Raw genomic sequence first — 115,027 nt, 5'->3', positions numbered from 1 at the left:
CCGTCGTATATATATATATATATATATACATACATATATATATATATATATATATATGCATGTGTACATACAGCCATGCTACATGGTAGTGAAACATGGGCTGTGACTGCTGAGGATATGCGTAAGCTCGCAAGAAATGAAGCCAGTATGCTCCGATGGATGTGTAATGTCAGTGTTCATAATCGACAGAGTGTAAGTACCTTGAGAGAAAAGTTGAACCTAAGAAGCATCAGTTGTGGTGTGCAAGAGAGACATTTGCGCTGGTATGGTCATGTGACGAGAATGGCTGAAGATAGTTGTGTGCAAAAGTGCCACACCCTAGCAGTTGAGGGAACCTGTGGAAGAGGTAGACCCAGGAAAACCTGGGACAAGGTGGTGAAGCACGACCATCGAACTTTAGGTCTCACCAAGGAAATGACTAGAGACCAAGACCTATGGAAGTATGCTTTGCGTGAGAAGACCCAGCAAGACTAGTGAGACCATAACCCGTGGCCTCTACCTGTCGACTTATACATACCTTTCCTTCTTGGGACACAAAACTCCACTTGTGAAGACCCGTTGAGGCAAGTGAAAATCAAATCAAACCAAATCAAATCAGATATCAGAAAGCAGAACCAAAATCGAAGTCGATCAACATCAATGGAAATTGCGGCTGTGATACCAGTGCCGGTGACAAGTAAGCAAACCATCCGATCGTGGCCATTGCCAGCGCCGCCCCGACTGGCCTCCGTGTCGGTGACACGTAATAAGCACCATCCATTCGTGGCTGTTGCCAGCCTCGCCTGGCACATAAAAAGCACCATCCATTCATGGCCGTCCAACCCATGCTAGCATGGAAAGCGGACGCTAAACGATGATGATGATGATGATGATATATATTATATATATATATATATGTATGTATGTATGTATGTATGTGTGTGTATATGTTTGTGTGTCTGTGTGTTTATCCCCCCAATATCACTTGACAACCGATGCTGGTGTGTATACATCCCCGTAACTTAGCAGTTCGGCAAAAGAGACCGATAGAATAAGTGCTAGGCTTACAAAAAATAAGTCCTGGGGTCGATTTGCTCGACTATAGGTGGTGCTCCAGCATGACCACAGTCACATGTCTGAAACAAGTAAAAGAGTAAAGAGTACAGAATAGCTTCACTGTAGACACAGTTGCTTTTTGATGCACTATTGCACCAGTATTAAATCATTGATTGATATTGATACACTTACTCCAGTGGATTGTTTTCTATTGTATGTTAAGATGATAGCCATATGTTCAAGTGAGCTCTGTATGTTAAATTAATTAGCGATAAGGTTACTTGGAAATTAATGCTCTATGCAGAATTCTATGTATTTAAGCTATTACATGGCACAACTCATTACAATGAAAGCTATATTACTATCCCAAGTTAGAAATACAAGAGAAATATCTGACTAGTGTTAGTAAGAGACATGTCTGCCTCATAAAAGCAGGCTTCAAGTGTTATCAGTACAGATTTCTTATATAAGAATATGTTTCTTATAAATTACATGGGACTCCTGTTATATAGAGCTTTATAATTTGTTTAGTTGAATGAAATTGTATATGTATTTACTCATACTTTCAGCTGTAGTTGCTCTTTAGCTTCAATCAAATAGGAAAGAAGACAAATGTGTAAATGAGACCTTCCTAATGGTTCACAAGCTCCTCCTTTAAACTAAGTTTCTATTGTCTCTACATGGAGCAACATGATAGCAGTTGTCCAATGATTATCATATAAAATAGGATTTTCCTCAGAAACAGAGCTGCAGTGTGTATACTTATTAATATGTTGATACAATTGAATATACACACTTCATACTCATCAGTTTAGTTCAATATGGGCAAAGGGAGTTCTCTAAACCTGTCCTCCAGTGTCAGAGAATATTTACTGTTATGAAGGCTTTGACATATCTTTTTACCTTTTATTTGTTTCAATCATTAGACTGCGACCATGCTGGAGCATTTTGTTCTTGTAAGTCACACTGTTTTATACTTGATTTTAACTGTGAAAAAAACTGCAGTATGACTTATACATGAGGCAAAATTTAAAAAATTGTACCAAGATTCACCACTGAATTAGAGGTGTGACTTATACGCAAGTAGATACAGTATTTTAAGTGGCAAATACCAGTCAACACTACTTCTCTCCCTGAAATACTGCAGTTCAATCGAAGTAGTGATTGAGGATCTAAATTAAAGCGTTGGATCTATACATACAGATAAGCCTTTGTTCCTTGCTCAGCTGTTTGTGTCAATACTTTTTTTTTGTTCTTTTGTCTCATTGAATTATTTCATTCTTTCAAGCATACATTTTCTCCATTAAGAACATTTTCCCAATGTCAATATTGACTTTGATTCGTCTATTCATAAAATTTACTCTTTCTTCTCTCTTAAACTTTTGTTTAATTTCTATTATTTTATTTTTGTTTTGTTTTGTTTATTTACTTTCCTGAAATTCCTCAAATCCCTAATCATGATTTCTAAGTTAGGCAACAAGGCCTGCAGTTTTGTGGAAATGAGATTATTTAATAAGATCAAACCCACCACTGGACTGATACAACTATGCTTTTCATACCCAGGGGATAAAAAGCATGGCTGACTTTGGTAGGATTTGAATCCTGGATGTGAACAACCACAAATACAGCAAAACATTTTTTCCAACATTTTTATGATTCTTTCAACTTGCTACCTTTGAAACTCCTAACAATTTAAGTCGCTTATCTTCCAATCTTTATTTCCTTTGAATAACTCTGAAAAACAATTCACAAAAGTACTTAAAAATCATTAGCATTTCATTTCACTTTTAAACACTAGATTTATTAGATTTATTATCTGCTTAAGCACAACTAGCATCTCAAGTCCATTTTATCAGACTTTTATCTGAATTGAACTCACTTTCATATACTAATATTTTACCAACTCTGCTAAATTAACATAAACTTAATATATCTAAAACACTCATAGTGTAGTGGAGGTGCATAGCTTACTGGTTAGGGTGTTGGACTCATGATCAGAAGATAATGGTTTCGATTCCTGGAATGGACGATGCTTTGTGTTCTTGAGTAAAACACTTCATTTCATGCTGCTCCAGTCCACTCAGCTGGTGGAAGTGAGTAATTCTGCAATGGACTAGCGTCCCATCCAGGGAGGGATATATTTACCAGAGAAACCAAGAAACTGGTCCTATGCTCTTTACAGAGTAATGTGGATTAACCATAACCTCACATAGGTGTAGATGTAGCTGTGTGGTTAAGAAGCTCATTTGGCAACCCACATGGTTTCAGGTTCAGGCCCACTGCACAGCACTTTAGGCAAGTCTCTTCTTCTATAACCAATGGAAACTGTGGAAGTCTTGTATATGTATGTGTATCTATTTGTGTGAGTCTTAGTGCCTACCTGTGTCTCACACACACACACACACACACACTGCTTGACAACTGATGTTAGTTCATATTCATAATTTAGTGGTTTGGCAACAGTAACTGATAGAATTAGCACTTGACCAAAAAGAAAAGAAAAACAGATTTTGGGTTGATTTGTTCAAGCAAAACCCTTCAAGGCAGTGCCCCAGCATAGCCACAGTCCAATGACTGAAACAAATAAACGATAAAACATACATTATGTTTACAAATTTTTATGATTATGTTCTTCAAAGAAATCCCCACTTCCAATACAGCACCATATACAAGCACATACCTCTTATAAATATTCATTACTATCATTACATTAACTCATTAACCCACAAATTAATACAGTTTTTCGTCCTTGCTATTTCTTCTACTTTCTAATCTTTATTCTGCCCACATTACGTTTCGGGGTCAATTAAATAAGTACCAATTACACACTGGGGTCAATGTAATCGACTTAATCCCTTTGTCTGTCTTTGTTTGTCCCCTCTATGTTTAGCCCCTTGTGGGCAATGAAGAAATAATAATAATTATTAACAACAATTAACAGTTACTTCCCTTCAGTTAGAAAATGTGATTTTTCCCAAATGTGTTTGAATATTTTTCCTTAGCTTAGACTCAAATATTAATGTTTTTCTTTTAGGACCTTTTTTTTAAGTCTTCCTCATACTCGTTTATACTGAAATTAAATTTATTCAAACCTGGCTAGTTTCCCTCCACAAATAAGGACCAAAAGCTGCCATATACCAAACTTTAACATTGCTTTACTTCCATGTATATTTAAAAAAACATTCATCACTTTTTTCCTCATTTGCTTGACAATATCTGGGCTATATAATATATAATTACCAATGTGTATATGAGAGAAAGAGAGAGTGAGAAAGAGAGAGAGAGAAAGAGAGAGAGAGAGAGAGGGTGGGGAGATAGTGTGTGTGTGAAAATGTAAGATAAACAGGGATTACAGTTCCTGCTCCTAGTTTCATTTAACTGACCACTTGATTGATTGTAAACACTAGCCAATTATTTTCTTCTCAGTTCATTCATGTATACGGTAGACCAAAAGGGTAACTGAAGGAAATTGTGGTTCAGATATGCAATCTTTTGTTTATAAACACATTGAATAAACACTTGAATAAACTCTACACATATCTTGTACAAAACTGTATACAGCACACCATATATGTGGGTGGGGGTATACAAGGCTGCACCAGGCCCAGTCTGATCTGGCAATGTTTCTACGGCTGAATGCCCTTCTTAACGCCAACCACTCCATGAGTGTAGTGGGTGCTTTTTACGTGCCACCGGCACAGGTGCCAGACGAGGCTGGCAAACAGCCACGATCGGATATACTCATTTCTACAGCTGGGTATACATACATATATATACATATATATATATATATATATAATATATATATATATATATATATATATATACAAGTGCAAACAAGAGAGACAGAGAAAGGCAGAAACAAGAAAAATGCCACTTATATTTGAACACTATACAAATATTCCTTTAAAAAATCTTTTCTTTTAATTTTTCTAAATTTAATTATTTAATCGTTACAGTTGAAAAGGTCTCAAAATGACCGAAACCGGTACTGAAATGTTCTTTATAAAATTATTTTAGCATTTTCTATCTTGACTTGTTTTTTCATATATATATATATATATATATACACACACATAAACACTCACATTTATTTTGTTCATTTGTTTGTTTTATGTTTCTTTTTCCATGAAAGTATGAGTTGAACAAAGATTTATTCTTGAGGTGCTATTTTAATGTCATGCCCTTTCAGTTTCTAACCCTTATATGTCTTCCAAGTAAGTGACTTTTTTTTTATTCCACTTGTCCTCAAAGGCTCAGAACCACATCACAATTTGTTAATAGGGTATGTCGGCATAATATTACTGTTGTGCTTAAACAGTTTCATGCAAAGATATGGAGTACAAACATTAACGCATACACACACACAGGTAGGTGTATGTATCTTTATGTATGTATGAACGTATATATAGTTGTTATGGTCAATTTGTGAAGTACTAGTGATTTATTCTGTGTGGGCATAAGGTTATATATAGATAAAAATAACACAAGTAAGATTATGAGATAAAGAGATGACAAATAAATAATAGATGGAATAAGACAGGTGAAAGCATGTGCCTGGAAAGCAAAAAAATATATAAAGTAAAAGAAAATGATCAAAGAAGTATACAATGAAGATAAATAGGCCAAAGAAAGAAACAGAGAATCTGACATTTTGGGTGATACCCTTTTATTAAAGAAGGGGTGGGGAACGATTTAAGAGAGGTAAAAGAAATAGAAGAATGTACAATACTGAATTTAGTCTCTAGGTGGTGGGGTCTGCCAATTAAACAGACATCTTAAATTCAGTATCATTAATTTTTTTTTCCTTTTTCTTTTACCTGTAATCCTTTTTCTTCTCTTTGGTATAGGTTATCATCCAAAATTTATCAACCTGTTTTTACCTTTAGCGTATTTAATTTACCTTTCCATAACTGAAAGCTCTACAGCATGAAACCATTCAGTAACATGAATTGGCTGTTATGAGACTAGATTTATATGACAAATGTATGTATGAATTCTTTTTTTCTTTAAAATAATTTTTATCCCATTTAATGTCTTGCTAAAATTAGGGTGGTGTTGGTTGTCTGTACCATACAGGTATGGGCTCCGTGATTTTTGGAAAAGCATATAATGGTCCCAGAAAAAATGTTTGGGAAGCTCTGGAAGCACTAAGCTACACCACCAGCATCACTGCTTCATTACAGCCATTTGCGCTGTCATTATGATGTTGATGATAATTCTTTTATTAGCCACAAGGGCTTACATAAAACAACATTAAAGGACATGGAGCAACATAAAAGACAACACAAGACAGGACAAAGGGTTTTCAGTAAACAATAAATAACAATTAAAATTAAACAATGTAAAACTCCCAAAAGCTACGAGCCTGATCAACAAGGCAAGAGCCCTTCTTTAATTTTTCACAGAAAAGTATGAAAGGACCAGAACTGGTCCTTTCATACTGAGGTAACACTTCCCTCTCTACACTCACATCTCAACATTAGCTATGTAGAACTGTGACCTGATTGTGTGAACCAGAAAAGTTGTTATGGAAAATAATGTATGGAAGATGATTATAAATATTATTTTAGAGCACTTAGACACACTGGACATTGAGAGATAAAATAAAAGAAAATTTATTTTACTGAATAATAGCGATTAATATGATTGACATTGTAGGTCATGGAGTAAAAGTCACTGAACAACCAGTTGTTAATTCAAATTAGATAGTTATGGATCAACTAGAAAGACATTTTAATATCCTGAAATTTGAGTGAAAGCTTTGTCACAGAATCAGTTGTTAAAAAAATGATAATGTATGACTATTTAATGAGTATTTTTGTTTTTATATATATATATATGAAATGTCTTTAAAATAGTCATGGGAGTAATGCCAGAAAGGCAATCACAGACTGTTAGACTCAAAATATTTTTCTCTGATCTGTTTAGAATCAGTGATACCATTACAGCTTTGTTTATTGAAAATAAGATGTCTGACAATGGTGTGGATATTTTGTAATTTATTTATTCACATCTGATCTACTGATGTTTTCAAAATATTATATATGCCTCTGTGTGTGTGTGTGTACACATGCACACACACACACCACACACACACACACAAATATATATATATATGAGAGAAAGAGAGAGGGAGGTGTTCAGGCTAAATTTACAATTCTCTCCTTCTTTTAGGAACATTTTGATGTGTCAGTGAAAGTGAAAGACATTGGAGAGTATAGAAAGGATTTTAGAATATTAGAAAAGAGTTATCTGTATCATGATGAGTTGTGCCAGGTATCAAAATTCCAGCATCATGTCTGCTGCTCAATGCCCTACAAATGCTGTAAGATGTCACATGGACAACTGCAATGGAGACTATGAAGCCATGGTCAGCAGCAAGGGAGACAGCAGGCATTCTAACTGCATCCACATGCTAGAATTCATCCCCACATCTTTGGACAGGTCCTTAGGCTCAATTCAGATAGCTATGTGAAGCTGCTGGAAACCGGTCAGTCCTTGGCTGGAGAGGGTCGCTGATGGAAGGTCATGTGTAGCAGCAGGATTTGACTCCTCACCATACCTCCAGAAAGATTCAGAAGAAATTGTTGGAAAATTTCTGGCCTCTTAATTCCCCCCATTGTAAATCCATGTTTTTCTGTGTGGGGGGCTCAGTTGAGAAAGACAGCAACTGTTCTGCCTGCAACACTAAGACCAAGCTGGTAGCCAAGATCATGGGAAGATTTTCCCATGGACACAGTGAGGAACACATACATCAGGATCCAGAGCTGTCATGAGGCTGTGGCAAACACTAAGGGCATCTACTTTGAGCAAGCTATTATCTCTCAGCTCAGCTATAATCTAGTTGATATTTTTTGATTTTTTGGATACTTTTATTTTTGGAAGGGATATTCTGTTTTCGTTTCTTCTTGTACAAACTGTCTAATTTAGACCAAACATCTTGCATATAATCTAATGCTAATAAAAAAACAAGGATTTTGTAATATGTTTGAACAAAATAGTATTAAAAAATTTTTTTCTATAACAGAGATACCAATTGTTATCAGTATAGCTATGAGATTCCAAGTTCGATCTCACACTGTGGCATCCCAGACAATAAGCGTATCCTAGCTGAGCCTCAGATTACCCAATACCTTCTCAGTGGAATTTAGTAACTGGAGAAACTCATAATTGATTGCGTGTGTATATGTCTTATCATCGTTCTTTTAACTCTTACTTTCTAAGCAATGTAATATTTCTCTATGATCAGACATGTCTCCACATTCATTTACAACAATCATGTAATATCAGGGCAAGGAGACAAATGCATACATACACTTACACTCACACACACATATACATACATACATGCATGCATATATATGTGTGTGTGTATATATATATATATATATATATATATAAATGATAAATAAAATATATGCATACATACATATATGTACGTACCTACATCTACATGTATATATACATGCATATATAAATATATATACGTGAGTACAGGACACCACAAATAGACGTAGAACTCAACGAGAAACGAAAACGGAAAAACAAGCATGAAACAAACCATTTTTTACAACAGAAAAACAGAGTACAAGACAAACTACACAAGGAAAATTCCCCTTCATCAGCTGTCCCTAGTTCGACTCCATGCGTGTTTCGAAGGTGAGGACAGAACACGACTGGTCGAACTAGCCCTTCCTGCAAAAGAATTAAATAAAATTCCTTTGCAGAGGGATAAAAACAAGAAAAGAAAATAATGTGACAAAAACAGGACGTAAAAATAATACAAATAAAAATACAAATAAAAAACAAATACAAAATTAAAATACAAATACAAAAAAATCCAGTACAAGAAGGAATAAAAACAGGACAGGGAAACAAACAATGAGGGCTTTTAAGCCTAGATGAGGAAAAATTCACGAGCGCAGGAAAAAACATGTTCACTAGTAGGAGGCCGCGAGCGATAGGAAGTTCGTCAACCCGGCTGTGAGAGAGATGAGGAGGAGTGAGAGAGAGAGAGAGAGATAGAGAGGAAAGGAAACCAGATAGGGTGAAAAATAAGAAGGAGAGAAACAGAAGAGAGGAAGACAGACAAGAAGGAAGGGAAAGTCAAGCAAAGGGTTACAGAGTATCACGTCATAATTATATATAAAAAACTTACAGGGAGAACAGAAAGGAAACGAATTCCTTTCTGTTCTCCCAGTAAGTTTTTTATATATATATATATACATATATGATGGACTGTTTTCAGTTTCAATCTACCAAGTTCACTCACTGGGTTTGGTCACCCCATTTACATGTAGTTAAGTCTATGTCTGGTCATAGAGTGACCAGACACAAAGGACTTAGCCCCACGGATGGCTTGTCAGACTCTAAAGCTGAAGACAAATATAACTCTTCATCAGTGGGAGGCAGGAATCCATTACAGTCATTTGGTTAGTAACTACCAAAGATTAAACACTCCAGGTTTACAAGGACAGATTAACTCCCCTAGACCAGTACATCTGGGCCAAAAGAGGGGGAACAGGGAAATTTGCCCTTGGGTTGTATTTAGTTTATAAGGACCTTTCTAGGTCAAATCAGAGAATGAGGAATCCCATACTTGCAGTGCGTAGTATTTGAAATGGCTGCATGGGCCGTAGCACCAGCACTATGGCTGTAGATAATGACCATGACATCACCAGCAGCACAAGCGAGGCTACTGGCTCCACTCCCAGTATTATCAATGACAGCACCTACATCGCTATTGGCGACAGTAGTACCAATGTCATGGCCAGGGATGACCACCACAATGACAACAGCCATAGCGATATTGCCAGACCCATGCCTCGTAATGATAATAGCACTGATGGTAGCTCCAGCAACAACATCTCCTGGCCCAGAGCTGACTGAAGATGCCCCACAAATGTGAGCACAACCAACAACCAAGCCTGGAAATATGTTGGGTCAGTCTGGACGGCCTTCAAGTGGTGCCTGTACGACCACAGGTCCTCTTTCAGGATTCTGGAAAGACAATTTGTCACATCCCTGGCCAGCCATGTGTGGTGCTCAAAGATGAAGGGACCCCATGCGATATCAACTGAAGGATCTTAGAATCTCTGGGACCCTACATTAACAGGAATGGACGCTGCCAGCTTTGTATAGCTGAACAAACAAGGATCCTCAAAGATTCCTTGAAACCTGGATCACTGAATGCTCGCCAGGAAATTTACAGTCACTGCATCCAACTCAAATGCTACATGCTGCAAACATGGAATTTTCTATTCTCCAATTGGACCCGGAAAGGTCCTTACGTACTAAGCTCAAGGGCAAAATTCCCTGTTCCCCCTCTTTTGGCCTTGATCTAAGGGAGATAACCTGTCCTTACTGACCTGGAGTGTTCATTCTTTGGTGACTTTCTAACCAACTAACTGTAATGGATTCCTGCCTCCCACAGATGTAGAGTTACATTTGTCTTCAGCTTTAAAGTGTGACGAGCCATTCATGGGGCTATACCCTTTGTGGATGCAAAACCATTGGTCACTCTGTGACCAGACATACAAATACATTACTGCTCTATACTTTAGAGCAAGAGTAGGCAAGCTTTGTAGAGTGGCGAGCAAAAATTTTCTAAGAAAAGGTCCACGGACGGATCACAGGTTCTAACTCTTATATCTGTGTAAATCTTGTATATATATATATATTATATATATATATATATGTATGTATGTATAATTTGATATACATTAATAAAGATAAGTTTAACACATTAAATTAATCCGTAACATCTTCATTAACACCACCACTGAATTTACTTATGAGGTATTCTATTTTTTTCAGCTAAAGTGTAGTTGGGTCTCAAGGGGATGGTATAAACCTAGCAATATGTGTTTTATAGTGAAAACTTAATTTCCACTCAAATGGCAATTACCAGACGATTTCTGACCATAGTGGAAATGCGACCTATGTTGCAAACGGGTATACAAATATTGTATAAATTTTGATTGAGAAATTTACTATATTTTGTACATATGATTATATCAGCCTGTGGGCACAATAAAACAGGCTCACGGGTGGGGGTTTCCCTGCTTTAGAGTGTGCTTCTTTTGGGGATATATAATACATTGATGATATATACAGGGTTCTGTGAAATTCTGCTTGCTATGAAACATATGTAGCCTGGATTTTATCTACTTCTTTTCCTAATTTTGGACTTTTACCCACATATACAGCAACTCCTGCTGCTAACCATAAGCTATAAAACAATTTTTTCAGCTTATTGAATGTTGATACGGGAAAAATTTACAACCTTCTACATCAATAAACCACTATTGTTTCTGAAAGTGTTTTTTTTATGCCATCTACAGACTGCTCAAAGCCAACTATCTTCCTACACCTTGATCCTTGGATCTTTTACACACACAAAAGTAGTTAAGAAGTTGGCTTGACACCCATTTTGTTCCAGAATCAGTTGCATTGCACAGTACTTTGACTGAGTGTCTTCTAATACAGCCTCAGCTTGACCAATACCTTGTGAATGGAATTTAGATAACTTTCCTGGATCCCATGTGTTTGTGTGTGTGTATCCTTTTCTTGGCACCACACACATACACACACACATACACACACACTCACATATACATATGTGCAGGCATGGTTGTGTGATTAAAAAGCTTGCTTTTCAATCATGTGACAACTTAGGCGAGAGTCTTCTGCTAATAGCCCCAGGCTAGCCAAAGCCTTTTGAGTAGATTTGGTTGAGGAAAACTGAAAGAAATCCACTGTATGTATGCATGTGGGGGTCGGAAGTTCACTTCACAACCCCTGTTTTAAATTCAGTCCCTCTGCAAGGTAGTTTGGGAAAGTGTTTTCAACTATAGTCTCAGGCTGATCAAAGACTTGTAAGTAGATTTGATGAACAGAAACTGAAAAAAAAACTGATAGGTGGCGAGCTGGCAGAAACGGTAATTCTTAACGGTATTTCGCCTGCCGCTACATTCTGAGTTCAACTTCTGCCGAGGTCAACTTAGACTTTCATCCTTTTGGGGTCGATTAAATAAGTACCAGTTACGCACTGGGGTTGATGTAATCGACTTAATCCCTTTGTCTGTCCTTGTTTGTTCCCTCTGTGTTTAACCCCTTGTGGGCAATAAAGAAATAAGAAACTGAAAAAAGCCTGCTGTGTGCATGTATGTGCACATGCATGTCTGTGCACATACATGCATGTGTGTGCATGTATATACACATGCATGAATGTGTGTGCATGTATTGACACATGCATGCCTGCATGTGCATGTGTGTTTACATTTGTGCTTATACTGAAAATTGTTTTCATTGTTGCCGTTTTCCTTGCCAACCAATCTTTCACTGTCTTTGTGCATTTGAAAACATGTAGAACAAGAGATCCCTTACTTGTTAAAACAGTATTAGCAACGAGTAGGCCATCTGGTTTTTCAAACAATGCCTCAATGATATATTCACCTAATCCATGTTAGCATGGAAAACAGCTGTAGAAAAAATTAACAAAACAAAAGAAATATGCTTACACACTCTCACACAGATATATGTAAAGAGAATGATGATATCATATACATGTCAGCTTAGAAAACCAGATGTTGATATAATGATAATGATGACATGGTGCTCCTCAAATGATTATTTAAGCAGAGATATGATCGAATAAAGTAAAGCAAAAAAAGAGAACTTGCATGAGAAAGATATAGGAAATAAAGAATATTTTATGTAACAGCTTGATTAGAGATGCTTGGAAAAAGAAGAGGGCAGAAACATTGAATTTGGCAGAAAGTATTTAAACGAATTGTCATTCAGTGTTGATTTATAAGACAAAGCTGTTCTGTAACAGGAAGAAACTCTTTTTTTGTTGAACAACATTTCAAGTAAAATGTTGAAATAAATAAAGATGTAAGCAATGTAAAGAAAAGGGAGCAGAAAAAATGTTGTAGAGGGTGTTGACCTGACTGTAATAAAATTTGTTGTAAACTCAGTACCGTGTATTGATGAAATTTCATAATGTACAAAACAACTGATTATGAATGTTTTTTTTCATTTTTGCCGTTTAGAGTTTTTTTTTTTCTGTTTGAAGAAGACAACTAAAATAGATTGATTACAAAGAAGAGAATGTAATATAAAATTATAGCAAATGTATAAGATATGAGGTTAATTTTAAGACTCGAAGAAAGCATTTAAAATAATAAAGTAAACTTCTGAATAAGTTTATAATGGACACTACCTTTAGAAGAGCGTCTTGTCGCATTTTGCTGTATTATTTAGTAAGTTGAAGATACTATATCTGTATAAAAGAAAAAGGTGTTGATGTTGATATTAGTTTAAATAGAAGCAGTAGATAAAGAAGAATTAGTTGGTGCAAGGAGTGAGTATATAGATATATATTATAAAAATATTTCATTACATATGGTTGGACAATAGAGGAAAAGTTAATTAGTTAGTGTACTGGTAAAGTAGCTTGCTAGCTAGCTAGTTACTCATTTTGGTTAGTTGATGACACAACAGTTCAGAATGATAACAAAACAATTCAGAAAAAAAGAAACAACATTTGTTTTCAGAAGGATTTATCTTCTCAAGCCTAATGGGATATTATTGTTGCCATAGTAGAGATAGGTCGTTTGTTGAATAATTTCTAATTGTGGACCTAAATTATTTCACTTGAGTAATTTCAAGTTGATATCATTACTATGTAGTTAAGAAGTTGGCTTGACACCCATTTTGTTCCAGAATCAGTTGCATTGCATGTTGCTTTGACCGAGTGTCTTCTACTACAGCCTCAACTTGATCAGTACCTTGTGAATGGAATTTAGATAACTTCCCTGGATCCCATGTGTATGTGTGTGTGTGTGTGTTTGTGTCCTTTTCTTGGACACCACACTGTGGTTGTAAAGTAAGGATCACTGTCATACAAGCACTGTCCTTCATTTCAAATCATCTATGAAAACATGTCTCACCATGGAGAAATATTACCTTGCTTGGAAACAGGTGACAGGAAAAGTATTCAAGATTATAAAATCTGCATTAAAAAGATGTTGATGTTTATGACAATGTTGGTATATGTACACACACACACACACACACACACGTGTGTTCATTCATTCATTTAATGTTTCTTTTTCATGCTAGCATGGGTCAAATGAATAGTTGTTTGAGATTAGATATATTCATACATATCTCTGTATGTGTTGTTGCTTATGCTGTGTCCCTTATACTAAATAACTTATTGGTTTACCACATAGAAATTTTTTTAAATAAGTATCGTATTGAAACAAGCAATGGGGTTGAAGGTACTGACTCAACATTGCCACGGTCCAGTGACTGACACCAGTAAAATAATATCAGGCTTTTTAAAAACAGTGTTAGATAGGAAAAGAAAATCAAAACAATTTTCTTTTCATTATTTTGAAAGGCTGCGAGCTGGTTGAATCGTTAGCTTGCTGGGCAAAAGGCATTTTATCTATCTTTATGTTCAAATTCCAGTGAGGTTGACTTTGCCTTTTTTCCATTTGATTTGTTAAAACAAGTAACATTTGAGCACTGGGCTTAAAGTAATTGACTAGCCCTCTACCACCAAAATTTTAGGCCTTGTGCCTATAGTAGAAAGAATTTTTTTTTTCCTTCTAAATTTTAATTTTTGTTGATATGGATTAATGATCTGTTTAAATAGCTTCTGCTTTCTTTTGGCTCTTTTTTCCATTCTGCCAGTGCCACTGGACTGGCTCCTGTGCAGGTGGCACGTAAAAAACACCATTTGAGCGTGGCCATTGCCTATCCCACCTGACTGGCTCTCGTGCCAGTGGCATGTAAAAGCACCCACTACACTCTCAGAGTGGTTGGCATTAGGAAGGGCATCCAGCTGTAGGAACTCTGCCAGATCAAGATTGGAGCCTTGTGCAGCCATCTGGTTTGCCGGTCCTCAGTTAAATCGTCCAACCCATGCTAGCATGGAAAGCAGACATTAAATGATGATGATGATGATGATGAATTTGAATGCCACACTTAATTTTAAACTGTAAATGTTAATTTGTGTTTGTGTGTTTACATCATTTATTGTTCATTTGTTTGTTTTGAATTTGAAAACACAAAGAATGATGTTGAAATAATAAATTATTGCATAGATTCAAGTGTAAATTACTCATTCATTCACAAATTGCATTTTTCTTTTATTAAGTGGTGACATTGTATTTATTTAGCTCCTGTTACACAACTCATTCATTCACAAATTTGCATTTTTTTTTTAAAGTGGTGACATTGTATTTGTTTAGCTCCTGTTGCATGTCATAGAACAAAATAGGCAAATAGGAAAATTGTCAAATATCAGAATCATTTGACACGCTCTAATTATTTCAGTTTTAATGTCACTATGAAAAATGTTTCCTCTCTTGCATTTCTCATCCCCCACCCCCCACCCCGTAATTTTGTTTTCATTTTCTGCTACCTCATGGTTTCATTTGTTTCATTCTAGGTCTGTGACACTTAACCCTTTGAACCCTGACCTCCTGAACCTTATTTGACCATATATCTGGTTTCCAGATGCACTCCACCAGTAGAGCAGTGCTATGGTATAGAGAAAAAATAAGCCATCCACTGATAAACTGGTGCTAAAGGCTCAAAGGGTTAAATATAAAAAAGAGTAATGAAACAAGTAAGTTTTTAAAGAAAAAGGACCACATGAGTGACTTAATTGGATGTCTCTTAAATCATCCTCTTCATCATTAGCATCAACATCAGTTTATCAGTTTACATCCAACTTCCCATGATGGCATAGTTTGAATGAATCTTACTGCATCTTGCTTATTCATCATTGGTCCTTGTCATCTTGTACATATAGCAACAGAAAAAAACTGGCCAACTTCCTTATCGTTAATCTTTTACTCGTTTTTGCCATTAAGCCTGTTGGGACACCACCATGAAGAATTTTTAGTTGAATGAACTGACACCAGAGCTATTTTTTTTTAAAGCCAGATACATAGTCTGTTGGTCTCTTTTGCTGAACCACTGTTATGGGGATGTAAACACACCGACACTGGTTATCAAGCAGTGGCAGGAAACAAACATAGACACAAAGACATACACACATAAATGTATGTATATATGTATATATATTTATATATATATATATATATATATATATATATATTATATATATATATATATATATATACAACTGGCTTCTTTCAGTTTCCGTGGACCAAATCCACTCACAAGGCTTTGGTCAGCCTGAGGCTATAGTAGAAGACACTTGCCCAAGGTGCCATGTGGTTGGGAAGCAAACTTATTACTACACAGCCATGCCTGGCATATGTTGTTAGGGTTAGGGTATCTTTTTCAGGATTTTTGTTTTTCTGCTAGATACTTTCCCTATCACCAAACTAATTTACTGCATGGACTGAATAAATTTTATTATGCCACCAGCATGAGAGAGGTTGTCTGCAGGAAGACTGGAGAGACCTGGATCCAACCGAAAGGAAAACAAGGTGCTATGCAGTAGGAATGAACCTGGAATCACATGGTCAGGAAACAAACTTCTTAAGCACTCAGCCATGCCTGTTCCTATTATACGCATATAAATACTGTTTCATCCTTAGACACACTGATGAAAGTGAAACAGAAGCATCTTGAAGATGCACTACATCCAATTCCTTATTTATCGAACTATTCCCTCACCTCATTTGTGCTCTGCCATTCATGCTCACTTCTGAGTTCAAATTCTGCCGAGGTCAACTTTGCTTTTCATCTTTTCGGGGTTGATAAATTAAGTACCAGTTGCATACTGGAGTCGATCTAATCAACTGCCCCCACCCCTCCCCAAAAATTTCAGGTTTTGTGCCTAGAGTAGAAAAGAATACACACACAAACAGACCATAAGATACTCTTTTTACTCTTTTCTCTTTTACTTGTTTCAGTCATTTGACTGCGGCCATGCTGGGGCACCGCCTTTAGTCGAGCAAATCGACCCCGGGACTTGTTCTTTGTAAGCCCAGTACTTATTCTATCGGTCTCTTTTGCCGAACCGCTAAGTGACGGGGACGTAAACACACCACCATATATAGACAAACACAGACACACACATATATATACATATATATACATATATACGACAGGCTTCTTTCAGTTTCCGTCTACCAAATCCACTCACAAGGCATTGGTCAGCCCGGGGCTATAGCAGAAGACACTTGCCCAAGATGCCACGCAGTGGGACTGAACCCGGAACCATGTGGCTGGTTAGCAAGCTACTTACCACACAGCCACTCCTGCGCCTATAAGATGCTCACTTTTTTTTTTTCCAATCATCACAAATTTTTATCAGTCTAAGCTCATATCTTGCAACCATACAGCATCGCACCTCATACATAAACCTCATACAATCTTTCCTCCACTCTGAAGTAAAAGATAGATTATATGATGCTTGTATCTTTTGTTGCTAGTAGATATAATAACTCTTTGAACTTTTCCCACCATGTTCTTACTTAGGTTACTATGCTATCTGTACACCCATTCCTACTGCTAATTGGGTCACCTAAATAGCAGTGGATTAGTTATAACAAAAGCTTTCAATTACTTCTAGAGAGCCTTTCTAAATATTTGAAGGAATTTATTTTGCATGCACTTTTACTGCTAATTACTCTGGTGTACCTACCACATAGAAAGTCAAACCTTTTCTGGCAGCCTGTGAATCTGCTAAATACACCATACAGAACCTCTATCCTTTCTCTAGGCACAGGCATCACTGTGTGGTTAAGAAGCGCACTCTGTGACCATATGACTTGGGGTTTATTCCATATTCCATGACAACTCGAGCAAGTATCTTCTACTATAGCCCTGGGTCAGCCAATGCCTTCTGTGTGAATTTGTGTCTGTGTTTGCCCCACTTTATAGCTGTTGTTGGATTTTATCTTTTATTTGTTTCAGTTATTTGACTGTAGCCATGTTGGGGCACTGCCTTGAAATTTTCGTCAAATATATCGATACCAGTACTTTTTTTAATACTTACTCTATTGGTCTCTTTTGCTGAACCACTAAGGTACTGGGACATAAACACACCAACACCGGTTGTCAAGCAGTGATGGGGGAACAAGCAAAAATACAGAGACCCAGGAAGACCTGGGATGAGGTGGTGAAGCATGATCTTTGAATGTTGGGCGGAGACGATGACAAGTGATCGAGACCTTTGGTGATTTGCTATGCTTGAAAAGACTTGTTAAACCAAGTGAAATCATAGTCATAGCTGGTGCTGGTGACACATAAAAGGCACGCGTTACACTCTTAAGATGATTGGTGTTAGGAAGGGCATTCAGCCATACAAACTATGTCAAATCAGACAAACCTGGTACAGCTCTCCAGCTTACCAATTCCAGTCAGACTGTCTAACCCATGCCAGCATGGAAAGCAGATGCTAAATGATGATAATGATGATAATACATATATACAATGAACTTCTTTCAGTTTCCATCTACCAAATCCATCTGCAAGGCTTTGGTGGGCCTGAGGCTATAGTAGAAGACACTTGCCCAAGGTGTCACACAGTGGGACTGAACCCTGAACCATGTAGTTGGGAAGCATGCTTCTTACCACACAGCCAGACATTTCTGTAACTTAACAGTTCAGCAAAAGAGACTGGTAGAATAAGTACCAGACATAAAAATATGTACAGGGGTCCATTTCTTTCAAGACAGTGCTCCAGGATGGCAGCAGTCTAGTGACTGAAACCAGTATAAAAAGATAAAAAAGAAAAATATATTGAGCATGCCCAGTTCCCTCATAACAGCAAGGTCCTGCTTTCTTTCCAACTTACTAAAACTTAAATCTTTGCTAAATTTACTTTGATGCCTTGCTATTCCAGGTTTTGCTTGCATGTCTGCATGCTAAACTCCTTGCTGAACTCATTGGAATAAGAGGGGAGAGGATGATGAGGTGAACAATAGTAAAAGTAAGTGGTGGATGGCAATAAGAAGTGACCCAGGAGAGAGTGAGTGATGACTGGCAATACAGAAAGGCTGAAGGTTGAGTGTATTGTGTACAAACAGATCTGATACATTTTCATTTATATAGAGGCCTTGTGGATCGTTGGAAGAAGATGATGATTGTAAACTTCTACTATCTATCATTATATGAGCTGCATGAATGATGGAGAGAAGAGACTGCATCCACAATTCAGGGGAGGTAGCAGGTGCAGATTTGACAGTATGTATGTATCTATATATCATCATCATCATTATCATCATAGTTTAATGTCTGCCTTCCATGCTGGCATGGGTGGGACGGTTTGACAGGAGCTGGCCAGGCAGATGCCTGCACCAGACTTCAATGACTGTTTTGGTAAGATTTTTACAGCTAGATGCCCTTCCTAACACCAACCACTTAGCAGAGTGGACTTAGTGTTTTTTACGTGGCACAAGCTCAGGCAAGGTTTTCCAAATGCTAACCACTTTACAGTGTAGACTGGATGCATTTTAAGTGGCACCTGGACTGACAAGGTCACCAAGTAACTTGCAAGACAAATATATATATATATATATATATATATAAAAGCTTTGTGAAAATTGCTTAATACAGTTTTAATAAGTATAAAAAAAGCTGGGGTTTTTTTAAGCTATAAATTCTTTATCAGAATGTCACTAACCTTTGTGGAAGAAGTTTCTTTCAAGTGTGAGTAGGTGCTTTCGATTATCTTTTCAAACATATGTTCTTGGATAATGTATGAAAGAGAAAGTTGTTATTTTTGGAGTAGTGGTAGTATTAACTACTTCCAGTTTATTTTCAGACTTAGGGTTTTCATAAAGTATTCTTCCTTTGTCTTTCATTGTTAATAATTTTTATCTAATATTTTGTAAAAAGGGAATATGTAAGATTTAGAATTCTTATAAAGTATTCTTCTCTTGCCATTCATATTTGATCATTTTTATCATTTATTTTGTAAAATGGGAATATTTTAAATTTTCCATTTGCACAAATATCTAGATGTTTGTGGCTTGGGACATTCCTAAGAGATGAATCCCTAATTTGTTGTTTATGCACATTTACATGACTATATATATATATAGATGCAGGTGTGGGTGTATGATAAGAAGTTTACTTCCCAACAACTTGGCTCCAGATTCAGTGCCACTGCATGGCACTTTGGGCTAGTGCCTTCTATACCCATCAGGCTGACCAAAGCCTTGCGAATGGATTTGGTTGGCAAACTGAAGAAAACCTCTTGTGTATATATATATGTGCATGTGTCTGTTAGTCTGTGTTTGTCTCCCACCATCACTTGACAACTGGTGTTGGTGTGTTAACATCCCTGTAATTTAGCTCCAAAGGGAGTGATAGTATAAGTACTGAGGTTGATTCCTTTAACTAAAATTCTTCGAGGTGGTGCCCCAGCATGGCCACAGTCTAATGACTGTAATGAGTAAAAGATATATATATAAAATGCCTTTTAGGCTTTATCACTACAATCATTTTTGTTATTCAATTTTCCGTGCTTGCACATGTAGTTGGGTCTTCTCCAGCGTTGAATATCCACAATCAACATGGTACTTTTTCATCTCATTTGTGAGATGTAACATCTTGAGCTCAATCTCCATCACTTCATCCAAAGTTTTCCTCAGTTTCCATTTTCCGCAGATTCCATTCATTTTGAACATGTGGTACTTCTCTATACAGCTGTTATCTTTCAGATGCATCATATACCTGTATATATGATTCCTCTTATGTTCAGTTTTTTCAAAACTTATTTGTATTCCATCATTCATGTGCCTTATCATTACACATCCAGTGAAGTATGCTTGTTTCATTTCTTTCTTGTCTTTTCAGATCCTCTGCATTCAAGACCCATGTTTCAGTGCCATGCAGCATCTCACCTCATGCACATGTATCACATAATTCCCCCACCGCTTCACTTTGAGGGAGAGATCATTTGTTGCTAGTACAGGCAGTAGCTACTTTGACCTTTTCCAACCTCTTCTTTCTCTGGATACCATGCTTTCAGTCATCCACCTCCACTATCAATTGTGTGTGTGTGTGTGTGTGTGTGTGTGTGTGGTGTGTGTGTGTGTGTGTGTGTGTATGTGTGTGTGTGTATGTGTGTGTGTGTGTTCATTACTTTATTTCCATATAGAAATATCTCAGAGTACTCAAGTGTATGTGTGTATAAGGTAGGAAAGAAATTTGACATAGAAATTTATACATAGAAACATATGTATGTGTGTGTATATATATATATATATATATATATATATATAGAAAGAAAGGGAGCGAGAAAGCAAGTAAAATGTTACAAATAATGATAGAAATAGTAAAGATCAATCAGATATTGGAGGAATAAGGAAAGGGAAAATGACACTTACATAAAAGTTTTATTGGATTATAAAGTTATGCTGAATTTCTTAAGTAGCATATTATTACTGACATCTAACATCTAACAGAACCGTATACTTAATTACACATAACAAAGTCATTTTCTAGACAGATGTCTGTTACGCTTAATAGAATAGCTTGTTATATATTACAGTGTTACATTTCGTTCATAGCAGGTTTTTGAAGAAGCCAAAAAAAAAAAATTATTACCTTCAATATTCCATTCTCCAGCATGCTTGTTACTACTGTTCTTGTTGTTGATAGTATTGTAGCTGTTGCTATTGCAGCAGGCCTGTCTGCTTCTGTCACTTCTGTTAATGTCAATGTATAATAATTTTCAACAGCTTAGCAGAGAAACGGGTCAATGCCAGCCAACAAAAAAATATTTGATATCACATGTGGAGTAATTATTGTAGAGCTATCTGCTCCATAATTATTTATACACAGATGAGTGAATGTACAACTGGACACATTTGTATGGGAATAACTTGCTGGAGTTCCTAGAGAGACTCTATTGTCTTGTCATTCAATTGTTATTATATGGTAATTAATTAGTTGCTTTTATATATTAATTAGATTTTAATTTAATTAACTTTGATTTTTAATATTTGCACAAAACTTTACATTTCGAGGAAACTAATCACATTACTTTATTTTATTGACCCTGAAATCATGAAAAATAAAGTTGACCTTGGCAATATGTGCACTCAAAATGTAAAGGTTCTTAGTTAAATATCAAGTGGCATTGTGTTTGTGTCATTCCATGTAATGTAGCGAAGCTGACAAAATCGTTTGCATATTAGTCAAAAATGCTTTGCAGTGTTTCTTCCAATGTTTTTCATACTGAGTTCAAACCTCTCTGAGGCCAACTTTGCTTTTCATCCCTGAAGTAGCAGTCAAGTATTGGGGGGTCAATGTAATTGGCTTATCCCTTTCCCTCACAATTACTGGCCATGAACCCTGCAACAGACTGGCATCCTCTTCAGGAAAATGCTGTGATCTTTGTTACTTATAGCCATGGAAACCAGGCAATCAGTCTTATGTGTCCTAAGGCTGATGATAAAAATTATATCATCATCATCATTTAATGTTTGTTTTCCATGCTGGCATGGGTTGGACAGTTTCTCAAGAACTGGTAAGACCAGAGGCCACACCAAGCTCCATTGTCTGTTCTGGCATGATTTCTACACCTGGATGCCCTTCCTAATGTCAACCACTCCACAGAGTGTACTAGGTACTTTTTATGTGGCACCAGCATCAATATCAATTCTGCTGTGGTGGATGGGTCTTCTTGAATACAGCAAGGTACCAGATATCATGGACCTTTGTCATCTCTTTCATAAGGATCAGTGTCTTGAGATCAACCTCCAATATTTCATCCCATATCTTTCTAGGTCTTCCTCTTCCACAAGTTCCATCCACTTTAAGTGACCAGCACTTTTGTATGCAACTGTCTATATATTATTCGTAAATTAATGAGTCAAAATCACTGTTATACATTATATCTTAAATAAGTTAATGTTGATTTCTTATTTCTTTACTGCCCACAAAGGGCTACACACTGAGGGGACAAACAAGGACAGACAAACGGATTAAGTCAATTTTATCAACCCCAGTGCATAACTGGTACTTATTTAATCAACCCTGAAAGGATGAAAGGCAAAGTTGACCTTGGTGGAATTTTTAACTCAGAATGTAGCGGCAGATGAAGTAATGCTAAGCATTTCACCCAGCGTGCTAACGTTTCTGCCAGCTCGCCACCTTATCATGTTGATTTCTAATATAGGAACAAAGCATCAATTTCAAGGAATGTGTATGATCAATTAGATTGAATCAGTCCTCAACTTGTACTGATCTTATTGAACCTACAAAGGTAAAAAATAGTCAATCTTTGTGGCGCTTGAACTCAGAGCATAAAAATATGCAATTAAGCAACACCGGGCATTTTTGTCTGTCACGGTACCAATTCTGCCAATACATTTATATATTTAATATGATATTTTAATAAAACCAATGATTTAGAAAACTATGGCATTGTAGTTGGAAGGATATTAAACCTTTTGGTACCAACGTCCCTGGGTTTATGATGCAAATTGCTTGCTTTAAAGTGATCTCAATTGAAATTTTCCATCAAAATTTCAGGTTGATTTATGTTTCAAACACCAGCTTGATAATAAACTTGCACATTTTCAAAAATTAACTGAAATGACACCAGTGTATTTCAACAAAAGTATGGTAACAAAGAGAATTAAATCATCATCATCATCGTCATCATCATCATCATCATCATCATTTAATGTCCGCTTTCCATGCTAGCATGTGTTGGACGATTTGACTGAGGACTGGCAAAACAGATGGCTGCACCAGACTCCAATCTGATCTGGCAGAGTTTCTACAGCTGTATGCCCTTCCTAATGCCAACCACTCCGAGAGTGTAGTGGGTGCTTTTATGTAACCACCAGCATGAGGGCCAGTCAGGTGGTACTGGCAATGGCCACGCTCAAATGGTGCTTTTTATGTGCCACCTGCACAGGAGCCAATCCAGCGACACTGGCAACGACCTCACTCGAATGTCTTTTCACGTGCCACCAGCACAAGTGCCAGTAAGGCGACGCAGGTAACAATCATGCTCGAATGGTGCTTTTTATGTGCCACCAGCACGGAGGCCAGTTTGTTGCTCTTGCAACAATCACACTCATATGGTACTCTTAGAAATTAAAATAAAGATTACACTTATACCTTAAAAACATTTGATAATTTACTATTTCAAGTGAAAACGTCTATATTCAGAGAGTGACAGATTTGGTGGAGGTGTGTGTGGTTGACTAATTTATTAGTACTTTATTTTATTAATATAGTAACTGTGTGGTAAGAAGTGCATTTAATATATTTGATTTAAAAAGGTGGCCAGCTGGCAGAAACGTAAGCACACCGGGCGAAATGCTAAGTAGTATTTTGTCTGTTTTTATGTTCTGAATTCAAATTCTGCTGAGGTCAACTTTGCTTTTCATCCTTTCAGGGTCGATAAATTAAGCACCAGTTGCGTACTGGGGTTGATCTAACCGACTGGCTCCCTCTCCACAAAATTTTGGGCCTTGTACCTTGAGTAGAAAAGAATATATTTAATTTAATCAATTTCTATTATCATTACATATTTTACTAATTAGTTACTATTTACAAATATATTTGTCCCTATATTCTTTTACTTGTTTCAGTCACTGGTCTATGGTCTATGGTCATGCTGGGGCATCCCCTTAAAGGATTTAGTCAAGTAAATCAACTCCAGTACTTATATTCTAAGTCTGTTACTTATTCTACCAGTCTCTTTTGCTGAACTGGGGATGTAAACAAACCATCACCAGTTGTCAAGCAGTGGGACACACACATACATGACATGCTTCCACTGTCTACCAAGGCCATATGGTTGCAAAGCAAGCTTTTTAACCACACAGCTATGCCTATTTAATTTAATTTAGTTAATTGAATTTAATTCATATTTCCATTATGTATTTTATTTAATTTGTTCATGTTGCTGTTATAAATTTGAATTAGTTTTGTTTATATTGCCATTCTTAATATTTTTACTATTATTTGGCAAAGAAGAGCATTGTAGTAGTTGAGATGATAAGCGCTGGACAAAATGTGCTTCTGTATTCCGGTCTGCTGGAATCAATTTCAATTAATATTGCTCTCTGGTCGATAAAATAAGTATGAAGCGTGAATAGCTTATCTTCTATAAAGCCATGGCTTTGTGCCAATCAAGAGCTGTGGTGAAACAGAAATCAAAGAAATCTAGGCTAAATGTCTGTTAGTTTTTTAGGTCCATTTCTCTATGTTGTGGGTTCAAATCTCAGTAAGGCAAAATAGTCACACATCTGTAATTTTATATCATTCATTCTGGAGATGATATATTATTAAAGATTTATGATCATATATGAATATTAGAAATGCTTATCAGCAATTTTCTTTAAGATGAAATTATACTACAGTTAAGAAGTTTGCTTCCCAACCACATTGTTTGAGGTTCAGTTCCACTGTGTGACAGTACTACTATAGCCCCAGGCTGACTTAAAGCTTTGTGAGTGGGTTTGGTAGATGGAAACTGAAAGGACCTCATCATATGTATGTATGTCTGTGTGCTTGGGTCTCTTTGTCATGACATTACATGATGATTGTAAATGAGTGTCACATTTTATACAAGCATTCTTATTCATTTCCACTATTCTACAAAATCATGTCTTGCCATGAGGGAATTATTACCTTGCTTGGAAACCAAAAGAGGTGCAAGTATGATAGAGAAACAGGAACAGGTGTCTTGCTGAAGAGCTGAATACATGGCTTCACTAGATGAAAGGAAATAGTGAGATGATGAAGGCATTTAAATCCTTCAAGGGTCAATTTTTGCCTTCATTTCCTTGTGAGTTGATAAAATCAGTAGGATTGCTGAGTGTATGTGTAATCTATCAGATCTACTTCTGTTCAAAAACTGGCCTACTGCTTAGTGAATGGAAACTTGCCATGATGACATGGAAAGTGAGCATAGAGAAAAACATTCTGGTGTATGAAAGGTGGACGATGTGGAGGAATGATCCAAATCTCTTTCATCATTCTTGGATTAATAAAACAAATACTAGCCAAGTACTAACATCAATATAATTGATTATACACCCATCACTGAAACTCTGTGGCTTTATGCCAGTGTAAGAAATAAATGTAACTAGTATTATGAGTTAGTAAATTAGCATTGGATTCAATTAATTTAAACAATACCAGTATTGATTTTTGCGTTACATAACTCTGGGGCTATTAAAATAATTACCAGTAATACACTGACTCAATTCAGTCAACTATACTCCAATCTGTGCAAAATGTCCCTAGACATATGCATAACTAGCCAAAATCCATTTTATGATATTCAGCATGTGGCCATGCTGATATAAAAACTGCTAGTGTCTTTGAAATAAAGTGAAATTAAATTAGGAAATACAATTACTGCTCATTTTTCAAACTGGAAAAGGGAAATAAATTGTTTGCTCATAAATATATGACAAATTACAGCATTTGTTGGACTTCCATTAGCGTAAGAAATAAAATAATTTATTTTGCACAACCAGATTGGTGAATTGGCAGAAATCTATATTCCAACTTAAGATTTCTGCCAACGTTAACTTTGCCTTTCATCCTTTTGATGTTGATTCAATTGATTTTATTTTCTCTCTCTCACACACATACTCATACACACAGACACACACACACAAACTACCTCATGAAAAGAAGTTTATATTTTGCTCCAACAATCATTAATTTATTACCCAAAACGAAAAAATATTATAAAGTAATGAATTTTAATATAAACAATGTATTGCTAAACAATAGGGAAACAATGGGTGAACATAAATAATAGACTTTAGAAACAAAGTCAATTTTATATTAAGTCTTCATTGTTGATGGCTTTGGTGTGTCTCAGAAGGCGCTGGAAATTTCTTTTTGTCTTCTCTCTTTTTCTTACACCCTCATTACGCTGGCATAATGTGGGTGTAAGAAGGGAGGAATCATCATTTAACGTCTTCCCTCCATGCTAGAATGGGTTGGACAGTTTGACAGGAGTTGGCAAGGCCAGGAGCCACACCAGATTCCATTGTCTGTTTTGGAAAGGTTTCTACAGCTGGATGCCCTTCCTAACACCAGTCATTTTTGAATTGGTCTAGTTACTGTATAACATTTGCAAATGATTGTGTAGGCCTATTTGAAAGTGACAGTCCTTATTGTGGCAGCCTTAAATGAAAACTGAATCACTGTGTGGAGCTGATGCTTTCTATCTTCATCTCCTTAGTGCTCAAAGTTGAAATTAATGTCCTTTGCTGTTTTCTCCACTGTCTTCACAACATGCTTCTAGAATAAATGATTTGAGGTTATGTTCTTTCATTACTAAATTTCAATGTGCTCTACATGAAGGCCCTTTTGTGTGCATCCTCATATCTCAGGTAGGGATAGCCTATTTGGTGTGAATCTGCACTTAAGCTGGACATATAATAGATCCTTAAAGATATAGCTTTCATCCATATAGCACTCATGACCAAGCCATTACAGGTAATGCCACTGAGGTTTGGAGATGTGACCGTAAACCCTGTTCTGCCAAAAATGTCAGAGTTGGTGACATAGTCTTCTTATGTGATACTCAAGATTTTTCCAAGACAGATTATGTGAGAGACATTTAAGTATCTATCTTAGATGATATATATTAACCATGTTTTGTTATTAGATAGAAGAGTACTGAGGATGCAAGCTTGATAAACAACCAAATTGGTGTTTAATGTCAAGTAACAATCATATTTGATTGTATAGCCACTTTAAATGTTATACTGTGTATTTATTTTCATCAAGTGTATTTGTATTATGACACATATTAACCACACAAACAGTTGTGGCATAAATATAAGAGATATTGAAGCATCTTTCCACAGCAACTATGCATACCTATAACTTTGCCAAAATCACATCCCAAAAGGTAAACTTCGTTTTTGTTAGTCAAAGCTATATAAAATATATCTAGCTAGAAGCTGAAAACATAGTAGCCATTCTTGTCAGGTGATTGAAAAATTTAAGCCCAAGGTAAAAAATTAGAAGAGAAATTTTTATCAATTCCAATTAAGTGAATACTAATTATGTGCAGTTAGTGAAGCTATTTGAACCAGGGATTGACACAGTTCTCAGCAGAATTTATCATCCTGCTTTTCCATGCTTCCAAGGATCAGACAGAATTTTTAGTGGCAGATTTCCTATAGCTCAAATCCCTTCCTGTTGCATACTCTCGCTTGTTTTCAGAGAATATTGGAAATGAACAACACTGCTTGTATGACAGTGATGCTTATTTACAACTATCGTGTCAAAATTCAGGAACAAGCACACACACACATGCATTTATGATGCACTTCTTTCAGTTTTTGTTCAGCAAATCCACTCACAAAGCTTTTGTTGGCCTGAAGTTATAGCAAAAAGCACCTGCCCAAGGTACCATGTAGTGGGATTCAACCTGAAACCATGTGGTCGGGAGGCAAATGTTTTTAATCACATAGACATGCCTGCACATACAACAACAATGTATAATATACATAAATGGTTAAACTTCCTATGTTCTTCCTGGAAAGCTTCAAGTATCTGATTTATTGCCATTTTACCATAAATTGTCTGATTTATGATCAAAGCTGTCCAAGGATTTAGAACATGTAAATTATTACTTCAGTTTAATTGCTTTGACATGCAATCAGTCTTACTTGAATATTCCTCTCTAACTTGATCAAACAAAGCAATTTTAATAAACAGTAAATTATAATACCCTGTTTAACACCATCATCTGATATGCTTAGTGGGGTTTTGCAAACACCCAGATCAATCTTTTAGCAGCTTTTGTCATAACTCCATGCTATCTTTTAGTTATTTATTATTTTTTTTACTTGTTTCATTCATTAGACTACAGTCATGCTGGGACATCACCTTGAAGAATATTGAGTCGAATGAATTGAGTCCAGTAATGTTTTAAGCTTAGTACTTATTCTATCAATCTCTTTTACCAAACTACTAAGTATGGGGATGTAAACACACAAAACCAGTTGTCAAGCAGTGGAGAAGGGACAAACACAGATACACACACACATCGTCATTATCATCATCTTTTAATGTCCGTTGTCCATGCTGGCACAGGTTGGACAGTTTGACCAGGGATGGTAAGCTGAGGGGGCTGCACCAGACTCCAGTCTGATTTGGCATGGTTTTCTATGGTTGGAGGCCCTTCCTAACATCAACCACTCCAAGGGTGTAGTGGATGCTTTTATGTGTCACTGGCACAGGTGCCATTTGCATGACACCAGTATCCACAATGACTATGATTTCTCTTGGCTTGATGGGTCTTCTCAAGCACAGCATATTACCAAAGGTCTTGGTCATTGCATATATATATATATATATATAGGGTCATCCCATAAATAATGTCGTTTTTTTATACTTCTTTTATTTTTCAAAATTTAAGACAAAGTTTTTTTTTAAATCTAAAATATGCTCTCTTTCATTTTCTAATGTTCTTCTATTCTTCCAAAATTCACTTGTCTGTGATGAAAAATACTCCTCCAGTACTGTTCCAACCTTCACTACAGAATTCATGTATTTTCTGTCCAAATGATTTTGAAGACTGTGGAATAAATGATAATCAGATGGGGCAATTTCCGGTGAATATGGTTGGTGGGGCGTTGTTTCCCATTCAAACTGCTCCAGCCTTTGGAATGTCATCTTCACTGTATGTGAACAAGCATTATCCTGATGGAAGAAGACCTTTTGTCTTAAAACCAAAGATGGTTGTTTATCTTCTAGCGCTGACTTAAGTCACCCAAATTGCTCGCAGTAGATCTCCTTTGTTATTGTTTGGCTTGAGTTTAAAAGTTCAAAGTAGACTAAACCTTTCATATCCCACCAAACAGATAACAACACCTTATGTGGGTGAAGACCTTTAACCTGGAGTGCTAGTATTTCTCCTTTCCCTACCCACTGTGTTCAGCAACTAACATTTTTATAGAGAAGCCATTTTTCATCACCAGTCACTATTCAGTCTAGAAAAGGTTCATTCATGAGACACAACAGCAAAGAAGAGCACACGTTCACCCTCTGCATGGTGAAGAACACATTGACCCAATTTGCTGACTTTTCCCATGGCACACAGGTGCCAATGAATGGTTGAATGACCAAATCCAAGCTGCTCTGCTAGTTCCTCAACAGTTATGATAGGATTTTGTTCCACCAAGGTTTGCAGGATGTCCTCATTGAGCTCTACAGATCTTCCAGGATGAGGTTAATCTTCTAGGCTGTAGTTTCTGGCTTGGAATTTTTGGAACCACTGTTGACACTGGCTTACGCTTATTGTCCGAACCCCATGTACTACATTAATATTCCTCACAATTTCAGTTGCGTTGTTGCCTTTATTAAACTCATAAAACGAAATAAACCAAATATTCTCCTTTGTTATTTCTATTATAGCTCTGAAAAAATCGAACTGCACTCTTCAAAACTTGCACTAAGAATAAGTACAAAGTAAAATTACTACCTGCTTTTATAGCAAGTTGATGCAGGTAGTTTATCTCATTCCCCTCCAACTTTTAGTTCATGCAATTGAAAAAACTGCATTATGGAATGACCCAATATATATATATATATATATATACACACACACAACAGGCTTCTTTCAATTTCTGTCTACCAAATCCACTCACAAGGCTTTGGTCAGAACCATTGTACTTGGGAAGCAAACTTCTTTCCATACAGTCACACCTGTGCCTATGTTAATAAATTGTTGAATTAATATTTGTGCATTAACAAAATTTTAGTACACATCTACTAGAAATGTTCCATATGAATTGTCCACAAGGTTGGTTTACATTCCAGCTACTTTTGCAGATATTTCAAAGGAATTACCAAGTCCTAACTGCCTGTACAGCTCACTGATCTCCGTAATATACTGTGAAAACTGGTGGTACATCACAAACTCATTAAATTCAGAGGGGAAAGAGTGTATGTATATATTTCAAAATGTAACATGTGAATCGTTGGCAATTTTCTTCCCTTTTGTTCGACTTTTCCTGTTTCTGAAGAAGAGCATTGCTCAAAATGTTAAACCATCTTTCTTTCCTTCCCTGAGCGTTTGCTAATACTTTACATGTACCATGTCCTCCCGTTGTTTTTTTTTGGATTTACTATATATGTGTGTGTGTCTCCCTTGTTAACTCATTAAGGTAGTGCTTCTGTTGCTATTGAGTTGTTTTGACTCTTATTTCTAGCAATACTGGTGCTGATTAGTGCCCTTTGTTCATTTTATTGACATAGGCACAGGAGTGGCTGTGTGGTAAGTAGCTTGCTTACCAACCACATCGTTCTGGGTTCAGTCCCACTGCGTGGCACTTTGGGCAAGTGTCTTCTACTATAGGCTCGGGCTGACCAAAGCCTTGCGAGTGGATTTGGTAGACAGAAACTGAAAGAAGCCTGTCATATATATGTATGTGTGTGTATGTGTTTGTGCGTCTGTGTTTGTCCCCCCAACATCACTTGACAACTGATGCTGGTGTGTTTATGTCCCTGTAACTTAGCGGTTTGGCAAAAGAGATCAATAGAATAAGTACTAGGCTTACAAAGAATAAGTCCTGGGGTCGATTTGCTTGACTAAAGGCGCTGCTCCAGCATGGCCACAGTCAAATGACTGAAATAAGTAAAAGAGTATATATATATACATATAGGGAAGAATTAGTTTTAAGATATCGTTTGCTGGTGTATTAGAATACAACACATATTCCATCTAACAAATTACACTATAAAGGCATCGATCAAACTAAAGAATAAGTCCTGGGGTCGATTTGCTCGACTAAAAGCAGTGCTCCAGTCAAATGACTGAAACAAGTAAAAGAGTATATATACATGTATGTGTGTCCCCCTTGTCAGCTCACTACTCTGCACTTTAAAACTAATTAATCACTAATGTGAAATATTTCTTGATGAGTGGAAGATTGTGTTTATTTTACTATTAACAATGAGGCCATCAATCTCTGTCTTCCACACCACCATTGCTGCTGCTAGCTCTTTCTGGATTGCCACATTCTTCATAGAAATGTTCATTTTCATCACCATCTATTACCGTACCTATTCAAAATTTTTTCAGTTGATAACCTATCTATTATTTCTACTCTTACAGCTGTCTATGGTGATTTCACTCTCTGACTAAGCTTTGCTATAGTAAATCCCTTCAGTTCAACTTATTTAGCTTTTGATATCAACCCACCTGAAAGCATCCCTAATTCTATGATATAAACTGGCCTCCGTGGCTGATGACACGTAAAAAACTGGCCTCCGACTGGCCCGTAAAAAGCACCATCCATTCGTGGCCGTTGCCAGCCTCGCCTGGCCCCCGTTAAAAGCACCATCCGATCGTGGCCGTTGCCAATCTCGCCTGGCCCCCGTGCCAGTGGCACGTAAAAAGCACCATCCGTCCATGGCCGTTTGCCAGCTCCGTCTGGCACCCACTACACTCACGGAGTGGTTGGCGTTAGGAAGGGCATCCAGCCGTAGAAACACTGCCAGATCAGACTGGGCCTGATGCAGCCTTCTGGCTTCACAGACCCCAGTTGAACCGTCCAACCCATGCTAGCATGGAAAGCGGACGCTAAACGATGATGATGATGATGATGAAACCTCCTGTTTGAAAGTGTTCTACATTGAAGCCTTTCATCAAAATTCCACGTTAATTTATGTTCCAGACACCATCTTAATAATGACAGTTATTTTACAAAATTCTTCATTATTTTTCAAATTAGTAAAAACAAAGGCTGTGGGTTTCAGCAAAGATATAATAACAAAACGATTGAATTCCCAGTCATCCACTTATCTTCTATAAAATATCTGAATGGCTTTTTAACCAAAATAACCAGTGTAAATTTTTTTTGCCATTATGCCAGTTTCCAATTTTTTTCTAAAAACCTCAACTCTATGACTTCAAGCAAGGGTGAGATATTTCTTGTGATGGAGCTAAATTCAATACCACTACAACTTGATAATATATACACAGCAAGAATTTAGTTGCTAGAAAATGAGATAATTTTGGCATAGCTATGGCAGCATGAAGTTTACTTTACTGCCATATAGTTACAGATTCAATTCTACAGCTTTAGATTGATCGATGCCTTTATAGTGTAATTTGTTAGATGGAATATGTGTAGTATTCTAATACACCAGCAAACGATATCTTAAAACTAGTTCTTCCCTATATATTATATATATATACTCTTTTACTTGTTTCAGTCACCTGTGGCCATGCTGGAGCAGCGCCTTTAGTCGAGCAAATCGACCCCAGAACTTATTCTTTGTAAGCCTAGTACTTATTCTATCAATCTCTTTTACCGAACCGCTAAGTTACAGGGACGTAAACACACCAGCATCAGTTGTTAAGCGATGTTGGGGGGATAAACACAGACACACAAACATATACACACACATACATATATATGGTGGGCTTCTTTCAGTTTCTGTCTACTAAATCCACTCGCAAGGCTTTGGTCAGCCCAAGGCTATAGTAGAAGACACTTGCCCATGGTGCCACGCAGTGGGACTGAACAATCCATTACCTGGAACCAAGACCTTCAGCAAAGTTATATTTTTGTTTTCTTAATACCATAATTTATTGAAGGGCAAAAATTCTTATATGAAATTAATACAGTTAGCAACAAGAATCAAACTGAACAAAAAATCATTTTCTTTCTCAAAAAAAATCAAATAACATTCAAGACTATTAGTGGCCTTGTTATTTTACTAACACTCATGACTTAACACCTTTCCATCTGAGAAGCCTATGCTACATCCTGGCAACACAGAGGTCTTGAATCATGCAGACCTTCCCAGCATGTTCATCCTTCTTTGACAATGCAGACTGCACTGGCTAGGACACATCCACTACACGAAGGATGGCCACATCCCAAAGGACAGTCTCTATGGGGAGCTGGTATCTGGAAGAAAAGCCACTGGTTGATCTTAGCTGCAATACAGGGATGTTATAAAGAGAGATTTGAAGGGCCTTGTCATCCATGCAGACTCTTGGGAGAGCTAAGCAGCTGACTAGCCAACATGGAGGAGCACCCTGAATGAATACCTCAAGTCAGAGGAAAAGTTAATGAGCACAGTAGCAGACAAGTGAGTCCAGCAAGAAGAGTGCAGTAACTCCAACAGACATTAGACCATATACAAATGTGCTCTATGCGACAGAGACTGTCACTCATGTATAGGTCTGTTTAGCCACCACAGATGCTGCTCCAGCTGAGCTGAAAACAGCACGGATACTACCCATGGTCAGCTTGACCAAAGGAGGCCCTAGACAGAACACCTACGACTATATTATGAATTTAGTAAATTAACTGTCCTTAATTGAAACATTAACATGAAATTTTGAAGGAAAGTTTTTTAATTTAGATCACTTGAAAACAGGAAGTTTGTATCAGAAAGGTTTTAAAAAATGTACCTCATAATGGAAATGAAAAGATATTTTTCAAAAATGAAGAAACCACAAACAATTTCAGTAAATAATTTTTATTTCATGGAAAATGTTTTAAAGAAAGAAAAGAAAGAAAAGCAGATATATTTATATATAATAAAATTTTATTTTGATAATTATACACACACTATGGAACCACTACAGCAGAACTCTAATAAAGTATCCAGATCAGTGGCTCCCAGGGCTGCATGCAACTCTAAAGCATCCTTCTGGCAGCCCTCAATGGTCTCTATAAATATAAATTTTTCTTTGACTTGTTTTATTATTATTATTTATTTTTTTGGTGTGGTCCCCTTAAAAAGATCCAAGTTTTGGATCTGGCCCAGATATTAAAAAGGTTGAGAACCACTGATCTAGATATCTGCAGCTGCAAAAAGAGAGAATTCATTTGGCAGACAACTGATGCCAAGTTACCAATATCTGTACAATTTGGATGAGTTCTAGTGTAAATTCACATGTGCACAAAGGAACAAATAATGAAACGACCGGACACATTTAGAAATCAGCTTCATTAACTTACAGACATACATAAGGATTCACATTCACGTCTCCAATAGCTTGTAATTTTTTTTTCTCTCATCCTCCACAAATTTCAGGTAAAAGACTCATTATAATGACTGTTTGTAAGAAAAGACTAAAGAAATAAGAAACCACACTATTAGACTAAATTACTATTTCTTAATAAAAATCCATCTGCTATTTAAAGTATCATACAAGATGCATTTCCCCACAAAAAATATCTCAAAAAAAAAAAAAAGAAAGAAAGAAAAAGAAAAAAAACCCACCCTGGGTTCTATATGAAAAGTTAGTATTGCAATGCACTAAAGTTTTTTTTTCCTGGCTATGCACTGCAAGAATTGGGATGTGTCTGTTTAATATGCCTGTATGTTTTTTATGCATTAAATATGATAAACTAAAAGCACCAAAAGTTCAAAAACAATGAAAACTGAAATGTATTGAACTAATTATCTTGACTATCAGGAAAGCATGTTTTCTCCAGTAAGTATCTTTTGGGTATTGCAGTTCCATCAAAATATTAGGTGACTCCCTATTGAGTATAAGTCCTTGTTAGAGAGACAACTGTGAATGAGCTAAATATTAACAAAAAATGAAATGCAGAAGATATAGAAGAGTGGAAGTTGTTAAAATAGGGTAAAAATTAAAATATAGGAAGAACAGCAATAATTTACATCATTAAGAGAATATTAAGAATGAAATTATCCAAGCAAAACAACAACAGGATAAAAAGTCTAAAAGTTAACCCCAGCTCCATAAGATGGCAAAAAAAATCTTTAAAAACAATATAGAATATAAATTCTAACAAAAGAATGTACTGTAGTCAATATTAAAGAGAAAGATCTGAAAAGATAGACTGGTTGTGAGATAACAATAGATTTTGGGATTAAAAAAGAAATTGGTGAAAAATAAAAGCCATTAACATCTTTTTTATGTCTGTAGAAAAATAGCTTTTAAGTTATTAGTGTTAAGAATGCAGTTGCCAAGTTATGGTTGAGGACAGTTAGTGATTGGTTTTATAAAATAATATTTACATATGAGAAGGATAGCAAATGGTTACAAACCAGCCAGAACAGAATTTAGTGGGAAAAAAAGCATAAATCGCAAGAGAAAGACAGAAAAACCCCTTCTACAGTTCATTATTAGACAAGTATTTAAAGAAATTCATTATCAATGCTCTCTTTTTCAGCTTATTATTATTATTATTATTATTATTATTTAATCTTAGATTTTATCACTAAATCCAAATTTTAAAAATCCAGTTGAGTTGAATAATGAAGATTATAAATCAATAAAAAATTGGAAGAAAAAAAACCAAAACTGGAATGTAAGATGGAAGACAGTAAACTTAGTAGTTTGGTTTGAAAAGTGTGTGGTGTCAAGCTACATGAGACAAAGAGTGTTTATTTATGAAAGTGAGAATATTCCATGACCAAAGAACACACAAAAGTGAACTATAAGGAAAATAATGGCAGTGAAAGCAACAGTTAGTTAATAAAATGATAATTTCAAGATCGGCCAGCACCATAACCAGGGTATAATTGAGACAGTATTTTTGACAATGTCTTGTTGATGTTCATGCTGTAACCTTTACCCAGCTCAGCTCGACACGAGGGGCATGTATAAATTTCAGCTTTGAATGATCGTTGCAAACAGGACTGAAAAGAAAAAGAAAAGTATACTAATTACAGCATAGCTAAATGCATCAATAAATCAAAATTAGAATATCAAATTTATTGAAAGGGGTTAGCACTAACAGGCAACACCTGTTCCCATGAAATGACAAAAGCAAAATCGACCCAGAAAGGGAGTCTAATGATTAATCCTCCTAAGAAGATACTGGTTCAGTTACATGAGCCCCTAATAGAAGCCCACATGGAGCCAAATCAAACTGTTTTAAATAATACATGTAACTCCTCCTAAAAGTGTTTAGTGCCCTTTCCTTCGTTTGTCCACTCATTCATATGTATGTACATCATCATCATTTAATGTCCATCTTCCATGTATGCAAAGGAAGGACAGTTGACAGGAGCTGGCTAGATAGAAGACTATCTGAGGCTACTGTGTCTGAAAGGTTAATGTGACAGGGAGGCAGAAACAGGTGTGTTTGTGTGTGTGTGTGTGTATATATATATATATATATATATATAGTCCAAGTTTGATTTTTTTTTTTTTATTTCATTTCAGATTTTTCAGATTTTCATTGACTTTTTACAGTTAGTTTGGAAAGTTCCTAAATCCATATTTGATGTTTCCAAACCTCCATAGTTTCGTTTTCAAGACTTGAATATATGTGGTGTCTGTCGTTTCTTATATACTGAAATATAATTATAATAAGCCTTCAAAATGATGCAGATCTGTCTAGTTTGAATTAAAGAAAAGATGTAAATGATGAGAGAATGTTTAATTAGCAACCCAATATTTGTTTCAATCATTATAACACTACTTACTTGATTACGATATACTTAACAGGATCAACAGAATGCACATCGATGGTGAAACAAGCTTAAGATTAAGTAAACATTTAATAACTTACTTTGCAAACATTGTGGCAGCAATCAGTGGTGATGGGGTTGAAAACCAATTCCTGACAGCAGACACAAATGAACAATTCTTCCACTTTAGAAAAGAATACCTTTTAAACAAAAGAAAACATTTGCTATAATAACAATGTCACAACACTGAAATAGTCATCAATTTTATGATTTTTTTTTAGAAATTAGTTTAAAGACATGGGAAGAATATTTCATTAGAAGTATTATCTTGAAATGGTTAAGAGTTGATTGTATTTTAAAATGTTAATAAGAATAGAATGTATACACAAAAGTATTTCTTTTTACAGATTCCTACCCCTAAATACTATCATTAAAACTATTTTAACATACATCTTCTCAAGCTATCAAGAAGACTCAGAGTGAAAGGTAGATTGTACGATGCATGTGTGCGAACTGCCATGCTTCACGGTAGTGAAAGATGGGCTGTGACTGCAGAGGACAAGCGTAGGCTTGAAAGAAATGAAGTTAGCATGATCCGCTGGATGTGTAATGTCAGTGTCCACACACGATAGTGTAAGTGCCCTGAGAGAAATGTTGGGCATAAGCATCGGATGTGGCAATGACAAAAGACCAAAACCTCTGGAGATATGCTGTAACTGTGAAGACCCAACAAATAAAGTGAGTTCACAGCTGTATCCTACACCAGTTTCGCATAACCAGCCCATTCAAAAGTACCTTGGATTGCAGAGCAACCTGCTGTGCTTGAGGAGACCTATTGAATCAAGTACATCAACATCAGGATGAAAATCAAATGGAAATTGTAGTTGTGATACCTATGCCAGCGGCACGTAAAAAGCACCAACTGATCGTGGCCGTTGCCAGCCTCCTTTGGCCCATGTACTGGTGGCATGTAAAAAGTACCCACTACACTCACGGAGTAGTTGGTGTTAGGAAGGGCAGCCGACTGTAGAAACACTGCCAGATCAGACTGGAGCCTGATGCAGCCTCCTGGCTTCCCAGACCCCGGCCGAACTGTCCAACCCATGCTAGCATGGAAAACTGACGTTAAACGATGATGATGATTTTGGTAAGTCTTATTCAATCAAAAGTAACTAAAGCTGTCAGCCAATGCTTTGAATTTTTAAATCTGTTCTGCCAGAACTTTATTTAGTACTACAGCCATCATCACACCTCAATAAATCGTCATCTAATATCACAACAAAGTCACAATGGATTTGATGACTTATGTTTTATGGTTGTCAAATATTAATTGTCATAAACTATTGCCCAACATCAGCACCTTAAGGATGAAAGGTCGATGTAATCAACACCCCTGCCCCACCCAAAATTTTGTAACCATTACTTCCATGAGGTTCATTATTTTCAAATTCTACCACACCTACCTCATCCTCTAAATCAGATGACCCCACAATCAATGAACAACAATTTATTGCAGCCACTGTAGCTACACACACTGGCAATTTTTGCATAAATTATTTAAAATATAATGAAAAAAATTTTTAAACGTGAACTAACTGTGGCTCCTTCTTTAGTTGACTGCATTACTTCCTTCCATAATTTAGAGTTAGCACTGTCCTCCTTGCATAACTTCGATACTGCAGGGTCCACTTTATAAGCTGCAACTTTTTGCTTTTTTTTGCTTGAAGCTTCAGCTAAGAAAGAAAAATTGATAAAATTAATTGCAAAAGTAAAAGTAGACAAAACAAATGAGAAAAAAAAAAAACTCTCTCTCTCTTCAGTACAGTTAAACTAGATTATCATTAACCCTTTCATTACCAACCTGGCTGAAACCAGCTCTAGTTCTGTAGTACAAATGTTTTGTTTTAATAAGTTTTGATTTAAAACCTTCCACCAAACCTTAATGACAATTTATGTTTCTAACACAAGCTTAATGATAAGTTATTTTACTAAATTCTTTGTTATATTTAAAATAATTGAAAGAAACAGAGCATCTCAAAATAAATACAGTAACAAAAGAGTTAAATCATGAATGAACAATACAAGACTTTTCCAAATTTGTTATTTCTGCTTGTAAAATGTGATTTTTTAATGTAAACCACAAGTAATTACCACAATCTATTTTGAGATTATATAAAAGAGACTCACATTTTAGAATCATCATCTGTAAATAGTAAACACTATCTAGAAATTTACACATTTCAAGAGAAAAGTTTTTTGTTACACCAGTCAATATATTACTGTTGTTTGCCATATTCTGAACACCTTACTTCCCTGGGCATGGATACATTGAAACTCCGACGTCTGGCAGCTGACTTGGCAGACACCCATAAAATTATTACCCATCTTACTAACAATAACTCTGAGCACCGTTTTAAACTCCACCCGTCTAACACCCGTGGGCATATTTACAAAGTCAGAAAACAGCACAGCTCCCATGACTTTTGGAAACATTTTTTTCACACTAAGAGTTGCTGAAACATGGAATAAACTGCTGGCATCAGTTGTTAGTTGTCGGAGCACTGCATCCTTCAAAACTTCCATGCTTCCTGAGATTTGCCAACACTACACCTGATTTTCTCCCCTCCATACACATGCAAGCATGTATCTGACTCATACACTGTTCACTTTCCAGACATTTGTACATTACTGCATATGCTTTATACGCACTTTTGACAAGTTGTGGTGTACCTGAGCACTGTATACAATAATTTCATTATTATTATTATAATTTGCTTGTCACTATGTCCAAAATACATCATCCTTTAATGTCTGTTTTCCATGCTTACAAACAGGAGAGCTGCACCAGATTCTCATCTGATTTGGCCTGGTTTCTACAGCTGGATGCCCTTTCCAACGTCAACCACTTTATACTAAAATCTTATATTGCTATTAACTTCATCTTTGAGTTATATATTAACAATATTTATACTCTACATTGCTTTTTGATAAGTTTAGTCACTCACATGGCATTGGTCATTTTGAGGCTATAGTAGAAAACACTTGCCCGTGGTGCAATTTAGTTATGAAAAGAATTTCTTAACCACATATCCATGTTTGTAGTTAGTTAGGAAAATCATAATCTTAAATATTTAAATTATATAAATTTCTAAGTTCAGCACAAGAATAAAAATTTGTTAGCAGAAAGACTAACAGATTATATTGATCTCCAGTAACATTAAAAGCAAATATTTGAATAGAGATTGTAAACAGATGAAGCTTAATACCATCTGGATGTATGTATATCATCCCAAACTAAGAACCAATATTTAAATGTACTAATGTTCTTATTTGCTAATACTGCACCTGTTATCATCATTATCATTTTTATGGCCACATTTTGTTTAGGGAAAGACTGTCATGACAGCATTCAATAACCATATGCCTTTACTGTTGCCAGTTCTTGTTCCCAAGTAAGGTACTTACTATCCTATCTTTTGTGCAAATAGAGTGCACAATGGTATGGCATATTTTTAAGGCAGGCATAAATATCAACGCTGCCTAAATTGTGAAACTGTTTTAAACTTCAATGCGAAGACAGAAACACACATATTCAAGCATATTGATACATACACACACAATGGGATTCTGTATAGTTTGCACAGAGTTTTGGTCAGCCAGGTGCTACGGAAAACATTTGCTCATAGTAATAATACAATAAGGGGAAACTTGAAACCCTATGGTTACAAAAAGAGCCTCTTAATCATTGCCTGTGATTAGGCTGAAAAATTATATCTTTGGTATTTTAATTGTATAAATTTGGTCAATCCAGGGCTGTTGTAGAAGACACATGCCTGAAATGCTGCAGGGTTCAGTCTCACTGCATGGCACCTTGGATAAATATCTTGTACTATAAACCCAAAGCCTTGTGAGTGAATTTCAGAAATGGGATGTGAGAAAGCCCATCAAGTGTGTGTGTGTGTTAGTTTTCCAGATCCCTTGACTTGACACTGCATGAAGGTGTCCATTTCCAATCTCCCCTGTAAAAATGCCAAGCCTTGGAGATATGGCAAGGGTTGGTGACAGGAAGGGCATCCGGCCAGAGAAAATCTGCTTCAAAAGATTTTGTCTGAGTCATGTGATCATGAAAAAGTGGATGTTGAAACGATGATGATGATGATAAAATTCCTAATTTTAGGCACATAACTACAAATTTGTTTGGAGAGAGAGGCTAATAAATTATATATCAATCTCCAGAAGGATAAAAGGTAAAGATAGAGATGAAACTAAACACCAGAAGGCATATCGTCCATTACTTCACCAATTCTTCCCATAACTTTTGAATCAGAATACATTCCACAAGATTTAACATAAAGACTATAGATTGAAAATAAATTCTTACTTGATTCTCCAGAGGAATTTCGTTTCTTCTTTTTATCCTTTTCTTCTTTATGGTTTTGTGCTTCAAGATAACCATCAGGGTACTAAAAAAATCAAAGTAGAAGTTTGAGAATAGCAGAAAAAAATTGAGATTGAGGGTGGTGGGGAGAAAACAGCAGGTAAGTGGAGCAATCCAAGAAAATGCTAAAAAGACACATGCTGCTTACCTGCATGGCGAGACCAAGCTCTTTAATACGTTTTTTGCCTGAATTTGTCCATGGTGCAGCTTGCGTATCATCTCTCCGTAAAAAGTAACGCCAAACCAGAAATCCAGACTTTCCTTTAGCTGGCCAATATTTGACAATCTGAAATTTAAAAGAAGAATCTTTAAAATTTGGAGATGAGGGCAATGATAGAATTAAGTGAAAAAAGATTTTAATTCAGATAATTATGTGTTTATTTACCATACTATTCAATGAGTTTTAAGTCGAAAAATTCCCATTCCCCCACCCCTATTTCTGTTGAAATACACTGCCTTTTATCTGTTTCAGTCGTTTGACTGCAGCCATGCTGGAGCACCGCCTTTAGTCAAACAAATCAATTGCAGGACTTATTCTTTGTAAGATAGTACTTATTTTATTAGTCTCTTTTGCCGAACCGCAAAGTTACAGGGACATAAACACATCAACATCAGTTGTCAAGCGATGGTAGGGGGACAAACACATACACACACACACACACATATATATATATATATATGTATATACACGACAGGCTTCTTTCAGTTTCTGCCTACCAAATCCATTCACAAAGCTTTGGTCGGCCTGAGGCTAGAGAAGACACTTACCCAAGGCGCCACACAGTGTGACTGAACTCAGAACCATATGGTTGGTAAGCAAGCTACTTGCCACACAGCCACTCCTGCACCTTTGTTTCAATTATTATTATTCTTATTATTATTTTGAAAATAATGAATTCAGTAAAATAACTTAAGCTGGTGCCTCAGGTGGAGAACTGGCAGAATGAATCATTAGCACACCAGGCAAAATGATTAGCAGCATTTCATCCATCTCTTTACATTTTGAGTTCAAATTCTGTCATGGTCAACTTTGCCTTTCATCCCTTAAGGGTTGATAAAATAAGTACCAGTTGAGCACTGGGGTTGATGTAATAAACTTACCACCCCTCTGAAATTGCTGATTTTGTGCCAAAATTTGAAACGATAATTAAGCTGGTGTTTGGAACATAAATACGAAATTTTGATAGGTTTTAATCCTTTAGTATTCAAAGTGGCTATATCAGGCCTAAATATTCCACTAGTAATATGTTCAAACTGGCCAGGTCAGGCCTCTCAGATCTACTCTACAATGTCATTCTAAAAATAAACAGTCATATATTGTTGAAATCTTGAAGGTACGAGATAATGTTTAATAAATTCAAAGCAATATGAACAAATAAGCATTACGTTTGACAAAGTAATCTGAATGCTAATGTTAAAATCACAAAGTACTGTTAGATTTCAGAAAATCCAACAATCACTTGCCTTATAAATACCATCATATCGATTGCCTTCTAGAGGAGCGTATTTGGAATGTTTGCGGCCTTTACAACTGCGCACTACACGTACAGGCTTACCAGCACGCCAGTCCTTAGCTTCAGTACCTTTCTTATCATCCAGTGGAGCATTGCAGTTGCGTGCAAGGGCCCTGATTGCCAAAAGAGAAAAAAAAAAAAAAGGATAGACATGAAAGTGATGTTTGTTAAGATATTGATAAAATTACAATACAGAGCAAACAAGGTTATAAACTTACTTGTTATATCGAGTTAAGGTCTGATCACAAGATTGCTCTGCAGTTCTTTTGTTCCCTGACAGATCTCTGCCACCACTTCCTGTGTATGTGAAATCATCACCATTGTCCTGTTAATTAAATTAAAAGTTAAAAGCAAAGAATGACGAGTGAATGACATTTACACGACTATACATATCTCAGGATTTTTCATTTACTGCTTTCGATCACAAGATTGCAGCCAAATCAGGCATTATTGCCTTCAAGGGTTCAGTCAAACAAATCGACCCCAGTGCTTAATTTTATGTCAGGCACTGATTCCACTGGTCTCTTTTAACTAAATGCTAAGTTATAGGGACATAAACAAACCAATATTGGTTGTCAGGTGAATGAGGGAGTGACAGAAATACATCCAGTACACTCTGTAAAGTGGTTGGGGTTAGGAAGGGCATCCAGCTGCAGAAACCATGCCAAAACAGATAAATGGAACCTAGCGTAGCTCTCCAGCCGGCCAGCTCCATTCAAACCAACCAACCCATGCCAGCATGGAAAGCAGATATTACATGATGATGATTATATACAACAGGCTTCCACACAGTTCCCATCTACCAAATTCAGTCACAAGGCATTGCTTAACCCAAGATTATAGCAGAAGATACTTGCCCAAGGTGATGCACAGAACACTGACCCCAAAATCACAGGGTTGCAAAATGAGCTTCTTAATTACAAAAAGATTTCAAACCAATTTATGTGCTATATTTCATACAATTATTTTTGTGGATACATGCATCATCATCATCATTTAACATCCATTTTCAATGCTGATATGGGTTGGACAGTTTGACAAGAGCTGGCCAGCCAGAGAGCTGTACCAGGATCCAATTGTCTATTTTGGCAATTTGGCAAGGTTTCCACAGCTGGATTCCCTTCCTAATGCCAACCACTTTACAGAGTGTACTGGGTGCTTTTTACATGGTTACCAGCACGGGTAATTTTTGTTACACAAAATTTTATTTTCAGAACAACAAACTACTGAATACAAAATATTTATTCAACTAAATGCATGTGGGTGCAATCTCTTTCCCCTCCCCCTCCATGCCTGCTGTTGTCAGCAATCATAGATTTCCATGCCAACATCTTTAACACTCTACTTGTGTCCTACTGTCCTGAGATTACCCTCAAAGTAGAGAGCTTATCTAATTTATCAGCAAGAGGACTGGTTCGCATGACAACATATTTCACATTTTTCAACAAACATTTTATAATAAGTTGGGAAAGTGGAACATCTCTATATGTAGGATCAATTGTACTATTCAAGCCACAAATTTAAAAGGCATTTCATTATAGAAATGAGGATACTACATAACACTCCTATTTATGGCTTTGCAACTGGTGTTATTGAGTAAAATGAATTATAAAAATTCTTACTCAAAAAGAAACAAATAGTTTAAAGTTGCATAATCATAAAAATGAGGATACTACATAATTTCTTTTTTTATTTCATACATAATAGGAATAAAAGTAGATGCCACTCCTATTTATGGCTTTGCAACTGGTGTTATTGAGTAAAATGAATTATAAAAATTCCTACTTAAAAAGAAACAAATAGTTTAAAGTTGCATAATCATAAAAATATGCAAAGGAATGAAATGAGAAAGAAATGAAAAAGACTCCACATGATTTTTAAAAAAAAAATTTTTTTTTTTATCTTTTCAAATAGTCTTGCTAATCTGTAGGATAGTTTTGTTGGGCAACTGTTCTTTGCCAGCAGAATTTGTTGAGGTAGATTTTCTACAGCCAAATGCCTTTCCTGCTGTCAACATTCACCTGTTTCTAGAAAACTAATATTTTCTCCAAGCCAAATATATTTTCATTGCAGGTTGGGAAGAAAGGACACCACTTGTATGACAATGGCACTTGTTTACAACTATAGTGTGATGTGTGGAGGCGCAATGGCCCAGTGGTTAGGGCTGCAGACTCGTGGTTGGAGGATCACGGTTTTGATTCCCAGACCGGGCGTTGCGTGTGTTTATTGAACGCAAACGCCTAAAAGCTTCTTGAGGCTCCGGCAGGGGGTGGTGGCGACCCCTGTTGTACTCTTTCGCCACAACTTTCTCTCACTCTCGCTTCCTGTTTCTTGAGTAATGCTGCGATGGACTGGCGTCCCGTCCAGCTGGGGGGAACATATACACCACACAAACTGGGAAACTGGGCCCATGAGCCTGGTTAGGCTTGAAAAGGGTGACATTTATCGTTATAGTGTGATGTAAAAACAATGAAACACAAGACACACTCATGATGGACTTATTTCAGTTTCTTGCCTATCGCATCTATTCACAAGGTCAGCTTGGAGCTACAATAGAAGACACTTGCCCAAAGTACCAGGCAGTGGAATTGAACCCAAGACCATATGGTTGGGAAGCTGCATATTTCTTAACCACACAGCCAGAGAAAAACAAGACTAGAGTGAAAGAAAGAGCATCCAATTACTTTTAATATAGAGGAGAGAAAGAAAGACTAATGAAATGGTGAAGAGGAAAAAGAGGCAAGCTGCCTGCTGAGTAAAAGCAGGAGAGAGAGTAAAACAATAGAGTGAGAGTGTGTATGTGGCGCAGATGGTCTAAACAAGTTACTGTTGTGAAAAAGAACTGCCGTCTACTTTAAATGGAAACAAGAACAAAGATGCCTACTCACTACATCATCCTCATATCCTCCAGAAAGTACAATTGAAAATGCACCCACATCCTCACGGCCATGGATGCCTGCAACATGAGGTCTGTGAATTCCTGCTTCACTGACCTGAAAAATAAATCTTGAGATTAAAAACAAGGCTAAGAAAAAGAAAAAAAAAGGGACATGATAAGGGGTGAAGTGGAGAGAAATCAAAGAAAATAATGAACACTCCAGATATGCGATCACATTCACATCATTCCATTCCCACTCTCTACAGAAAAAAAAAACAATAACTTTACAAAGGAAAGTAGTGCCATTAGCCTTATTTAGTATTGCTTAGGTTGGGGGTGGTGAAGATGCTGCTTTTTGAATTCATGTAGAGCTGATGGAGGAGTCTTATCTTTTCAAGGCCCCCAACTACAGAGAAAGCAGTGTAGTTTTGGAATAAAAGATGTCAATGTACAAAAAGTTAAAGAGGAATGAGGTTGGTGTCATTTACATAGGAATAAGTTTACAAGGGAAAGTAAGATCATTAATACAGAGCAGGAGAAATAACAGACACCTTTTCAAGGAACAAACCAGATCTGACAGAATGTGAACTGGAGTGAACCTGTCAATGTATGATGTTATGGATCAGTATCAGTTTCATAGGGAACTTTTAATCCCCCAAAAGAGTTACAAACAGGGTCCATATGCTGTGGGAAAACAGTAAAGTTTTAGTAATGAAACACTGATTTTGCTGAAGGGCAAGGGACAACACAGTAGAGCAAGTAATGGTTTCTTCTACAGAAACCATTATTGGTAGTCAATCACAAAGGAAAAATACTCAATATGATTATGGAATTAGTTGTTTACATAACTCTCCACTATGTTTGATATCCTGAAAGTGAAGGAAAAGTTTATAGGGTCAAAAAGATTGCCCTTCTATGGAATATGGACACAGCATTACATGTGTCAAATGACTGGGATACGTCCCTGTTGAGAGAGAATGATTTGATAATTTGGTAAAGATGCTAGCCCTGCAGCATGCTATTTGAGAACAATCAAAAGGATACTGTCAAAATGTACTGAGGTAAGCAGGGAAGATCTCATGCTAAGCAATTGTGAATAAGTGGTGGAGTGAATAAGGAAGCCACATGAGTTGGATAAAGTGACTTTAAAAAGACTGCCATCATCCTGGTTGTGTGGCAAATGAGTTATTTTCTGGAAGGTTGAGACTCATTTGTCAAGAAACTGAAAGGCTCACCACACAATGCATATAAAACATTTTTGCTTTCCTGACAGCTGGCCTTCCAGGTGTTGTTGTGAATAAATGCTTTCACATTTAGTGATGGTAAATAAAATTCTCAAGATGTTGCAGACAGTAGACTTAATCTCTGTGAGTGCAACACAGGTGCTAGTAAACCACTAGGGATGGCTGGTGGGGGGATGTCTTTAGACTTTGGTTGTGAGTGACATGCTTAAGAAACTTTTACTGGTTACCTGCATAACTAATTGGGACAGTGTTTCTGCCATTTAAGAAAGAAAAAAAAAACCCCCACAAAAAGCAGAATATTTTATGTTTGAGAGGGTGATTTCCTTTTATTCTTTAACAAATAAATAAAATACAGGAGTGGTCAGTTTAGTCCAACTACACCTACATCTTCCTGGGTCTTGTTCAAAATATTTGACAATACAGTTAATAAAATAGCCAAAGCAATTTCCTAAACTTGGTTTTGAATCATTTTTATACATTCACAACGTTTGATATGGAGAAGAGTACACATGAAAGACCAACATTCACCTATAATAAACACATAAATCTGAGAGTTTACATTCTTTTTAAATACTTGAAAGAAATATAGCACAACCACTACCATCATTGTGTTTCTCAGAGAATGTTCACAGATATCTAAATGTTTTATGTTGAAAGCTCACATTGGTGATGGTCTTATCTCCCTTTACACTGAATAGATTAGAAAGGTTTCCAACATTTTAAAAACTATGCACATAAAATAACCACTTTTGAAATAGACAAAAAGGACTTAGATAATAGGCATATTTGATTAAAAGAGCCCCAGTACTTTTTCAAAGGATATGTTCGATGGTCCATGGTTCTGACACAAATACCCTATGTTAAACGATCTACGAAATTAATTGAAACAAAGACTATATTTCCCAAAAAATATGGTAATAAAAAGGGTAAATAATGCCAAAAAATTACAAAAAAATGCAACAAAATTAAGTAAAATATTGGACTTCCAAAGATATATAAAAAAATTATTGAACAAGTACTATTTAACACTTTTGTTACCATATTTAAAAAATAATAAACTGTTAATGTTTCAATTAATTTTGAAATAAAAAATGTAGTAAAATAATTTCATTCAGCCGCTTTTTTTAAACCTAAATTAACATGAAATTCTAAGGGAAGGTTTTAATTTAAATCTTTTTAAAACAGAAGTTTGTATCATAGAACCAGGAATTTTCTCAGATAGGTTGGTATCAAAAAGGTTTTAGAATATTTTAGCATTGAGTCCATTGTAACTGCAGCAGAGAGGGAAGGAGGACTCAGTTTGGAAGAAACTTTACTTCTTAGTGGTAATAGCTATTGGTATAAACTAAAACTAAGAAAAGAAAAGATATTCTGTCAGAAACATTTAAATGAGAGATTGGCAATCTCTTCTTATGCTTATCACATATTTACCTGAACTCTAAATTTCCATGTTGTTCCAACAGGTACACCAGGAATAACACCAAAATGGTCTGGAGGGACCAGTGTACATTCCTTCTGCCGACCAACACATGCCATTCCCTGAAAATTACACACATAATAAAATTAAACAATGATTTTGGAGATCTAAGTCACTATTTTGTAAATGCAAGCAAATTGCAAATCTACTCAAGACAGTATATTACTAAAACTCAATTGTCCAGAGACAGCAGAATAGATTCAAGGAGAGAAACAGAACAAAATTAACTGTATCTCTATTGACTGTGAATAAAGTTAAAACAAACATATCTTATATTCATTTACAAATTAACAGAAACCCACATTAATATATTAATAATTCATTGAAGCTGGCAAGCTAGCAGAACCGTTAGCACACCAGGCAAAATGCTTCGCAGTATGCTCTGGGCTCAAATTCCACTGTGGTCAACTTTGCCTTTCATTCTTTCAGGATCGATAAAATATGTATCAGTTGAGCACTGGGTTCCATGTAATCAACTTAACCCCTCTCCCAAAATTGCTGGCCTTGTGTCCACAATTTGAAACCTGTATATTAATAATAATTCATTTTGCCTTCTTCTTAAACCAATTAGGTAACAGAAAGCTTCGTTTATTGGAACCATATAACAAATTATGATATAGTTCAATTTTAACTACAAGTAATGCAAAGATTAACACTTTTATCTTTTCTAAACATTAAAAACTTGTACAAGTATACTTACTTTACCCCAATCCCGTGTGCTGGTGTTTTTTGCTGAAGGCATTTTTGCTCTTTTCTTGCTTTCCTTTAGCCGTTCTCCTGCTTTAACTACAGTTCCATCGTCAACCTTGCACTCTGGACAGTACCTGTGGAACAATTTTCAGTATTTCATCTATTCGATATACATGACTCATGATTTGGTAAACAGATTCTGAAGGAAGCCTCTGCCTATCTCTCTCTCTGTACATGCATCTATTTTTGCATACCCTCAACTTGACATCCCATGGTAATTGTAATTGAGTTTCAGTCATACAAGCAGAGCCATTAGTTTCCAGCATTCTTTGAAAACGTGTTAGCTCGTGGCTATGGGGGAAATATCTTGCTGGGAAGTAGTTAAATGTTGGCAACAGGAAGGGTATCTGGCTCAGACTCCTTTCAACCATTGCAAGCATAGAAAAGTGAATTTATATATATGTGATTAGGAAGTTCACTTGCCAAAACATGTAGTTTCAGGTTCAGTCCCACTGTATAGCACCTTAGGCAAGTGACTTCTAATACAGCTTCAGGATAACCAAATCCTAGAATGGATTTGGTAGACAGAAACTGAAAGTCTGCCAAATATGCGTGTGTTTTGTCTCCATCTCTTGGCATCACATCATCATCGTTTAACGCCCATTCTCCATGCTAGCATGGGTTGGACAGTTCGACTGGGGATCTGGGAAGCCAGAAGGCTGCACCAGGCTCCGGTCTGATCTGGCAGTGTTTCTACAGCTGGATGCCCTTCCTAACGCCAACCACTCCGTGAGTGTAGTGGGTGCTTTTTACATGCCAGGCGAGGCTAGCAACGGCCATGATCGGATTGGTGCTTTTTACGTGCCACTGGCACAGAAGCCAGTCAAGGCAGCGCTGGCATTGGCAACGTTCGGATGATGCTTTTACGTGCCACCGGCACGGAAGCCAGTCTAGGCGGCGCATTGACATAAATTAATGTCGCTTATTATACAGTGCTTTGTTTCCAATCTTTTGTGTAAATAAGACAAACAACAGAGAATCTGCCTCAATTGATTCTATCTAACCCATACAAGCATGGAAAAGTGGATGTGAAAATAATAACAATGATGATAAACACTTACACAGAAAATGTATTTATAAACAGCAAAAGTAATATTTACCACTCATCCTCATCAGGTATCTTTTCTAATGGTGGTTTCAAGCAATCTAGATGGTACGCCATGTCACATTCATCACAAAGGATTTGTTTTTCAGGATTATTCTTGCCTCCACACACACTGCAGGCACAATGTCGACACTTTCGGCGTGGGTTGTCATTGCAGTAATCACATTCAGGTTTGTTCAATCCTGAAATAATCAGAAATGGTCAAATGATATAATACAGAAAATATACAGGAAGAAGGAAAATTTTAGGGATTAACCCTTTAGCATTCAGATTATTCTGTCAAATGTAAAGCTTATGTCTTCACACCATGTAAAATTAATCTTGCATCATTTCATGGCTTTGAGATTTCAATGATGTGATTGTTTATTTTTGAAATGACACAATAAGGTAGCTATGAATGACCATATCTGACTAGTTTGAACATAAAATAGGTAGAATATTTTGGCCGGGTATGGTCAGTTTAAACACTAAAGGGTTAAGTGAATGGACAACTGACTGGTAATGGTAAAAAGTACAAACGTTTAGCAGGAGAAGCTTCTGGATTCGTTAGCAAATGAGACTCATTCATTTGCATGCCAGCAGACTCAATAGTAAATATTTCATCACGGAATAGAAGGTGGCAGTTCTCTAAAGGTGTCAAGTCTACTCTGAAAAATTAAATGAAAGAAAATCAATACATTTCTTAAACAATAGGAAGCAATATGGTTCTTATAAAAAGGCTAGCTATTTTAACCTGTGCTTCGCTCGGGTTTTTGGTGGTGGTGGTGTTGTTTTGTGCGTGTTGTCTCCTGTTCCCTTTCTTCTTTTGTTCGGCTTTTTTGCCTGGTTCTTTTTATTGCCCTCTTCGTTACCCCACTTTCCAAAATCTCCCAAATTTTTACACCCACAATTAAAGATAACCGCCTCTAGCCCCTGCAGCAACATGAAAAGCCACCATTATTCAAACAGCGCAACTTGTCTATCCCATAAAACTCAATTTTTCCCATATTCCTCACTATGGCAACCAAATGGTAGCCCCGAGTGACTTGCAACCCTCCTCACACCATTGCCCACCCCATTTGAAAAACTTGTTGAAAATGTCTGTGTGTGTCTTCTTGTCTGGGTATTACATTAGAGTTGTAAGTGAACATCATTAAACTTCATGTCTTCATCTTCTGTGCAAACAAAATGCCAGGCCACAGGGGAAATATTAGTTTACCTGGAAACAAGTGAGGGATCATGATAGGAAAACCATCCAGCCGTAGAAAATCTGCTTCAAAGATTCTTTTTCATTGATGCAAGCATGGAAAAGTGGATATAGAAACTATAATTGATTTCATCACCATTATTTTTTCAACTAACTGAAAGCAAGCATGCTGAAACTTTGAAGTCGCTGTCGCGCATGCATGTGTGTGAAAAGACATAGCCTTTTCCCTTTCTTCTTTTGTTTGTCTTCTTTGCCTGGTTCTTTTTATTGCCCTCTTCTTTACCCCCCCCCCCTTCAAAACTCTCCCAAATTTTTACACCCACAAAGATAACTGCCTCTAGCCCCTGCAGCAACACAAAAAGCCACCATTATTCAAACAGCACAACTTGTCTATCCCATAAAATTCAATTTTTTCCATATTGCTGCACTCAGTATTGCTAGATTACGGGTTTGATTCCCAGACTAGGCAGCACTTTATGTGCCTGAACAAATCCAATTCATTTCATGCTGTTCCGGTTCACTCAGCTGCAATGGAATAGAATGCCGATCAGAGGGAATGTTGGTCAGCTTGCCTAGTCACAGGGGTGTCATTATTCGAAGGCTAAAATGATGTGAGGCACTTTGTGACCAGTGGTGTATTACAACTACAAAGAATCTGGCCAATACCATGAAATATATGTTTGTGTGTATTTTAAATAGAACCCCATAACTTAAAACAAAGCAAATATTCTTACCCAATGAAAGCAGTACCATAAAGTTCCTTTATAGTACGAGTATCCCTTTTGGATGTGACAATGCAATCATACCAATAACCTCGCTGTTCAGGGGAATCATAGTTATAGTTTGCCATTACTTTCTGTCCAACTGTTATGTCTTTGAACTTAATGATGTGGCGAGCACGTGGTCGAATTTGATTGCTGTCCAACTCAACTGGTTCGTCCTCTTCATAGCTGAAATGTATCAGAATACTTCTAATGCATAAGTCAATCACAAGATATAAAATAAAATAGAGCAATACATTATTTTCTGAAATAACACGATAAGTTTCACTCTGAATGAAGTGCGTGTATGTATGTGTGTATATATATATATATATATATATATATATATATAGGAAGGGCATCCAGCCGTAGAAACACTGCCAGATCTGACTGGGCCTGACGAAGCCTTCCAGCTTCACAGACCCCAGTTGACCCGTCCAACCCATGCTAGCATGGAAAGCGGACGCTAAATGATGATGACGATGATGATGATGATGATATATATATATATATCAGAAACACAGCACTCATGCAATCAAGATATTAACAGTATATAAAGGACAGTTAATTATATCATTATAAAAAATACATGTAGAAATCAGTGGTTTCCTGTTTTCTGCTATTATGAGGAGATAAGGTGTACAGGTACACACACACATAGGAAAAATCTAAGGCACCATAAATCAAATGTAGTTGAAACAACAATAAATATATTCTCAAAAAGCAGTGAAACTTATCTTTATCTTTCATTTGTTTCAGTCATTGGGATGAGGCTGTGCTGGGAAACTACCTTAAAGGGCTCAGTCAATCAAATTGACCCCATGACTTTATAGTTTGGTACTTATTTTGATCCATCTCTTTTGTCAAAATGCTAAGTTATGGAGATGTAAATCAACCAGCAGTAGAGGGAACAAACATAAATGCATGTAGATATTTATATATGACAAACTTCTATACATTTATTTCCACCTAAATTCACTCACAAGGCTGAAGGTGTCACACAATGGGACTGAACCTGAAACAAAATGGTTGCAAAGCAAACTTCGTAACCACAACAACCATGCAAGTATGTGGAATGACAATGAGACTTCAACATACAATCTTTGGACTTGAAAGTCAAACACCCTATCCAATATACAAAATATTTCATTCCAATTAACCAGTTGAGATAGAACCTTCATCAGATTGATTTTCAGATTGTTTAGAAGATATTTCACTATGATAATCCAAATGAATAGCTATTACCCAACAGAATTAAATAACTATCAATGATTTCCCTTGTTAAAATTTTATGGCTCAAAAGTTAAAACTCCAAGCTCAAGAAAGATAACTCCTCTACTCATATTTTGCTTTTTGTTTCATTCAGAGAAAGATCCATGCCTGAAATATTAACTTTATTGGTGTTGGTGTGATAGAGGTATGTTGTCTGTTATACTTTGTTTTGCTCATGAAAACTGAAGTTGCCATGTGCAGGCTTTAGACTAAATAATAGAGGTTCTCTAACAAATACTAATGTAAGATAAACATATCATCACACATTAGAAAAGACATAAAAAAAGCAAAAGTACCAGAACTTGATAAAACACCACAAAATGCAGTAAGGTGCCTGCTGATGGGTTGAGGGTCTAAAATGTATGAACAGCTTCTATACTGCAAACCTGTATGACTGATTATGCTGACACAGAAAAATGATTGTAAAAATGAAGTATACAAAAACTATTAAAGAAAGGATGGGGAAAAAAGGATTATGGTGGAGTTCTGGAAAGAAGTTTTGAAACATGATCTCAGTAGAAAAACTCCCTAATATTCTCAAATAAAGAAGCTGACCCAATGGATAATTAGGGAAAAAAAACCCACTAAGTATTGAAGATCAATATGACATTTTCATGTTTAAGCATATTATACACACACACACACACACACACACACACACACACACACAAACGTACATACAGCACAACAAAATATACTGAATAAATTAACCAAAAGAGCAAATTACCAAAATGGAATATTTTACTCATTACTTGAGGAAAACAATATTTTTCTTTTAGTTCCCACTCATATGAACACTAATGGCATGACTTTCTCTCACTTACAGCTAATTGTTTGAAAAGACAAGAGCATATGTGTGTGTGTGTGCACACTTGCTAATGGCACTCATTTGAATCTCCCTCTTTCTCTCTCTCTTTTTGCCATCTCTTTTCCACAGCTTGACAGACTTTTTACACCACAGGAATCTACCATTAGCACTAATATAACAGATAAATAACTTTTCAAATCAAATAAATGTTAAAACCAAAGTGCTAGGGGCTTAATTAAATTTCGAAACAATATATAATATTGTTTTGGTGCAGGTGTGGCTATGTGTTAAGAAGTTTACTCCCAAACCATATGATTCTGGGTTCAGTCCCACTTGAACAAGAGTCCTCTACTTATAACCTTGGGTCAACCAAAGCCTTGTGAGTGGATTTGGTAGATGGAAACTGAAAGAAGCCTGTTTTACACATATACACACAAGCTTGTGTGTCTTTCATCATCATCGTTTAACGTCCGCTTTCCATGTGTCTTTGTTTACCCAAACTGTTTGACAACTATTGTGGATGTTTTACATCCCTCTAACTTAGTGGTTCAGCAAAAAGGACTGATAGGATAAGTACCAGGCTAAAAAAAAAAACAATAAGTACAGGGGCCAATTTGTTTGAATAAAACTCTTGAAGGCAGTGCCCTGATATGGCCACAGTCTAAAGACTGAAGAAATAAAACAATACTGTAACAAATGTGGCAGTACAGTTCTATATTTAAGAGATGAGGAATTATGTACATTATTTACATTGGACGGATATTTGTCCTCATCTTGTTTGTTGTTAACACAATGTTTTGGCTGATATATACTCCAGCCTTCTTCAGGTGTCTTGGGGAAATTTCGAACCTGGGTTCTCATTCCTCAGGTATTTTTCGATGTTGTTATTATTATTATTGTTAAGGTCACTGCTTGGAATCGAACTTGGAATCTTGGGGTTAGTAGCCCGCACTCTTAACCACTATGCCATATTTTTCTATTGAGATGCATATGGTGTAGTGGTTAAGAGCGCGGGCTACTAACCCCAAGATTCTGAGTTTGATTCCAAGCAGTGATCTGAACAATAATAATAATAATATTGAAAAATACCTTAAGAACGAGAACCCAGGTTCAAAATTTCCCCAAGACACCTGAAAAAGGCTGGAGGGTATATCAGCCGAAACGTTTTAGCAACAAATAAGATGAGGACAAATATCCGTCATAATGTAAATGTGGCAATGTCGTAATTTATGATAAATCAAAAATTATGTGAATAAAGTAATACTCACCCATCAAAAACAATGGAATAAATAAATCCATCATTGGTTTTGGGAATATCTTTCAACAGTTTTTCTTTCCATTGGGCATCACTGAATTTAGAGTCTGTTTGTGTGTCCATTACTGGTAAACTGTCACAATGGTTAGCATTTTCATCAACAATAGTACCTTTTTCAGACAGCTTACTATCTGTTGAATTTGAATGAATTTGTTTGTTTTTATCAGCATTTTCATGAGACAAACCTGTGGAAGCATTGCACTCTTCATTGCTGATTCGTGTATCCAGTCTATTTTCTGTATCTGTCCTGCCAATATCGTTTACACAACCCTCAACTCTATCCCTGCTACATTCATTTTTATTATCTGAATTGACCACCTCTTGCAATGGGGTGGCAGTAGAGTCATTACCCTTTCGGGCATTTGTACAAACTTTTGGAATTATTTTAACAATTTTTGCCTCAAACCAAGCTCCCATTGTTGGGTCCCTGCCATCAATAATGTCACCTATCTGTAAATGAATAACACAAAAAAAAAAAAAAAAAAATCACATTATTTTCAAAGCTAACAAGAAAACTAATGAGCATCACATTTAAAAGACAGACTAGTGGGAAGGTTTAACAAATTTGCTATTAATTGTAAAACAGGAGATTTTTATTATGAGCCACTTTAACCTTTTTTGGGACACTCAGGCTGACTGATCAGCCCATGATACAAGCTGAAAGGGCTTTGAGGTCAATCCATCAGCCCAATGGAACAAATGTGAATGGTTTGTTCTGAAATGTAATAGTTAATCAGATCATTTTTCAGGAGATGTATCTCAATAGAAAAATATTTTGGTCTTTTTGGCTACACATACCAAAATGTGTCTCAAAAGGGTTAAATAATTCACAGCAGAAGGCACCAAAAATATTAGAGCTTCCTTAAGAAGATAAAGCAGTGATTCTTCAACTTTTGTAGAATCATCTTCATTGATTCTACATTTCATTCTCAGTTCCTAGATTAGTTTTCATACAATAAAAAGTAAGATTAATTTATTCCAAATGAGTACACCCATATACAATGTGTTCTAGCAACTGGTTGCAATTGTGATTTGACATCAGATTACTTAACTTCATGTACAGGTCACAATTTTAATGAAAACTTGGTCTCAGATAATAAATTTTAAAATCTAAGCCAAGAGAACCCCCAACTGAAGATGAACATTGCTGGAATTCTTTAGAAATTATAAAATTGTTTCTTCATAATAGCACAAAAACTGGTTTTATGTATAGCATTTTATCTCCATAAGAACCAAGGAAAAACATTTTATCTAAATATAACTGATTTTCATTAGTAACTTATGTCAATTGTATCAAAATTTAACAAAAAAATAAGTTAACATCTTTCATAAAAAAAAAATACATACTTTATAAATACTATCTGAAATATCTTCTGTTTCACCAGACAACTGTCCAGATGTAGAAGCTTTAGCTGCTGGAAGACAGGATTCAGGCTAATAAAAAAAAGAAGGATTGAAAATGTAAATAAATAAATATACAGTTCTAAATTCTGAGATACTAAACTGTTACAATTTTAAATTCTGCTGCAACCCCCCCCCCCTTTTTTAATCACTTAATTATCTTTCTATTGTGAATTTAATGATAAAAATATCTGCTCTAACATGTAAATATTTAAATGTTAAAATGCTGTCATTTCAGAAAAGATTTTTTTTTTCCTTAGTGATGCCCTTAATGTATAATAAGGACAATATTTTCTCTACAGATGTCCAAAAATTATTTTTAAACACGTCTTTGTTGACTAAATGACGTGCTATTTGGTTAATCTTTATTCAACTACTGCGTGCCTTTGGCAATTTTCAGGTGCTCTAAGGGTGGTGGGAGAAAGTTATTCTTAACCCAATTGCCTACAACAGGCGACACTCTGATAAAAACTGTCACAGTCTAGGTCAGTGACCGTCGACCATTTTTTTGGCCTATGGATCCTTTTGATTCCTACCATTCACTGTTTTAAACAATCCTATTATTTTATATTTTATAATCAAATATTATACGGAATTGTATTAAAAAATTAAACTATTTTGTGTATTGTAGAAACATGAGCAATTTATTGCACATAAATTTTAGCAAAACCTTATATGGACTCTGGTTGAGAACCACTGGTCTGGGCAGTAGAGTTAAAACAGTTCTTCAGAATGGATAGTTTGATAGATTTAGAAATTTACAACTAAGCATATAAACATTATGCGGTTAACAAAAGCCAAAAAAGGAAAACTGAACTTTATTCTGGAAAGGATTAAAAGTATATAAATCTGTGAATTAGTGAATGATATCAACTGAACTCTAATTTGTAAATGTATAACATGTGCAAAGAAATGAAAGGTGAAGCTCATACAATAAAACATAACGGACATTAAAAATAATTCTAATAATCTTAATCGTTTAGCATTCAGATCAGTCAAATCTAATACATATTTAATCTCATTGATATGAATCAATCATGTATTATCTCGTAGCTTTGAAATTTCAATGATGTGACTGTTGATTTTTACATTGGCATTGTTAATTAGGTGTGAGATCAGATCTGGCCAGTTTAAACATAAAACAAGTAAAAAAAGATTTGAGCCCAAATATAGCCAGTTTAAATACTAAAGGGTTAAATATATCAGAGATGGAGGCACAATGACCCAGTTGTTAGGGCAGTGGACCCGAGGTCGGAGGATCATGGTTTTGATTCCCAGACCGGGCATTGGGTGTGTTTATTGAGTGAAAACACCTAAAGCTCCACGAGGCTCCGGCAGGGGGTAGTGGCGACCCCTGTTGTACTCCTTCGCCCCAACTTTCTCTCACTCTTTCTTCCTGTTTCTTGAGTAACACTGCGATGGACTGGTGTCCCATCCAGCTGGGGGGAACACATACGCCACAGAAACCAGGAAACTGGGCCTATGAGCTTGGCTAGGATTGAAAAAGGTGCATAAATAAATATATCAGAGCACCACCCAGTGTTCCAGCCATTTTTCACTGCATACATGTGTCCTCACACTCCAGTTCTTGAACTTCGATTTGACTTTTCCTCAGAGTGGGATGGCCAAAATGGTAGAATGCAAACACTTTTTGTTTTTTATTTGAATTGTGCAAGAGTTAATTTTAACTTTAAGGCTTCAGGGATCCATAAAATAAGCATTAGCAATTGTATTAGGTTCATTGTCACTTTCTCTCTCTCTCTAATTTACAATGTATCAATCAATATCAAAAATTATTACATTGTTTCACCTGATAAATTTTAGCTCTCTTGGTTAACTGTTTTTGTAGTAATATATATATATATATATATATATATATATATATATATATACATACACTCTTTACTCTTACTCTTTTACTTGTTTCAGTTATGTGACTGTGGCCATGCTGCAGCACCACTTTTAGTCGAGCAAATCGACCCCAGGACTTATTCTTTCTAAGCCTAGTACTTATTCTATTGGTCTCTTTTGCCGAACTGCTAAGTTACGGGGACGTAAACACATCAGCATCAGTTGTCAAGCGATGTTGGGGGTACAAACACAGACACACAAACACATATACACACACATATATATATATATACATATATATGATGGGCTTCTTTCAGATTCCGCCTACCAAATCCATTCACAAGGCTTTGGTTGGCCTGAGGCTATAGTAGAAGACACTTGCCCAAGGTGCCATGCAGTGGGACTGAACCTAGAACCATGTGGTTGGTAAGCAAGCTACTTACCACACAGCCACTCCTATGCCTTATATATATATATATATATATATATATAAATAAAATATTTGGATTTGTGAGTTTTCGAGGAATGTGTCCATACACCATTTTAATCATTTTAGTAATTCCATGTTGTTATTTTTATGTAATTCTTAATATATTTATAAACTTAAAGTGTTACATTTTACTCATTACAGTTCTCTATTATCAGTAAAGCTAATAAGAAACACTAACGGAGTAGAAGCAATTATTTTAAAACAAAAATTGACTATAAATAAGTTGATACTCAATATAACATACCCACAGATGAAATAATCACTAAAAGGGGATAATCTATTTTAATTATGTATAATAATTTGCTATTTGTATCAGAGATGCTAACTCATATTTCCTTTTATCTCAAACAAATCAAGTAAAGATGTATAGATATAACAGACGATAAGTACTATTTGCCCACAAACTTTTTATAATCGAGGGCTAACTTCAATAAAGAGAGATAACAACAGCTTGAGCTGACATTTTGCTATGAAATGCAGACTATATTTGCTTCAAATTGTTGTCGATTATTGTTTGTACTTGAGGAATGTGGCCTTCACGTGCGTTTATGTATCAAAACATTAGGCAGTATGTTATACACCCTTTCCTTTCTATATTAATTTAGAAATCAATGCAGGAAATTTTGATACAACATAAAGGACATAATGGAAATTAATATGCACAAGTCAAATTTTGCAACTCCATTACATCATATATGAAAAATAACATCGCCCACAAGAAAAAATCCGAGTTAGTCAAGTCTGGGGGATGTGAAGGCCAGCTCACATTGCCGTAGCGGGAGATTATTCTCTCTCCAAAGCACTATCATAACAACTGCATTCTCTTGCAGTATGAATAGTTGCCCCATCTTGCTGGAACTGTATATGAGGTCTACTTTGAATGGCCTTCACATTCCCCAGACTTTAGCCCAGATTTTTTCTTGTGGGGATACCTGGAGGAGAGGGTTTATGTCAACAAACCGGAGACCCTGGTGCAACTGAAGGAGAATATTGATAGAGAAATCAAAGAAGTGGGGTCTGAAACTCTTGAGGGCGTTATGGTGCAAGCTTTGGAAAAAATTGTCAATTGAAAATACATGTGCTGTTTAGAAATGAAAAGCAACAATTATTTAATGATGAAAAGAAAGGGATTGAAAGCTCTCAAGTAGACAAATTTGAAATATAACTTACCATTTTATTTTCCTTGTCTGAAGAGTTAGAATTCTCTTCACTCTCATATTCAATTGGTTTTGGTTCATCTTTCTGTACAGGTGCTACTGGGATTTTCTGCCGTATCATCAACTGAATGAGGTCATTGAGGCCAACATTATAATCAAACAAAGTATGGCCATTTACAAGCTAAAAGAAGAAAATAAAACAGAAAACTTAATAATATTTAAATTGTCATATTTACTGGCTTATAAAACATCAATTTGTGTAATAACTTTCATCTTTAGATTCCATACATTTTACATTTAAAATTGATAACTGCAAATATTTCTTAATGAAATTTCCTATTATACATGGAGAAGCTCAAGAAAGTATTCTCTCATGAATATATAATTAAAAAATGGTTCTAAATGAAAATATATGGCTGAATGATCAGCATTTAACCCTTTGGCATTCAAATTACTCTTTGAAATGTGATGCTTTTTTATTCACATTGGTTTGAATTAATCATGCATTATCTCATAGCTTTGAGATTTCAATGAGGTGATTGTTTATTTTTTGAATGACATTGTAGAACATGTATGAGAGGTTGGATCATGTCAGTTTGAACATAAAACAAGTAGGATATTTTGGATCAGGTATGGCTGGTTTAAATGCTAAGTCAGTTGTCTCTTTTATTTGTTTCAGTCATTTGACTGTGGCCATGCTGGAGCACCGCCTTTAGTCAAGCAAATTGACCCCAGGGCTTATTCTATCGGTCTCTTTTGCCAAACTGCTAAGTTACAACCATCGGTTGTCAAGCGATGTTGGCGGTGGGGAGGGGGGACAAACAGACACACACACACACACACACATACATATATATATATATATATATATGACGGGCTTCTTTCAGTTTCCATCTACAAAATCCACTCACAAGGCTTTGGTTGGCCCGAGGCTATAGTAGAAGACACTTGCCCCAGGTGCCACACAGTGTGATTGGACCCGGAACCATGTGGTTTGTAAGCAAGCTACTTACCACACAGCCACTAGTGCACCTATAACTATTTCTGCAGCTGTTCCTGGAAAACAGTGAAATTTGGACTGATTCCACTACTCTTATGTTATATGTGATATTCCTTTTTTTTTTATCTAATAATCAGAATCAGAAGGACAGCACCCATAACCTTCACACCCCATCCCATCAAAACTGTTAAGATCTAACCTGAGTACCTGTGGCAAAACATACAAGTGGATACCTGAAAACCCGGAAACAAAAAATTCAGCTAAAAACATCTAAGGATCAGGTGACAGTGCAAAACTTACTAAACAGTATCTTAGATAGGTACACTTCCTGCCCAAGAATCTTTCAATACCTCCAGTAATTAGCTAGTAATCATTTTAATAACAACCAAAGCCAAGGAAGGTTGTTTTGCAGCAAAATGAACAAAAGAGATATATATTTGAGGTGATGGAAAGAAAAGATAAAGATCATGTTAAAAATGTAAAATGTTCCCCACCCGCCTTACAAGCTGAACAATGAAAACATTGTGCAAGTGAGTTGGGTGTCCCCCTTTCCCATACAGCCTTTTTGCCAGTTGTCAACGTAGTACCTATGTCCAGCTAACTGAACTGTGTCTCCTTTTTGGTGGTCTTTGCTTAAAACTTCATTTGTCAGCATCTGCATAGAACACTTTCAGCATTCATATAATGAACCACATCTTTGTAGCATTCGTAAGTTTATGCAATTATTTGATGATGTTCCAGTAGTTTCTTAACCATTATGCAATTTAGTTTTATATTTAATAATTGATTTTGTACGAGTACAGTATAGTGTCTGCGAACAGCTGTGGCTAAAAGATATTAACCAGTGTAAAACCAAAGATAAATAGTGATTGCTTAGTATATATTGATTGCCACATGGCCACAAACTATGGAAAAGTGGCAACATAGACAACTGAACTAATTGATTTCCAATAAATGTCAGTAGTTATTTTATTGTGGTGAGAAAGGAAGAAAGATATCAATATTGGCAAGACATGAATTTAGAATGTAAATGGGCAAAACTAAACACTGCAATGAAAGGTTTTCAGTTTGGTTGCTTGACCTGCTAAAAATAGAAGTCAAACCTCTCTCAAATTGCACCCAACTGTTTTAAAACAAGAACTGGATACTTTGGATAATGTAGTCATAGGCATACTCCAAAAATAAAAAAAAAATTAAAAAGACAGGATGGTCATGATTGGAATGAGCTGTCTAATCAAGTAGAGTGTTTAAACAATATCTAAATACTATCTCATGCTCTTTTTGTCATTCTACTGCCTTATCAAAGAAATAAAAATTTTGTCTGCTGAATTGAATATAAAAAACAACAAATATATGTAAAGAACTTTTGTTTTGATGGTGAATATTCCAGTTGCTTGATCAATGGTACTACATGCTCATTGAATTATAAAGTAGGTGTATGTTCCATAGGTACTTGTACTCTTCAACTAATTCTTTGGCAGAATCAGTGTAACTGTGTGTGCACTTGGCCCTTTGAATTAAAGATGAAATCCAGAGTCTGTATATCCATTTTCACTCGCAGTTATCCACTGATATAAGACTAAGTAAGAAGTCATCTACCCAAAGTGTTATGCGGTGGGATCGAACCAAGGATCCATTGATTGCGAAGTGAATTTCTTAACCATGCATAGACTGCAAAGTGATAAAACACACTTTTCAAACTTCTATGTGGATTCCTTCATTCCTTAAATATTTTTCTATGCTAAGTAGTGTACCATCTTATAGGTTTATTTAAGACTTCTTCCATCTCTATTTTGACATGTCTTTACTTAGTTAATGCGGTCATAATAAAACCAAAACACACTTGCCATTGATTCCCATACTTATTGAAATAATTTGAATTTTGGTAAAAGACCAGCTAATTTTGAAGGACGGAAGCAAGTTGAACATATCAACCCTGGTACTTGAATAGTACTTTATTTTATCAACCCTAAAAGGATGAAAAGCAAAGCTGACCTCAGCAAGATTTGAACTCACTGAGATAATTAAAATTGTTAGCTAATATTGTTTTTCCCTCACAGTCTAATATTTTCCAGATAATGTTCCCTGCACTTCAACATATTAAAAATATCTTCTTGATAACAGCTCAGAGCCTTCTCCACTCTACACTGAAAAAAAAAACATGCTCTGATCAATTATTATCTTTATGGTTGGGTGATCAGTGGCAAGAAGAGACACCCTGGAAGCTCTTCCTACCATTGTCAAAATAGTAGTTCTATCTGTAACAAATCTAGCTCTAGCTGTCCATGACCCAATAAGAGATTTGAAATAAATAAATGTCTGTCTGTCTGTTTACTAGTTCCTACTGCAAATTGTTGAAGTAGATTATCTAGATCAGTGGTTTGCCTATGGACCCCTTTGATGGCTATGGAGGCCCATCAGAGTAAGATAGGCATTTGATGCTTTTAAAAAATTTTATTACAGTTTTATAATTATTATTATTAGGAATTATATTTTTATTCGTTTCAGTCATTTGACTGCAACCATGCTGGAGCACTGCCTTTAGTCGAACACATCAACCCCAGGACTTGTTCTTTGTAAGCCTAGTACTTATTCTATCAGTTACTTTTGCAGAACTGCTAAGTTATGGGGGCGTAAACACACCAACATCAGTTGTCAAGAGATGATGGGGGGGACAAACACACACATATATATACATCGGGATTCTTTCAGTTTCTGTCTACCAAATCCACTCACAAGGCTTTGGCTGGCCCGTGGCTATAGTTGAAGACACTTGCCCAAGGTGTCACACAGTGGGACTGAACTCAGAACCATGTGGTTGGTAAGCAAGCTATTTACCACACAGCCACTCAGAAAAATTGTTAAAATATTTTACATATTATAGAAGTATAACTAATTTCTTGCACATAAACTTTAACAACAAAATCTTCTAGGAACACCCAAGGGTCGTGTGGACCCAAGCTGAGAACCACCGATCTATATAAAAGGTGGGAAACCAGTAACAGTCTGGAATGCGTAAAATATCAGAAGGAAAATGATTTACTGAAATATATTATATTTAATTTTAGTATATTTTATGACTATCATTGCAATTAATTGTGAATTTTACAGATATATAAATAGCTATTACCCATATATACTTCTATATCTACACTTGTAAATTAATTGTTTGAAGTAATTACAATTGTGTTAAAAATAGAAATCTGAAGATTTTTTTTTTTTTATTGAAGATTTTGTTAGATGTTTTTATGAATAACTATGTTCTATGTGATCTGGCAGTTAACTTCAATGCCACTTTCCAACATAAAAAAAGCCGCATCTCTGCACCTGGAGTCAATCATTTAGAGCTAAAGGCATGACCATGAAATGTACTTTGCCATGGTGGGCTCAGGCAAATGGTGCATAAAGAAACCAGTGCCTATAGAGAGAAAAACACATCAATCTTGTCATGTTTAAACTGGGTCTCTTCCTGTCCTTTTGGTGACCCTTAAAATGTAGTACTTAAGAGAAAAATAAAAGCACACATTAGCATCCTTATAATCTCCTATAAACTGACCTAAATAATTCTCCCTGCACTGCCATTAACATCCCTGACCTGACAAGCAAGCAGTCAACAAGTCCATGGTACTAATTATTCTAAGGGAGATAATAGAAGACCAAGGTAGTTTCCCTTGTTAACTGAATGGCTTGAAGAGATGTTTTTAAAAGGCTTAGATTCCATTTGGTGCCTTTTTTTCTTTTTCTTTCTTGTTCTGCCAACATCATAGTTTTATGCCTGCTGTCCATGCTGGTATGGAGTACAGGGATCGTAGTGTGTGGGGTCACTGTGCAGGTTTCATTTTACCTAAGCTTCCACGACTGGATGCACTTCCCAATACCAGTTGCTTTACAATATCCTGGATGCTTTCTTTATGCCACCAGCATGAGGTGTCATATTTTCAACAAAACTAAAGGATCCCTGCAACCTCACAACTGAGATGTAACCATGATGCAGATAGTTTATCCCATCCCCCTCCGACTTTTAGCTCATGCAATTGAAAAAACCATATTATTCATGACAATATTGTATTCAATATGAACTTTATTCCAAACATCTCGTTGAATTGTTAGCTTTCGCTTATTAGCTGGCACAGTTGTGTAGTGAACAAGTCTGCTTGTCAACCACATGGTTACAAGTTTAGTCCCACTGTGTGGCATCTTGAGCAAGTGTCTTAGTCAATCAAAGCCTTGTGAGTAGATTTGGTAGATGGGAACTGAAAGAAGCAGCAGCATTGTCATCATTTAACCTGTTGTATATGTGTGGGAGGAAAGGGTGTCTCCTTGTCTTGACATTGCATGATGGTTGTAAATAAGTGCCACTGTTATACATGCAGTGTCATTCATTTCCAATATTCTGCAAGAACATGCCTGGGCATGGGGAAATATTATCTAGCTTGGAAACAGGTAAAAGTTGGAAAGAGGAAGAGTATCTGGCCATAGAAAATTTGCCTCAATAAACTCTGATACATGCTATCATAGAAAAGGGGCTTTGAATAAAAAAAACTCTTTCTGTGGTATCATGATTATCAAAGGTGCTTGGGACAATAAAAAGAAACCTGATGGAGTAAGTCTTCGCAGAAAAAGCATCTAACCGTAAAAACCTTCCTCACATACTCCTCCCAATCAACCCAGGCTACATTGATAAAATGAACAAAGGACACATTATCATCATTATCTTTTAACGTCAGTTTTCCATGCTGGCATGGGTTGGACAGAATTTGTTGAGGCGTGTTTTCTAAAATCTGATACCTTTCCTGTTGCCAACCCTAACCTGTTTTGAAGCAAGATATTTCCCTCAGGTCAGACAAGTTTTTACAAAATGTTGGAAATGAAAGACACCACTTGGATAAAACAGTAACACTTGCTTACTAATATAATGTAGGGTCAATGCAAAAAGACAATAACATCCACAATGGGCTTCCTTCAGTTTCCAAGAACCTCAACTACTCAAAAGTGCTTGGTTAGCCTGCAGCTATAATAGAAGACACTAGCTCAAGGTGCCATACACCCCTGCCTGTATTATTTTTACTTCAGAGTATTAATTCTACTACAAAGTTATAGTTACTTCAAAATATGTATATATATATATATATATATATATAAACAAAATTGTATTTAGTTATAAACTGCAAATCATTTTAGATCAATTTTAAAAAATACAACTTAAAAAACATCTCTGGAATTAGCATCTGGTCTTAATCAGCATGCAAAACAGAAGGTACAGCGGCATTTCTTCAAGCTTTGTTTTAAGTTCAAATGCCACTGGGGCTAACTTTCATTTTCATCCTTGGGGATGGGGTGGGGTGTCAATAAAATAAAGTATCAATCAAGTACTGGAGGAGGGGGTCACTGTAATTAACCAACCCATACTTCCAAGATTGTTGGCTTTTATCAAAATTTGAAATATCTATATTTTAGCAAGAATATTAAGGAAGTGAGTTACACTTTTTAAATTAATTTATTGAGACTTGAATGAACAAGTACAAGAGAAGGAGCAGAAAGGTAGGGGATATATTCATAGATGCATAATTATAAGACAAAGATGGGTGATATAAAGAGGAAAAGAACAAGAAAGAGAGAGGGGGAGGACTGGGTGAAAAATGGTTAAATTTTGTCACCTGATATGTCCCCTGCCCCATAATAGCCTTGGACAGTAGAGAGAATAGAAAGGTCACCTGACAGATAGTATATGCTGCAAAATTTCTGGAACAACTTAACCTTATTTCTAAACAATTGTGTACTGGTAGCAAAAGGTATATAGGGTTGAGCAGATGAAAGAACTGACTAAGGAAGAGGTGTACTTTCCACATTACACTCAGCCAAAGAGGAAAAAATTATATTCAAGTTACACAACAGCATACCTAGCATTGTGGTGTGGTACACCAGTGTGCTGTGACGTACCTGTTGTGGGACACTGCACTAAGCTAATGTGTGGTTGCTTGACTTGCTAAAAATAGCAGTCAAATCTCCTTTAGATCATATCCTAACACTTAATAAAGTAGAATTTATAAAAAAAGAAGCGTACTTCACACCTCAATAGTTTACACATTACAGTAGCCAAACGAGGGAGCCTCCGTATGGTTGCTTAAATAGTTAAAAATAGCAGCCAAATCTCCCTCAGATCTCACCCTATCATCTTATAAAAGGCAAAAAAAAAAAAAAAAAGGCACATTGGATAATTCAGTGCTGCATAATTGTAACTAGGTAAAATGGTCACAATGCCCTTAGATCATAGGTGATGGAGAACAAGATGAGGTTAAAAAATTTAATCTCAAAGTCAACCAAGGAGCCTCTACTTGGTTACTTAACCTGCTGGAAACAGCAACATAATCTCCACCAGATTATACTACCAGCTTGAAAAGGTACAATGGGTAATGTAACATTGAATATAAAATGGTCATGAAAAAGACAGGATGAACTTGGTTGAAAGCAGCAAGTGGGCAGAATCATTGCCATGCCAGATAAAATGCTAAGTGGCATCTCTTCCAGGGGAAGGTTATGTTCTGGGACTAGCCTCTTCACCCAAAATTTCAAGTCTGGAATCTATAGTAGAAAGTATTATTTGGAATTCACAAAAATTAAGGATCAGAAAATAAAAGGGGGTAAAGAGGATACACACAAAACAGCATTATTAGTGACAATGTAAAAAAAAATCCAGTGTACTTAATTACCCTTGTTATTAAATACATTTATGTTTTGGGGGTATTCACAGACTTAAAAATGATCAGCTTGCTGAGAGAGAGAGAGAGAGAGAGAGAGAGAGAGAGAGAGAGAGAGAGAGAGAGAGAGAGAGAGAGAGAGAGAGAGAAAGAAACTAAATGAGGGAAGGAAGGAGAAAGAGGAAAAAGAAAGATTTGAAAGTTAACCCTTTTGATACCAACCTACCTGAAACTACCTCTGGGTCTGTTACAAACTTTGTTCTAACCCTTTGTCAAATATAATATATATTTTTATTCTTTTACTTGTTTCAGTCATTTGAGTGCAGCCATGCTGGAGCACCGCCTTTAGTCAAGCAAATCGCCCCCAGGACTTATTCTTTGTAAGCCTAGTACTTATTCTATTGGTCTCTTTTGCCAACCCACTAAGTCAAGTGGACATAAACACACAAGCATCAGTTGTCAAGCGATGTTGGGGGGACACAGACACACATATATATACATATACAATGGGTTTCTTTCAGTTTCTGTCTACCAAATCCACTCACAAGGCTTTGGTTGGCCTGAGGTTATAGTAGAGGGCACTTGCCCAAGGTGCCACGCAGTGCGGCTAAACTCGGAACCATGTGGTTGGTAAGCAAGCTACTTACTACACAGCTACCTCTGTGCCTATTTACTCACATTGTTCTGAATTAACCATGCATTATCTCATGGTTCTGAGATTCCAATGATGAGATTGTTTATTTTTGTAAGAAGCCAGACCTTGACAGCTTGACCCTGTCATTACTGTATTTATTTTGAGATGCTCTGTGTTTAGTAAAATAACTTAGTTATCATTCAGCTAGTGTTAGGAACATAAATTGGTGGAAGATTTTAATTCAAAACTTATGAAAACAAGTTATTTGTAATCAGAGCCAGAGCTAGTTTCAGCCAGGTTGGTAACAAAAGGATTAAACATAGAACAGGTAGAATATCTGGTCCAGATATAGGTTTAAATACCAAAGGTTTAACCCTTTAGTGTTTAAACCGGCCATATCCGGCCCAAACATTCTATATGTTTTATATTCAAACTGGTGATATCTGGCCTCTCACACCTAATCTACACTGACATTCAAAAAATAAACAATCACATCACTGAAACCTCAAAGCTATAAGATAATGTATGATTAATTCAAAACAATTTGAGTAAAAAAATATTACATTTAACAGAGTAATCTGAACACTAAAGGGTTAAAGTAATTGAACCCTTTAGCATTCAAATTATTCTGTCAAAAATTTTTAGAATGAATTTTAAGGTTGATATGAGAGACCAAATCTGGCTGATTTGAACATAGAACAGGCAGAATATTTTGGCCAGATATGGTAAGTTTAAATCAGATTTCATGTGAATTTATGTTACAAACACCAATTTAATAATCAAGTTATTTTATAAAATTCTTTGTTTTTTATCTTAATTGAAAACGAAGTGTATGTCAAAAATTTAAAAAAATCTTCATTTAATGCCCACTTTTCTATGCTTGCATGGGTCAGAAGGAATTTGTCGAGGCAGATTTTCTAAAACCAACCCGTTTCCAAGCCACATATTTCCCATGGCCAGATGTGTTCTCCACAGAAGACTGCAAACAAACATCACCTGTGTAATGATGATGCTTGACTATAACCATCATGTGATGTCAAGGGAATACACACTCATAGTAGAAAACACTTGCCCAAGGTGCTGCACCGTAGGATTAAACCAGAGACCATATGGTTGGAAAGCTAGCCATGCCTGTGCAACAAAAGGGTTAAAACAATAAATTCACAAGAGGATGGAGGAAACATAATCTATTCCCTTAAAGAATTATAACAAATCAAGAGAGGATGAGGAGTAACAACTTTTACATTGTGCAAAATGAAAAACTGTGCTGGGCAGAGAGGTAACATGAAAGACAGGCAGTCATCTGATTCATGCCAGAAAAAGAGGAACTCCTTGATAACAACCACAAATATGATAGGGCTGGAGAGAGGGAATTGTAATGGTGATGGTGACATTCCAACAGACAGAGTTTCCTGCCTACATCATAGATTTTAATGACCACAATGAGATAAAATGAATGAGACTATTAATTAATCAAGTTAAGGGGGGAACTTCTGTCTCACCATAATATATGATCAGAAACTGAGACAAAAATAAAATAAAAATAATATAAGAGCCACAAGTATCAACAAACAACTTTTGGTGTGCAAGAAAAGTAACAAAAAAACACACCAATTAATCATTCCCGAATTACAAAGATCCATTGAGTTGGCATTCATCTCTGGTTTTGGTAATGTTTACTTAGAGGTGAGAGATAAATCTTTCTCTCTCCCCCCCCTTTCTCCCTCTCTCTGGATGTGGTATTGATCTATTACAGGAAGTGCGCCCCCACAGTAGTTGAACTTTGTACCAAAGCAAGTGAAACTCATCAATTCTCAAGTCAACATAAGGAAGCATCTATGTGTTGTCTTAGCTGGTTTGTAAATAATAGCCAAATCTCCCCCTACAGTTTGAAATGAATGATACATTGGGCAATGTAATCACCGATGTGTGTGGTTTGAGAAGTTTGCTTTCCAACATGGTTTCAGGTTCAGTCCCACTGTGTGGCACTTTGGACAAGTGTCTTCTACAAGTATAGCATCAGGCTGATCAAAGACTTTTTGAGTGGATCTCGTAGATAAAAATGCAAAGAAGCTCATTGTATGCATACTTGATTAACGAATTAACATGGCAACCAATGGGTTCATTTGGAAATTGTGGCCAAATTCAGCACTGAGCACTTATTTTCAGCTTGATAATACTGTGTATGTATGAGTGAAGGCACATGGATCAGTGGTTAGGGTGTCAGGCTCACAATCATGAGGTAGCAAGTTCAGTTCCCTAACTGGGTTGTGTGTTGTGTTCTTGAGCAAGGTACTTTATTCATGTTGCTCCAGTTCACTTAACTGTAGAAAATGATTTACGATGTCACTGGTGCCAAGCTGTATCAACTTGGAAATGGTTAAGCACCCAGCTGTAGAAAACCATGCCAAATCAGACCAGAGCCTGGTGCAGCCTTCTAGTATGCCAGCCCAGTCAAACTGTCCAACCTATGCCAGCATGGACAACGGACATAAAATGATGATGGCTAAGTTAATATTTCTCCATGGCCAGATATATTTTTCATGGGATACTGGAAAACAAACAGTAACACTTGTGTGACAATAGTGTTGATCTACAATCATCAAATGATGTCAAGACAAAGGTACACACTAACACACGCAACAGGCTTCTTTCAATTTCCATCTACCAAATCCACTCACAAGGCTTTGGTTTACCCAGGACTATAATAGAAGACACTCACCTAAAGTTTAATGGGAAGCAAGCTTCTTAACCACACAGCTATGCCTGTAGCTATCAATATAGCATAAGTTAAGCTTAGATCCTCCACATTCATCATCATTATTTAACATCTGCTTTCCATACTGTACCAGACTCCAATCTGATCTGGCAAGGTTTCTACAGCTGGATGCCCTTCCTAACGCCAACCACTCTGAGAGTGTAGTGGGTGCTTTTTATGTGCCACTGGCACAAGGGCCAGTCAGGCAGTATTGGCATAAACAATGCTTGGTGTTTTTTATGTGCCACCAGCATGGGACCAGTCAGGAGGCACTGGCATCGATCACACTCAAATGATGCTTTTTATGTGTCACATTGTTTAGTAAAAACTAGTGGCTTCAGGATTTCAGTGAGTTCCATCATCATCATCATCATCATCATTTAGCGTCCGTTCTCCATGCTAGCATGGGTTGGACGGTTCAACTGGGGTTTGTGAAGCTGGAAGGCTTCATCAGGCCCAGTCAGATCTGGCAGTGTTTCTACGGCTGGATGCCCTTCCTAACGCCAACCACTCCGTGAGTGTAGTGGGTGCTTTTTACGTGCCACCTGCACAGGTGCCAGACAGAGCTGGCAAACGGCCACGAACGGATGGTGCTTTTAACGTGCCACCAACACGGGGGCCAGACAGAGCTGGCAAACGGCCACGAACGGATGGTGCTTTCACGTGTCCACCGGCACGGGGGCTAGGCGAGGCTGGCAACGGGCACGAACGGATGGTGCTTTTACATGCCACCGACACGGGGGCCAGACAGGGCTGGCAAACGGCCACGAACGGATGGTGCTTTTACGTGTCACCGGCACGGGGGCCAGGTGAGGCTGGGCATGATCGAGTGGTTAAGAAGTTTGCTTCTCAACCATGCAGTTTTGAGTTCAGTCCCATAGTGCAGCATTTAGAGCAAGTATTTTCTAGTATATAGCTCCAGGATAACACAAGCCTCGTGAGTGAATTCGGTAGACAAAAACTGAAAGAAGACGGTTGTGTATGTGTACTCTTGTCTAGACATCATGTGATGGTTGTAAATGAGCATCATCATCATCATACAAGCAAGATCATTCATTTCTAACCTTCCATGAAAAGCATGCATGGCCATACAGACATTACTTTGCTTAGAAACAAGTGAGAGTTGGCAACAGGAAGGGCATGCAGCTACAGAAAATCTGCTTCAATAAATTCCATCTGATCCATGCAAGTATGAAAAAGATGTAAAAACAATGATGAAGATTGAGCCATTAGTGTCTTTTAATGGTTGGTGCCCAAGCTAGGGTTTCACAGAGATTAAATTTTTCCCCCACTTAACAGGATATTAGTCTACATATTCTAATCTCTTAATTGCTAGTGAGTAATCAAAACAAGTATTTTGACAAGATACAATGAAATACCGTAAGTATGTTTGAACTCACAATCAGATTAGATATTCCAGTACCTTACCTACTGAGCTATCTTACCATCATATGTTATTACATCTGCTATGTGGTTGCACAACTTCCTAGAAATAGTAGTTAAATTCCCTCAAAACACTTCCTACTTTCCTGGAAAATGTTCAGTGACACTACTGGGTCACTCACAGAGACAAACTAACAATATTGCTGTATCAATGACAACTGTCCATTTGATAATAGATGCAAGTGCAGAATACGCCAATCCTGTGTGACAAGTGAAGAACAGAAAGAGGATTGTACAAGGTTAACAAAACAGGAAACACATTTCAAATCCCTACCTATAACATACCAGCTAAAACAAAGCTAGTTACGAACATATTAGGTACCTAAGAGATAATGGTGTCGACAATAAACCAAAAGAATTATCACTAACTAGTGATATGATTCTATATATTAGCAGTTAAAATGCAATTTGGCATGTTGAAGCAGCCTTAGATTATTATATTAGCTAACTGCTAGGGCTGCTTAATATAGAAAACTTTTATAATGGTGCACCAACCACTAAAGCGATGGCAAGGATACGTAGACAAACTGGCTGTGAACGATAATTCTTCCAGTGTATGACACCTTTCATCTTCAAATTTACAGTTTTCTGGTGGCCTACCAGAGAACAAACAACACATAATTGACAAAAATTATAGAATGAGAAGAAAAAAAAATGCTTGTATTACATACAAACATTGCAACTCTCTGTGGCTAATTCTCGATGAGGAGACACAATGATGTCAAAACATCAGATGTTCCATAGTCCCCTCGAGTATTATGAACACACGTGGTACCAGTGTCGGTGGCACGTGGCACATAAGAAAACCATCCGAACGTGGCCGTAGCCAGTACCGCATCGACTGGCCTCCGTGCTGTGGGCACGTAACAAGCACCATCCGATCGTGGCCGTTTGCCAGCCTCATCTGGCACCTGTGTCGGTGGCACATAAAAACACCATCCGAGCGTGGCCGTCTGCCAGCCTCGTCTGGCACCTGTGTCGGTGGCACATAAAAACACCATCCGAGCGTGGCCGTCTGCCAGCCTCGTCTGGCACCTGTGTCGGTGGCACATAAAAACACCATCCGAGCGTGGCCGTTTGCCAGCCTCGTCTGGCACCTGTGTCGGTGGCACATAAAATCACCCACTACACTCTCGGAGTGGTTGGCGTTAGGAAGGGCATCCAGCTGTAGAAACACTGCCAGATCTGACTGGACTGGTGCAGCTTTCGGGCTCCCCAGACCCCAGTTGAACCGTCCAACCCATGCTAGCATGGAAAGCGGACGTTAAATGATGATGATGATGATGATGATGATGATGATTGGTATGAAAGAAGTTCTCCTAAGAAGAAATACAACAGCAATTAGCAAATTTACATTTGAATCTGCTGAGAGTATTAAAAATGCAAACATATGTTATCAAAATATTAAAATAACTAGCAGGACCCGTGAATATCTCATGGAATTAATGGTAAACCTATTGGGTTTATTTCCGAAAACTTTATCCAAAAACCTGAAAGCATAGCCTGTGTTGCCTGTATGGAAAGATCTGCTACTCATTGAAAAGTAAAAGAAATTAAAATACGATGATTACTTAATGCACTTTATATACTTTTATAGACTTAATACATAGCACTCATAAAATACATATTCACCCTTATTTTTCTATTTTTCCCCCATAAACCAAAAAGAAATATACCATACATATGATACAAGCTATCATTAAATTGCATATATCTGCCACAAAAATAAGCAGGAATAATTCATGGAATTGCACTTATGTGCATGCGTTAAGTGATAGGTAATATAAATAAGTTCACAATGCAATCACCACCACCAGCATTATCTCTCTCTGCTTTTGTTTAAGATCAACATCAGAACATCACCCTTCTGCTAAAATCATATTTTAAACTCCTCTCCTCTACCTCCAACTAACTTTTTTAACCACGAATAAATATTACGCTCTCCCTATCACATGTCATGAATGTCTCCCTCTCCCTCTTTGTCTCCCACTTCACTTTATCCTCTTTTTCTCTCTTCTCTTTCCCTTCAGCTAATCATGTGAAAGCATTACAATTACATTCCCTCTACCTCACGTCATAAACGCTTCTCTCTCACTCTTTTCTCTAATCACATGAAAGTAACACAGGCTAATCACAGGCTAAGTAGCACAATGACAAGCAGAATTTATTATAAGACTTATGTAATCAATGACAAATGTAGATTCGATCGCTCTTTCAGAATCTAAGAGATTTCAGCATCTTATCTAACAGAGGCAGCTTCTGGAATTCAGTAATTACAAGAAAAGTTAAAAGGCTTTGCATGTGAAGAATCCTTAACTCGTGGATCCTTTACACATGGCAATATTGGTAATAAGAGCAAGATTGTTATTTCTTTGGAAGCCTTAGGTTCAATGATTGTTAAATGAGCCAAAAGATATACAAGCTTTCATATATGATAGAGCCTGTAAAAACGTGTATTCAGTGATCTATCTTTCACTGGAGTTTGTTAAATAGAGTAACAGAACTTCTCTAACAACTTTTACCACACAGTTTGTTTTTTGTCCAAATCAAATACCATATTACAGCTATAGCTGACCACTCGAATATAGAGTTTTGTTGATTAATCTCAAACATGTCTTAGGTTCTGTTCCTTTGCTGCACACATCCCCTTCTTAGCTTGAAAGACTTATTACTGCTCTTGTCATCATTCAACAAGTTTTCTAGATCCTTTCATAATCTTTTTTCATCTCATTATTCTACTACCAGTCAACAGGAAAGCTTCTATATCAGTGGTTTTCAACCCTTCTTTGCCTACAGACCTATTTCACTCTACTGGACCTCCACAGCCATTCACTATATATAAAGAAATCTTACTATATATTTATCATTAAATACTATTAGAAGTTATATAAAAAATTAAAATACTTTGTGTATTGTAGAAACATAACCGATTCATTGCACATAGATTTTAATAAAATCCATAAAATAAAATCCATGATCTATTAATTTTCACAAATTTTCTTTAACTTCTTTATTTAACCAAATACAATACTGTAGAAAATTAAAAATGTTTATAATAAAGTTTATTCCTTCTTGTCACATCCCCTGAAATACCATTGCACACTCCCAGGTGTGTGGGAATCCCAGGTTGGAAAGCACTGTTCTAAGTGCTAGATGTAGCAGCAATTTAAAAAACACACAGGATAATGTAGTCCTAGATATACAAAAAAAAAAAAAAGGATGGTTACAACTGGAATACCTTTGCTCATAGTTCTGATTAATCAGGGCTGATATGGAGCTGGAAAACAACAACAATAATTATCAACCAGGTTTTTTTAAGAGCATCAACTTATCTTCAAATATATTTCACTCTTTCTTAATCTTTCAATGCAGACACAGTATTATAGCAACTAAAGCCGTAGTACACCTGTATCAACCAAGCTCATAACTGAAAGGTGCACCAATGTTTAAAACAGAAGCCACTTAATCTCGATTGACACAGGACAAGTTGCTGGAAGGCAAATAACTTATTAAACTAGGTCATTTGGTTTACATGGTGGCCAACACCCACTAGGTATCTCCTTTTTACAAGAGGAACCTGTTGTTTTGTCTTTTTGCTGCATAGGTGTTCAAGTGTAAATAATCAGCCAATTCAGAACTCCTTATCATATTTACATTTGAAAATAGTAACTCTCTCTCTTATATAATAAATCAATTGGACGTATTATTACTCTCACTCAGAGCAAAACTTCTAAACTATATGCTCATGTGCCGATGACAGTGGGAGTGTGTACATAACATAAAACCCACATACTAATATTTGTAAAGCCTGGATGTATTGATGTAAATGTTTATAATAGAGGGATTTTTTTTTCCATGTAAAAAAAAAAACGAACTAAATTAGTTTAGGTTATAAATTACAGAGATCAAGCGAATTATTAGCACTTCTGAATTTGGGGATGAGCAGACATAGCCATGTGGTTAAAAGGTTAACTTTGCAATCAGCTTTAGGCTGTATCCCCGATGCATAGCACCTAAGAAAAGTATTTTTCTACTGTAGATATCAGAATTATTACTAACTTGTCAGTGTAAATTTCACATCATAAACTGTACAAAAAGCTGCATACAGGATTGTTTTAAAGGAATTTTATGGATAACAGAACATTTACTTGGAGCGAGGAGTGTCTCAAAACTTATAGTAGAGTCAAATTATAAAATAAGTTTCAGATTGGATCTTGATTTTGGCCTAATGGTTTATTCAACCAAATTGATTGAATAATGCAGAATATGAGAAATTATCATGAACTTGAAAATTATAATCTGCAAGTCAATTTTGGATTTTGTTTTGTTTTTTTTATTCTCTTATTGTATCACTACAATATTTCTTTAAAAAATTTAAGAAAAACTTCTCAATTTTTTACAGTATAATTTTTAATTAATTTCGTGTACTGTGTGTGTTATGGTGCATTGTGGTAGTTAAGCTATCCTGTAAATAAGGATGAATAAAATAATTACCAGACTCAATATAATCAACTAAAAATGCTCTTAGTGTCCAAGCAAGGCAACAGCACCAAAAGTTTGAAATCAGTGAATGTATATACAATAATATATCCAATACCAGTTGAAATTTTTCTGAGAATTTGTATTATTGTATAAGAATGGGCCTCCTCACAATGCTCACTTTTGGTGGTGTTTTTGTTACATATGTATAATGTTATTCCCAATAGATGTCTAATCAACCTCCATATACTGTCCATTCAATATAAAAATTATTAACATTTTGTCCCACCCATTTTCTAGCAATGTTTGTATGTGGTTTTTTGACACTACATCTTCAATATGGTCATAAGAAGTGGATGGAAAAATTACCAATGCAGCATGACAAACAGTTGGTTGTGGAAGCCATCTGTGCACTACAGGGGAAGTTGGATGTCTATGTATGATCATTTATATGTTCACTGTATCCAGATGAATGCTTCCAGAATTTACATAGCACTCACTACACTCTTGGAGTGGTTGGCATTAGGAAGGGCATCCAGCTGTAGAAACTCTGCCAAATCGAGATTGGAGCCTGGTGCAGCCATCTGGTTCGCCAGCCCTCAGTCAAAATCGTCCAACCCATGCTAGCATGGAAAGAGGACGTTAAACGATGATGATGATGAGACAAAAAATTCACACAAGCTACACGAATCTAACAACACTTAAATTTTAGAATACTAATTTCACTTTTGTCATGTTACCTTTAAGCAACTGGTTAAAAAAACTTTATTTCTTTCTTTCAGGACTTGTGCCTTTGAAGAACCTATCTCCTTTGACTGCTGTTTTTAGATTTTAACTTTTTAACCCTTTTGTTACTGTTGAAGCAGTCTTTGCTTCAATTAATTTTGAAAATAGTGAAGAACTTAATTAAAGGTTTTAATTAAGATCACTTTAAAACAGAGTTTGTATCATAGAACTAGGGGTGGTTTCAGGCAGTTGGAATTGAAAGGGTTAAAATCTTGTACCTCAATCTGCAACTATCTCAAATTTTAAACTACATGAAACCACAATTCAAAGTGATGTTTGGAAACTGGAACTAAGCAGTCTTCTGTGCAAGAAACAAATTTAGCCTTGTCAAAAGATTTCCTCTTTGCACCATGTGTATTTTTTGTTTTATATTTATATTTTATATTTAGAATCAGTACTTATTTCTGAAATCTGGTACTTATTCTATCAATCTCTTTTATTACACTTTTGCCACTAAAGCACAGGGATGCAACCAAACCAATACCAATTGTTAAGTGGCGAATGAGGCAAAAGCAAACACATGTCGATATATACAACAGTCTTCCTCACAATTTCCATCAATCAAACTCACTCAGAAGGCATTGGTCAACCCAGAGCTGCAGTAAAAGACATGCCAAAAGTGCAAAGCAAGCTTTTTAAAACCACAGCTATGTCTGAACCTTTATAATAAACCTGATAGCTTCAATATAAGTCATTCAACATGCAAGAAATAGTAAGAACATTAAATAATGTAGCCCTTGATACATTTATTTACCGAAAAAACATGGAATGGTCATGGATGGAATGCTTTTGATCATAAACCTGCTTGATTAAGACTGACCTGACAAACAACCACCAACCACATATACAAATAAAATAAATATGCAGTGATTAACACTCTTCTAAAAGATTTCACTTGAGAGCATATTTTCTTCATAAGCCATGAACAAACAACGTTCAGTTTTGTTGATAAGGAATTCAAAACCATTTTGCTCTCTAGACATTATAATAAATTCTCTCAATTTCTTGCATTCTTTGACTTGCCACACTTGCTTGTTCTCTCTGCAGTAGTTGTAGTACTGGTTAAGTTAGTTCTCAATTAGACTGTACACAATTTCTGATCTTTCAGAAGAAAATATAATTTTGTCTTGTTACTCTTATAAGTGCAAACTTGGCTGTGTGGTTAAGAAACTTGCTTTGTAACCATATGGCTTCAAGTTCAATCCCACTGAATGGAACCTTGGGTTAGTGTCTTCTCCTGTACCCTCACACTGACCAATACCTCGTAAATTTGGTAAGTAGAAACTGTATGGAAGTCCTTCATATATGTGTGTGTTAGTTCTCTCCTGGCTAATAACTGACAACTAGTGTTGGTTTGTTTATGTGTGCCATAACTTTACAGTTCAGCAAAAGAGACCAATATAATAAGTACCAGACTTTAAAATTTAAATACTGGGGTTAATGTGTTAATCTAAAACCATTCATGGCGGTGCCCAGCATGACCACATTCCCATGACTGAGACTAAAGACAAAAGCTCTTATGTAGAGTACAGCAACTTAAATCTTTCCCCTCCCTCTCACGACACGCTCAGATTCCTTTGTAATAATGGTTCCAAATTTTGACATAACGCCAGCAAGTTCAGAAGAGAGACTAAGTCATTTAAATCGACCCCAGTATTCAACTGGTACTTATTTTATCAACTCCAAAAGGATGAAAAGTAAAGTCAATCTTGACAGAGTTCGAACTCAGAACACAAAGACAAACGAAATGCCGAACAATTTTGCCCAGCGCAATGCCTTCATCTCTTTGTAATAATAAAACCTTTACCTACTCACCACCTACGCAACGACCTGCTATAAATATCAAGTGCAGCTTATCGTTTAGTTATTATTCGCTGTAGTTGCAGAAATACTTTAGAGTTACCACTTGCTTACACTAAAACGTAACGCTGTTAACTATTTCACTGTTTTGTTGACCTATCCCTCAACAAGTGGAATGTGTAAACCACCAACCCTACCCTCTCTCTCTCACTCTCTCTTAAGGTATTTGGTCTCCTAATCATACACATTCAGCATCTTTACAAGAAGCATATCTTTTCTATTACAGACACAAAGCCTGAAATTTTGCAGGAGGGGTGAATTGATTACATCGACTCCAGTGCGTAACTGGTACTTAATTTATCAACCCCGAAACGATGAAAGGCAAACCTTGGCAGAATTTGAATTCAGCATGTAGCAACAGGCGAAATACCGCTAAGCAGTTTGCCCGGAATGCCAATGAGTTTGCCAGCTTGCCCCCTTACAAGAAGCATATCTTACAGATTCTCCATGCCTGAGCAGTTTTTATACACAAAGCTGGGACAGGATAGATTTGAACTGTAAAGCCTCTCTTGCAGCAATCTGCTTGTATTATATACAATTTAGATAAGGTGTTAAGATAGGCAGAATTGTTAGTGTGGGGAAATACACATTGCTGGATTTTTTCCAGATGAAATCACAACAAAGTTAACTTTGCCTTTCATCCTTACAAGGCCAATACAATAAAGTGTTAACCCTTTCGTTACAGTATTTATTTTGAGATGCTCTGTGTTTCTTTCAATTACTTTAAATATAACAAAAAATTTAGTAAAATAACTTATTCAGCCAGTGTTAGGAACATAAATTGTGACTAAGGTTTGGTGGAAGATTTTAATTCAAAACTTATGAAAACAAGACCTTTGTACTACAGAGCCAGAGCTGGTTTCAGCTGGGTTAGTAACGAAAGGGTTAATCAAGTGTTGAAGTTCATCGTTATTTTAACACCAACTTTTCCAAGCTTGCTTGGGTGGGGTGGAATTTGTTGAGGCACATTTTCTACAATTAGACGTCCTTCCTGTTGCCAACTCTCATCCGTTTTCAAGCAACGTAACATATCCACATGGACAGGCATATTTCCACAGGAGATTGGAAACAAATAATACTGTTTGTTTGGTGATAATGCCCATTTACAATCATCACACAATGTCAAGATAAGCAGACATTGTCACACACACACACAACTTCTTTCAGTTTCTGTCTACAAAATCCACTCACAAAGCTTTAGTCGACCTGGAGTTATAACAGAAAACTCTCACCCAAGGTGCCATTCAATGGAACTTAACTCGAAACCATGTAGTTGAGAGTTGGCAAATAGGAAGGGCATCTGGTCATAAAAAAAATCTACCTTCATAAACCGTCTCAATCCATGCAAGCATGGAAAAATGGATGATAAAACAACAGTGGTGATGATATTGCACAACATAGAGTGATAACTGGTACATTCAAACAGAAATAACATGTTAATAACAGCCAACTGAGTTATTGCTTCTAATGCCAAACATTTCAAATCATAAAAGAACAAAAAAATAAGTATTAAAGTATTGGAATTGATATAGTTGATTAAAACTGTTACAGGTGGTATCCTGGCCTTACTGCAGTCAATTTAATGACTTAACTATAAGATTTGGAATCTAGCAATAAATGTACTGTGGTTCACAGAAGGCGTTTTAAAACTAATTGAACAGTTAACTGTTTTGATACCAATCCACCCAACCACCATTCATGGTTCTATCTATATAGTACAGACTTCCTGTTTTAAAATTATCAAAATTAAAACTCAATAAAATTTCAAGTTAATTTATGTTCCAAACACTAGTTTAAAAAATAATGTTATTTTAATGAATTAATTCTTTTCAATTTCGTTTTTGGATTTGGTTTGCAAGATTCCTTATGTGAGTTCATGTGTTGAAGCATATTCTGTTGGGTCTGGGGAGAGTAATTCTCTTTTGGTGCCTTATAATTTAACACACTCACTGGTAAAATTTCCACTTATTTCTTTTTCATTGCATCTTGCAACCTTTCCAATAGTTTTGAGTCAAAACTATTGAAAAGGTTGCAAGATGCAACGAAAATTTTAGAAAAATAAAAAAGAAGTTGAAATTTTACCGGAGAGTGTGTTAAATTATAAGGCACCAAAAGAGAATGACTCTCCCCAGACACAACATTCATTTCAAAATTTACTGAAACAAAGCAGTGTATTTCAAGAGAAATACAGTGACAAGAGGGTGAAAATTCACTTCTGAAACTTTCTGGACTTTTTCAGCCTACCGGTTGAGCACAGCCTGATAAAATATTGACTGCACATTATCCCTGCTTCAAAAGAAGAAAAAAAAAACTACTAGATGTGTGGGGTATTTTTTCTCCTCTCACTTTGTATACCCCAATTAATATATACTATAGTTTCATTGATTTCTCTCAAACTGAAATCTAATGAGGGAAATTTTATAAAATTATATGTTTAGCAAAATAACATTGTATAATTTCTAAATCTTTTGTTCAACTTTGAGAAATATGTAAAAAGTAGCATTTTCACCATCGTGTCCCAGTTTTAACAAATTAAGATATCAGTTGGGAATAAGTACTTAATACTTGCTTGCATGCTCTTTCCTGCCACTAACCTCTCACCCATGAAGTAGAGTGGAGTGGAGTGTATTTGCCAACCAGCCAGAGAGATATACAAGTAGTCTAATGACTTTACCTTCACAGGATATTATAAGCATGGAACAAGTTTTGATGTATTATAGACAAGTAGCAGATAAATATCCCTCATTTCACACAGTACAGCCTTAAAAAGAAAACAGAACATTTCCCCTTCTAAAACTGTAAAATGTGATTTGAGAGAGAAGAAAAACGAAGAAGATGGCTACTTCTGAATGCTTGATCAGGGCTGACAAAAGGCTAATAACAACTGACAAAGATCCAAAAGCTTGCCACTCCAGGAGATACCAGCATGTCTTAACTCTCAAAGTGTTAAGCAAGTGGCATAAATAGTTCCAGTGAATTTCCTTTGCTCCAGCAAACTAATGCTTCGGAATTTATTCCCTCCCACTAGTCATTTCTCAAGGAGGAGGTCTCCCTTTAAAAACTGATAGGATTTATTTTCTTTTCAACTATTATGACCTCATTTTTGCTGGCTGACTTCTAGTCCTTATTTCTTATTTTTGCTTCTTTTTCTTTCTCCTCTATTTCATAGCTTTCATAAATATGAATTGAAATCTCTCTTTTTTTTCTCACACAAACACCATACAATGTTCTGTTAAATAAGAATAGTCTTAAAAAAAAAATTCTTTTCAAAATATATTTGAGAAACAAAATAAAGTTTGAAATAATTTTGTAGGGAGTGTTTCGAGAGAAAACTATTATAAATAAACGCATAGAACAGAACAGTAACAATCAATGATAGAATGCCTTTTTCTTTACATAAATGTGCATGTGTTATGCTATATAAGTCCTTAAGATGACGAATATAAGGCATTCCATGCATGACCATCTCCTGACTCTCAATGAACTTTAAGGAAAGTTTGGTTCTTATATTAATCAATGAGTACTTCTTAGATGATTTGACTGCTATTTCTACTAGGCTGAGTGATCCCATAGAAACTCCAGTTAGAGCTATCTATATATGTGTGTGTGTATATATATTCTTTTACTCTTTTACTTGTTTCAGTCATTTGACTGCGATCATGCTGGAGCACCGCCTTTAGTCGAGCAAATCTACCCGCTAAGTTACGGGGATGTAAACACACCAGCATCAGTTGCCAAGCGATGTTGGGGGGACAAACACAGACATATATATATATATATACACACACACACATATATGAAGGGCTTCTTTTCAGTTTCCGTCTACCAAATCCACTCAGAAGGCATTGGTCGGCCCAAGGCTATAGTAGAAGACACTTGCCCAAGGTGCCACAGAGTGGGACTGAACCTGGAACCATGTAGTTAGTAAGCAAGCTACTTACCACACAGCCACTCCTGCACCTATATATATATGATGATATATATATATATATATATAATCATCATCATTATCATCGTTTAACATCCGCTTTCCATGCTAGCATGGGTTGGACGATTTGACTGTGGGCTGGCGAACCAGATGGCTGCACCAGGCTCCAGGCTTGATCTGGCAGGGTTTCTACAGCTGGATGCCCTTCCTAACGCCAACCACTCCGAGAGTGTAGTGGGTGCTTTTACGTGCCACCAGCACTGCATGACACCTTGGGCAAGTCTCTTCTACTATAGTCTTGAACAAAAGCTCAAGTGCATTTTGTAGATGAAAACTGAAAGAGGCCTGTTGTACATATGTGTGTACATTACTGTTTTATTGCCTCAGCTTTCTGCAATAGTTGTAAACAACTGTTACCATCATGGAAACGGTGTCTTTTGCTTCCAATCTTCCTCGAAAACTGACCTAGTCATGGAGAAATATTACCTTGCTTGGAAACAAATGAGTTGGTGACAGGAGTGGCATCCAGCCACAGAATATCTGCCTCAGCAAATTCCATCTGACACATGCATTAAATCAATGACGATTATATACATACATCTATATATATAAAGCTGAAGTTGTCTGTGTGTGGCAGGTTTGGTAGCCTTCAACTAACACTAACTCCTCCGAGACCCTATGGCACAAGTTGACCAAAATTGAGAGTATGATAGAAGAAGGCTTGCTCTTCATTCCATAGAAGATAAAATTCAAATCGGACCATGTTAAGACCAAAAATTTTTTACATCAAAATGTGCTTTTTTTTTTTCTATGAAAATCCCTATTTTTTACAATTTTTTTACTGCTGTGTCCCCATTTTTCAGTGTATTTTAACCAGAAAAATGTTCACTTAAAGAGAATAACAAGCTACATAATGCAAAATTTTTACTTTTCAAAAATTCCAATTCTAAAGGGTTGAAACAAACCCGAGCAACGCTGGGCGATACTGCTAGTATATAGATAGATGACTAAATTGATTTCTTACATTGACTCAGATATACAAAAGTAAACAGTAAATAGTCATACTTTTTCTGAAAGGTATTTGAAATTAAACTTCAGTAAACTGAATACAACTAAGAATCAAAACCAGATTTCAAATTCCTTTTGTTTGATACCGGAAACTTGATTTACAATGCAGACTAGATCTTTTACCTTCTACTTGTTTCAGAAATTAGACTCTGGCCATGCTGGGGCACCATTTTGAAGAATGTTTAGTCAAATGAATCAACCCCAGTACTTACTTTTCAGGGCTGGTACTTTGTTCTATTGCGCTTTTTTGCCAAACCACTAAGTTACAGGGATGCAAACACACCAACACCGGTTGTCAAGCAGTGGTGAGGGACAAACACACACACATATAGGATGGGCTTCTTTCAGTTTCTGTCTATCAAATGCAGCTTTGGTCAGCCCAAGAATATAGTGGGAGACACTTGCCCAAGGTTGCACACAGAACCATGTGGTTGGGAAGCAAGCTTCTTATTTCTTTATTGCACACAAAGGGCTAAACAGAGGGGACAAACATGGACAGTCAAAGGGATTAAGTCGATTATAACGACCTCAGTGCGTAACTGGTACTTAATTTATCGACCCCGAAAGGATGAAATGCAAAGTCAACCTCGGCGGAATTTGAACCCGGAACATAACAGCAGACAAAATACCCATTTCTTTACTACCCACAAGGGGCTAAACACAGAGAGGACAAACAAGGACAGACAAACGAATTAAGTCGATTATATCGACCCCAGTGCGTAACTGGTACTTATTTAATTGACCCCGAAAGGATGAAAGGCAAAGTCAACATTGGCGGAATTTGAACTCAGAACGTAACGGCACACAAAATACTGCTAAGCATTTCGTGCGGCGTGCTAACATTTCTGCCTAGTAAGCAAACTTCTTACCACACAGCCACGCCTATCTACATTTACCTGTTTCAATCACACTAGGATATCACCTCAATTGGGTTTTCAGTTGATCAAACTGATTCTAGTATTTATATAATGCCTGATACTTGTTATATCAGTTTCCTTTTTGCCAAACTGCTAAGTTATGGGGATGCACATAGTTTTGCACCAATCACCAAGCTATGTGACACAAAAATAAACATTCTCCCCCTATACACACACAAATACATTTACACCAGGTTTCTGCAAACTTTTGCGAAATTTACTCACAGGGCAATGGTTCAGCCTACAGATATAGTAGAAAATACTAGGCCCAGGTGCCATGCAGTACAACAGAAACCTTAAACCAAATATGGGTAACAACTTTCAAGAAGTGGGCCCACATGAGACATGGGCTATCATCAAGCAGCCCACAATACCAGAAAAATTCATGGTAATTTCTCATTAAGATTGCCATTCAGAAAGTCCCATTGACTACGGTTTAACTGCCTTCAATCACACGGTTACAAATTGAGCTTCGTAACCACACAGCCATGTATGTATCTGTGTGTGCATGTATGGTTATATAAACACATTGTTTAGAAAAGGTATGTTGATTAGTAAAAAACTTATCAACTAAACATACATGTAGAAACACAAAAGTGTACCTAAGTGCATTTCTTAAAATGGATACGCATCAATATGAACGTGTTTAATAATGCAGCAAGCTGGCTGAACTGTTAACATACCAGACAAAATACTTAGCAGAATTTCATCCATCCTTACAATCTGAGTTCAAATTCCACTGAGGTTGACTTTGCCTTTCAACTTTGTAGGGTCGATAAAATAAGTACCAGTTGAGCACTGGGGTCAATTTAATTGACTTATATCCTCTCCCGAAATTGCTGGCCTTGTGTCAAAATTTGAAACCAATCTGAATCATCATCGTTTAACGTCTGCCTTCCATGCTGACATGGAAATGTGTTTAATATTTAATGTATGACATACAAAAACATACATGTATAGCACAAAACTTCAATATTCACTGATCTTTAATTACCTACCACTAGATTAGTTCATATATCAAAGCTCTGGCAACTGACTATCATACCAGCCTCAATGAGATAAGATATAAACTGCTTGGCTTCATATAGCCACTCAAGTAAAAAGTGTGTATGAATGAATGCACACACACACACACTTTTATGTCCATTTTTCCTTGCCCACACAGGTTGAGTAGGTCAATTTCAAGCATCTCTCTCCACTTCCATCTTTTTATTTTGAAATCACAGCATCCTGAAATTGGCCTTGACCAATACTGCCTGTCTTTTCTAATCTCTCTCTTCCATGGTCTATTTGCATCACATTACATATGTACAAACCATGTACGCACATTGATAAAGCAAGCGTGCATCTCTCTGTCTTTACTGTTTTGTTCTCACTTTCACCCTCCGCAAAAAATCTCAAATTTTATTTAATTTGCTTTGCAGGCAGGACTGTTTCAACGAAGTCACGTCTTGTCCTTACCTTTGAAATGTAGGGTAGATGAAACAGGGACAACTGAGAAAGGGGAATATTCTATATGTTGTATGTCTTGTTTTTCTGGGGTTTTTTCGTTGTTTGAAAAGAAAGTTCATTTCTATGTTTTCGTTTCTCATTGTGTTTAACTTTTTTATGTCCTGTACCTATGTATATATATATATATACATATATATGTAGGTATGTACAATATATATATATATATATATATATATATATATATATACACACATGTATCTTCTTTGTTTTAGTCACTGTATCATGACCATGCTAAGGTACCTTTTTGGAGGTTTCAGTCAGACATTTCAAGCCCAGTACTTATTTTTTGGCACTTCTATCAGTCTTTCGAAACTGCTAAGTTGCAAAGATGTAAACAAACCAACAGTGGTTGCCAAGTGGTGGTGGTTGTGTCTAACACAAAGACACACACATCTAGCTACACACACACACATGTACACACAACAGGCTTCTTTCTTTTTCTTTCAACCAAATTCACTTGCAAGGCTTTGGTTGACCCCAGAGCTCTAGAAGACACTTGCCCAAAGATACTATACAGTGAGAGTGAACCTGAAACCATGTGGTTAGAAAGCAAGCTTCTTACCACACAGCCATACCTACATATACACAAGCATGCGCATACAACCTGGCCCACTTTGCGTTTCATCATTCTAAAGTTGATAAATCAAGAACTGGCGTGGGGGTGTCAATTGATATAATCAACTCTATTCTAGAAAGTGGTGCTACATGCTAATTACTGAAAATAGTAGTAAAACACATACATATTCGCACGCAAGTGTGAAAGTGATATTTTTTTACATGCATACTGTCCCCCTACTATACATGCCTGTACATACACATACATACACATAACATACAGACAGAAATAGCGTGGGTGTTATAACTGTACAAAAGCATTTCACAGAGTCTAAATTATATTATGATGAAAGGGCTTAAGTTATTATTTGATAAATTATTTGTCATTGAGCTAATTAATTAAACCAATGGTTCCATTTAAATAGGTTTTTTTTTTCTATTTATCTATTTGTATTTTATGTGGAATTTTCACTGGACTACAAGTGTATATAATATACAATATTTTTAACTAACATTCACACCATGTGTGTGTGTGTGTGCATATGTATTTTTCTGGCTTGCCTGTGTACATCAGTAAAGCAATGGGTACCTCGTGGCATTTAGTTATGCACACACACACACCGACTTATGTACATAGATCTTTTATCTTTTACTTGTTTCAGTCATTAGATTTCAGCTATGCTGGGACATCGCTTTGAAGAGTTTTTCGCTGAACAAAAAATCAACCCATTACTTTTTTTTAAAACCTGGCACTTATTCTATCACTTATGCTACATTACAAGGGCATAAACAAACTAACACTGGTTGCCAAGTAGTGGTGGAGGACGAACAGGCAGAAAGACGTACAATATATATATATATATATATATATATATATATATATAAAATGAATGAGTGAGGGTAACAGAAAATGGAGTTAGCAAGAGCCTTTATTCAACACAACGATCATTTCAACGCATCCTACATCAGTCCCTTACGAGTGGGATATTGTATAGTTAGTTCTGAACATCCATACATATATCATTGCTGTCGTTTAACGTCCGCCTTCCATGCTAGCATGGGTGGAAAATATATATATATATATATATATACATATATATATATATATATACATAATACACACATAAACAGGGTCGGCCAAAAGTCACATGACAGTAAATCAAAACCATTTAATTCCAAGATTTAAAAAAAAATTATTTTATATGAAACTGCTAATAAATAGACAAATGATGATTTTAACTCACACCATTCAATTATTAAACATTCATAATTGGAATGAATAAATAAAATTGAATATTAAGTATTTATGGAATTTTGATGACTTTTGGCCAACCCTGTATATATATATATATATACATACACACACACATGTATATATAAAATATACATATATATTCTTTTACTTGTTTCAGTCATTTGACTGCCGCCATGCTGGAGCACCACCTTTAGTTGAACAAATCAACCTAGGACTTATTCTTTGTAAGCCAAGTACTTATTCTGTCGCTCTCTTATTGCCAAACTGCTGCATAACAGGGGACATAAGCACACTATCGGCTGTCAAGCAATGGAGGAGGAAGAAACACACACACACACACACACATTATATATACTCTCTTTTACTTTTTTACTTGTTTCAGTCATTTGACTGTGGCCATGCTGGAGCACCGCCTTTAGTCGATCAAATCGACCCCGGAACTTATTCTTTGTAAGCCCAGTACTTATTCTATCGGTCTCTTTTGCTGAACCGCTAAGTGGTGGGGACGTAGACACACCAGCATCGGTTGTCAAGCAATGCTAGGGGGATAAACACAGACACACAAACACATATATATATATATACATATATACGACAGGCTTCTTTCAGTTTCCGTCTACCAAATCGGCCCGGGGCTATAGCAGAAGACACTTGCCCAAGATGCCACGCAGTGGGACTGAACCCGCAACCATGTGGTTGGTTAGCAAGCTACTTACCACACAGCTATATATATATATATAATATATATATATATATATATATACATAATACACACATAAACAGGGTCGGCCAAAAGTCACATGACAGTAAATCAAAACCATTTAATTCCAAGATTAAAAAAAAATTATTTTATATGAAACTGCTAATAAATAGACAAATGATGATTTTAACTCACACCATTCAATTATTAAACATTCATAATTGGAATGAATAAATAAAATTGAATATTAAGTATTTATGGAATTTTGATGACTTTTGGCCAACCCTGTATATATATATATATATATACATACACACACACATGTATATATAAAATATACATATATATTCTTTTACTTGTTTCAGTCATTTGACTGCCGCCATGCTGGAGCACCACCTTTAGTTGAACAAATCAACCTAGGACTTATTCTTTGTAAGCCAAGTACTTATTCTGTCGCTCTCTTATTGCCAAACTGCTGCATAACAGGGGACATAAGCACACTATCGGCTGTCAAGCAATGGAGGAGGAAGAAACACACACACACACACACACATTATATATACTCTCTTTTACTTTTTTACTTGTTTCAGTCATTTGACTGTGGCCATGCTGGAGCACCGCCTTTAGTCGATCAAATCGACCCCGGAACTTATTCTTTGTAAGCCCAGTACTTATTCTATCGGTCTCTTTTGCTGAACCGCTAAGTGGTGGGGACGTAGACACACCAGCATCGGTTGTCAAGCAATGCTAGGGGGATAAACACAGACACACAAACACATATATATATATATACATATATACGACAGGCTTCTTTCAGTTTCCGTCTACCAAATCGGCCCGGGGCTATAGCAGAAGACACTTGCCCAAGATGCCACGCAGTGGGACTGAACCCGCAACCATGTGGTTGGTTAGCAAGCTACTTACCACACAGCTATATATATATATATATATATATATATATATATACACGACGAGCTTCTTTCAGTTTCTGTGTACCAAATCCACTCACAAAGCTTTGGTTACCCTGAGTCTATAGCAGAAGACACTTGCCCCATTTAGTGGGATTGACACTTGCCCCATTTAGTGGGATTGACACTTGCCCCATTTAGTGGGATTGACACTTGCCCCATTTAGTGGGATTGAACCTGGAACCATGTGGGTGGGAAGTAAACTTCTTACCACACAGCCACTCCTATACATACACATGGTGGACTTCTTTCAGTTTCCACCTACTAAATCCACTCACATGTCTTTGGTCTGCCCAAGGCTATAGAACACACTTGACCTGGAAACTGGACCTGGAACGATGTAGTTAGGAAGCAAGCTTTTTATCACATAACCACACATATATCTATAAAAATATTCTTTTGTATAATTGTAAAGCAATGAATACCTTGTGGCATTTCATTACATATCTCTTCATTCTTTGTTGAAATACCAGCCGGGTCAACTTGGCTTTTCATCAACAACAAATCAAGAACAATTTTTAGGCTTTTTTAATTCTTTTTTTACTTTCTCTATCAATTTCTCTTTTTGCCAAACTGCTGAGTCACAATGAATGTAAACAAACTAACACCAGCTGTTAAGTGGTGGTGGTAGCAAACACACACATACACACACACATAAACAATGACCATCCATTGTCTCTGACAACCAAATTCATTCACAAGGCATTGGTCAGTAGAAGACACTTGCCCGAGGTATGATGCAGTGGAGTGAACCTGAAACCACGTGGCTGCAAAGCAGCAAGCTTCTTAACTAGACAGCAATGCTTGCATCTATTTCTTTTATTATTTATGTGTGTTCGTGTGCGCAACTGAAGTCAATAGGAAGACAGCAGAATAAAGTAAAAATGAGTGTAGAGAGAAACAACACACATGTAAAACTATCATATGGCTCTCATAAAAATTTATCTTAATACACTGTATGGCTTAATATTTTACAACGGTTAATTCAAAAGACTAGATTTATATCCTATATACTATATTTATTTTTGTTAAAAATTTCAACAAAAGGGGATAGAGCCTTGCTTTATTTAACTTTTAGATATCCTTTTCCTGAGCTCATATGTTAATAGGCAGTCTTGTATCAAATTTGGGTTAGAAGATGATACAGAATCTCTCAGTGAAATATTTCAGGTTCTCACAACTTCTGTCGTGAGTGTGGCTACTGAATGAAATATTTGAATGATTCAACTGAAACAGGTCTGCTTAGCATCATAATAAGCACGTTACTGGGCTACAGAGCTAAAAACATGTCAGTATAACCTGTGTTGCACACCATCTGAATGTGTGTGTACAAGTGTGTACACAGAAGCAGAGTATATGCTTAAGAGTGCATATTCACAAACACCACTGTATCTCTCTCTCGTGTGTGTGTATACATATATATATAACTTAGTTCGAATTGAAAACCCCAGTAGAATGGGAGAAAGCGCTAATACATGATCTAAGTTATATGATGTATACAAATATCTGTAAATATAAAACCATCCGAATTTCTGAGTACCTCATTTCTTCTAATATATATATATATATATATATATATATATATACACACACACACACGTGCGCGGGTGCATATGAGATATCTATATATAGCTTTTATGTTTTACTTGTTTCAGACACTGGACCACAGCCATACTGGAGCACTGCCTTGATGGGTTTAGTTGAACAAATCAACCCCAGTATCTATTTTTAAGCCTGGCACTTATTCTACCAATCTCTTACACCAAACCAATAAGCTACTATATATATATATATATATATATATATATATATAAAACAAAAACATTCATTTATTCAAAACTGAATATTTTCACCAGTGCTACTTATAAATTTTGAGTACTTTGTGTTTCTCCAGTTTTTAAACTTAAAAGTAAATTAAATTATTATTGTTATATATATATATATATATATTATATATATATATATATATAGTGGAGCGCTAAGAGCACCATCTCAGCGTGATCGTTGCCAGAGCAGCTAATGGCTTTTGTGCCCTGTGGCACGTAAAAAGCACCATTCGAGTGTGATCGTTACCATTGTCACCTTACTGGTACGTGAAAAAACATTCAAGTGAGGTCATTGCCAGTGCCACTGGACTGGCTCCTGTGCAGGTGGCATGTAAAAAACACCATTTGAGCGTGGCTGTTGCCAGTACTGCCTGACTGGCCCTCGTGCTGGTGGCACATAAAAGCACCCACTGTGCACTCTTGGAGTGGTTGGCGTTAGGAAGGGCATACAGCTGTAGAGACTCTGCCAGATCAGATTGGAGCCTGGTGCAGCCATCTGGTTCGCCAGTCCTCAGTCAAATCGTCCAACTCATGCTAGCATGGAAAGCGGACGTTAAATGATGATGATGGAGTGGGGTACTGTGAGTTAAGTACACTTGGCTTCACATTAAGTCCACTGAGTGACACACTGGACAAATGTTTTTTACTATAGCCTGGGATCAAGGTAGACAGAAACTGTAGAAGCTTGCCAATATAAATGTGTGTGCGTGTGTATGCATCTTTGTCTCTATCATTATTAGGCAAACATAACTGTGCAGTTCGGCAAAAAGAGACCAACAGAATAACTACTGAAGTCGATTTGATCAACTAAACACTTTGAGGCAGTATTCCAGCTTAGTTAAAGATTGAAATGAGTAAAAGACTAAGGTGTTTGTAACCCATGCCAGCATCGAACATGGACGTTGAAGGATGATAAATTATATCATTGACTTAACAAAACACTTGACTAGCTGTGGGGCAGGTAGTTAATATCCTGTAACAAACTTTGTGGTTGTGTATTATATAACAAAGACTCAGATAACCTAATCTACATGGCTGAAAATAGATATCACATTGTTGGAAGAGATTATTGCAGTGCTGTTATTGTTTAATCCACAGGCTTGCCCTGCTGGAGCAGACCTATGTTCAAAGATATTAGCTATGACAATCCTACCCCTAAATACAGTGTATCTAATATGACATTCAATATACCCACCATCATCACCACATTTATGAAGACATTAGGATGTAATGAAGGAGATTTGGTAGCTAACTTTAGCAGATCGAGCAACCACACATGATTTGTTAGAAAGTCGAAATGATCTGGTAAGTATGGTTGGATCCAATTAATAGTCATCAATCATTTAAAAGTCAATCAATCAAGCTGATCATTCATTAAGTAAATATCCCTCTGTTGGCAACCAAATATTTCTTCCTCTGAATGAAAGGAAGATTGTATGATGTATGTAAATGAACAACAATTCTACATGTTTGCAATGTGCAAAAGAGAAGACTGTGCAGGTTTGGTCATGTGATGAGGATGGATGTTGACAGTTCCATAATGCAGTGCTGATCACTCAAAGTTGATGGATCACATGGAAGAGGAAGACCCAGGAAGGCAATGAGACAAAGTACTGAAGGACGACCTCAGGATGCTGAAGCTTTCAGACAAGATGACAAAGGACCAAGATACCTGATGCCTTGTTATACTCAAGAAGACCCGTCCTCCACAGAAGTGTTAAGACCTGCAAGTATCCAGTGTCAGTGCCACATTTAGAGGCACCCGGCACACATTATAAAGTGATTGGCATTAGGAAGAGCATCCAGGTATAGAAGCCAAGCCAAATGAGACTGGAACTTCGTGCAGCTCCCCAGCTTGGGTTAAACTGTCCAACCCATACCAGCATGGAAAGCAGATATTAAAGGATGATGATGAGCCAAGACAAATATTGCAGGGCTCCAGAACTGCCAATCCCAAACTACTTTTGAAAATCATGAAATTAGTTAAGTAGATATAAATCTTTTTAAAGACTTGTGCATTTTCAATTTCTCTTTATGTATGAACATAAGTGTGTGTGTGTGTATATATATATATATATACACACACACACATATATATACACATGCATATATGTATGTATGTATGTATACACATATATAAATACAATATGTATATTTATAATAGCCACTTCTGCATTATTCTTTTTTCCTTTGTCATCGGCTGTATGACATCCAAATCCTATACCATGTTTTATCAATGAACTCATCAATGTAAATATAATAACAGCACTTTACATTTAGAGCCTTGATGATGATGATGATGATGTTTCCTAAGTTCCAGACTAGTAATTTCCATTCCCTAATACTTTATCTGCACAAGGTTTTTTTTTTTTTTTTTGTAATGCTAAATTCTCTGAACAACCAACTGTTGGAACAGCCCTTTATATCGTTCGACTTGTTTAGAAATAGCAGCTAAACACCACCAGAACTCCATCTTAAAGTTTTTATATTCCAAAGGACACATTAGATAATATAGTCCAGTTACTAATGCCCCCTTCTGTTACCATGCTTTTGGTTGAATTAACTGCCTTTATTTCAACTACTGTTGAAAATCACTTCAAAACTAGAAATTTGCATCCTTGAACGAATGGCGGTCTCAGGTAGACTGGTGTAAAAAGGGTTTAAAAAAAAAAAGAGGAAGATCGGTCGTGGTTGGAAAAGTTTTTGACTGTCATAGATCTGCGATCAGAGCAGGCCTAGGGCTAAGTAGCAGCAACTCATCCATCTACATTCTTCATCTCAGTAACTTCTCGAAGTTAGCACTTTGTTCATAAAAATGTATTATCGAGATAAATTGATTTGGTCAATAAAGAAAAGACAGGTGATTTAACAAAAGTAGTAACAAATAACTTATTTATAAATATAGATTCTTTTATAGCAAACACTAAATATCATTGGTAATACATGAGTAATATCTATTATTTCAACATATCTACTCCAGCTTAGTTTATCACTCCTACATACAGCTATTCTATTCCATTAAGAGTGCGAGCTTAAGAAAAAGAAAGGCTTCGCCAAGTTAAAAAGGAAAACAGCTGGGAATGGGGGACCAAACTGAATGAGTCTTCATTGACTGTCAATTTTCTTAGTATAAAACTTTAAAGTCTGAATTACTCCTACTCAAGGTGTTATTTCTATGTACAGGCTCTGCAGTAAAATTGACTTTGAAATTTAGTCTTTTCCACAGAAGAGATATCCATGCAAAGAAGAAAGGAAAAAAGAACTGCTAATGGGTGAAAAATTAAAGGGTGAGGTTAATATTCTGAATTATTCAACCCTATATGCCTATCCTACATACGACATTTGGGGTGCAGCAGGCTGTTTAGAGCACACACACAAAGTTTAATAGAATCTATTTTGCTCGGTCATAAAACCAACTCTTCAAATTGGTTTTCTTCTAAAGCTCGCAAGGGCTCGTTTCGTTTGGGATTGAACTTCTCTGAAACTGAATTCATTCAGTCTTGACGTTACAGATTCTATCCTGAGCTGAAAGTGTTTCCACATCAACTATCAAAAATTTAAATATTATTCTTTTCATTTGATATTACATACGAACAGCTTAATATAGAATAAAATACATCACACTAGGCTGGAAAGTCTTGTAAACTAGATGAAAATTACTTAACAAAAAAAAAAAGAAAGTTATATTAATGATGGTGTTGGCGACGATACACTCACAGAAATAATAGCTTTGTTGTACTTGGTCAGGGACTGTACAATGAAATTAAGCTGAACCTAAAGTTTTAAGGAGGCCTTTCCTTCCTCAACTCATTTTCACAGTACCCAGTTTAGAGTTTCCTCTAATCACTTTCAGTTAAAAGGACAGGAAAGATTCAAAGCCTTTCACTACATCATTACTATCACTTCTTTGTCCAATTACTTAATTATCATGAAGTTTGCAAGTCTAGAAGAGAGTAAAATTTGCTTGCAGATGAAATTTCCAGTTTCTGATATTGAATATTAGGGAAGAAGTGCTCAGATGTTAATAAAAGCATCAATTTCTTTTTCTTTCTAGGAAAAAAAAAGAACTTATTCCATTTTTTAAGTTGATAATAATAGAATTTCTTGAAAACGTTTTGAAATATTTTCTGAGTTTTACTCATCAGCTGTAAATTTTTTTGAAAATGAATAACTAAGGAATATAGAAACCACTTACACATTTCTATTTGATCGCAAATTTATTTTCAAGCGTTATAAATTAAAATATTTGAAATCTTTTCCCCATTCCAAATTTTTATGGAGCTACATCTAGGTTCTCGAAAATGACATAAGGTATCTTTTACAAAAGGCATTTGGAGACTTCGTTTCTTAACTCGTAAAATATATTTTAAATATATTCAATGCATTTTGACAATAGGATTATAATCACAGTTAGTCAAAATACCATTGATCAAAATTACTAAAAGTAATTTTACAAGACTCTTCATAAAAAAAAAATTCTAAAATAGATTTACTCTAGGCTAAAAAGACAAAGCGAAATATTTATAATATATGTGGAGGGACAGGATATGATGACAAAGCCGAACAGAGAGAAAGAAAGAAATAGTTCACTGAAAGATAAACAGTGACAAGGGGAGAGGAGGAGATTTCCCGCCATATCTTCACAGAGAAAGGGGGGAAGAAATCAAACAAGTGAAAAATTCCTGAATAAAATAAAACTTTAGTTCAATATTATGAAATGAATGTGTTGAATAAATAAAAATTGGATGAGTTGTGGATTATTATACGTGACATGTCAGGATAAACTGCCAAATTACAGGTAATCAGAAATATAAACAACATTTTTTTCATAGACAAAAAAAGGTATATGGCGCCAAAGCCAGATGATAAGAGAGGATAACAACAGCCGTGTGAAATATTTCGAAATATCACTGTCATTGAAAACATTAATAAAATAAATAAAACCTAAATTTATAGTGTAATAAAAAAAAAAGCTTACCAGTTTGCCGCGATAGAACAACTGTTGTTGGGATGGCTCTGCATCAAACTTATCCTTAATACTCTCTCGTAACTCTTCAACTTTGGTCAATTTGGAAAGTCCTTTCACCTTGACGGTTTTCTTCCCGTCGAAGGTCCGCACTTGGATCCACATGACAAAAGGAGAAGATACGAATTCTAAAACTTGTGGATTGTTTTGTTATGGAAGAGTGCTGCTCAGCGATAAATGTAAGGATGATCGAGATAGGAGGTAGGAAAACGGCGCAAAGCCCTAGTTCAATTACTCGGCGAATTATATAAATAGTTCTAATCTCAGGCAATTCTTTTACAGTTGTTTATAATAGTGAACGATTGATAGAATTGAGTTGGGAAGTTAATTGATCAGGCAAACACAACAAAACATGTCCCCTACCTTCCCCACGTGGTTCAGTGGCGGGAAACGAAATCACACGAGATTTAACGAGACACGAGCTTATTACTGCCCTAGATTGGGAAGAAATTGTAGCTTGCCTGGCAACGTAAGAAGCGGCTCAGTATACCATTATACCTACCACCCTGCTTTTTAATCTTAGCTTGTGTCACTAGTCGAAGCCAATGTTATTTTTAATTTAAGACTATGTATATTATACACCTCAAAATTACATCTAACTGTATATATAGTTTGTGAAAGTGTTTTTAATATCTATACAACATCTGATAGTTTATATTCCTTATATAGACTTCAAAAGTAGAATAAATTGGTTTGCCGAGAGAAAAAGGAAAAGTTAGACGTTATGGGCGGCACTTTTTGTTGGAGGTGTTCATCTTTTCTAATAGTACTGAATTGATAGTGTCAAACGAAAACGGAGAACAAAATGTTAAATAGAGGAGAAAGAGAAATATTTAAGTTTCTTCAGACACAATTATTTACTTTATATCCTTTGGTTGGACCTGTTTAACAAGTAGCTTAATATCAAAACCTTATTGAAGTAGATTAGAATTATATCAACCAATCAAAACACGTATTGACAGTTAGGGGCATCAGTGATCATGTAGTTGATATTTAGCCCTAGGTCAAATCTGACTGAGCAAACCGATTATCTAAGGTACTTCAACTATGATTACCCCATCATGTGTGTGTGTGTACTCTTGTCTTGATATCATAGGACAATGATTTTAAACAAACATCACCATCATACAAGTGATATTGTTCATATCTAGTCTTCCATTAAAAAATATATCTGACCCTGGGAAAACAGTACCTTGCGTGGAAACATACAAAGGTTGACCACAGGAAGGGCATCCAGCCATAGAAAATCTGCCTCAACAAATTCTGTCAGACCCATTAAAATATGAAAACATGGAAATTAAATGATGATGGTGATGAAATAAATAATCTTTGCATTTTGCTATTTGAAAGTTAAATTCATAAGATTGCATTATTTGTAAGAGTTCATTGTGAATAACAGAATCAAATACTTTTGCTGTATCATTGTAGAGAATATTTAAGGTGTTATTGTTAATAATAATACTAAGGTGAACTGGCAGAATCATTAGCACACTGGACAAAATGTTTAGTAGTATTTCATTTATCTTTATGCTCTGAGTTCAATTTCTGCCAAGGTCATCCTTTCAAGATCAATGAAATAAGTACTGGAGTTGATGTAATCAACTAGACCCCTCCCCCAAAATTTTAGGCCACATAGAGGCTCTCTCATCTACTCTTCTACATTTGTTGTTTCTTGAGATAGTATGTAACTATATAGTTTTTCTCCAAGATTGTATCCTGAAAGCAATAATATTGCACTTGAGATATTTGCTATCTAGACAGTTTATGTGGAGGCACATGGCTTAGTGGTTAGAACAGCAGATTCGCAGTCGAGGGATTGCAGGTTCGAATCTCAGACCAGGCAATGTGTGTGTTTATGAGCGAAACACCTAAGCTTCACACGACTCCGGCAGAAGGTAATAGTGAACTTCTGCTGACTCTTTCACCACAACTTTCTCTCAGTCTTTCCATCTGCATCTTGCAGCTCACCTGCAGTGGATCGGCGTCCCATCCGGGTGGGGAATCTATATGCCAAGGAAACCAGATTAAGAAGAGAGATGAAGACAGTTTATAGATACAATTCCATTGGACAGTATGACTGAACTACAGTCATTCACTTCCTGTTCTTAGTGGTGAACTCTTCACAAAGACAAGGCCAACATTTTCAATAGCTTTCACTACAATGACAGAATTTCCAAAATTCAAGCAGGCTGTTTGGCCACGTTGCTCGATTTTCTGAGTCAGACCCTGCTTACCATGTTACCTTCACTAAGGATCCAACTTGTGCTGGTTGACCACATGCTACATGTTCATGGTAAATGAGGAGATATCTTACATAGATGGGGACTGACTAGGACTCTGTTCAACAGATTGCCAGGGAATATACCAAAAAATGGTGAATGCAGCCATGTGCTCTGACTCAATAGGCCTCTCATAAGTGAGTGAGTTTCTCTAAAGAGGCAAGCTGAGTTACTTACAGAACAAATTAGGAGGTGTTTGATTTCATCATCATTTTCATGTTCACTTTTCCATGCTTGCATGGGTTGGATGAAGGTTACTGGGGCAAATTTTCTACAGGTAGATGCCTTTCTTGTTACTAATCTTCACCTGTTTCTGAGCAAGGTCCCAGAGGGACTGTTATGTCCTCCATATGATTTAAAGTTTCTCCTCAATCCCACTTTACCTCCATGCATTCATCAACCACTTTTCAAAGGAAACAGGATGCACTTCCTCATGGCTCCAGCACTCTAGAGTTTGTCTTGTAGTATGTAAAAATTAAATAGTTATCATTATTCTGTGATGTATTCATTCACTCAAGGTAATGTGACAGAGAAGAAAGTTGGAAAGAAGTCAGTGACAACCAAAAACACTGGATGGGAGAGTGAAGGGAGCGAGAGTATAATAGTAGAAAGTGAGTGATTTGCAGTGAGAGGATGATAGAAGGGGAGCAAGAATGAAAAATAATAATGGTTCCACATTTTTTTATATAAGACTAGTAATTTAAGGGGAGGGTTTGTCAATTACATTGACCTTAGTGTGCTACTAATACTTATTTTAATGATTCTGAAATTATGAAAAGCAAAGGCAACATCATCATCATCATCATTTAATGTCTGCTTTCCATGCTAGCATGGGTTGGACGATTTGACCGAGGACTGGCGAACCAGATGGCTGCACCAGGCTCCAATCTGATCTGGCAGAGTTTCTCTCAGCAAAATTTGAACTCTGAATGCAAAGAGCCAGAAAAAAATGTTGCATTTTGTCTGATGCACTAGCTATTCTGCCAGCATGCTGGATATCTATAACAAGTAACCAGGCAATAGAGATGCTGAGGGTTAAGTATATTGAATACAAACATATCTGATGCAATCTCTTATACATTCAAGAACTCATGAAGGGGGAAGGACAGAGCGATAAGGATGATGGTAGTGTAGTTGAAATATGGTAAGTCCTTTACCATCCCTTCTTACACAGGTGGTATCATAGGGTGAATGGAAAAGTGGCTGAATGTCAGAGAGATGCAAAGGTCTAACAGAAGAGATCTGCTGCCTTCCTTATTTTTACTGGCAGCATAATACAGTGAATGGAAAATAGGATGTGTGATGGAGAGATGACTGATAGAAAAAACGAGAGGGCGTTAAAAAGCTAGCAGGGAGTAGATGTAAACTTGACAACAGTTATATATATATATATATATATATATATATATGTACATACTTCGTTTTTGTATTTAGTTTGCAAACATACGTTTGGTGATACTAACAGGAAAACAGAATTCAAAACAAACATGAGTATATATACACATATACATTTTATAACGTAATTTTTTATAAACTCTGTAATTGCTGCCAATTAATAATGTATGTATGTGTGTTTATTCATATATTCAAATAGTATATTTTAAACGGTAAATTGTTTGATAAACAACCATTATTAAAACCTCCCTCCATGTGAACTTCATTTTGTGTGCTGTAATTTTATCCTAGCTAAGTCCAGGGTTTGAGTGTTCCACAGAGTATATTTAGAAAAGACAACAAAATTAGAGAGCTTATTTGTATTGGCTGCACCATTCTTTTCCATTTATCTATCTATGGATAGATCTATCTGTCTATCACAGGCATGGCTGTGTGGTAAGAAGTTTGCTTCCCAACTACATGGTTCCAGGTTCGGTCCCATTGCATTGCACCTTGAGCAAGTGTCCTCTACTGTAGCTTTGGGCCAACCAAAGTCTTGTGAGTGGATTTGATAGACAGAAACTGAAAGAAACCTGTTGTGTGTGTGTCTGTGTACCTGTGTTTGTTTCACTCCCACCCCCACCACTTGACAACTGGTGTTGGTATGTTTGTGTCCCTATTTGTTTGACTAATATTTCAAGGTGGTGCCCCAGTTCGTCTGCAGTCTTATAACTGTAACAAGTAAAAAATAAAAATAATAAAATTTTTTTAAGAAACAGATAGACAGATAGGTAGACAGACTGATAGATAAACAGACAGACTGATAGACAGATATATAGATAGACAGACAGACTGATAGGTATATGTTTGTATGTAGAAGGATGTGTTATGTCTCCTAACCGCCATCACCATCAGTTTTAAAATTCATTTTACCAAGCTTGCATGGATAGACATATCTTCTCCCTTAGTGCATGCTGCTGGTCAACACAACCCCTTGTTACCTTCTTTGTAAAATGCAACATCTTCAGATCACTCTCCACCACTTTATAACGAGTCCCAAGTCTCCTTGAGTCTCTCTGCCATATATGCATGTATGTATGTATGTATGCATGCATCTCTGTATATATGTATGCATGTATCTATATATGCATGCATGTATGTATATATGTATGCATATATGTATATATGCATGCATGTATGTATGTATGTGCAGATTTGTATGTATTCTCATGCATATAGTTACATATCTAGACATGTTCATATATATTTAAATAATAAACTTCTGGAAAGTTTTACAGATGTTTACAGTTCTAGTGATGGATTGGATCTGCAGTCTTCAAATTTCCAGAAATCTTCACAGTTTCTCTTCTCTATCCCAAATCATTATGTATGTATGTAGTGTATGTATGTATATATGTATGTATGCATGCATACATGCATATATATATATATATATATATATATATATATATATATATAATATATATATATATACATATACATGTATGTTTGCATGTATGCATTCATACATGCTTCAGTCATTAGACTGCAACCATGTTGAGGCACCACCTTGAAGGGTTTAATTAAACAAATTGCCCCCAGTAATTACTTTTAATTTTCAAGTCTGGTACTTACTCCATCAGAGTCTTTTGCTGAACCACTAAGTTACAGGAATGTAAACAAACCCACATCAGCTGCCAAGTGATTATGGGGGTAAACACAAACACACACACACACACACACATTCACATATATATGTATACAATAGGCTTGAATACAGTTTCCATCTGTCAAATCCACTCGCAAGACATTGATCTGCCCACAACTATAGCAGAAAATACTTGCCTAATGTACCGTGCAGTGAAACTGAAACTGAAATACACATGATTACAAAGTGAACTTCTTAACCACACTGTCATGCTTATATCTATCTATCTATCTATCTATCTATCTATCTATCTATCTATCTATCTATCTATCTATCTATCTATCTCTCTACCTACCTATCTATCTATCTCATTTCATCCATCTTACATTCTGAGTTCAAATTCTGCCAAGATCAACTTTGCCTTTCATCCTTTTGGAGCTGATAAAATAAGTACTAGTTGAACACTAAGGTTGATTTAACTGACTTACCCCCTCCCCCAAAATTGCTGGCCTTAACTCAAAATTTGAAACTTATATTTCTAATGCTATTTCTGAAGCCCTTAAAAAGATTGAATTAATGACATTAAAACTGATAATCCCACTCTAAGTAAATATGGCATCAAACATGAACCTCTGGGAGAGCCTCTGGGTGCTCATGTCTAACCCTCTTGAAATATCAACCAAATCTCCCTCAGAAAACATCCAACAGTCTCAAAAAGGAAGAACATATTAGACAATGTTGACCTAGATATTGAAGGCACGTGACTTATTGATTTGGGTATTGGGTTCACAATCATAAGGTTGCAAGTTCAATTTCCAGTGATGCACCGTGTCCTTCAGTAAGATTCTTTATTGTTCCCGTTCATTCAGCTGCTAAAGATAAGTAGTGCCTGTATTTCAAAGGCTAGCCTTGTCACATTCTGTGTCATTCTGGGAACTACATTAACGGTATACATGTCTGTAGAGTGCTCAACCATTTGCACATAAATTTCACAAGCAGGCTGTTCAATCAATCAACTCAACTGGAACTCTCATTGTTGTAAGTGACAGAGTGCCAGTCAGACCTAGATAAAAGATACAGGGTGGTCATGGTTGGAATTCCTTGGATTATAGGATAGATCAGTCAGAATTGGTCTAAGCAACTGTAGCACAAGATTTAACAGAAATTCTAAATGGCTACCAAAATTTCACCTCGAGAAATTTCTATACTGTTGTTATAATGAGCAGCACATCTTTAAAATTCTATGATTACAGTGTATATTAGTGTTCAATACAAATATAAAAACAAAGAGTTCTCAAAAAGAGTAATGGACAAAATCCTTTTTTACTCTGGGTGCAAGGCCTGAAATTTGGAGAACGGGGATTGTGGATTACATCAACCCCAGTTTACTTACGAGCCACTTGGTTCCAGGTTCAGTCCCACTGCGTGGCACCTTGGAGAAAGGGGATTGTCTTCTGCTATAGCCTCAGGCCAGCCAAAGCCTTGTGGGTGGATTTTGTAGACAGAAACTGAAAGAAGCCCATCGTATATATGTATGTATGTATGTGTATATATATATATATATATATATATATATATATATATATATATATATATATATATATATATATATATATATATATTTATATATGTATGTATGCATGTATATATGTTTATGTGTCTGTGTTTACCCCCCCCCCCCCAACATCGCTTGACAACCGATGCTGGTGTGTTTACGTCCCCGTAACTTAACAGTTCGGCAAAAGAGACAGATAGAATAAGTACTAGGCTTACAAAGAATAAGTCCTGGGGTCGATTTGCTTGACTAAAGGCGGTGCTCCAGCATGGCCACAGTTACATGACTGAAACAAGTAAAAGAATGTGAAAGAATTCATCAAATGCTATCTAGTATCAGTAGTACACCTAAGGTGGAGTAATGGGAGCAGTCTACCTCAGGCAACACTTTTAAGGGGTCAGCACTTTTGAGTCAACTATATAAGCCATATGGGGTGGTGCTGAGCTGAGGCAAACTCAACAGCTGCTTGGATGGCCCACGCTCTAAGCTATGCCATTGTGCAGCTGCTACTCAGTGGCATAACTTAGAGTAGAAGCATATTGATTAACTATTCTACATTGTATTGTTGTTTAACCCCGGCTCATTTCAGGTCAAATAAACCTATGACCAGAATGCATGCCATTCACAATCATGCAGTTTTTGTTTTGTTTTTCAGTATATAGAATTACATCATCTTCCGTGTATATTTAAGAATGCAAGATGTAATTTGAGAGATTTACCGTAAATCCTCAAGTATTGTCCGCCCTTGAGTATAATACGCAGGGGATTTTTAGGGGGCTGTAAATCTGAAAAACCTAAACCTTGTGTATAATACGCACCCCTTCTCTAACTTGAGTTGTGCGTAATTAAGCCAGCACTACCTAGTCAAACAAACACTTCCGCGCATGTGTAATACAATAATAGTGATGTTTTTAACTGTTATATGGGAATGTAAATATGTTTGCAAATTGTTTTTGTTACATGTTATTCTGTGTTCTGAATACTTTTATTTTAATAAATGTTGCTTACTGCAAGTTATAAATGATTCTTTTATAACTTCATTGTTTTCAGGTTTAGCTTAAGGTATTTTCGCGCCCGACATCACAAAATGCATTTGAATAAACATTGCCAGACAGCAAATAGAAACTCGAAAATTGCTTAGAAAATATTTTTCATTTTTAACCTCATATATAGTACGCACTAGGGATTTTGACCTTTAAATTTTGGGAAAAAAATGCAGATTATACTCGAGGATTTACAGTAGTTGCTATTTCTAACAGATAGACTGACCACGTTGAAGCTCCCTTGTATTATTCTTTAACCTTTTAGCATTCAGATTACTGAATCAAGTGTAACATTTATTTATTCACATTGTTTTGAATTAATCATGGATTATCTTGCTCAGCATATCAATCTCCTGAGAACCATTCAAAAATGTGCAACCAGACGAACACCCACTGTCAGGCATGTAACATACATTGAACGTCTTGCTTCTGTTGTCATGGACGCATTAAAACTTCTCTTGGCACGGACTGACTTGGCAACCGACTTGGTAGAAACTCACAAGATTATCCAGCATCTTTCTAACAACGGCCTTGAGCATCTTTTTGAATTCCATGTGTCTAACACTCATGGACAGGCTTACAAAATCAAGAAACAACACAGCACTATGAATTTCAGAAACATTTTTTCAGACTCAGAATTGCTGAAGAATCGAATAAACTGCCTGCATCAGTCGTTAGCTGTCAGAGAACTACATTACCAAATTGTCATAAAAATAGAACATATCATAGTGATAGATTTACAAAAAAGACAGGATATTCAAAGCTGGAATGTCTTTCATTGTGAGCATGTTCTGCCAGGGGAAACCTAAGTTAAGCAAGAATTTGTTGGCCTGTAAAGCCAACATTTCACACTTGGGTCTATTGCATCTAAAGACATTTATTTAAACATATATATACACAAATATGTGTTTGTGTGTGCATGTGTGTTTATCTGTTGATCCCCCAATTAGTGATAAATTACAGGAGTCAGTATGTACACATTTCCAATTGTTCAGCTGATAATCGGAGCCTCTTTTCCCCATGCAATATCTGTTGTTTTTGAAAGGAGACCCAGATTACCACTTGAATGATCAGAAACATGTGTCTTTCAGTTATGTGTGTGTGTGTGCACGTACATATATGTTGGTGCAGGCATGGCTGTGTGGTAAGAAGTTTGTTTCTCAACCACATGGTTTTAAGTTCAGTCTCACTGCATGGTATCTTGGGCAAGTGTCTTCTACTATGGCCCTGGGCCAACCGAAGCCTTGTGTGTGGATTTGGTAGATAGAAACTGAAAGGAGCTTGTTGTATTTGTGTGTCTTTGTGTTTGTCCCCCTAACAATTCTTAACAACCAGTGTAACTTAGTGGTACAAGAAAAGAGACTGATAGGTTAAATACCAATCTTTAACAAGAAATATGTAGTGGTTTCGAGGTGGTGAGTGGGTGATTCATTTGAATGAATCCCTTCAAGGTGGTGCCCCAGCTTGGCTGCAGTCCAGTGACTGTAACAAGTAAAAGACAAAAGATAAAAGAGATATATCTGTGTGCCATACAAGTGGTGTCCTTTGTTTCCAAATAGGGAAATATTATCTTGGTTGGAAACAGATGAGTTTGGCAATAAGAAGGGCATCCACCAGTAAAAAAAAATCTGCCTCAATGAATTCAATGTAACCCATACAAAGCATGCAAAAATGAACTTTAAAACAATGATGATAATGATGTATCTATATCAAGTTACAATATTCTATTGGAACTTAAGCAAATAGGCGCAGGAGTGGCTGTGGTAAGTAGCTTGCTTACAAACCACATGGTTCCGGGTTCAGTCCCACTGCGTGGTACTTGGGTAAGTGTAATATAGCCTCGGGCCGACCAAAGCCTTGTGAGTGGATTTGGTAGACAGAAACTGAAAAGAAGCCTGTTGTATATATGTGTGTGTGTGTTTGTGTGTCTGTATTTGTCCCCTCCAACATCGCTTGACAACCGATGCTGGTGTGTTTATGTCCCCGTAACTTATCGGTTCAGGAAAAGAGACTGATAGAATAAGTACTAGGCTTACAAAGAATAAGTCCTGGGGTCGATTTGCTCAACTAAAGGCAGTGCTGCAGCATGGCCGCAGTCAAATGACTGAAACAAGTAAAAGAGTAAGAGTAAATACAACATTGTGCATTGCTTAAAATGTCACAAAAACTATAGCAAAGTTTGAATTGATGATTTGATACTCAGAAGCCAAATATTTTAACTTCACAATCATCATTGACAAATGGAAAATATTTAGGTTTCATTTCTTTATATTTATATTTCCCATATGTTTTTAGTGTTTATTATTCTTGTACATTTACCACAAACGACCTCTACTTTCTCTGTTAATCTTCCAGTGATACCACTGCACCTTTTGTGTGTCTATAGTTTATATCCAGCTTAGTGGTTGGGGCATTTGGCTACGATTGTAAGGTTGTGAGTTTGATTCCCGACAATGCGTAGTGTCCTTGAGCAAGACACTTTATTTCACGTTGCTCCAGTCCACTCAGCTGGCAAAAATGAGTTGTACCTGTATTTCAAAGGGCCGGCCTTGTCACACTCTGTGTCACGCTGAATCTCCCTGAGAACTACGTTAGGGATATGCATGTCTGTGGATTGCTCAGTCACTTGCACGTTAATTTTATGAGCAGGCTGTTCCATAGATCGTATCAGCTGGGACCCTCGTCGTCATAACAGATGGAGTGCTCCCCATAGTATCAATGTGCCAAAAGCTTATATATATATTTGTTGGTGAATCATTAGTTAAGCTCTTGTTATGTTTATGTGGCTATATAGTTTAAGAAACTCACTTTTGCAACCACATGGTTTCAAGTTCAATCCCACTGTGCATCACCATGGGCGAGTGTCTTCTACTATACCCCCGGGCCAAATCGTGTAGACAGAAACTGTGTAGAAACCTGTTGTGTGTGTGTGTGTGTGTGTGTCTGTGTCTGTGTTATCACCTTCACACACACAAAGACACACACACAAACACACACACACTTGACAATTGATCTTCATTTGTTTATATCCCCATAACTTAGCAGTTTGGCAAAAGAGACTGAAAGAACAAGTATCAGACTTTAAAAGTAAGTACTGGGGTCAGGTTGATTTGTTTAACTAAAACCCTGCAAGGCAAGGCCCCGGCATGGCCACAGTCCAATGCTTGAAACAAAAAAAAAAGATAAATAATAAAAAAGGTATAGCCATAATATTTTTGTAGCCCAGTTCAAGGGTTCACATTATTCGTTGATTACAACATCACTAAATCCCACAGACTCATGTATCATATCTGCATAGAAATAGGTTATGTGTACTTATACTGACATATTTTGGACACAGTATGTTATTACATATGTATTCATAAATATAAAAATGTAAAAAACACTATATCATATATTCATGTGACAAATTAGTTAATTCATGTACTCTCTGGTGTATTTTCTTCATATGAAATACAGACATATTTTTACAAAATATTTTTACCATTTGACCTTTTACGATTTTTTTCAAATTTTTATGAAGAAACAATTTGAGATATGTCAAAAACATTTGGCAAAATTTTATTCTTTATGAAGCTATAGACTGTCTTTATGGAACTGAGACCCCCTTCGGTCATGACTGACCATGGGATTGCACCTAGAAAGTTACCCTCCCAGGCACAAGTCCAGGCAAGGTTGTTTATGGAAGACCAGCAGTCACCCATGCACACTGGCCTCCCCTCTCCATGCCACCAGTGTTATCCAAGGGAAAGGCAACAGCAGATACAGCTTGGCATCTGTGACGTCGAAACTCATTTCTACAGCTGAGTGAACTGGAGCAACGTGAAATAAAGTGTCTTGCTCAAGAACACAACACGCAGCGTGGTCCAGGATTCAAACTCACAGCCTCACGATCGTAAGCTCGACACTCTAACCACTGAGCCATGTGCCTTCACTTATGAAACTAGATCCTAATATAACTACAATATACCAGACTTTAAAAAAAAATATCTTTTATTTTTTTCATGTTCATCCAGGGAGAAACAACTATGTCCATGAGACCTGAGAAATTTATCTTTGTGCTTTGAAAGCAATAAAGAAGTTGTGTGATGACACTATGATTTATATTTTTGTTTGCAATGGTGAAGGATAGAAATGGTCTCAGAAATCCTTGTTCTGGTATTCAGACTTTTGAGCTTCAAACAGACTGATGACATTTGCCTAAAGACTTATCAAAACAATCAGATACCAAACATCACTCTAGACCAGTGGTTCTCAACCACTTTTTACCTATGGACACCTTTGATTCCTATTTTACCTGGGTTTGTGCTCTCTTCCAAATAAGGCAAATGCAGAAGTATTTAGCAAAAAGTCCCTTGCTCCATGATCTGGTGGTCACTGCAGAAATTAGGTGTAGATGAATGGCAGCTGAGAATTGTCCAAGCCTTGTATATGGGTGATGAGTGTAAGGTGAGAGTTAACAAGTACAGTGATGAATTAAGTGTGCAAGTAGGAGTTCACTAGCTCGCAGTCCCTTCCTGATTGTCAATGTCCTCCAGGCCATGATAGAGAAGTTTAAGACCAGTTGTCTTGTGAGAACGCCTCTGTGCTGATGACTTTGTTCTTATAGCTGAATCTGTAGTAGGAATTAGGAAAGAAATTCCAAATGTGGAATCAAAGAACCTTAGCCGAGAAAAGACTAAAGTTCTAGTGAGCAAGAAAACAGACAATACACTAATCTCTTCAGGAAAATGACCTTGTTTGATATGTAGAAAAGGTGTAGGTAGAAAATCCATAGTGTACTGGATGTAAACTATAGACACACAAATGGTGCAATGGTATCACTGGAAGATTAACAGAGAAAGTAGACTTCGTTTGTGGCAAATGCACAAGAACAATAAACACTAAAAACATATGGGAAATAGATTTTCTCAAATGCCCAGGAGGACCCTTAGAGGTAGTTGACAGTTTCTGTTATTTAGGTGACCTAATTAGCAGTGGAGGGGGATGTTCTGAAAGAATAAAGACTGGTTAGAGAAAGTGCCGATAGCTATTACCTCTGTTGGTAACAAAAGGCCTCTTTCTCAGCATGAAAAAGTAGATTGTATGATGCTTGTGTATGAGCAGTAAAACTATATGGTAGTGAAATGTGGGCCATGTGAAGACTAGGAAGAAATGAAACTAGCATGCTCCTCTAGATGTGCAATGTCAGTGTGCATGTATGACAAAATGTAAATATGCTGAGAGAAAAATTGGGCATAAGAGGTATCAAATGTAGTGCGCAATAGAGAAGACTGCTAGTAAGGTCGTGTGATGCATATGCATGAGGACAATTGCACAAAGAAGTGCCAATTGCTAAATGTGGACAGAACTCATAGAAGAGAGAAACATGATAAAACATGGAACTTTAATAATGGAAGGCAAGGTTTACGATATCAGAAGAATATTGTCTCCTTCCATCATCTTTTTGTTCTTCATGTAGTTCAGGCTTTCGGCAGGCGAAAAGAGAAAACTTCAAGTACAAATGCTATTTTACAAATGGTTTATTTACAGGATTCACAGGATAGGTGTGGTGTGCTGCTCTCAGCTAAAACCTTTATCTGTGTGTGTTGTGTAGTAGCTCCATTAGTGTGGGTGCATTGCCTCTGGAGATAGACAGGTCCAGCCAGTGGTGGTGTTCACAAAGTGGCACCAAAAAAAGGGAGATTTGAATCGGGTTTTTCCCTTTATATAGGTTTTCCCATCGTAAGCCTCGCTGTGATCTCACACATGGCAAATGGATGCAGGTGAGGTCCCGCTCCAGTCTTGGAGATGGCAATGGCTGCTGCGAGATCTCAGCCAATATGGCACTGGTTGCTTGTGCCGCTACAGAACAAAGTAGGGAAGACCAACTATAGGTTGTTGAACCTCACGAAGGAGATGACAAAGGGCTAAGGCCTGTCCTCAGCAAAAATTAGGTCCTAAAAGCATATCATTAATGTCTATTCCTTTGCACCTAATCTGTACCTGTCAAGCCTACAACTCATCTTTATAAGACCCATCACTCCTCCAACTTTTTAACTACAGCACTATTTCCTCAGCTACCGTAATCACATAAGAGTAGAACTTCACATATTCCATCCCACCATTTTTGTGCTACTAGTTATCCATCTTCTTGGTACCACTTCTCTTGCCAGCCATCCAGCACTACCAATGTCATCCTTTACCATTTTATTTCCAATGAATGCCTCTCACCCTGCTCAAAAAATGCCTCTTATATCAATTATGTCAATTAGAAACAAATGGCACCATTTGCATAACGTGTTTTCATGGAAACCTGGAAACAAACAACATTATTTGTATGATGGTAATGCTTGTTTACAACCAGCATGTAATGTAAAGACAAAGGTACACACACACACACACACACACACACACACACACACACACACAACAAGATTCTTTCAATTTCTTATTTCTTTATTGCCCACAAAGGGCTAAACATAGAGAGGACAATCAAGGACAAAGGGATTACATCGACCCCAGTGCGTAACTGGTATTTAATTTATCTACCCCGAAAGGATGAAAGGCAAAGTCGACCTCAGCAGAATTTGAACTCAGAATGTAAAGACAGGCGAAATACCATTAAGCATTTCGCCCGGCGTGCTAACGATTCTGCCAGATCACCACCTGGCAGAATCATTAGCTTCTTTCAATTTCTGTCAACCAAATCCACCACAAGGCACTTTGATGGCCCATGGCCACAGTAGAAGGACACTGGCCTAAAGTGTCACACAGTGGGACTGAACATGAAACCACTTGATTGGGGAAGTAAGCTTCTTAACCGTTCAGTCACACTTGCAACCTCAGCCATGAAGCAATAAAATAATAAGCATCAAACTATGAATCAGTTGATGAACAAAACCAAATATGTAAAAGGGTTGTGCTGTGATATGATGTCATCTACAGATTACTGTGGCCTGAAATTAATGCCTGTTCATAAGAAATGAAAGTGGAGAATGCTGAATTGTAACAAGAGGGAATTGAAAAATTATCATTAAAACACAAAGGAATGAGAGTTTAAAAAGTTTTCAGAAGCACTGCTATAGGGCAACAGAAAAATGCCCAACTTACTAAGTAAAACTTATATTTGAAAATACATCTTAATAAATCTAATCTGTTTATCGTTTATCTTGTACTAGCACAGGCATCAGAGTGTGATAAGAAACTTCTTATCACACTTTGATGCCTGATAAGACATGGAACTTTAGTAATGGAAGGCAAGGTTTACGATATCAGAAGAATATTGTCTCCTTCCATCATCTTTTTGTTCTTCATGTAGTTCAGGCTTTCGGCAGGGTTCAATTCCTATTGCATGGAACTTTAGACAAGTTTCTTCTACAATAGTCCCAGGTTGATCAAAGATTTGTAAATGGGTTTGGTAGATGGAAACTGAAAGAAGACTGTCATATACATATAATATATATAGTGGCTGTGTGGTACATAGCTTGCTTACAAACCACATGGTTCCGGGTTCAGACCCACTGTGTGACACTTTGGGCAAGTGTCTTCTATTATAGCCTCGGACCGACCAAAGCCTTGTGACTGGATTTGATAGATGGAAACTGAAAGAAGCCCGTCATATATATGTGTGTATATATATATATATATATTATATATATATATATATATTATATATATATATATATATGTATGTATATGTTTGTGTGTCTGTGTTTGTCCCCTCAACATCGCTTGACAACCAATAGTGGTGTGTTTACATCCCCCTCACTTAGCAGTTCAGCAAGAGATACCGATAGAATAAGTACTAGGCTTACAAAGAATAAGTCCTGGGGTCAATTTGCTTGACTAAAGGCTGTGCTCCAGCATGGTCACAATCAAATGACTGAAACAAATAAAAGAATAAAAGGATAATCAGCTGAAAATGCGAGGATAATCTGGTGCTTGACTGAGGAAAGAAAACTTCAAATGACCTGTCCTTGTTTTCTTTGTATTGTCTATCTGGATGTTTTGTTGTTCCTTTTTGTATCACCTAGCTGTCCAGATGTTTTGCGTTCTTGTCCCACTTTGTATTTTATATATATATATATATATACAACAATAGTATTAAGGAATGACCCTGACGGGTCGTTCGACTCACTTGAAAAGAGCAGCTAAACCCAAACCGCAAAAATAGTAGTAATTCTGAAACTAAAGGAGAAATAAAAACATTCTCCTTTAGTTTCAGAATTACTACTATTTTTGCGGTTTGAGTTTAGCTGCTCTTTTCAAGTGAGTTGAACGACCCGTCAGGGTCATTCCTTAATACTATTGTTGAATATATTATATAGTCTGTGACTATTTCTATTTTCTCACTTGACCGCTGGTTGCAGAAAATTTTTCTTGAATTTTTCTTGAATTTTTTTGTTACCCTTATATTGATTGATATATATATATATATATATATATATATATAAAACATTATTGGTGAATTGAAGAATGGAGCTGAACGCAGATTGAACAGAAATCGTTTTATTTCATTCTACACGTGTTTCGAAAGGCACAAATTACCAAAATCCGATTGAATAATGGGACCATATTGTGTCTTTCTCTTCAGGAAGAAAAAAGGAAATCCGTTAGAGAAACAAAAACAGAACAGAGGCGGAGCAAAAACCAAATCGAACTATGCTCCTAAGAGCCCAT

At 36.5% G+C, this 115,027-nt stretch overlaps 2 protein-coding genes across 2 annotated transcripts in view; both read right to left on the bottom strand.

Annotated features, from left to right (window-relative positions):
• Positions 1-13,303, bottom strand: part of LOC115215217 (ras-related protein Rab-3) — a 309,114-nt gene extending 295,811 nt beyond the window's left edge. Inside the window, exon 1 of the mRNA XM_029784430.2 lies at positions 13,265-13,303. Coding sequence (XP_029640290.1) covers positions 13,265-13,288 — 24 coding nt within the window. The 5' untranslated portion in view covers positions 13,289-13,303. The remainder of the gene's footprint in view (positions 1-13,264) is intronic.
• Positions 13,304-34,540: 21,237 nt separating this feature from the next.
• Positions 34,541-98,909, bottom strand: LOC115214982 (E3 ubiquitin-protein ligase UHRF1). Its single transcript, XM_029784081.2, has 17 exons — positions 98,420-98,909; positions 61,068-61,235; positions 57,503-57,589; positions 56,109-56,605; positions 52,734-52,949; positions 51,333-51,460; positions 50,809-50,995; positions 49,659-49,782; positions 48,913-49,020; positions 46,248-46,352; positions 43,578-43,684; positions 43,310-43,472; positions 41,994-42,131; positions 41,789-41,870; positions 39,004-39,140; positions 37,509-37,607; positions 34,541-36,630 (listed from the first exon to the last, which is right to left on the bottom strand). Exons 1-17 carry the CDS (start codon positions 98,570-98,572, stop codon positions 36,481-36,483), a joined length of 2,649 nt encoding a protein of 882 aa, XP_029639941.1. The 5' UTR covers positions 98,573-98,909; the 3' UTR covers positions 34,541-36,480.
• Between the last annotated feature and the right edge of the window lie 16,118 nt (positions 98,910-115,027).

Source organism: Octopus sinensis, linkage group LG8 (assembly GCF_006345805.1).
Source record: "Octopus sinensis linkage group LG8, ASM634580v1, whole genome shotgun sequence".
Lineage (NCBI taxonomy): Eukaryota > Metazoa > Mollusca > Cephalopoda > Octopoda > Octopodidae > Octopus > Octopus sinensis.
Note: the sequence above shows the minus strand (reverse complement) of the source record. Positions and strands in the feature narration are given on the sequence as shown.

Excerpts from the sequence above, each read along its gene's own strand:
- LOC115214982 (XM_029784081.2), bottom strand. The coding sequence starts at position 98,572 with ATGTGGATCCAAGTGCGGACCTTCGACGGGAAGAAAACCGTCAAGGTG. Across the intron at positions 49,021-49,658 it reads GCACACGGGATTGGGGTAAA|GGAATGGCATGTGTTGGTCG; the intron begins GTAAGTATACTT and ends TGTAATTTTCAG. Across the intron at positions 43,473-43,577 it reads ACCTTAACTCGATATAACAA|GGCCCTTGCACGCAACTGCA; the intron begins GTAAGTTTATAA and ends TTTGGCAATCAG.